Here is a 144,179-nt window from a genome sequence, read left to right on the forward strand (position 1 = left end):
TCTTGCTTTTTAATGCTACCATTTTTTTCACTTAGTGAAGGCTCCGAAAATGTAATGATAGTTGCAGTAGCTTGATAAATTACCTCTCTGTTATCAGGAAGAGTAAACCTTTTTTCATTCAGAGAAAGCTAACAGAGCAGTAGGCCATGTGCCCTATTTCAGACTATAGCACAGGTCAATACAGTCATGCTAACATTAAGTCAGTAGAGTCAAATAGTGCTCTTGTTCCATTTAGATTCCGGTTAGATAGCAGGTAACCTAAGAGGTCATTGAAGAGCATTGTTATAGTACATACAGGGCCAGATTCTGCCACCTATCCTTCCACTGAAACCTACAAGACTACTCATGGGGTAAGGTAAAACTCAATATGAGTATGGGTGGCTGAACCTGGTCCATGATGGATTATATTCAGATGTAAATCTTTACCTAGATACAGTACAAGTATCTGGCTGTGTACATAAGCACTCTGTACATAGGAAATAAGACAGGATAGTCAGTGCCTTGGGTGTATGGAATTTATTTACATAGCTCCTTGTGGACTTCAAAAATTATAGTAGATTTTTAAAAATTTAGTTATTGAAAGAGAAAAGGTAAGTGTACCGAACAAATTAATTCAGTCATGTTGTCATGGTGCAATAACTTTAGTATTGAATCCAGTTCCAAAATAATCAAAGCAAAGTAACAGCACAAGAACCTGCAGCCTCCCATGGGATTGAAAAAGACAGCACAAGCCACATATACATGGACAATTTCCACTATTGTATGCAATTGTAATTCAGATGTTGATGAGGATGTCCAAGCCATACTTTAGATTTAAATTGGATTATGACCACCTATGATACGGGACTGAAGCAAAACTCTAGCTCAACAGGCCTCCAAACTTTTAGATAGTAGAATTCAAACCTGGATCTATATTTCATGTCTGGCCTTTATCTGTATAAAGACTCAAACCATAACCCTGCATCAGAACATCCCTGTACTTTGAAATTTGGGTGCTGCAATCTGAAGACAGATTTTTACATCTTGAGGCAACGAAGCAAATGAACACTAATAACATTAGCAACAAAACTTTAGCAACAAAACAAAAAACCAGTGAGGGTTCCTCCTATGACTGCTCTGAAGTTCCTTAACCAGTCAGAGGTCCTGGATTTAATTTTGATTGCACATTTGATTTACTGACTTCAGTGCAGTTTCTCTGAGATATATTAGTGCGAGAGAAGAATCAGGCCCCAGACCTCTTCATAAAGTAATCGTTTCTTTATCCTTGCAGAATTACTTTCATATTCATCTTACGATAAATTAGCACTACAGTGATTAGTATCAGAAGAGAGTTTCCTGAGTGATGTGAATTAACCTTTTGGCTGCATAATTATAGTAGGTATGTTTTTCTTTAATTTGTTTGCAAAATTTATCATTACAGTTCAGCTAATGAGTGAGAGAAGATGCCAGAATGAGCCAACTTAGTCCAGCAAAAAATAAAGCTTTCCCTCAAGAAGTTTTTTCCCAAAGGCTTTATTCTCAGGAGAAAGCTCATCACTTGAACCAACCAACCAAATTTATACAAAAGAAAAGTCACCATTGACAATAACTAGGGCTGAAAAGAAACCAGAACAAATGTTCTATGGTACAGCCACAGAACCATAAATTCCCTTTTTCACTGTGCTTCTGTCCCTTTTGTATTCTGTTTCCACAGACATATGAGCAGTCAAGTTATACTTGTTCATTTACTAGTGTAAATTACATTTGAGCTGGCATGCTCATAAGTTCACATAAGCAACAGTATATTTTGTATGGGATGAAACACTGGTTGGTATAGTAGGGGGGCACTGGTTTCAATGGGTCTACTCTGAATGTAAGGTAATACTCCAGGTAAGAGTATCAAAATCTGGCCAGTAATGACCTGAACATTTGCTAGGTAAAATGTTCAAAAGCACATAAGTGATACTGTGTGTAGCTCTGGTCCCCATGTTTAAGAAAGATGAATTCAAACTGGAATAGGTGCAGAGAAGGGCTACCAGGATGATCCGAAGAATGGAAAACCTGCTTTATGAGAGGAGACTCAGAGAGCTTGGCTTGTTTAGCCTAACCAAAAGAAGGTTGAGGGGAGATATGATTGCTCTCGATAAATACATCAGAGGGATAAATACCAAGGAGGGAGAAGAATTACTTAAGTTCGGCGCCAATGTGGACACAAGAACTAATGGATATAAACTGGCCATCAGGAAGTTTAGACATGAAATTAGACTCAGGTGTCTAACCATCAGAGGAGTGAAGCTCTGGAATAGCCTTCCAAGGGGAGCAGTGAGGGTAAAAAGCCTAGATGGCTTCAAAACTGAGCTTAGTACATTTATGGAGGGGATGGTGTGATGGGACAGCCTAATTTGGCAACTGACTGATCTTTGACTACTGGTGGTAGATATGCCAATGGCCTGTGAAGGGAGGTTAGATAGGGTGGGTTCTGAGTTATTACAGAGAATTCTTTCTTGTGTGTCTGGCTTCTGAGTCTTGCCCTCATGCTCAGGGTTTAACTGATTGCCATATTTGGGGTCAGGAAGGAATTTTCCCCAGGGCAGATTGGCAAAGACTCTGGGGATTTTTCACCTTCCTCTGTAGCATGGGACATGGCTCACTTGCTGGTGGATTCTCTGTACCTTAAAGTCTTTTACCCTTGATTTGAGGACTTTAATAACTCAGTCATAGGTTAGAGTGGGTGAGGTTCTGTGGCCTGCATTGTGCAGGAGGTTGGACTAGATGATCATATTGGACCCTTCTGACATTAGAGTCTACGAGTCTATGAGTCTATGCCAAGTCCCAACAGCATTAGGATCTATGTCTCATTGAAAGTCAATATGACTTAGGCTTCTCGGTATTTAAATCCCTTTTGAAAAATGTGACTTAGCACTTTTAAAATGTTATCTGTTTTTAATATGTTATATTGTTTCCCAACAGACTCCAGGAACGGAATTTTCTAGTTAGCAAAGCACATTTGCCATCATCATTATTGTCAAGCAAAGACAAACTCCCTGGTAAAAATTTACCACAAACACAGGTGAAATATCTACTACTACTACACCTTCAGCAAGATTGTTATGGTCTGTGTGGAGCACCATAGACATACTGTTGAACAAATATTGGATTACATTATGCCTATAAACCTCAGGCATGGGGCAATTTTCTGAATTATTCACACATAATCACTCCAGGGGATTACACTTTAGGAAGATGGTAAAATGCCTTAAAGCAGACAGCCATGAAGTACCTTTATCCTTAAGTGTGTTCTCAGAATACATTAGTCTTGATACTTCTGTGGCTCTTATTCTAAAATATTCAGTGATGACTTTACTATTTGGAGATGATGATGATGATTTCAGATGTCCCAGATAACAAGTTAATTACTATATTTCACTTAGTTATTACTGGAGAAATATGTTGGGGTTTTTTTAGAGTGACTCTTAGTGACAGGACTTTTGTATGTCACATAGTTAGTCATTTTCAGTAGCTAGGATTGCTACTCAAAAGCCTAGCTGTCAGAAATAACAAGTGCAATAAATTGGATCTCTTGAACTGGTAATAGAAGATTACTGTTATAAGTAACACTGTATTTGATTTGTGAAAATGTAGTACATCTATGGAATCTTAAAAGTATAATACTAGCAAAGGTGGGTGATACCTTTGCTTTTCCCACTGGAATTGGAATTTTTTCCTGTTTTGAACAGAATATTAAAATCCGATGCAGAGAAGGATTTTTGGAAATTCATGGCATCCAGTAAAACTGCCCTGCATATGGGCCATCCATCTGGAAGAGCTATGCCATAAATGAACAGTTGTGAATGATGCATAGACTAGTGATAAAGGTGAAATTACTTTATTTTGAAATTGTTCTTTTCATTTTTCTGAGTGCCCCAGCTATCCCAAGGGAAAGCCTTACTTATAGTGAACCCCTGGCCAATACAATGAGACAATATTTATGGAAATGAAATGGATTTGGCATCACTGGACCTAAAGATAGCAGAGATTCTATAGTATCATCATCACTTTAAAAGTGAAGCAGACCAGTATGCGGGATTGCAGGCTCCCACAGGAATAATAGAGTGGAGTTCTGCTCTCAAAGTGACGGTGGTTTCAGATATGCCTGCTAATGCTTTAAAGGGACACTGTCAATTTAAATATCATCCTACTTCCTCATTTTATTTACCTCCCATTGTAACATGCAACCACTAAGATTATTACTGCTGACAGAAATTAGAGGGAAACATTATTTTTCTTTGTTTTTGTTTGCTTTGTGAATTTGACAGCTTTTAAAAAATAGTCGTATTCACTGTTCCCCCTGTACAGCAAGATGGGAAATGAAAATATTTTTTTAAGATGAGAGACCATGGCTGTAAACTTGCTACCAACAGAGGGGAGTCACATACCTGAAACTATTTTGAACATTTTTTAACTTGATTATATTTTAAATTGATGGTATCACTTTTAAATATAAGGGGTCATTTATTTAGTCACTTACTTTTGATGTGCTATAAATTGTTTTCCCTGGGGCAACATGCCTTTCTACTGCAAAGTGTAAAAAAGACCCCAATAAATATTCACACAAGAAATTTAAAATGCTGTGGGATTCATTATTTTAGTATAAGTAACTCTTACTGTAACCTCACGTTCATGGCTTTTTCTTTTTTATGTAAATAATTTGCAACTATAAAAATTGGGGACATCAAACTTGTGTGGAAGGTTAGGTGATTTTTGACTAAAATGAGTGAAGTCTCTTGAAATGAGGGAGACTTGAAAGGGCTAATGGGAATAATTATGATTCTGTCTTTCTTTCTTTCTTTCTTAATTGCAATTAACTCTCTGTCTAGAAGGAATCATTTCCAAGATGTTAGCTCATTTAGACCACCATCCTGCACACACTTAACTTTGAGCATGAGAGCAGTCCCAGGGACTTCATTGAGACTCTTCTTGTGAGTAAGCTGAACATGTGCCTAAGTTTTCACAGGATCAGAGCCTTAAGCAGGGGGAGGAAGTGGGGGAGAAAGGGATTTGATTCCCTCAAAACAAACCTGTTAAACAATTCCAAATTGGTTTAGAAGCTTCTATCATTTTGGAAGTGGTTATATTGTGAGAGATTTTGTGCCTCTTTAGATGTGTAATCTTACAGGAGCTGACAGTCTGTCATGTTTTTGAAGTATCAGTATATATGTAAAGACCCAAGTTTTCTAAAGCATGGGTACCAAAGTACACTGCACCATGGCAAAGCCTCTGTTTGTGCCTGCAACACTCAATGCAAATGCTTAAATAATGGCTTTGCATGCACATGTGTGAACCAGCATCATATGCATGAGCTGGAGATTCACAAAATTGCCCCAGCATTTGAAAAAATGAGGATAAATGAAACGTGTCTTTTGGATTGTAGTCCTTGTGTATGGAATTGTTTATGGAAATTGGATTACTAGCTATTAAGTTAGAAAAGGCTTAGCTGTTCTAACTAGATAACAAACCCAAAGATAAAATATCCACTGGGAAGGAGATTTAGGATTAAACTGAATTGTTAATTAAACCAAACAGTTTCAGCCTGATGTGTCTCATGAGTTTAATCAATCTAGATCTAGGATTGGCTATGAAAATAGGGTTGTGTCTGGATGAGCCTTGTTAATTGCTTAGGAGGCTACTGGGTAAGGCTAGTTTATAGTTTCTCTGATGAGCACATGAGTGGAAAGTATGGTATGAAGGCTGGAATCATAGAAATATGAAAAGAAAAATATACATGAAGACATTTATTCCATTCTCCTGATAATGTGGGATTCTTTCCCACAGAACATTTACCTGTGCTTTGTTCAACTGACTTTGGATGTTGAATTTCCATTATTTCCCATGGGAGATTCCACCGCCTAAAAAATCTCAAGAGGAAAAATAGGTTAATTTGTTGGAAGTTAAGATTTGGAAAAAGCATGGTACAAACAGATCAGAGGAGAAGCACAGGAAAGCACTACTGTTAGATATCTGTGGTTCTCATGCAGAGTGCGCCCAAGTGAAGACAATTACACCTTGTGCACGATATCTATAAATCTATATATCTGGGGTGAAATCCTGTTTCCTTTGACGTCAATGAGAGGTTTACCACAATGACCACATGTCTACCCAGTTACTTCTCTTCATTAGGTTTTTGTATGATATGTCACAACTGATTAATGATTATTAGTTACCTGTAAAGACAGTAGATCTTACTGTATATGTTCTATGAAAAAAAAAACCCCAACCAATGGTACATGGTGATCTATCTAAATTATTATATAAAAAGTTATTCATTGGCCGGCTATACTGAAAGGACAGGAGACCTTACTTATGGTTTTAATCAGGCCACAAGTTTATTATTAGATGTCTGGGATTATCCGGCAGATAAAAGTAAATTACAGGTAACCCCATTTTCATTCAATAAGTTCCTGGGGGTCCTCTGCCAACCCCCATCTTTTTCCATCCAGGTTCCCATTGCTGGGACCTTACCATCCAACCCCCTCATAGGAGGGTTAAAGTGAGCTATAAGAAAGGGGGTTGGCTCCCTGCTGTACCCAACACAGGAGAACCCCCCATTTGTTCCTTTAACCAACATCTCCTTTTTAAGTCCTTTACCAAGCCTTTTATCCACTCACTGTATACCTTTTCTGTGGAGTACCTGAACTGGACATCTGTCACAAGGAAGTCCTAGCAATTTGCTTGGCTGCCTTCTCCCCAAACCCAGTCAGGATCCCAGACATCTCCCAATGCCTCCTTTTAAATCAACCAAAAACATGTCAGCGCCTAAGTCTGCCAGGTGAACCCCATCCCCCTGAAATAACTCTGGTGCCCCATATACTATGCCAGGATGCAAAATTACCATCCCTCCTATGCGCCCAAGGAATATGGCCAACTCCCTGTTCACATACCTCTTTGCCTTGTCCACCCTTGGGGGCCTCACGGCTCCCTGCCAGACTCTGCGTTGAAGCATGTCTGACCATACAATTTTCAGTCCTGGAAAAAGTTCAAGGACCAATTTCAAGTCCTTCCTTGCTCTGAGCATTATTTCGACCCTTTTACACATTCTCAGGTTGTTTTCCCCAAGGCATACTACAGTTATACCTGGTGGCCACTGACGCATACAGCAGTGGTATCAGGTGATCTCATAACATGCCCCTCTTTCCCAATTCAGTATTGCTTCACCACTGTACACCAGCTGCAAACCCTCAGCTGTTTGTTGTTGACCAGCCTTTCCAAGTCTGAAATTGCAAGAAATGTGGACACCACCATAATATATTTGGTGTCATGATGGTGATATTAGGCTGCTAGATTTATAAAGGTAAATATTTCACATGGCAAGTTCACTTTAAATAGATTGCTCTATGTTTTTTATTCTCTGGAAAATGAATAATGTTAACTGTATATGAAATTTGTCTGTCCAAATGGCTGTCCTTTAATGTCAACACTGTAATGGAGCATACAGTCTATTATGACAGCACCATGACAGACTATTTCTTATTAAAGAGTTTCAAATAAGCTGTGAAGTAATTTGAAAGTTATTTTATACAGAACCTTTCTTTAAATGTTCACAATTAACAATAATCTATCAAAAACACATAACCACAAAAACTGGAGGTTTAGCCTCAAATGCGCCTTAGATTACTTATATTATGAATACAGGGAATGCCAAGATACTATTGTAATACAACAGGCCAAAAGTATTCAAGATCAAGTTAAAAAAATCAATGCACTTGAACAAGTAAGAGTTGTTGAGACAGAACAAACTATAAGGAGTTACACAAGGTATAAAGTTGGCCTATGTTGTATGTGATTAAATAAATAAGCATATATGTAGACAAGTGATGGTGGAGAGAGAAGGGCATCTGAAACATGTGGTTTAAAACTGACACATGGAAAATAAATTAAAGCACAGGATTGTGATTCAGCTAACTTGTGGGGTTCTGTTCCCAGGTCTGCTATAGACTTCTTAACCCATTATTTTTAAATGTTTTCAAACATAGGAAAATTTCTTGTTATATAGCCTGGGTCAACTCCTTTTGTGGAAAAAAAAATATGCAAGAGCCATACTAAGAGGAAGAAAATTCTAAGTAACCTCCCTGGAGTGTCGTCTGTATATTCTGCCCTCAAAAAAAAAAAAAAATGTCAGCACTGCCTCGGAAGATCCATACAAATCTTGGGCTTTGTCAGAGACAGAGGACCATACCCATCAAGGCTCCGTTTCACTGCACTGTCAATGGAATGCCGAGGACCACTGTCTTTGCAGTAACGTGTCTTCAGTGGAGCCATCTCATCAGTCCTGCTCAGAGTGCCGCTGCTGCTGTGACTCCCTCAGTCTACAGGAGCTCAATGGTAATTCAGCTTTGTATTCCCCAAATATTTGTTCAAACAAAAAAACTGTGTGTATGAATAGTCATGAGTTGCCAATAATAAAGGATACGAACACAGTCAAACCAAACAGCTGTTAGGAATTTGAACAAATGGTCACCAACAGTTTTTTCCAGGATTCATCCAGAAATATTTTCTGCCATGGCTTTTGTAAATAATATTCCTTTCAAATGATGTCTGCCAGGGGGGAAGTCATTGTTGAGGCTTCAGATGGCTGAGGAATTCAATTTCTGCTCTACAGATTTTTCCACATATGTGATAGATGGTTGCTTGGAGAAAGCACAACTGCTAGCTGGGATGCTATACATTTTCCTTCCTCCTCTGCAGTTTATCAGCCTTGTAAGCGCGTTGGCTCCATGGGAGGCCACAGTGGCTTCCTACAGACAGGGAAATAGCTCGCGCTTGGCAAGTGAGCAGTCTTAGCAATCCACCCTTAGGCAGGGTGAGCACCCAGTCTACCGCTCAGGCCCTCAGTCAGGGCGAACGAGCAAGGAGTCAGTGGCTCCAACCCTTAGGCAGGGTGAGCAGCAAGCAAGGCAACGACTTCAGGAGCAGTCAGGAGAGAGATTCTCCTGAGGGTGGCTAGGGAAAAGGGGAAGGGGAGGGGGACGCAGGCCCACCCATCTCCATTGCGTCCTAGCCCAGGGCCCTAGTAGTGGTAGAAGCGGCTGCCACTGTGTCGGCAGGGCTCCCGCAGCAACACACCGACTATATTGCGGCTTCAGCCACAGGCAGTGGCTGTCCCTGGGCTACTTCCTCCCCACTGACCCCAGTACCTGCCTCCTCCGTGCTGCAAGGATAGTCCGCCTGGGGTAGCGCCGTCAGTCCCTCTTCATCGACCGGGGGTAAGGCAGGGAGTTCCTCTTCAGGGGGCAGCTCCTCAAGGTGGTTATAGGTTGGGAGAGGCTCGGCCTCTGGCAGCTCCTCCAAGTCCTGCCCCACCTCAGGGAAGGGCTCGGCGGCCGGCAGTTCCTCCAGATCTGGCCCAGCCTCCGGGGGTGCCCGTCACTCGGGCTGCTCCGGGGTCTCGGCCCAGTCCGGTGGTTCTGGAGCACGGGCCCAGGCTCGGGGTCGGGGTAGCTCGGCCCAGTCATCCTGGCCGGGTTGCCTGGTCCAACTCCGCGAAGGCCCTATCCAGTCCCCAGGCCCAGGTGGGGCCAGGGTTCGTCAGTGGCTCGGCTCTAGCCTAGGTCTCTGCTGGCAGGGCCGCACGTCTGTGTCTGGCAACAGTCTGAGGCCTACTGAGCTCAGGGGCCTGGCTTTTATACTTCCCCTTCTGGTCGGGGCTCAGCCCCGCTGCCGCCGATTAGGCTGGCTGGGTGGTCCTATCACGGCCCGGGTCCCTTGTCGCTGGGCAGACTCTGTGGCAGGGTGTGGAGTGGTCCAATCAGGGCGCTCGCGCCCTTCCTCGGGCTCTGGCTCCGGGGGAGGCCACAGCGGCTTCCTATAAGCCTCTTGAGCAAGGTGATTCTCTTTCAAAACAGGCTGAGGATTGACGTATGATGTGATGCCATTGCAGTCTATTGCCAGCCAGCTCTTCCCAATTTGTGTGCCTCCCTTCTTAAGAAATACTTATAGGGTGTCGTTGTAGCATTTCCTCTGTCCCCTGCACGTCCTGTTACCATGACTAAGTTGAGAAAAGAGAACTTGCTTCAGAAGATGTGTGCCAGCCATCCCCACACAATGACCTGCTCAGCAAAGCAGATGTTTCATAAGTTTCACCTCAGCACTGGTGATGTTAGCTGTTAACTGGCATTGGTGCAACAGTCTTCCCATGTGATACAGAGAATCTTGCTAAGGCAGCGCTATTGATACCACTCAAGACACTTCAATATGTCACCCATGTCTTGCACCCATAAAGAAGAGTGGGGATGACTACTGCATTGTAGACCAGCATCTTAGTTTCCATCTGCAGATCTCTGTTAATAAAGACACAACAAAGAACACGGAAAGGAACAAATTTTCAAAGGATATGCTGGCACAACAGATCCTATGTTCAGTCTCCACGTCAAGATTAGCTGTCTGGAAGAGATGGCTACCAAGGTAAGGTAGTGCTCAACGTTTTCCAGGGGTTCACAGTGAATGACAATTTATGAGAGAAGGGAGTTAACTTGTGTTGGGGCAGGCTGGTGGAGTATCATTGGGACTTCCCAATGTTAAGGGAAAGTCGTAGGGTATGATAAGCACTTGAGAAAAGATCTCGGGTAGATTGCAAGCCAGCCTCTGTGTGCAGAGGATAGCATAGTCGTCAGCATACTGAAGGTCTGTAATAACAGTCCTGGTGACCTTAGTTTTAGAATGAAGATGCCACAGATTGAAAAACTGGCCATCCATGTAACACTCAATCCTAATTCTTCAGGAAAGGCAGTCATGAATAAGTATCAAGATTACAGCAAGATAGATGGAGAAAAGGGTTAGTGGCAATAATGCAGCCTTACTTAACAGCAGTATTGATGGTGAATGGGTCTGTCTCTAACCCATTACAGAGGATGGTGGTGGTCATTCCATCATGAAAAGCCTAAGAACATGAATGAACTTCAATGGACAACCATACCAAGACAGCACCTTCCATAACACTTAATGACTGATGGAATCAAAGGCCTTTGTTAGGTTAATAAATGCCATAAAGAATGGCTGGTGTTGTTCCATACACATCTCTTGGATCTGTTGTGCAACAAAAATCATGGTGGTAGTGCCCCAAGAAGGTCTGAAACCATACTGGCATTCCTGAAGGATGTCTTCAGCAAAGGGAAGTAGACGGTTCAAATGACACAAACAAGGATCTTACTGGCAATGGAAAGAAGGGCAATACCTCAGTAATTCCTGCACATTTACTTGTCTCTTTCTTGAAAGTGGTCACATTCTTTAGGTCAGATGGAATTTCCTCATTAATCCAAATTCTAACAAGAAATTGACGAGGTTTTTCCACCAGCTTTGAAGACCTCCATGAGGATGCCATCTGGGACTGGCACCTTGTTGTTTCTAGTTGGAGTGATGGCATGCCAAACTTCCTCAGAAGATGGGGGGTCGGCAAGTATTATTGGATACTGATGAATGGATTTGATGGTGGCAGCTGAGACTTCAGATTCACAGTTCAATAGAGTCTCAAAATGCTGCTTCCAACATTGCTTAAGGGCTACCTTTTCCTTAAGAAGGGTGAAGCTGTCCTGGGATTGCAAAGGAGTTAGGCCTTTTGAACTTGGCCTGGAGATGGCTTCATTGCTTGAAAAAAACTTCTCACGTCATGCTGATCAGAGAAACTCTGGATCCATGTGACCTTTGCTTGCCACAGCTGATTCTCAATGTCATGGAGCCTTCTTTGAAGTACAGCTTTAATCCAATGATAAGTCTCTCATTTTTGCTGGTTAGAGTGCAAGTGATAAATGTGCTTCTTTTCTGACGAATAAGCTCTAGGATAGCCTCATTGTTCACATCAAACCAATCATTGATGGCGGTAAGTGGAATATCCAATTGATTCGGCACATGCCTTATGAATAATGGTCTTGAACTCCTCCCAATGTGCTTGGAGGTCATTGATGTTGTCAGGTAGGTCAGAGAACCTCTCAATGAGGCAGTGCTGAAAAGTTTCACGACTAGCGTGATTTTGAAGTGCTTTGATATTAAATCTCTTCCAAATTCCTTTTGGTTGTTTATGGTGTTGTGATGCAAACTGCATGTTCATGATTGATCTGACTAAACGATGGTCTCTCCAGAAGTCATCCATACCTCTCATGGCCTGTGTAATATGGATATCAGTATGGTCATGGGCTCTGATGATGACATAGTCAAGAAGATGCCAGTGTTCAGAATGTGGGTGCTTCCAAGTGGTCTTATATTTGTCCCTCTGTCTAAAGATGGTATTTGTGATTAGCAAATCATGCTCCATATATTTAATGAAGAGAAGAATGCTATTAAGTTAACTTTCCACATGCCTTCTTTCCCAATGATGCCTCTCCAGAACTGCAAGAGCACAGTATAACTGCTCCTTGTTGTCTTCATCATCATCAAGTGTGGGAGCATATGCACTGGCGACTGTGGCATATTGGTTGTTACTAAGCTTAAGATGCAAACTCAGGAGAAGTTCATTAATACACATAGGGAGTTCTACAAGCTGGCTAGCAATCTTGTTCTTGATGGCAAAACCAACCCCATGAATACTCCTCTCTTCAGATGGCTTTCCTTTCCAAAAGAAGATATAGCCACCTCCATCTTCTTTCAATCGGCCTTCATCTTTCTGACAGGTCTCATTTAGGGCACCAATATTGATGTCATATCCTGCAAGTTCTCTAGCTACTATGGAAGTTCTTCTTTCAGGACAGTCCCAGTATGGGGAATCCATGTTATTGTGAATATCCTAAGTGGTGAACTTCATTACTTTGCTTGATGTGTTCTGACTGTAGGTAAAGTGATCCCACTGGACATGTCCATCCAGCCAGTGGAGTGTACAAGTTTGAAACAGCCTATGTTTAGGTCACTTTTTTCTAGCCCCTTCCCTATTCAGAGTGAGCAGAGTGGATCATGAAAAGGACTGCTCAGTCACAGCCACAGCTGCCAAATTGCACTTCTGTCTCACAAGTCCAAGTGCAAGACGACCAACACATGGCTGCTGCCTGTGTGCAGATTTGTGACTTGGGACTCTCAGAGATCACTGCTCCTGTCCCTATCACCACTTACCAACTTTGTTACTGGGGAATATTAAAACCTTTGGCAGAGGACTATGTGGGAAATCTTTTAATGAGGGGTCTAGTGTGCAGGTGGCAACCTCACAAAACTTGACAGGAAGGAACCCCAGACCTGGTGGCAGGGAAGTCTGAGACAACTGGAGGTCTCAATCTTGCTGCAGCCCTCATCTGCCTTCAGCGCCACAGAGAACTATCAGGTCCTCAAATACACCTATTTTGCTTTGGGGTCTTGAGAAGTTTGGACTGTGATTCATCTGGAACCTCACTTCAGAACTGTTTCCTAAGGGTGACTCTACCAGGAGTACAAAACTCCGACGACATAGTTCTCAGTGTCATTGGGATACACAAACCTCTCCACCACAACAAGGTCCAAGGAAAGGAATTACCATAAAATGCATCATGGTCAATATCCATCACTATATGATCTATGTAAATACCAGCTACCTCACCATCAGATGTAACAAGCGAATAGAACAAATCAGAATGGACATATGAACATCTTAATGATTTACTGAATAGTAACATTGATATTAAAAACACACTGGGGACAGCAAATAATATTTTTGCCATATTGGTCAGTCTGCAGAAGTTAAAAAAATATGTATTATTATTTATTATTTTATTATTATTTTATTTGCATTGAGGTAGCACCTAGGAGTGCCAGGCCTTCATTGGGCCAGGTGCTGTACAAACACAGAACAATAAGACAGTTCCCGCCCCTAAAAGCTTACAATCTGAATTACTTAAGAGCAATTTTCAACTCATCCAAACTTCTCATATTTAATGCGTTAATCGATCCTGGAGAAGATGAAAGTAATGCATATAAATATACTTGGAGTTACAAGGCTGGAAAAATCAGTGACCCTATCCTCCTCTACTGGAATCTTATAGCATAGTGGGTTATGTTTTCCACAAATTAGGTAATCACCATCTGCTATTAGTTAAATCTAACAATGGGTATAAAGAGAGAATAATAACAGCATGTTATGCCTTAAGGTTAAACTTTTCAAAAACTCTCAGAGTTGGCCTAACTCTTCTCCAGATAAAGTTAATGGATGTTTTACCATTGCATTTAATGAACACTGAGGTAGGCCAATAGTGAGCGCTTCTGAAAATCTCACCCTAAATATACATACCAGCTATTTTTATTGATAAGAAGGGCAAAATATTGTATTGTTAATGGAACTGAGTGTCCTCATGAGGTGACAACACATCATGTTGTGAAGGCACCTTGTCTGTTTTTGTCTCATCTTTTTCTGCTTACTTAACTGAAAGGCAGAAAATGATATTCATAGAAAAAAGACGCCTTTGTATTTTTTTTTACTGAAATAAGAATATACATGATACTGTGAGGCTCAGAACCTGAACATACACACATTTTTACTGAATCAACATTGTGATGCAGAAATATATACTTTTATTCCTATTAAAATGTTAATTTAAATTAACTTAATACCGGAATTTAATCCTGAATAAAATGGATTTTTCTTTAACACTTATTTTCTGTAACTTGGCAAAGAATAGGTTGTTGGCAGTGTCTCTCCAGGTATTGAAACAGGGAAGTAGATGCTCATATCTAGAGGGATAGTCAAAAAAGAGTAATGTTGTCTGGCTGACCAAAGGGAATAACAAAAGAGTAATGAAACAGAAGTTAAGACAGTTGCCCAAGGAATCCCTCAAGCAGACTAATAACTCTTTATTAGCGATAATGGCTGTTAATCCCTTTGCCTAAGACTCTCTTCGGCAGACTGCAGATGCTGTTCGATCTTCTGTTGTTATCCATAGAGCTATCTGTTTGAAACCCTGGTTGCAAGATTTTGCGGACAAGGATAAGATAATGACCATTCCCTTTCATGATTTCAAGTTCTTTGGGGATAAAAAAAAGAAACACAGCCCTTATAACAATTCAGGGAATCTATGTACAATCGACTAATCCTGTTTGATACTGGAGGAACTTCATGTATATCTCTGTCAGACTGGAAACTCCATTTTGAATGTGCAGCTTGTTTGCTTTCTCTGTTATCCTTTAACCGTCATGTTGGGCTGGAATCCCAAAGGGTAGTGTTACAGGACTAACAATAAAGGGTTGATAACTTTGGATGGCCCTCTATATAAATATAAGCATGTTAAACAATAAATTGGCTCCTATCCAGGTTAATTGGTTTATCAGGAGAGAGAGAGGTCACCTGGCAATGAATAAAGTGACGTTATAGGGGTCTATGGTCACTTAAACTCAGCTGAGTCCTAGCAGCTAAGGGTGCATGGGATTCAAAATTTCAGATCTCCTAACAAGATATTGGTTACTGTCCAGCAGGGAAGCTGGGCCAGCTCTGTTACAACTCTGTAGGAAAATTCAGAGAATAAGACTTATTGATACTGCTCCATGTCCTTTGATTCAGAAATTCTCTTCCCATCTCACCCCTCCTTTTCTGTCCACTGATCCCATTAGGAACAGGCAGGCCTAGAGCTGATTCCAGCATGATTATTTTCATGAATCAGGTCAAGACTAAGGGTATTTCTACACTACAGAAACATAGAACAATGCTGCAGCTGTGCCTTGTAGCACAATAGCATATATGGTTCCTACATTGACAGAAAGGGATTTTCCATCAATGTAATTAATCCACCTCTTAAAGAGGTGGTAACTGGGTCGACAGACAACTTCTTACATCTCTATCAAACTAGCTGCATCTACAGTGCAGGATGGGTCAACCTAACTATGTCACACTGGGCTATGTAACTAGTCTATCTAATTTTTTAGGTGTGAAATAGGCTATTAAAATTCAATGGAGTTTAGGCACCTTACTCTCTGACACCACTTTTGAAAAATCCTACTCCAGATATCTAAGTCGTTTCCCCAAAATGGGCCTGGAACATAATTTTGGTGACATGATCCCAGGTTGTCCTGGCTTCTTTGTCAATAGACAAGGATTACTAATGCCAACTGGAGTTTAGAATTGGCCAGCTGACTAACCTTAAAAACAACTGAAAGATTAGAGAATCACAGACTTCTTTGTCTCCCCCAGAAGAAAAGAAATCTTTATGATCCTTCAGAGCCTGGTAAGGATAGGAGGTAGGTTGGACGTTGTCAATAAGGTCATTTTATTGGTGTTCCATAGTTAATATGAAAATAAAATAAGCATCCCAACCTGAGTTCTCTGAAGGGATATCTAGGTTTCACCTTTACCCCTCCCACACTGTTTTTAGAGCTTGTTATAGTAGTTGTGGGATGTACCGTTCATAAGCCTGTTTACATAGACTGCTAACAGTTTTTATATATTAAAGTTCCTTTACACAACACACTTTTATTTCTCTCTCCCACGCACAAGTTGCAAATATGTAACTATAGACACACATTTTGAGTTTCATAAGGCCTAAGAGATGGACATTTTGTGTGTTAAGAAATAGCATAGAATCCCACCTGAGCCATTTTCCAGTTCAGCAATCTTCTAAATCAGTAGTTTTCAAACTATAGTCCAAGGACTATCAATGATCTGTACTGTCCTTGTTGTCAGTCTGGAGGATGAAGCAATTTCAGAACCAAGCAACTGAGTTGGGAAAAAGGAGTTCTTTCCTTTATGGAATGGTCCACCTAAAGAAATGCTGGACAACCACTGATTTAAATTAATTGATGTGTCTTTTCTGTCTGTTTATATGGTGAAAATTCTGCAGAGATTTTCAGTGTTTTCTGATTGTATGACGGGGACCTCACTATGGCTTGTCTGAGGGCTATAACACTGTGGTTTGTTTTCATGTACTCCTTGTTTCACTGTAAACTAAATGTATGTTTTGTATCTGTTTAAAAGATTTGACATGCTATGGATAAAAATCTAGACAGAATAGAATATAGGCATGTTTTAAAACAAATTCAGAAACCAAAATCAGGAAAAATCTTTGACTGTGATGAATGAATCGTGGTGACATTATATGATTCACACTTGAGAGAAAGTAGGTATCATACTTCCAGCAAATACAATCCTTCGATCACTTGAGTAATATTCTTATAAATAAAGTGCTGAAGGCCATGTATTCTGTTCCTCTATATTTTATTTTCTTCTCCGTGCACGTCAAGTCCACATCGTAAATAAGACTTTCCACAAATTCCTTGGCAAATATTTTTGAGTTTGAAAGATCTAAGAAAATATCAAGAGCCTCAGTGACACCTGCTGCACCAGTAACATTTAAAATGCTGTCAAACAGAGGCCATTGTCATGAACATAGATTGAAGAGGGAAGGTCAAAGCAAATTTAATCTATGCTACTTCTGTAGTAGCAGAAGAGCTGTTCAATAAAAACATAAGCCCAACAAGGGGAAACCTTATAGTTTATTATGAAGTGAACCAGACAGCTGTTATCAGAATGTTATCTTAGTTACCTATTTTTTTGTGTGTTGTTTTGTTTTGAATTTACAGTGTATCAGGCACCTACTCAAATCTATAATTATTGTGACTTGTGAATGCCTGGTTAATGCCTCAGATATACCAAAACGTCTCAAGTTATATATTTTCCTATTTAAATGAGCCGGAAGAAGCAGAAGACAAATGCACTAAGAACATCTCAAAAATAAATGCGAATACTAATTTCATCCCCTAATATTCATTCTGCTGTATTGAACTTTTCATTTGGATTCCAGGAGTAGAGATTCAGAAGACCTCAGCTCAACTATGGTAAGTGGCTTTTTATTCAATTATATACAAACTTCAGGAAAACTATCTAGACATTGTTTGTGCTAGCTTGTTCCCTAGCACCCAGAATCAGCTTCCAGTCATCCCATCTCTAATTCCACCTCTAGCCGTGCCAGTACTCTGGTTATTTGATACTGAGTATGTTGAGTGGAACAAAATGCACATCAGAAAGAGAACTCTTTCTTCACACTAGTTCCCTTGTAACTATGGGATCTCTTGCTGTTCTTTATGGACAAATATTTTTTTAAGGCTGGTTATTTCTAAAGTCTGTGATTTTTGAATTGTGTGATCACTACACATTATTAATTAATTCCGTGAAATGTAGATAATATAAGTACTGATCTTTACCTGGCTTGATCATTGCAATTTTAGACCCCCGAAACTGGATTGTGATACATGTGATCAGACTGCTGCACTCACCTGAAGCAAAACTGACTTCAGTAATGTTCTGTACAAGCACTGCAGTTTGTCCACATAGATCATAAACCCTACAAGGAGATCTGTAGGGACAGACATGTTCCCTCACAGAGATTTTTGCAATATTGGGGCCGTAGTAATTGTGGTATAACTGGACTGAATGGACAGTGCCAAATGTGGCTATCAATGAATGTGAGTCGTAGGAGGTTTCTTTTGTTTTATTGACCTACCTTTGAATCTCAGTTGCATGGCTATTCTGTGAAATACCACTTTTCCTGAGATGATGCCACAGCATGACTCCTGATGCTTCTAATGGAGCACTGCAACTCTGCACAGCTCCCAATGTAGGGCTGTGGCTAAATGCCACATTTTAAAGCTGTCTGAACAGAGACAGTTGGAACAGAGACTTTGAATATCTCTTGCCAAATACTCTGACAGATATTTTAGAAGTACACTAATGCAGCTGTTCTAATTTAAGACTGTGTTAACATTACTCTCAGAGAATATCAGGTGTGTAATTGCTATGCACAAAGAACAAATAATTGGAAGAAGTTGCCTACATGATTTCACTACAAAAGAATTAATGTGATGGGCAATTAAAGTATGCATTTAAGTTCAGTTATTACATTGTTTGTCATTCAGAACTACCTCAGCTAAATTTAGAGGTTTTATTAAAACATTAATTTAATTTCTTATATAAAAGGCAGGTAATTATCATAAAATGTTGCAAATGATAATAAGAAGCACTTTAATGAAGTCTTGGCTTAATGAGAGAGGTTATCATTATGATTTGCCCGTGGTAAAATGGCAGACTGTTAATATATTTTCTTTTCAGTATGATTGGAGTTTTAAAAGGTTATTTAGCAATTCCATACACAAATGTATGTTTACTTTTATGTGTTTAAAAAGATAACTGAAGTATTTGCCGCATACACATTTATCAAATTAGATAGAACCATAAGGCAAATTTCTCAAGACCACATTCCAAATGTTGCTTACTCTGCTTACATCTCACAGATGCATCTAGAATCCACTAGTGAGAGTACTTAAGGAAAAGTCTTATAGAATTTAATACAAATTGAGAACTTTTTTGTATGTTTTTTAGAGCTGAAAACTGTACCCTTATTGTGTTAGTCTGTGTCTTTGACTGAAAAAGAAAAAGGTGTATTTTACATCAGGTAACTTGAGGTGACTGTCTTGATGAAAAATCCTAGCTTTCCCATCACTTGTAGCACCGGCAGTGCTTCTCCGGTGGTAGCAATAGTTGAATCTTTTTAAGAAAAGAGTTAAGAAACACAGCCTTTGAGGCTTTATTTTGGAATTTACCACCTCAGTGAGATGAGTGGGGTTTAGTTAAAGAAGTTCATACTTCATTCGGGCATGCACAGTAGTGGAAGGAATTCACATTAGTGCTGCTCTTTTTAAGTGGCCATCCTCTTCCTATCTGCTTCCTTCCATCCAGCATCCCTTCATGCATTTCCACTCCTTACCCTCCTCGATTCCCTCCTCTTGTTGTTTCTCAATAGTTCCCAGTTAATAGTAGAGCAGAATAATTACCTTGGCTCCCAATATTAACTAAATCATACTTGCTGCCTAGTTAGTATATTTTCACAGGGATTATCTTTTATTACATTTCTAATACAGATTTGTGCATTTAGATTCACTTTCCATTGAAAGAGCTGGATAGATAATCATGGAAACTACAGCCTTCTGTTTATCAAAAGATGTACAAAATGCATAGTAGTGGTGCACACTTCCTGACAGATGCCAATCCCTTCCTGGAGGGATCACCTCAGGAGGTAAGACGATGGGTCAATCACCATGCCCTTTCAGTTTATGACCTTTATAGTCAGATGACCAGCACTGTGCCAGCTAGTACCGATTTTTTATTTTTGAAATGTGTACACTTCTCTAGTAGGAATGAGACTGACGCTCCAGTTATTTTTTATAGATGCTTGTATTATGCATGACATTAAACTACTCTCCAGTGTGCTATTAAGTATGGAAGTACGACCATGCATGGGTGAAAGTGTTGAAACTGTCTCAGTCCATTTTAGAAGTTACCAGTTTTTTGTTCAGCTGCACATATGTTTCAACTGCTCCCCCTCAAAAAACAAAAACTTGACATTTGGATTAGGTGATTCAAAGGTGAGAATTGATTGTGGAGTGTTTTAAAATAAGTCTCCTTTAGTTTCTAGTTAGAAAACATGTTATCATTCCTCCCTTCCCTCCATAGAAAATGACAACTTTTAAGCAAAAAATAAAATTAAAAAACCCTGAAATATTTAGGCTGAAAACTAACATACTTCTATTCAGAAATACCATCATAGTCCCATTTTCTTCTGTGCTGGGCTCCCTAGTTAGATTACATCTCCCATGTTGCACAATGGTTACCCCACTTGGTGAGGGAAGGCCCTACAACATGGAATTCCATAGCCACAGTGCATAATGTGAGATGAAGTGCAGCTGGGAAGCCCGGTGGTTAGAGAAAAATGGGGACATGAGGCAATTGAACTACAACTCCCATGAGGCACTGTAGCAGCATTTCTAAATCAATTTTTTTTCAATTTTTGGCTGAAATATTTTGTTTTTACGTGAAAAATGGAAAACCTTTTATTTTTACACATTCAGTTTTTCAAAGGAAAAAATCAAAATTTTCTAAGGAAAGCAGATATTTTTCATGAAAAGTTTTGTTCATTTGAAAACCCTTTTCAATAAAAAAAAGTCTTGATGGACATCTTTCAACCAGCACTAGTCTCTGTGCTTTTACTGAAATGAATCAATAAGTGGTCTGGAAAACGTTTTTAAACTTGATTTGTCAATTTCATTATATAATAATTTCAATATTGTAAAGATGCCCAGAGATTATGGATAGGGACATAATTTGCACAGAGTAATTAATGGGTGGTATTAAAGGGTTGGTAGTAGCATTACTTATAGTTAAGGTTGCCTAACATTTTCTCTTATAAGAATGTTTTCAGTGCTGTATAAACTTTAGCTTTCAGTTTCTATTTAATTGAAGATAGATATATGTGCATTTTCTAAAATATATGATACTCATGAAATACATTATATCAACAAAACAAGTTAGCAGCAAATATTTTTTAAAGAATAAAACTAAATTTAAAGAACTTGTTATTTTAAACTATTCAAAATCCACCCACAATTAAGTCTGGTGGGAGAAGAAAAAGAAATAAACAAACACAGCACTTTAGTAAATCAATCTGACATAACACAATTATATCTAGCTGTGACTAATTTTGGTCTTTAACAGCTGCCTTTTCATACTGTTCTATGAAAAGTAGCCGTAACAAGAAAATGTAGTAAATATAACAACTCCTTGCTTTTTCTCCAAGGTACTGTGCATAATCCAAGACCTAGAGTATGAAATGTAAACTGGAAGGCAAAGGCTAAATTCTCTACTGTTATAAATTGGCAGCGCTCTCTTGACTTCAAAGGAGCTGCACACAATTTATATCTGAAGAGAATTTGACCTCACATGTTTTTTGCATAATAACTCAAAATATTTGCTTAAAAGATAAAGAAAAGAATTCACTGAAATTTTGTCACTGTAAAAGAGCCACTGAAATTTGGAATGACTTAAAATCATCCAAAGACACATTTATAATTCGCAAAGATCAGTTATGTGAATATCACAAATGCACCAATATTTTTATTTATTTCAAAATCAGACTTCCATTATACTATGCAACAGCTCACCCATCCAAAATTCCATCACTTTCTGCACTGAATTTCTTCCTGCACTTTTCTGTGGAAGTATTCTATACTTCTCAAGATATATATCTTCATATTGTACAACACTTTAAGTTTCATTAATGATAATATGAAGAGTCTGTGTCATTATATAGGGAATCTTGTTAATGTCTCCTAGTTCCTAACTGTTTTATTGATTAGCTTAGCTCAGGTTGAGGAAGATGAAATCCTCGTTTATCTTAAATTGTCTCCAGAGTTAGCTATTGCATCTAACATGGCTGTTAGAAAATGACACACTTTCCAATGCCAATGCAGACTAAGTTTTAAAATGTCAGATTTATTATATTAGCCATTCATTTTTGTCACAGTGGTCCATAATACTCACTTATCTTTGCACATCTTCAAGTATATTGCATCATGCATGTATATATAGTCTGTTCTGATTGGAGCATGGCTCTATCAACTGGGAATCCTTATTTGTTATTCTTAGCCTATTAGTTGTTCTCCTCCCCCATATACATGCACATCTCTTTCCAGGCACTTGCAAGCACACTCATACAAAGATTCACATTAAGGAATGTATTTGTCTCATTTGTGACCTCAAGCAAACGTAGAATTAATAATCTCAGCATAAAGGCATCACAACTTCCACAGACCTCAGTTAAAATTGTGTGGTCAGTCAACACTGCTAAAAATCAGTCCCAAATGGTATCAAGATGGACACCTTAAATTAGTAGCATTTTTGGAACTTTGAACCATGTCACATATTATTCAATGTCACATGGCAGATTGGTGTCCGAAGCACAATACAAAGCAAGCAGGCATTGGGCATATAAAGTACAAATCTATAGAGATTACTCATGCAAATTTATAAATTGGAAAGTGAGAAATAAGGGTTTGCTTTTGCAACCCTTACTAACATTGAGTGGTACTTACTCATAGTTGTAGTCTCATGAATCAGGCTCTAGGGTGCTTAGTTTCTGGCATAATAAGAACATTTGTTGTGGTCCACTAGGTGCACAACTAATGAGGGAGAGAGAAACCCTAAAATATTTATGTCAAGGAAACAAGTTTAGAAATGTTTTATGATGGATGTAAATATAAGTCTAATGTTTATGTTAAGAATTGTTTCATGTTAGAGATTAGAAGTAGATAAACTCAGTGACCTGTTGCACGAGATATAATTAATTTAGCAGTTTGGCCATATGTGAAGCAATAGAAAGCAATTTTCCACAGAAAGGTTGAAAAAATCCATATTGATCAGTACTAAGTAGTAAAAATTTATTGCAATGTTGTCAGTTGCCTTATTCCAAATCAATACAAATCTCACCAAAAGCTTCTTAAATGCAATAAGAATCTGACAAGGCCTTTTTGTCATAGATTAGTGTTAAAGCAATGACAGGGCCCCTGAGGAAAATTGTCTCTCTGACCAGAAAGCCAGTTGTATTCTGTTTCAGAAGTGTTCTTTTGGGTATAGGACATCTTTATTGACATTTTGGAACCATGAAGAAAAGCTTAATGTTTTATCAGTTAACTAATGCAAATGTTAAGAAATGCCTAAGGACTTTGAGCTCTAGATAAGTTGTTTTTCATCAAGTTGAAAAATTTGTTGCATACCAGATGTTAACAAAGGAGTGATTTTTAGGGAAAAATATTCCTATCGGCCACCAAAGTAAAAAATAAAAAGTTGGGCACATTTTAACAATTCTGTTTAAAATTTAATAAAAATAATCTCATAAAGCAATGATAGTCTGACGAATACAATCCTTTAGGAGGAATACTGTAGCTGGTTCTCACTGACCTAAAAAAAAAATCTCTTTTTGAGGCATCAGGAAGAGGTTTTTGCAGGCAAGCTGTGAGATATGCTGCATTGAGAATGGATTCAACTCAGCTTCAATTTAACTTTAGATCTTACTACAAGAAGCAACCACATCTAGCAGCAGAATCTAATTTGGAGCTACAAAAGGAGAAACAGCAGCCCTTAGACCTTTAAGTCAAGTAATGTTTCATGAATCTAATCTTGCTAGAATTTAGTCATCTTCTCAGCACTGACATGTGGGTTGCATAAATGTAGCCTGTGAGACTTTCTATTTAATGGTCACTTCTTATTGCTCTATAATTATTTGGACACCACATATACACTCCTACTAATTAAAAATTACATGAATTTAGACTTGGTGAAAGGTGCCAGATGAATAGGCAAGAGGCTTTGATTTCCAGTATTTTTCCTGCATAATGGTTATTTTTCATTTTACAGGTTCAGTCTGATATTAGGGGTATACATATTAGTTAACTACGTTAGGACTTCTGGGCACCTAAACTAAATCACTTTGGTGCTTCTCTAATAGGATGTTAAGTATTATGTGCATTGCTGGTAAACTGATTGATTTTGGCCATTTTAATTGTATCATGAAGAGATGCCAGTGATGTTTATATCCATAATAATGGAAGGGACCAGCACAGATGTTCCTGTGTGAGGTTTACCACATGATTATAGCAATCCAACTACAAAGCAAAAGTGCTGTTTCCCAGCCATTATAACAATCTTGGATCATTTCAGCTGGGGATAGAGTAAGCATTCCATTTCAAATTCTGACTGAGGCGATGTTGTAGGTGATGTTTGAGATTCGTATTGACAAAAGTATCAAAAAACAACAAGAAGAACCTCACTGATCTCTGTTTTCTGGATTAGTTGGTTAGTTTTTCTTTGGAATTATTATTATATAAGAGAGTAAGAGGGATGAAGTTAGAGAATCTTTCCCTAAAAACATTCGTAGATGTCATTGTTAGATCTCCATAGATCTATCAGTATTTTTCCTCTCCCCAGACCATTATGGTTTTGTGATTAAAAAACTGCAGAGGCCTCTAAAACGGTTTCTTGTTACATTGTCAATTTATGTCTGTCATAAATATTTGTGAAAATTGCATTTTTAGCTTGAATTCTGCAATATTTGTATAACTAGCCAACAGCAGCTTGAGTTTTGATTTATATATTTTTACACTCTAACATGGAATACAAAATTCACTTTGTTTGGTGGTTAAGTCATCCAGTCATTGAATAAAAACAGCCCCATAACACGTGTCTAATTCACCAACATAGCATGAATTTCAAATTTAGAATATTCATTATTCATCAATAATCTGAAGACAAATACACATTAACTGAAAAATATCCATGAATTACTTTATATAATTAACATAGTTTAGCATGCCGTGCTGTTCAGAAACAGAAAAAAAGGTGTACGTTGATGAATAAATGATTTGCTACTAATTATTCATGAAGCTCTAAAACAGCAAATGAAGAAGAAAATAGCAGAGCCTTCATGAAAAGGCACAATGTGTGTCTCTGAAAATCTGCACTGAATTCTGAGAACAAAATGGCTGCTGTACTTGTTACACAATGAGAATGCTTAGAAAAGTGCAATACACAGCAAACAAAAGGCATCACAATTTCAGAGTTTCACCAACACATTTTATTTTTTCAGTCCACTGGGGTGAAATCCTGGCCTCACTGAAATCAATGGCAAAACTCCTACTAACTTTAATGGAACAGGATGTCGCCTCATGTTTCTGGTTGCCTTCTTCAGTATGCCAATGGCAAGAGGTGTGAAGACCGAGATATTGGTCAAGCGCCTCAAGGATAAAGAGAGAGAGAAAAGAGATAGTGACTAGTAGGAGCAGATCTGGACTTTTTCCCTGAAGGCAATTGAAATGCTGACTTCCAATTTGCTTCAACATATAGTTTGACTTTGTTGTGGCTGTTTTCAAACAAGCTCTTGCTTGTAGGCCACAATGCCTGAGAAGTGTGCAATTTTTATATGGTTGCCTTTGCAGTCTTAGAAGTAGGACAGGAATGTATTTCAAATATTATAAAAAGAAGTGGAAAACATTCTCATTTTAACTTGACATTATCACAACAGAGAAGTGTGAAATAATCTATATTCTTATAAACTCCAAAACCAGATTATGCTTTGGTTTTGTCTTTGCAAAACCAACACATGATGATGGAATCTTTACTAAAAACAAGCCATGCCTCACCAATGTCTGAATCCATCTCCTATTACATAATAAGTAACAAACATAATCCTGTACAGTATAGTTATTACATAGGAGTTGTGGGCAAAACAATATGTTCAATCCAACTTTACAATGGGATAATTCTGGATGTACAGAATTGGCTTATGAGAGTTACTTAGGAGGAGGACCACAGCAATTGGCTCTTTTATTTACTGCTGCTATCAGGGAACAAAAACAGAAAAGAGGATTTTTGCAGGGCATTTGTAAGCCATGGATGTCCGTTTAGATAGTTTAGCTAAAGACTGGATTATAGAAGCATCCTTATGTTCTGTGATGAATTAAAAGAAGATTTGCAGCCTTGGACAATGGGAAGTCATGCAGTCCAATACTAAGTAACATCTGCTGTGTACTTTTATGCCTCTTGTACATTGTAAAACACGTAGTAGGAATTTTTTGGAAAGGAGGGAGGTTTCAAGGTTCAGAATTTAACAACAGGTAACAGATGTTGTGGTCAGATGGTTAAACTAAAATATATGTTTTAGTAACTGGGATCCTAGGTAGCAAATAAAAACAGGGTTTATGACATAACAAACTTTCTATACTGTAATTTTCTTTGAAAGCTCCTCTGGATGCATGGAACTTTCGTGAGTAAATTTTGTTTCCCTAACACCAAGGAACATTGTTTTATTATTTTGTGAATTGATCTTTAATTGTAGTTGGAGTAATACCAAGTCCTTCTGCCAGATTTTCAGACTTCTCCAGATAATCAAACAAGTTAATTAAAAAACAAACTCCTGAAGCTAAATTGTGGAGTTCTAATATGCATGATGGTGTGTATTCATAAGAAATACCTCATTTTGAGCAAAATTGCAGGGGGATAATGCAAACAAAGCCCTTTGTTTAATTTCTGTTGCTATTCATAAAGCTGGGATGATATTTTATTATTGTTTTTATTATTATTTTTGTTATTTCTGACATACTGTTTTCTTATCAGTCCAATGTAGATGATAGGGCCCTTGATCATTCACTATAACATATGACTTTTCTTTATGTGACAAATAAAGAACTGGTGTGGAACCCCATGTCCTGTTATGAATGTATTTTCAAGGGTGATGTGGAGCTCCAGGGTGGCAAGAATTTGTGTACTTCATGGTTAAGCCACTGAGTAGAGCAGGTGAGTTCCGTTGGTCTCAAATGAGCCATTGTTGCTACCGCTGGCTAGCTGCTTGTCAAAGTTGTACCCCTATACCTCAGACATTGGTGTGGGAGTGTGAAAAGCCTATAAGCAGCACAAGAAGTGGCAGCTGAATTCAAATTGGAAAAAACAAGTCTTTCAAAAGGCTGTTGTTTTTCTCTTTGGATTGATAGATGGCTGTAAGAACAGTTGCTTCCAATCCAGTGTTTCCAGATGTCTTTACTAAGCAATCTTTAGCTTTGAAATATAAGAACTACTAGTTAGCCACAGGGAATGTTGGCATTCAGGAGGTGACGCAGTGTTTTTATAACATAAGATATCCTATACTCCTGAAACTTAATCTACAGTATAGTAAAATTATTAAAATGTGATTTCCTTGCTGCGTGCTATACACATTGCATTGCCATTGCTACAGCATTATTAGTGTTTATTGTTTTCATAGAAAGGGTTAGGAGGGAACTTGATGGTTTGTTATATCACCTCTCTTTTCTTATGGTACTATGGCTATCGATTTCAATTGAGGCACTCAACCTAAAAGTCCCTTGACTTAATTGGGATGGAATGTGGCAGGGCATTATTGGGGAAGGGCTTTTTACAATAAAACTTGTGGAATTCCCCCTTTGGTACAACAGAGCCAAGGACCGCTCACTTTAAAGGCATGTAGCAAAGCTACTCCTCCCTCCGTGGCTTTGAAGAGGGAAGAGGTTAGGCAGTGTGTGTCTGGGTTACAGAGTGAGAGAGGTGGTATTTAGTAATCCTGGCCAGTTGGGGAAAGTTCAGACCTTTTATTGAGTGATCGTACTGTTTGTTCATGTGTTTTAATGTGCCATCATCCTAGGGTGATAGGATCAGCAGAAGTTTCAGAAATCAACTTAAAGACAACCGGTTGGATGATCTTCATCTTTCCCTGTGGTTCCTTTTCTGATCCATGTTAGCAGCTGGCAGGGACAATAATGAGACCCTAAAAATTAGATGCTGTCTGCTATGACTCAAACAAAAATCTCAAGGTGGAAGTAACTGAGTGAGCGATGGGAAGGAAGGGTTACAAAATTTGTTTTTGTTGAAAAAAAAGCAGAGGAAAAGTGTTTAGCAGTCAGCTAGAAAAACAGGAAGGTCAACAGAGAGTTTGGGACATAACCAAAAAAAGCAAACCTATCCAACTGCCTAAACAAGATCATGTGACCTTCTTCTTCTTCTTCTTCTTCTTCTTCTTCTTCTTCTTCTTCAGGGAAGTAGTTTTATATATTGACTGGTTAGGGCAACAAAAATGCTTGCCATTTTCCTTTCACGTAACTACCTCTCAGCCAAACATTTAAGGATAAACCACACAGAATATACAGGTATTATAAAGTTAGTATTTGTCCTCAGTTTGCAAAGGTGGCGTTACTCACAAATAGCAAAGTGAACTGAATAAGATGGATTTTTCCCACACAGGAAGATCTTATAGAACTCCCCATGATACATATTGTGTTAATCAAAGTATTTTTTTTCAGCTTTTGTTTTAGTCACTTCTCTGTTTTCCTTTTAAGCTACAATACATCAGTTACTATAGAAACTGTGGTTTCATTGGTATAAAGGGAATTTAATAAAATCCACAAATGTGTATAAAATCAATCTGCGTATGTTTAAATTGGATATGATGGGCTGGGAAATTAAGTAGATAATGAAAATGTTTGACTGAGATATATGTACATGTTACATATACTTTCACTCACTGTGTATACACCCCACATGCTTGTGCATACAGAGACACTGACTGAAAAATAGAATAAATAATAAAGTAATAAAAGTGTGAAGTCTACATTGCTTATACAAACAGACCTTTGACTTTTTTTCAATTCAGGAATAATTCTTATGGTTTGAAAATACAAAGATAAATACATTTCCTTGGAATATGCGTACATCATTCTTTAGTAATGATTCATTCTTCTCTGATTCTAGTCAACAAACTCCTTAGCTGCTGACAGCTACAGCACGCTAACTCTATGTCCCTTAAAATACAAACATTAAACTGAATCCCTCACAAATAGATGTAGTCTTCTTTCCTTTATTAGCTTTCTTATTCCATAGACAAAGCACAATCAGTAAAGGCGTCATTCCTGTTCTTTAGAAAGAAGTAGATTAGTCCATTTCCTCTTGGGGGTTTGCAAAGTCCTTCAATAGACGTGACTGGAAGAGGAAGAGGCTGAAGATGGTGGCCTAAGGGAATAAACTGCTGGCTTGATAAATCTTTGGGTCTTAAGAGGTCATCTTTTGATGTCTAGAAGAAAGATTGACTTATTAGCAAATATGAGCTGTTACTGCTTTGTGAAATTTGAAAAAAAAAAGTAATATAGTAAACACCTTTGTACAGGAGATACCCATATTTTAAATAGTTATTGGAGCAATGTTTTCATAGTGAAGTTTTTAGCAATTCTTATGGATGCATTTATTTATTTTAACAGTTTCTATGCTTACTAGTGTATTATTTCAGCATTGAGCACTGGGAATGTAAATCAAAAGTTTACCCTGATAAATGCAGCTATGTAATGTAACAAAAACAGCTTTGAAACCTTATGAACTTCAGTAAGAGCTGATAGAAATTAAATGGTACAGTAGCCATACTCTGTGATCAAATTGTTAATAATGAAACTAGAAAACCTCATAGCAGTATCTGTCTGGTATTTGTTTTACATCATCCAGAGTGGAGGAATCAATGGCAACTAGACTAGTACCAGCTAAGGATCTGACCTATTTAGTTTAGTATTGTGCAAACAGGTTAGTTTTCAAATAATGAAGTACATAAGAAAGCATCATAAGGTAGATACAGTAGGGACTGGCTTGTTGCTGTAATTTGCTCCAACCCAGCTTCCTGCCACTGTTAGCTTTGTGCCCAGTGTACTGTCAATGGAACTGAGCGGTGAATTGAGTCCAATAGTGTGTAAAATACCAGGAAGCTTTTTGTATATTTACAACACCCCTATGAGGTAGGCAAATGCCGTTATTCCCATTTTACAAATGGGAGACTAAGTGACTTGCTCAAGGTCACACAGGAAGCCTGTGGCAGAGCTGGGAAATGAATCCAGATATTATAAATCCCAGCCTAGCTCCCTAATTACTGGAGCTGGCCTTCATTTCAATCTGACATTCAAGAACAAATGCAGACCTTAGGCTTATGGAGCATAGTGTTGTGGAAGCACAGGCTGTCTGAGAACTGACTGGGCAATCTACTCGATTTCTAAGACTGTATTGTTTTTAACTTGTATATTCGGAGGTTCGTAAATTAATGCTGCAAGGTGGACAACTCTTCCCTGTGTTTCTGAAAACAAAATAAACGAAGCAGATTGGTATTATTTTTAAATACTTGGTTGCTGAAATGTAGGTGTCCACAATATTTTAAAAATACATTTTAAAAGTTCTTCCCCTGAGGAATGTATATTCTAAGTCCACATTGCGGCTGTCATCCCCTGGCCTTACTTGCCTCCGACTCTTGCTGTGCTCCATGTCCTAGGTGCACATTAATCGAATTGGCAGGAAGGTGCTGATCAGTCACCCAGAGGGAGGGGACCTGATGGACTGATAGTAACATGAGCTTTTCTTTGCCCACCTCCAGAAAAAATTGCTGGAAAACAGAGTTAGCCAACATCAGACCTTACACTTGGGTCTGGGAGGATGTCAAGAACAATGTGAAATATATAGTTTATTTATACTTCCATTGCAACCCAGAGAGAGGTTTTAATGCTGACAGTAAAGCTATGAGTGGACTTGGCACAAGGAGAGACAAAGAGAAGTTTAAGGAGGAGAACCATAGTGCATTTTAGTCCCATAGTTCCTGAGAAGGTAAATCCTACTTTTTGGTACCAGTATAGAGCGCCAGGCTGAGGAAAAAACAACAACAAAAACAAACACAGAAATAAAAGTGAAATTGAAATATCTTTTGAGTATTGGAAAAAGAGTATCAATAAAAAAGAGACTTGCATCTACAAAAACATTACTGGGAAGAAGAGGCTAATGATATTTTCGGGAGTGTGATGGGGCATGCTTGCACCACACTGATTCTCCAAGGGTTAACTCAACCCTGTGGGCTGAGAAGGCCATGCCACCATGCCCCTTCTGGGCATGCTCCAGCTGGAAACTGGATATAAGAGGGAGCCAAGCAGCTCAGTTGGTGCTGGCTACTGAAGGGAGATGATGCAGACTGCTGGCTCTCTAGGGAGCTGTGACAGGCTCCAAACCCAGATCTAATGCATGCAGAGATGCAGACAGATTCCAGGCTGTTGGATGAACCCAGAAAAGGGACCAAGCTGCCAGGAGCTGCACCATTTGAGGACCCTGGAGGACCTGGGGAATAGTGGATTATCTCCATGGAAGACAGGGTAGGAAGTAGCCTAGAGGAGTTAAATGTTGCTACAATTGGGAACTGGGAAGTGTGTTTTGGGAGGATCCTTAGTGGTGAGTACTCCTGCCAGTGCCAGGGCTCTGGGCTGGGGCTTGGAGGAGCAGGGAGGGGCTGAGCCCCTGATCCTGGGTGGCACACACCACTAGGTGGTGACACACTTCCCCAACATGCCAATAGGCCACATTATCCCTCAGAGGTGGGTGACTTTATGGACACTGGCCATTGGGCCATGCCTGCCCTGTGCACCAGGGCCATCCTACTGACACCGGCCATTGGGCCACACCTGCCCTGAGGGATATGGCAGCCATATTGACTCTGCCATATGGCAGCCATATTGACTCTGCCATATGGCAGCCATATTGACTCTGCCATAGGGCAGCCATACAGTTCTGAGAGAGAGAACAGCCACATTGACTTTGGCTATTAAGCTGCACCCCTTGAGGCCAAGGGGGTCGGGTCATACAGTCATTGGGCTATAGCAACCCCTAACCTGCCCCAAACGGGAGTGGGCATGTTTGCCCTGTGACAGGGAGGAATAGTGTAAAGAAATTGTAATGGAAATGTATGTGATTTGCAAGTGCAATCTGTATTTCTAGCTCAGTAGTTCGTTATATTCTGTATGCTCTACCAAATTGGTCAAAAATATAATAAACTCAAATGGCTCAGTTAGAGTCTAAAAAATATTGACACATGCAAACAGGAAAAAAAAGTATTAATATTAAGCATTGCTAAATCAATTCTAGCTGGATTAAAGTCAATTGTTTTGGAGCCTACAGGTTGAGTTTGACATTGAGTTTTATTATGTTTTTTCTCTCCTGGGCCCTAATTCTATAATTTGCTGGGTGCAGCCAGACTGCTGAGCCCATGTAGAGCCTCACTGAAGCTAACAGTGCACAGTAAATTGCAGGACTGGGACCTAAATGAAGAGCAGGATAATGGGTTGAAAAATAGGGCCGGCCAGAAACTAATCAGGGAAAGGGAGAAGAGTAGCCAACAGCTCTACCTGCGCCCAAGCAGGAACTTAGCCTGGGTCTTCTATAACCCAGCCAAATTCCCTAATCACTGGGCTATAGACTCATTCCCTCACCTGAGAAATATTCTCATTGAAACACACACATTTTCACAAAACATTTCAGTTCTGATGAAACAGCATTTTTTAACAGAAAAAGTTTTGTCAAAATTCTTTTGATCCAGCTCTATTACAAAAAGCATGAAGAGGTTTATTACTGAAATCGCTACAAAACTATAAATCCATAAAATTGTTGCTGACATAGACTGGGATCACTATTGTAGTATGAAATATCCTTCACATTTTTAAAAATGAACTGTACTGCTAGCTGGTGTTGTATGCATCTTTGTCAATATAGGGGAGATATTAGGATTCTGCTTTCAGTGTAGTGTACCTTTCACTGTCAAGAGTCTCCCTGCCTGTCCACTGCAAAGCCCTGCTGTGAATCAGTGCAAGACACCTGACACAGAATGAGCATTATTATTTTATTTAATGAGATCTCACCTACAGGCCTCATCCAAGTCAGGAACCCATTGTGCTAAGCACTGTATAAACATACAGGAACTGACAGTCCCTACCAAAGAGTAACATACTGTACAAACTCACTCACTCTTTCGTGTGTACATACATGTGCAGGTTCTGCTCTTGTGTACACAAAGGAAATTGCGTACCTATATTCCACTATTACTAAGACCAGTTCAGTTCCATTGCTGTTAGCAAAGTTGCAGTTGTAGACTTGTTGCTTTGAGCAGGTTTATGTGCTATAGTACTTAAAACACCAGCAGCTGGTCTACATTAAGGCTCCCAATATTTCTAGCACCAATTTAGCTGTTAGTTACAATGGGTCCTGGATTGAATGCCTCTGTAAAAGTATGAGAATAGATTAGTTTGTAGTTTGATTGATTAGTTTGATTCTGATCTTTTCAGAGACTGCCAAGATGGTTGTGGTGTTGTGGGTTTTTTTGGTAATGTGGACACCTGTACGTGGATTGAAACCAAGTCAGTTTTCATATGTTGGTCAGTTAATACAAAAGATAAGAACTTTGGTCATTAATCTCCCAGGCTAGATTCCCTTAGAGGTTTAAAAGTACAGTCTAACCCCACATATGCCTGGGTGGGGTTTTTTCACATTTGGTTTAATTCCATTGACTACAGGGTAATAACTATTTTTTTACAGAAGTGTGTGATCAGAAACAGACCCATAGTACCTGGAGTTTAATGGCTTTATCCCATATCAGTTATTTATACAAGGCTTTTGTATAGCTCCACTCACCATCATTTTTTTAACGTTACATTTCTGTTTTAGGGTCAAAATGTCTGTTTTCATGATTGATTGCTGATATACATTGTTAAACATACATCTCCAAGAATTAAAAACGTAAAGCTTTTAAGATTTTGACTTCTAAGGCCTGGTCCACACCCAGTTTTTGTGGTGATTTAACTATTTCTTATGGGTGTGATTTTTTTTTTTTCCCTAACTGAAATAGCTAAATCTATACCACCTCAGTATGGGTGCAGTTATACTGATGCAGAGGTTCCCTATACCAGCATAGCTTAGTCCAATAAAGATATGGGAATAAGCTATATCAGTGTAAGCACCTTTATACCAGTATAACTAAATCCATACAAAGGATTGTTTTGCTTTAACTATACTGATTTCAAACTAAAACTGTGTAGACAAGCCCTAACGTTTAACTTTCCTCTAAAAGAACATCCTACTTTTAAGATACTTAATAAGGGATGCACAGTTCTTCTGTTCAGACATCCTGGTATCAAGTGCTTGAATTCTGTGTCAAATGTCAGTCTAGTTACTGCTGAGTTATAGTGCCAGCCAGGTTAACTCCAACCAGGATATAAAAGAAGTAGGTGATGGAATAGAAGAGGTTCTGCAGGGAAACCCTAGGAAGAGCTAACTTTTGGGAGAAAGTTTTCACTCAGGTTTATGTTCTGTTACTGTTTATCTGAATTACTAATATTGCCAAACCTACAGAGGGGGTTATTTTGGATCATATACAGTGTGTAGCGTGTATAATATTGGTAGCAGGCTGACAAATCCATCCGTCTTCTTAGACTTGGTCTACACTTACCTCGGCGATTCAGCAGCAGTTGATGGGAGTTACGCAAAGTACGCAAAGAACTTGCGTAACTCCCGTCGACTTCTGTGCTTCTCTTCTGCGTATCATCTTCACTGCACTGCGCCACTTGAGGTGGTTTTAGACTGACCGTTCAGTCGATCCAGATAAGTTGATCTGACAGAGACGACTTTGCCGCCGTCAGTGTAGACATAGCCTTAGTTAAACAGCAAATGAAGGAATTGTACTCCTTCAGACATGGACTCGGTACTACGACTAATAGGAAAAAATAGCATCAATTTAATATCTAAAACCAAAAAAGTTTTTACCAGTTTGAGGCAGATCACCAGTTTCACTGGTATTCACTATTCTAAATCTTGGAGTGGTAGAATTTTTGTGTGAGACTACACTGCATTTGGAGAGGGGTGGAACTAAATTTTGCTCCTACAATGGGATGCAGATATGATCTAATAAACCTTTTCAGTCTTAAGTTCTATAATTCCAATTTGTTTTAAATGACTTAAAGTGATATTTTTTGATGCTTAGAAAAGTTTAAGCTTGTAATGCATGATGATTATTCCTAGGCTTTTCATAAAGTTTGCTTTAGGAAACTAAAATATTTTCTAAGAGAGGGGAACTTCTTTCTGTAACAATACCCTTTTACTTTGTTTCTGTTATACTAAATGGCTATCCTTCTAGCTGTAATCCTTCTATTCTGCAGCAGAATGATAGTTGGTCAATATATCATTATTGATTAGTTTCATTCTGATTGGTTTAGCAAACTTTTATGCTATGTTTGTCCCTAGACAGCCAGTCGGACTAGTTTATCCACAGACTAGTTTATAAATGTGTCCCTTTGCTGATACATTGAGCCACATAACAAATATGTTATATAAGCCAACTGAATAATAACATAGTTGTTGATGAACCATGACACTTAAATATGCACTTAAAGAGAGGCATGAAAATAAGTGTGCCTAAAGTTATGCATCAGATTAATTAGGGTCGTGGTAATCAAACATCAATCTCTGCAAGTTTCTGAGTAGACAGATTTCCATTGGCATTACGAAACATTTGTCTATAAAACACATTTTTAAAAGCATGCACTATATCTTTGAGTGGGCTGACCTTTAAATTAATAACTTTTGTTTTAACTTCTTAATTAAAACGAAATAGCTTACAGCTTTAGCAAAGACACTGACTGTAAATTTGAATAAACAGCAATCCTGCAACCTGAGTAGTCTAATTCTAATGGCATCATATTATGCAATATTGTTCAATTGATAGTCACGCTCCTGTGATGGTCCACACTGCTTTTGATGTATTCCTCAAGTCTCACAAATCCTTTCTGAATCACATTCAGGAAACCGTCATGATGCCGTGATCTTGTTTTCAATGTTATTTGATGATCCGTTTGGCTCCTATTCGTGAAATAGTCTGAACTTTTTTTACTGATGGCATGCCAGCTTAGCAATGTGATTTTTCAACTTGTACGTCGTGATGCTAACCAGTAAACCACAGTACCTTGGTAAGTGCAGAATGTCTTGTTTTCCCAAATTTAAATCTCTGGTGGGTATTGGCAGCATGCTGAAAATCTAGTTATGTTATCAATTACATGTCTTTCCCGGCCCAATTTCTGTGTGTAAAGACATCTGATTAATGAAATTGGGTTGAACTAGTTCTCCTTATTTCTTTTCTTATTACCACATATAAAGTAGTTCAGAAATGCCTCAGGAGGAGAGATCAAGGAGTGGGTGTGCACCTCAAGTTAAGAAGTCAGGTTAGGTTCCTACAACTCAGCTATCCCTGATTTAAATGGATTTAATTTAATTTTTTTTATCCAGTTAGGTAAATGAAGAGATCTTTTCAATTGATTGGCTAACTGTTCCATTATTGACCTGCCTAATCCTCTTGTTACTGTAGCTTTCTATAAGAATATATGTTAATAAGCCAATTTTTTTACTCTCATAAAGCTCAGTTTTTAGCCCCGTACACTGATTATGTTTAAAATCATATTTTTGGGGTGGGGAAAATGGACATCTAATGGCAAATCCTAAAGATTGATCATTCAGCATCTGATACAGCTGCAAGGCGTTCTCCATAAAGGAGTTTATAGGATATTTTGCAGCTCTCAGATTCTCTGGTACCAGTCCATTTTCAAGAAGTAATTTAGAGCAGAGCAGGGCTGCTTCAAGCTGAAGTGGTCCTGAGGGGGGGCACTCTGGTAGCTGGGGCATAAGTGCAATGTGGCCATTCCCCTTTCACTAGGTTGTGTAAAGGGGTGGAGGATGTAAAGCAGGTTATACCACATCTAAATCACTTGCGGATTCCCTTTTACAAGGGGTTTCCTCAGTTGGCCACATAAACCTGCTGTAAATCTGTTTTGCACCACTGAAAATCTGGCGTATACTGTATATTTCCAAGCATTTGCCTGGGAAGCATACAGTATTTCAACACAAATTGTGCATAACAAACACTAATTGTGTAAAAGAAGACAGAAATTTGGACCAACTGCAAAAATTTGGACCAACTTTTTATTTGTAAAAGTAAAGCACCTGAGCTACAGTAAATTCACCTTTAATGACAGGACAAGAAGCAATGGGCTCAAATTGCAGAAAAGTTGGTTTAGGACATTAGGAAAACTTCCTAACTGTCAGGGTAGTTAAGCACTGGAATAAATTGCTTAGGGAAGTAGTGGAATCTCCATCATTGGAGGTTTTTAAAAGCAGGTTAGATAAACACCTGCCAGGGATGGTCTGGAAAATGCTTGGTCCTGCCATAAATGCAGGGGACTGGACTAGATGACCTAGCCAAGTCCCTTCCAGTCCTATGATTCTGTGATTAGATAAATGCCCTTTTCTAATACAAGTTACCTATTGCCTTTAACAGTTTCACAAAGTAACCCTTCCCTTAGAGGAGATCCAGCATTTCACATGCCCATGTTTAATTGCAAGAATTCAAACCATACTAAACCCATTGTAGCCGAGCTCAACATAGACATTTGTGTTTGAGGTTTTTTGTGGGACGATGGTTGCAAGTGGTATATAAGACAGGGAATGTAGATGAAAAGTCCATTCCAGAAGCTGATTTGAATACATCTGCTGTATATGCTTCTTCTCCCACCCCCCATATTGAACAGAATTTTATAAATGAGCCACCACGTAATGCAAACCCATGAATACCCCATACATCAGACTGAGCCATTGAAATGACTGCTAGAGTCAGGCTTACAACCTGGCTTCTCTCATTTATTCTTGAAATGAATTTGTAAATCAATGTTTAGCTAATAACCCATCATTAAATCAACAAAGGATATCACTTCATCTCGCAAATGTTGCTGCATGAGAAATAAGCCTATCTCTTCCAAAATTATAACAGTGATCTATGCAGTAAGATAGCCATTTGCTTGATAGCACTCTGCAGAGATGGAATTTTACAATTTTTGCAATACAATTCTTTAACATACACTTCCCTTGTATGCCTTAGCCCTGATGGTGAAGGCTGGTTTACATCAGAAACTTACAAGCTACAGGATTATTGTCAATAAACCTGAAGATGTAATTTGAGCGATAATGAAAGAACATTTCATTGAGAACCTCCAGAGAGTCCATTTCACAAGATATAATTGGAAGGGGGCTAAGAGCCTCCTGCACCAATTTCCAAACTAAGCATCACAACCGCCAAGATGTGTATGTTTTAAAGCTGTCTAGGGAAAAAAGGGTAATATAATCAATAACAATAGGAGATTAGAATACAGTCAGGCATCTGAGTTTAAGTTGCTACCGGAAGGGAATGAAGGAGAAAAAGTCTAAAATTGTTTTATAAAACAGGCTTTAGGGGTTTTATAATTGGTGCCCTGAAAGGTCACCCAGAAATATATCCCTAACATTCCTTATTTTCTACCTCTTTAAAGACATAGGGACAGATTCTGAGCTGAGGTGAACTTGTGCAACTCCACTAACTATCAGTTTACCATGACGGAGGACCTAGCCCTTCACTTTTATTAAACATGGACCCAAATCAGAACATTTTATTGGCGTGGATGGGAGCCTGACTCAGACCACTTCTAGTTTCAGTTTTGCAAGATCGAATCGTAATCAATGTGGTTTTTCAAAATCATATCAAACCCACTTCCAGTTTCACCCGTCACTGAAACCATTTCTAGAACTGGAAGCTGGTGCAGAATAGAACAGCAAGCATATTTAGCAGTGCCTTTTGCCAGGAGTACATGACAGCAGCCAGTGCTCCATGTTTTGCACTGTCTACCTGTTTGTTTCCAGGTAGAGTTTAAGGTGTTAATTTTAACCTCTAAACACCTGAATGATTTAAGACTTCAGGGGTGGCCTCTTTGCCTGTGTGATACTGCTAGTGCTGTAGTCAAAAGTGGTACCTGAGCTGGAGCCCTGTCAGTTTGAGTCAGTGACTTGCTGACTGTTTTTATTCCAGTGATTTTTGGCTTTGGAACCTATTTTCCTCCTTCGTCCAAAATAGTCCAGATCCACTGACCTTTAGGGCATAGTTTCTCAACCTGGGGGTATGCAAGACATAGGCAGGGAGTACCCAGGGAAAAACTGAGTGAAGGGGAGGGGGGCAGCAGCTGCCGACTTCTGGGGAAGTTGGGTGGCAGCAGCAGCCTGCTTCCCACCCAGTCCCAGCTGGGAAGTGAGTGGCAGCCGCCGGCTCTTGGGGTAGGTGGCCGGCAGCTGCCCGCTTCCTGCCGGGTCCCAGCTCCAAGGTGGGAAGTGGGTGGCAGCCCCCAGCTTCCGGGGGAGTCGGGTGGCAGCCCCCTTCTTCCTGCCTGGTGCCAGCTTCCAGCTGGGAGGCAGGTGGTAGCCACTAGCTTCTGCGAGAGGCAGGCAGCAGCCTCTTGCTTCCACCGGGTCCTAGCTCCCAGGTGGGAGGTTGGTGGCAGCCTCCTGAGTCTGGCGAGCTGGGCTTGCAGCTGGGTGGCAGCCACCCACGCCCCAGCTCTGAGCCAAGGGACAGCCTCCAGCGCCCCGGCTTGAAGACAGGCAGCAGCTGCCTGCCCACATCCCTGGGTCCCAGCTGGCGCGGAAGCCTCCTCTGCCCCAGCTTGGATTGGGTGGCAGTTGCCCCCCTCCCTGGCTCAAAGCCCAGGGCCCAGAAAACTTGTCAATTTCACTGCTCTAGCTGAGGAGTGAAACTGACAACTATGACAGCCCCAGATTTCACCAGTTACCCTCTTTTCCTGTCTCTCTCGCCCTCCTTCCTCCTCTCGAATCTATGGCAAAAAATTTGGTGCAGCGCTTTATATTCCCCAGCATTGCCACGCCGCTCAAAGCCTCCTAACTTTGGCCGACATCACCTCTAGCCCACTTACATACTTGAGTTGTGCACCCCTTGTGTAAAGGTGGTAACCCTACCCACACTAGAGCTGACATCTGTCATATCAAGGCCTTGTATACTCAGCCCTTCTTCCAACATATCACTCACATTAGTCTGTAAATATAAAATTCCGTGGAATATTGAGTGTTGGGGTACTTATTAACATTTTCAGAAGTTAGGGGGTACTTGCTACAAAAAAGGTTGAGAAACACTGCTTCAGGGTGTGTTCCAAGTCCTATCTATTTATGAAGACTCTTGGGAAGAGATATAAGGCCTGGTACTTGAGGATGAGCTTTCACTTGGATTTGTTTTATGTCTGTATGGTTATTTTCTGGTTTGGGAGGCAAGACAAAGCTCCTGAATTACTTTTTAATGCAATTGTATCTTTAATTTGTGTCAAAGATGCATAGAACCTGGGGAAGATGCTTTTTCTTATGTTTACTGCAAATATAAATAAGTAAAATATAGTTTTCCATGGTTACCTTTCCTATTTGCAATAATGATGTGCTGTTTACAGCACTCTACAGCTTTTGATCAATAGTTAAATACTCTTGATAACAAATGAACATTCAATTTAGAAATAATATAAACCATTTGTTGCTAACTTTCTAAACACTGAAAGAGCAATGCATTTTTGGTCTCTTCTATGACCCTGAGATCAACTTTTACGACAAGGTACTCAGCTGGTATAACTCATTAGTCATGTAGCTATTTCAGTTTACACCAGCTAAGGCTCTGCCCTCTAAAGTTTCTCATCAGTTCTGCTTTTGTTTTAGAACTGAGTTTGCATATTTCCTGGGTGTTTGAAAGGGAAAATTTAAATATTACAACAAAGGTGTGTTCAGAGATTTTCTCAAATATGTCTCCCTATTAGGATTTTCTCTGATAAAGGTGTTTCACTTCTGGGTCCAAAAACCCTCAGCAACAGAAATATTATAAATAACAGTTTGGATTTTTAATTTTAAAACAAATATTTTGCATTTAAAAACTTTTGTTTGTAGCTAAAAGTTACAAAAATAAACCTCACTGCCACCATCTCTGCTAAATGAAGTAAACATTTAAAGGAGAAGACATCGTTCATTATTACCAGTTGGTAAAGATATCCTTTAAGATACTGAAAATCCAGAACAATATATTTCTTTTTAATAATTCTCCATATTATCAGCAAATTTCTTTTCCCATAACACTGACCTCCATTTTCCACATTCTGACTTCCTATGGCAAGAAGTGGATGGTATGAAATAATTAGAGACAGAGTTGACATTTTAATTCAAATGATGAGAACTCAACTACTGTAACTAGCTATAATGCTGGTATATTTCTGAAGTTGCATTTGGACACCAAGAAATAACTGTACAGCAGTGGGGCTCAGCCTTTGCCAGATGGAGAGTCTCTATGCCATTGAACAGTGTCATAGAAAGCTGCAAAATATTCACAGCATAGTGACCTGACATTGTGTAACCATCTTTATATCATAACTTCCTATCAACATATGTGATGTCACATCACTGCAAGACAGCATCACCCATCTTACTGCTGATCATGTCCTTTGTGGAATTAGTTACTTACGAAAGATATGAAAGTTATCATGGACACTTTTACTGGTTCCCAGGACAGTTTTCTGGTTCATAGAATGGCTGCTTTATCCTCAAACTATGCAGCATGGTTTTGAGGATTCTGTACTTTAAGGCATAACTATGCAGACACACGCATTGCATCAAAGCAAATAAACTTTTATCTTGTCTCCTATATGATGCTGTATTATTTTTATGTAATTTATAATTATACATATGTATATGGCACCGTAGTTGTGTACGGCATTTTGCACTGATCCTTGCCTGGAAGAGCATGTAATTCATTCACAGATTCATAAAATTTAAGGCCAAAGGGGACCATTAGATTATCTGGTCTGGCTTCTCATATATATCACAGGCCATGAACTTTCACCCAGGTACCACTGTATTGAGCTGAATAACTTGTGTTTGGCTAATGCATATTTTCCAGAAAGGCATGTAGTCCTGATTTGAAGACATCAAGAGATGGAGAATCCAACACTTCCCGTGTTAGTATGTTCCACCCTCCCTGCTAAAATGTATGCCTAATTTCGAATTTGAATTTGGCTGGTTTCAGCTTCCAGCCATTGGTTCTTGTTATGTCTTTCTCAGCTAGATTAAAAAGTCCTTTAATACTCAGCATGCTCTCCCTGTGAAGGTACTTATGCACCGTAATAGTCACCTCTCTCAATCTTCTTTTTAAGAAATTGTGCTCTTTATAGTCTTTTACTGTAAGAGATTTTCTATAGCATTTGAATCATTTTTGCACACCTTCTTCCGTTTTTTAACATCCTGTTTAAAATGTGGACACTATAGTGGGCACAATATTCCAGTATTGGTCTGACCAATGCCATATACAGAGGTCAAATCACCTCCCTATTCCTACCCACTACTTCCCACTTTAGACATCCAAGGATTGCATTAGTTCTTTTTGCCACAGTATCACACTGGGAACTCACATTGAGTTGGTTGTCCACTATGACCTCTACATTCTTTTTCAGAGTCAGTTTTTCAGACTACATTCCCCCATTCTGTAGGTAGGGCCTGCATCCTTTGCTGTAGATGTATAACTGCCTTTGGATGGATTAAAAAGCATTTTATTTGAATGGGCCCAACTTCCCAAATGATCCAGATCACATTGTAGGAATGTTTTGTTCTCATAATTTATTACTTTGCCAATCTTTGTGTCATCGAGAAATTCTATTGGCAGTGATTTTATTTGTATTTTCATATCACTGATGAAAATATTGAATAGCGTCAGGCCTCGTACCAATCCCTAAAAAACCCCACATAAAATACCCCCACTCCATGATGATTTTCCATTGACAGCTACTTTTTGAGGTCTCAGTTGTTGTGCAGTCTTTGAAAGTGGTTTAAGCTAAACAGGAACAAAGCACTCAGAATGAACATGTCCGCACATGGAGTTGGTTGGGAATACCTATGTGCTTTAAATTCACACCCTACCTTTAATCCAAATTAATTTTCAAGACTGGAGAAGTTTTCTGTTTTGTTTGGTGAATTTGTACAGCTGAATGTGGAAAAAAAAGTAGGGTTAGATTGGCATTTGGCGACTGAGACTATCTCTCACTTTTTTTAGCATTCACAGAAGGATTGGTGTGTGAAAGCCTGCTCAAATAGGTTAATTAGTTTACAGGATTTTCAAATATTATTATTTGAATTATTGTAGTGCCAAGGAGCCCTAGTCATGGACCATGACCTCATTGTGCTAAGTGCTGTACAAATATAGAACAAAAAGACAGTCTCTGACTCTTTTTTTTTTTTTTTTTTTTTTTGTACTGTGTTTCCCTAGGGGAGCTGTTCAAATTTTATTCATTGGAGACTGGCTTTTTTTTTAAACACTTTGTTTTGTTTTCAGGTTTTGCATATAATATACTTTTTTACGTATAAAAAATGCTATAGTTTGGTTACTGAGTTCAGTTTCTTCACTTTATAAATAGCTGATGTCCCTTTGCTATTCCCTCAGTATTCATTATTATTTGGATTTTTTTTCTTCATAGTGCTGCTCAGCAACCTGTGACCTGTCAGACCTGTCAAATATCTACTCGTTGTTCCCTGCTAGTGGTTATCAAACAGGACTTTCCATTGCTAAGACAGGGAAGGCCAACATTGTGATGGACACTTGAGAATAGGCAGCTGTAACAAAAGAAAAAAGTCCAAAAGACTTGTGAGAAGGAGTACAAAGATGGAAAAGGAAAGAGGCAAGGAGACAACTTTAAAAAACAAACAAACTTGAGTGTGGGAGAAGAGGAGTGGGGAAGATCACTTTAGCTAGCAACTCTTTGTATGAGACTGTATTTCAATAGGCAGATGGAAGTATGGTACTATTCAAAATACATTATTAATCATTCTAGTTTTCCCAGGAGAAAACAAGGATAAGAAAGATGAAGCCGTGTTCTTGAAATGGAATGTATTCATGGTCAACACCACTCTCTTTCTGATTACTAGATATACTCAATACTCTGTATTGGCACCATTGTGTGATAAAACATTTGCAGTGTGCATGGTGGATATCTTTTTCTTAAGGATCTCTTCAGCGAGATGGAAAGTAGGGTCAAAATCCCCTTAACAAAAATAAAAATGAAGCAGCACTAACTCATGGATTGCCTTCTCACTTCCAAAAATTAGATTTTTTTTTCTACCTCAGCATGATGATTCTAGCTTACAAGTATGTCCATAATAAGTCTAGTGTGGAGGATTATAATGCTTCATTTCAATGACAATCCTGGAGTAAGTTTATCATAGATTCAATTCACTGCTGTGAGTCTGTGGCTACAGTTACTAAGAAGAGCTCTCAATGAAAGAATTTGACTATGCATGGAAAAGCATGGACCAAATTTATCCATGTTGTAACTCAGTTGCCTTCATTAGACTTACATTAGGGAAAGATTTGGCACAATGCATTTAGCCATTACTCTGCAGGGGGATACTGTTCATAGAAAGCTATTTTCCATTTTGTTGCTCTGCTACTTACATATTTCATTCTCTGAGTAGTAAAAGTGGATGATGATGGTGGATATTCAGGAATTTATTCCTTTTACAATGAAGTTCTTATGCAAAATAATTTAATAACCTTGTGTTATGGAACAAGATTGCACACCTAACAGATTCAGGTTCAGCTGAAGCAGCATCAGGCTTTATTCCAAGAACACAGCATCTAGCAGGTAATACAACAGGCAGCCATTGCATTGACTGACTTGCACTCAGTGAGGTTTTTATATAGCCAGCATAGGTGGTCTCTGGTGGACAACAACCAATAGGGGGTAAAATATACTAATTCAATTACAAGCCCTGCCCCTGTGTGAGTTCCTTACTAACAGGATCAATTCCAAGGCTACATGAGTTCTTTATACACTGAAGATTTTGGTATGAATCACTGGAAGTACAAAGAACCAAGTACAAACTCCTGCAAAGAAAGTGCAAGGTACAGGAGGTGAAGAAAAATCAAACAAAGATGTTATTGTATATAAATATCTCCATCAATTTAATAGAAAATATTAGTAAATAAAGGCCTTTATATAGCACTTCCAATGTTCAAACACTGAATAAATATTAACTAATTAATCCTCACAACACTGCTGTCAAGTAGGTGTGTATTATTATTCCCATATTGCTGATGGGTGAACTGATTTGTTAAAACCCACAAATCAGGATGTGCATTTAACCATGTGTTGACAGAGTAATTGTCATGTAAAAGTCAAACATACGGCTACCGAAAAAACCTGTATCTAATCAATCAGATGTATTTCTTGATTTATGGTTCCAAGTAATCAACTGACCATCTTAGAAAGGCAAATTCAGAAGGGAATTTTTCATTCTTGGTTTTGAGCTCAATGGGTTAAGTGTTTTGTTTGCATCAGAGTGTTTTTTGCTCTCCAAGCGCAAAAAAAAACAAAAACCCAAAGATAAACAAAAAAAGACATTGAAAAATAGAATAGAATGTAGATAGCAGAATTATCATCAAGCTTTTCCATATATTGTTGCTAAAAGGAAAAACACAATTTCCCCCTTCATAAACCTTAGAGCAAACCTAACACAATATTTGCCAAGTACTGTTATCTATGAAATTGCATCTACTTACCTAGCTTTTATGTGCAAATGTCTATTGTATTGTATGTACTGCAGAAGTAAGCATAGTACCTGCAAATTTTAAATATTAAAAACTAAAAATGCAGCCTAAAGTGGTCTATTGAATCATTCTTTCAAACTGAAGTTGTTTCTTTGATTCATTGTTCACTTTGAAATTCTGTCTTTGCTTTTTATTCTCCTTAGCCATATCACCTAAAGCTTGTAGAAAAGTGGTATTTAAAATGCAGTTAATTACTCAAATGCTGTATATGAGGGAAAAATAAGTAATAATGGGTAGCTGTGAATAGAGCTGGGTGCATAGCTAATTTTTTGGTTCACTGTCACTTCTGAATGTATTTATTTATTTTTAATTCAGGCTGGGTCAAACCAAAACTGAAAAGTAAAACTTTTTGGCAAATCAAAAAAGATGACAAAATTTCATTCTGGTTAAACAAAATGTTTTGTTAAGCCCTGTGAGTGGTATAGGAAGAGCTGATAGTAAGTACCCTCTCCATAATCTTTACCTCAGGGCTCATTAAGAATGTGGGATACACAGATTCAATTCCCCCACTCTGCTCACTGTTGAGAAGGGATTGGATCTTGGATCTCCTACATCCTAGTTGACTGTCCTAAGGACTAGGCTAATTAATCACTCAAGTTCTCATTTTGGCCCAATGAATATTTAATTAGTTATACACAGTGGAACAGCATACAGAGTAGAGACTCAGAGAGCCTCACTCCAGACTAGCCCAGTAGTTAGGGACTCTCCTGCAACATGGATGACTGAAGTTAAAATCCATTCTCCAGAGTAGGAAATTGAAGCCAGGTTTTTCGCCTTGTGGTTAGGGCATTCACCCACTAGGCTAAAGACTACAAGGATCATGATAGCAGCACTTCCTCCACCCAAGTCCCCCTGAATCTTTAGCCAAAACTATTTGGCAAATTCATGTCAAATTCACTAATTTTTTCAAGTTGACTGAAACTACAATTTTTGGCATGTAAATTAGTCTTCCAAAACACTTCCCCCATCTCTAGTTGGGGTCAGTGGTATATTCACAATAAACTGCTTTCATGTCTAGTGAATTCTGGTAGGTTTGCCTCAGCATTTACCTAACCTGGGTGCCATTTATTGCATGGCATATTGCTTGCATTCACTAATTAGCAGTATTTCAGTGTGATGTTTTCTGTTGTAATAGCTTTGACCTACTCTGTTTAACAAATACATCATCATAAAATTAACTCTCCAAATCAGAGATTGGACTTTTAATTGCAAATTTATAACAATCACCTTGCTAAATTTGATGTTATGGTGTATTTCTTTTTTTCTCATATATCTGAAATATTGTCCCAAATATTTAGATAAGGGTTTCCTTTTCTTCCAACATATTTTATTACTTTTACTGAAGCTTTTTTAAAGAGATTCATTCAAAGAAAAAATTAGGTTTGAAAAATCTGAGTGGTGTTGTGTTATATAATCACGTACATAACATGTTCTTTCTGTAGAATTTGAATTAAATTTAAAATTGCAGCATCTGCTGGAAACCTTGCATGACAATACCATTTACTAGTATCCAGGCAATGAAAGCTAAGGAACAATGGTTCTGATTAAGCAAAGCATTTAAGTATATGCTTTTCTTTAAACAGGTGAATAATCCTATTGGCTTTAATGGGACTATTTACATGCTTCAAGTTAAGTATATATTTAAGTGCTTTGTTGAATCAAGACAATGTTTTTTTTAGGAAGGACATGAAGGTCTGATCTGAAGCACATTGAAGTTATTTGAATGATTCAGTTGATTTCAGGAGCCTTTGAATCAGGACCAAGTTAAGATTTACTATGATGGGATGATAAATTTTGTAATTTTCTTCAAAACATTTTAATTCATTTTAATCTCTTGTGTGTATTTGGTCTGGCCAATTATTAAACATAGTGATATATTATGTGCTGTAATATGAAGTAGTACTTATGTACTTATATAAGATGTATCAGAGATGGAATATGTGAAATGGAAACCATTCCACATATAAATAGGAGACTGGAAGGAATGTACTAGAATGTTGATGATGTATCATATTAGCAACATGTATATTGACATGGAGTTTCCATCCCCATGTTACTGAATTTGATTTTCTCTTAAACTCTCCCAATGAGTTGTGATTAATCTATATTTAATTTAAAGTATTCAGTAACGTCCCACTTTTCTATTTCATGAAGTCTCTCTCCTTTTTCTGCAGCAGCTTTCTAATATTTTATGATGATACAGATCATAGTCAAACATGCTGTACATAAGCTCAAAGAGAGATCTTTCTAATGACTCATAATTAGTTTGATAGCCAGTACTATTAGACCATCCATAGTATTTTCTCCCCCACTGGTTAGTTTCATGATCTGTGACACTTTCGTGGGAATTACAGAGACTGTAAAAGATGCATTTAGTTTAAATTGAATGTTTTCTACCTGTGACTATAGTTGTTTAAGTATTGGTATCACATGACCAGCATGAATGTGGCTGTCTGAAACCTATTCTGTTCAATGTAATTATTGCCATTGTGGAACATAAAATAGGAGGATAGCACCAGTCTTAAATTTCCTATATTTTCCTAATTTAATTAGAAACTGTTTGATAAATCCAAGGCCTATAAGCAGAGCTGATCAGAAAACATTTGGTTGGTTTTATTCCCATTGAAAATGTTGGATTTTCTTTGAAAGACTAGAAATGTTCAGTTAAACTGAACAGTTGTATGTTTTTTCAATGAAAAGTCAAAATTTTTCTTGGGAAGCTGACACTCCTCCACCATTGAATCAATCACAAAGCCAATTTTCAATTTTAAAAACGTTTCAATAGAATTATTTTATTAGCCCCATTTGTAAGTCTTCACTGCTCAGTTTGCCATGAGCAATTAATGCTTTATAAATTAGAAACCCTTGATGCCTCTTGCCCATAGGGCTGTTACAACACATTTCAATATTTGAGACTTCATGGTAATGAATTTGTTTCTGAAAGGATTTTTGTTTAGACTTTATTGACTTTTTAAAGTGTTTTTTTTTTTTTTTTTTTTAAACATGTATGTAAAAAATGGTAGGATCCTCAAGCTTCTGCCAACTTTCTAACCCTTCCCCCATCCCATGCCTGGTGCATGATGGGGAACAAATGTTGTAACTTGCGCAGGTGGATAACAGTTCCCAGAGTACAGCATGTTTCAGCCCCTCTCCTCGCCTATCTTAGAATGCTGCCTACACTAAGGAACGTGGAATCTAAAAAGGCCTGGATCTGCACTAGCTGATGATTCTTCTGTGCATGGAGAATCTTTCACTGCTGTCTTAAGACAGCTTTATATTTGCTTTGCACTGCTGGAGCAGCACAAACAGAGCTTAAGAGAGCCTGAGTATCTGGTCGATAATGCTGGACCCAATGTTCTAAGTGTCATGCCGTTTGGAGTGGCTTACAAGCATAAATGCCAACCGCCGAGAAGACTGTCAAAAAGCTGAGCAAAAACCACAGAGTGGCTGCATTCTCTATAATTAGATTCCACCTACCCAGTGACAAATGTGAACTCCTAAAGCACTATAACCATCTTACCACAGAGTCAGACAGTTCCCTTGCCACCTAGCCATACTGTACCTAGACCATCTATCAATATTTGTTACTCACAGGCCCAAAGGACTGGCCACTTACCATAGGTCAACTGTACTTCAGATCTCAAACAAAAGACAATGCTTGTAATCAATCCTGTAATAAATTAACTAAAGGTTTACTAACTAAGAAAAAAATATGAGTTATTGACAAGGTTAAAGTAAATAAAGATATACTCACAAATGAGATACAGTCTTAAGTTCCAAAAGATAATAGCAGCTGCTATAATATGAATGCTTTATAAGTCTCTTCGGACTAACCCAAGCTAAAGAGGTGGGGGTCCTTGCTTATGCTTAGAAATCCACATCCATCAGAGTCTAAGCTGCTTCGGAATAATAGTTTTTCCTTAATAGGCATTTTTATTCCCTTTCCCCAGCTTTCAAGCTGTGATCAGACAAGGGCTTGAGCATGTACCCTTTTCAGGACTTTCGGTGCAGCAATCAACAAAGTCTATTGTCCACAGTGGCTTGTCTGATGTATGTAGACCTTCTCTTGTTGGGAAGGAGATAACACTTCTTGTGGTGAACTAGTATTTTAGACTTGATAATGCTTCTCTCCTAACTGTGGGGGATTTATAGTCTTAGCAGATGTTTAATCAATACTCTATAATATGGGATACAGATATTATAAGTAGGAATAATACATGCAGCATCCTACAAGCATTCCATGAAGTCTGAAAATAAAACTCATTCTTATAACACTAATATCTGTCTTAACAACACAGGTGTGCCAGACTGGTTTCCAGCTAGGCATATGTTGGTGTTCAGTTAGCCCCTGGGCCTTGTTATGAGTCCAGCATCACACTAGACATTATGAAAATCTATCATATAGTTTGGTTCAGTATTTTGGGATTTGGTATCTTGTAATAAGCAGAAGGAAGGGAAGAGGGATAAACAGCTGTAGATTGTGCTACCTATGTCAAACCAAAAGGGGTTTAAAATAATTGATGGAAGCCTCAGGGCCAGAAGACAGAAAAATAATACTCTCTCTCCCTCTGTAACGAAAGGGACAGCTCTGGATAGTTTCATTTTCATGAATTGTAATGTTGCTTATCCACAAGTCCGCCCATTGAGTTTCATTGCTGTGGTTAGAATTTGTTCATGTTTCGATTTGTAAATGTGATTGTGATGTTCTGCCTGCTGTCAGCTCTGAAAGCTGCTTCTTCCCCTGAAAGTGGCTCCTCTCTTCTCATCCCTGGAGAGAAGACAGTCTCCATGTGTTAAGACAGGGCCAGGTATGTCCCCTCCCTCCTCAGCTGTTCCTCTGTTCTCACTATTTCCTTCTGGGATTACAGAAGCAATATTCATTTTTACTGCAGGTTACTATATTAACAGCTTTAGACATAGTCAATATATCATCACCAATGAGAATTTCTGCTGGAAAGTAAATGAACATACCCACTTTTAAAATGCCATCTAGACCTTCCCACTGCAAGTGCACTTCAGCCAAAATCACAGTGGTTTTAAATTTTCCCAGTGCCAGGAGTTTTACGTTTTCTCCATGCATCATGTCAGTCTCCCTGACCAGACCCTCTTTGACCAAAGCAATCTGGGCACCTGTGTATCTCTACCTTTGGCATTCTTGCCATTTACTCTGAAATAAATACTGCAGCAACACCCAATGGGTCAGACCTTATAAAATTAATCAGGAGCACCTCAGGCTGTTCTGTGGGCTCTGTGTTTATAACAGACACACTAACTTGGTCTCAGCAGGGTCTGGGTTTAAATTCTCTTTGCTAAGGACAATTGTCCCTCAGGTGCCCTGTGGAGTTACATATGAAATAATTTCTTGGATCATCCTACTGTAAAGGGGGTCTGCAAATATGATTAGCAGAAGGAGGTCAATTTTATGGAGGTGAGTGCCTGGGCTCCCAACCACCTTCCCTTTTCTCAGGGTACCCCCATTACACATGGCTTCTGTCCCTCTTTCTGTGTCGTGCACTCACCAAATGTTCTGTCTTGCATGTAGGAATCAGACAGATCTACTGCTTCTGGTGCAGAACCTAAAGTTTTATCCCAAATGGCTTCTCTAATCTCCTCAAAACATATGCTCAGGAGATGTTCCTGCACAAAGAGAGCAAATAATTGGTCATAATTCATAGCTCCTATCCCCTTTGCCCATTTCCTCATCAAATCACACATTTTATACACATTCTCTGACTCATTTTATCACCTTTTTTGAGGTTTCTAAATTGTACATTTCAGGGTTAATTTGAAATCTTTGCAATATAGCCTTTTTAATTTCATCATATTTCAAAGCATGATTAATCTCTATTAATTTCTAATGAGGCTTGCTGTATGCACTGTATCCCAGACACATTTTAGAACATACCTTCAGCGCACATTTATGATTCTTCGTACTCAATCTGTACATATATCATACAATGATTTTTTTGGGACCAATGTGTCACCGTTTTACATGTGTTGACCTATGACCCTGTCCAGCATTTTGTGGATAGCTTTATGCTTGCTATGGGTAAAAGGATACTGTAGGGATATAATATTGAGGAGAGTGTTGGAACGTACATGGGGGTAAGTAGGTGAACATAGGTAACTGAGTTGTATGTGTGATGCTTGGTGACAGTAGTTATGCTAAAGGTTGAATTTTAGCTAAAAGGTGTTAGGCCTATCTTCTTCTCCTATTTCTCCACCACAGTCATAGTTTTTCCAGTGTTGGGCACATGATATGATCCGGTCTGTAACCCCAGTGAAATGTTACATGATGAACAATTCTTTCAGGAGCTGGCAGACCAATAGATGTTCGATTTTTTTTTTCACCACTTTCACTTGTTTCTGAGTTATTGACATAGCCCCAATTCCACATATTGACATTTGACATGCCTAATCTTGTTTGGAGACTATTTAAACATCTCCAGGTCAGACAATCCTTCTCCACACCTGTGGGAAGGCATTCAGCCACATAAATGTACATTTTGATGCCCTCAGGCTCCACATTTGCAATCATGTGTTTATCCATCCAGTGATTTTTTTTAAGCAATTCTCTTGCAGTTTAGGATGCTTTTCTGAGATTTCAGCAGCTTACGGCTGCAGGGTGGCCATATAATGAATATCTGGTATCTTTGATCTGTCATAATGATTTCCTTTTATTTGTGACTACCCGTTTGCTATCCGGTGGAGTGATTCCAACAATCAGATAAAAGCTGTTCCTATTGGTTGGTTTTAGACATCCTGTGATGTAGTGGCAGCTGTCATTCAGCACATGGTCCAGATTCTTTTCATGAACCTATTTTTCCCACCCTGGACATGCGTAGCACACCATAAAATAGTGAAGTGCAAGTGTTGTGGCTCATAGTGTTGTTGGGTTGAGTAAGTTGTTCGGGGTGTTAACTTTGTCTTTTGTCTTCTCCATGTGTGCCTTGAAGGAAAGAGCATGGTCTAGTGTCACTGCAAGATAGACAACATCCCAACAGTGGGTAAATGATACCCAAATTCCAGACGATATTGAGCTGTCTAGTGGTCTCATGATTCCAAAGATGGAAGAGACTCAATTGCTTTTGGCTGGGTTGGAGCAAAACTGGTTCTTGGTTAAAGAGACTGAGAGCCCAACCTTCACTGATTTTAGCATAGCTTCAATCTGGGCCAGATTCTTGGCTTGGCCTCCAACACTCAGACTGTCAGCATACACAAAATGTCTTGTCCTGAAATGGATCAGTTAATCATTCATATACAAGTTGAAGCATATTTGTGTGAATATGCTGCTCCTTTGTGGTAGGCCATTTTTCTGTTGCTGCCATTGGCTCCTCTTCCTGCATAGTTCCTGTAAAAACGTCATCTCTCTAGTAGAGATTGTGTCAGTTATATGAGATTGTCATCTTTTGCCATGTTGTGTATATTTTAGTGAGGAGCCTTCAGTGATTTACAGTGTTGTATGCTGCTGATAAGTCAACAGACCCAGCATCAGTCACTATACTCTTTTCAAAGCCATCTTTGATATATTGAGTGATGTTCAGCACTTGACTGGTGCATGACTTGCCTGGGTGGAATCCAGCTTGCTCTGAGGTTAAATGCTTTGCAATTGGTGATAAGTGGTTTAGAATGAGAGGCTCCTACAGTTTGTAGAGGTGACATAGTAGTGATATATGCCTGAAGTTCTTTGTTTCTGTTGCATCCTGCCTCGTCTTCACGAGTACTGCAACACGTTCTTGTCACCAGATCTTGGATACTTTGTATGTGGTTGAACATGTGTTAAACAATTTGAGTAACTAGTTCTTTATTGCTGGTCCAAAGCGTTTGGTTTGTTCAGTACTTATGTCATCTAGACCAGTGGCTTTGCCATTTGTGAGGCGTTAATTGCAGAGGTTAATTTGGTCATTGACTACGGTGTCCCAAAATTATAAGTCTCCTGGTCTTCTTACTGCTTAAGTCATATCTTGGGTTATTTTCTAGGAGTTGCTGTGTGACCTGGTCTTCAGTAATGTGGTAGTGTTTCTCTGTTAAGCATCTAGATGGTTATCCACACTTCCTTGCTGCTGTGGGTCATGCCCACACTCTCATTGAGGATCTACCATGATTTCTGCTTTTCTTCCTTTAATGCAGATACCAGTTCTTCACTGGCTGTGATGGTATCCTCTGAAAATGGGTCAGCTTGAAACTCCTTTTTTGTGTACTGATATGATAACTTGGATGTTAGTCCTGGCACTTATTTTATTCTGCTGACTCAAGGAATATGCTTCTTTGAGACAGTGTGCACTGCATTGACAAACTGGTTGTCATTTTCTGATATTGGTTCTGCCTTACAACAGCATTGGAATTGCTGGTGAAGCCTTACCATTCTATGTTCTTAAAATTAAAGAAGTGCTGGAATGGTACTGAGTTTGGCATTATGGGTGCATCGATTTGGATGGCAATGGGGGTGGGGTGCTGTGAACATGAAATCAGACCCAAACTAAGTTTATTACATGAACCAGTTATACTGTTGCTGCAGATCAGAGTTATAAACCCATTGCCATCTACTGCTGTTGGAAAAAACTGGGGAGCTTAGGATCATGTTTTAAGTTTAAGTGGTTTGCATCTGCCCACGATTCAACTAGTTCACCATTTTCATCAGTTACACTCTAGCCCCATTTGACACTGCTTGACTGTTAAAGTCACCAATGATCACTCATGTTTGAGGATATGTGGGTTAGCGAACTTGAATTGTTTGCACAGCAGTTGGTAGACAAATATATGGCAATGGCACCAGTGTCTACAGTCAGGATTTCAGTGTCATTATGACTGGTCATAAATATTGTGTTGATGACAAAATCAGGTTTGATGAAAATGGTGCTGCCATATTGCTTGTGTGGTCTTCTGATGGACAAGTTCATCCTATGTATCTGGGGGGGTGGTAGTTGTTGATCCCCCTGTGTGACTGCTGGAGGCATAACACCTGGCACTTGTAGTCAGCACACTTTTTAGCTAAAAAGTTTTGTTTGGCCCCCAAGAGCCCTTCAACATTTGTTGAGGATCCTTTTAAATGATACTGACTGTGTCGACTTTCCGATACAATCAGTTGGTTATGCTGACAACTGCATTGGCCTATACAATATACAGGCATATTCTTTGGTTATATTGTAGTAGTAGGTGTTCAGCAGGATTCACAGATTCCGAGAATCTGATAGAGGCTGCAACATGAATGCTCCTGCTATGACCCTCTGCTGCACCTACAACCCAGGTCATAAATTCTGCACTTTCATTCTGAGAAGACAAGTGACCATGAAGGGGATAGTATGCCTAAAGATTCTGCTAGAAAAGAGGCTTTAGGAATTTGGTTGCTATGCAGTAATTAGGCAGTTAGAATGCATTTATGTATGGAATTATTAAGAAATTATTAAGAAGTAGGTGATGTAGTTTATTAATATTAATCATTAAGGTGTAGTTATGAATACCGAATGGCCTCATGAACAATGGGCAGGTATCAATCTTGTTATGGCCATGGAAGGTTGTAAAATATGATTAAGTATCTGACAGGTTACATAAAGATGGAGTATAAAAGGTCCTATTTGGGTTTTCTCAGGGTCTTGAACTGATGTCAATTATATCGATGGCCTTCTGAGGTGTTCTACTAACTGTACCTTCCTCCTGATATCTTCTTATTTTTTACTGTATAAGTATGAAAATGTGATTATTACCTTTATCACTTTAGGTACATGGCTTGTTTATTGTATGCTATTTTAGTATCTGCACTCTGTTCTCAGCTACATTTTAGGGATCCAACCATAGCATTTTACATCAGCAGGTGATCATGCCTTTGCTGTGATAGTCCTCAAGGTATGGGACTTGTTCCCTCTTGAAAGCTGTATGTCATTTTCGATCAACTTTTAAGAATCTTTAACATTTTTTATTCCAGTGTTGTTTTTATACTTACTGGTATCTCCCTCTCCTGATTTCCCCTCCTTTTTTTTTAATCCTAAAAGTGTACCTAATCAATAGATTTTATTTACTTCAATAACATTTACTTTAATGCTTATAAGTTATATTCTGAATATTGCCATGAAAGTTGGGGATGAGGCGGAAGGAGGAAAGAGAGCAAGATTGTTGTTATTGATGTGTAATTATAAAATTCCATTTTTATAATGGAAAAATTATGAAAAGTACAGAGCACCATCAACTGGCATTGAAGCTGAAGGCCAAATCCTGAGATTCTCATTTAGTTTATTCAATATGTTCTCTCATAAATTGGAGCTGAAACCAAGGACGACAGAATCTTAACTGCAGGTTCAGCACTCAGACCTTATAAAATATCCAGGAACCAGGCTAATACAAACAATCTTTATGAAACCTAACAAAAACTGGCATGTGTATTTCATTGCAGGTAAGAAACAACTTTCCTAAAAGGTATGCGTATACTTAAGAACATAGGAATAGCGGCAGTGGATCAGACCAAGGTCCATCTCATCCAGTTCCCTATTTCTGAGAGTGGCCATCACCAGATTCTTCAGAGGCAAGCCAAAAGCCCACGTATATTATAATATTTTTTTCTTGAGCAAGGCGAACATTGGGTGACTCCTGTCTATGTGAAAAATCCACTATAGCAAATTAGGGATGGGGGGGGGGGGATTACTAGAAGAAACATAGAAATTAATTAAACTCTAGTGTTTTTAATACTGGATGGTTATTTTGGAAATAAAAAATAAGGGCTTGATCTTACAAGCTCTTCTTCACATGAATAATTCCTTACACACACAAGTCAAAGTGAGAGAAAGTTGGGAAGCACAGATCCAGCTCTTTTGCTAACATTAGAGGGAACATGCCTCATTTGTCCTTGGAGAGCTGCCATCTTGGATTGTTTGGGGGTCTCAGAAGAAAAATACAGGTGGTAGTTTTGAGGTGAGACCTCCACTGCAGGAATGTGGTCACACACCTTTGGCAGCTGGTTGTAGGACATGGCAACTTGATTGGAGCCCAACATCCAAACAAAACGAGAACTAACAGATTGATAGCAGAACAACACAGAGAAATCATCTTGGGATGGTGCAACCATAGATGTGCTGACATCAGCCATCCACAATAGTACCAGGAGGCATATCTGGAGACAGACATGATTGTGGTCAGAGCTATGTCCTAAATCTCTGAGACTGTCAGTTTGTCAAGAGGGAAAAAATAAGGCACTTTATGACACCAAGGGTGGGATGCGGAAGCCAAAAAAGACAGAACAGAGGAGGGCATCACGTGTGTGTGGGGGGGGGGGAGGGCAAGAAAATTTGGGCACATTAAGACGTTTTGTTGGTATGGAGATTAAGACTGAATGAAGTCAGCAGTCCTTTGACATTCAGGATGTGTACTGTGCCCATACAGCTGGGATAGGCAATAGTGGTCAGCTAGATGCCTTGGTGCGTGGGAGAGGTTAGTCAGAGTTTAGTTAAATTTTTGGAATGGGACATTTGTAAACATACTGTGGGAAATGCTCTCTGGCTAATTCTGAAGTTTTTACATATGCTTTAAGGGTCAGAGTAGACATAATATATGAGAGACAACATATCTCAAGTGCTAATGGATTCGGATTATGTGAGGTTCAGAAAAAACTGTCTCAGCCTTTTTTCTCCAAAAATGTTTGTCAGAATGGTGGTGTAGATAAAACATTTTAGTGGTGGATTTCAGTGAAAGACAAGCATACTCGCTGTGTTCTGGGGCAATGCCAAAACAGTAGTCAAACATGATGCCAAATTGCAGCACAAGGGTACTTTGAATGGCAGCCTAAAGCATGTATGAGGATGCGAAAACAGGTGGTCTGGGATGTCTGGTATCAACAGAGCATCTGGTCACTGAAGTGTGACTGCGTTATACTTTTGTTCTCCTAATCCACAATTATATTAGCAATGAATGAAGTAGCTGGCATCTTTCTGAAATCTCTCATTTTGTAATGTACTCCATTATCAAAATACACTAAAACTGTATTTTATGGCTAAAAATCTGTCTATCCATAATTTCTCTACACCATGTGCATTTCCTACATCATTGGAAGCCATATTATCTTCACATATGCCAGAATATCTGTACAATATGGCTTCACTTTCATTTGTGAGGACACACATCTGTTGCAAAGCTCATGAATGTTTTGACCTCTTTGTTCAGCTACAATTGGCTAGTTAAAGTCAATAGACATTTATTCCTGCTTAATAGTACCAACTATATTAATATTAGATGTGTTCAGGTAATAAAATGACTTTAATAGCTTTTATAACTGGGCACTCTCCTCCCCCTTTAAAATATGCATTTTTTTAACAATCTCATATGTATCCCTAGTGTTTCAGGTATAATATTTGCATGTAAAACCAAAGAGCTGCAAAACTTCCTATCAGAGGCTGGCAATGTTTGCCTGAGACACCCCAACTTGCTAGCAGAGGTTGATATTGCAGGGAAACTGGAAAGTCGGTTTTTTGCTTACTCACTGGTGTTGATGGTTTATTCCCCAGTATAAGGAAGGTATGATTGGCCCTTAGACAGAGAAGTAGCTAGTGTGTAAACTGGGATTTGGGGACAGGCCAGTTTTGAGGGAAGAAATCCTAGTAGCAGCCCTGTCTGGGAGAAGGCTTATGCTGTGTTTTGATGTAGTACCCTTTTAGAATTACTTTTTATATTAATAATAAGACTCCACAAGGTAGTTATTTACACATACTCTGAGTGTGTAGTATTATTTGGAGTGAGGTGATGACTCTCTCAGCTGGACAAAAAGGATGCGGATTGAACCACTAGCTCAGGAATGCTTTAAAGAAGCAATGGACAGTGTGGCTGGTAAAGATGAAGGGAGTATTTCCCTAAGCAAATAGGTCATTTATTGATTTGAAGTTGGACACAGGTGCACAAGCAAATGTGGTTCCAAAAACAGTGATATTAGCTCTGGAGGAAAAGCCACAAGCAGTAAAAACCAAATGAGTAAAACTCAGGGCTCACAGTGGAGAGCTTATTCCCATGAAGAGAGTTTGTGCCCCTAAGAAAGTTCCCCTCACCTTAAGGAGTATGGGAATCATAGAGCAAGTAGAAAACTCAAGAATGGTTTTCTACAGTGACTCATTGGTCTTATGTAAAGATCCAAAAGAATTAACCATTTAAAGAGAGAACATTTTTCACTACCTACCTGGGGAAAAATTTTGGGGGAGATGGCAGATGCCAAATATTTTTCTATGCTTGATGCATCGGCAGGGTTCTGGCAGGTGCCTTAAGAAGAGCAGAGTGCACATTTGTGCACAATCCATACCCCTTTGGGGAGATACTGTTTCTACAGACTGCATCTGTGTTGTGTTCAGCATCTGTGGTGTTTCACTGGAAATACACAACACATTTTTGATAGTACAGATGGTACTATGGTTCACAGATGACATTATGATCTGGGGAAAAAACATGAGCATGACTACAAGCTCTGAGAAGTTTTGGGAAGAATCAGAATTGCTGGGCTAAAGCTAACCAAACAAAAATGTAAATTCTGTGTAATGGAAATAACATATCTGGGAGTGAAGCTAGCACAGCAACATGAGGAGGTAGATTACAATAAGGTAGAAGCAGTCATAAATATGCTTGCACTGTTAGAAATTGATGTCAGAGTCTTCGGGAATTTAGACTTACAGAGAGACAGATAAGGCAAAACAGAAAACTCAATATGATTTGGGGCTCAGGAAGCTGCCATGACTACAGGAAAATGACGCAGTGTGTGTGTATATGATGGCAAACCATAGTCACAAACAGCAATGGTATTACAAAAGGTAGCCCTCCAGTTGTATGAAGTTGTCACCCCAGACAGACTCATACTGCCATCTCCAAATCCCAAATAATCTCTTGTTATTATGCACAGCCAGTTGGAACTGGACTCAGAATAAAGCAAAGCTGTTGTGAGCCCTTTAAACAGTGAATGATTACAGAGCACCAGAGAGAATTTCTGTTTTATTACAATGTGAGTTTGACTTCACAATTTATAAATAAAGATTCTAATATATTTATGCAATGTTCGTCTTGCAATGCTTCCCACTTCTGTTCAAGAGTACACATCCTTCAGAGATTCCAGGAAATTACCCTGGCCACATCTATGCTCAGACTTAAACATTTCCTCTGGTGTTAATGAGGCCTATCTCTTTAAAATTTATATTCATAGCATTCTTTCTTTCTGCAGAGGGTCCACCAAAGCTAGTTCTGTACCTTGGAAGCCAGCAGCTTCTGCCCCCCTCAAAAGCTTGCCCTAGTGAAAAAGAGACCCAGAAGGCCTTGTGATGCCATCACCAGTGTCTCCTCCTGTGAGACCTAAGGAGAATGACTTGCTCAAATGAGACGGCAGTGAGCATGATACGAGACTCTATATAGAATAGTCAGAGGAATTTAGAAGGAAGGCAGCAACACCAACTGCTGCTGCTGTCACTCTTTTCTTCTGTCCAGAAGCAAGGCTATGCAAAAACATAGGCCAGCAAGCTGATAAACTGCATTTGTATTTAGGAGAAGGCAAGGCTTACTGTACACTATGTTTCCTAGAGGGCTAGATTCTCCATTGACTTCCAATGGAGTTATGCCAGTTTAAAGCACCTAAGGATCTGATCCAATATGTTTAATAAAGACTTCGGATTCAGTATGTTAAGCGCAGTATATACTGTGCTATTAATTTACTAAGTGCTATGAGTGCCTAAAGGGTGGGGCTCAAGGTATGCCAGACCTCTGTAAAGTGGTGAGCAGGAGTGGAGTCCCAGCCCAACTTTAATCAACTTCTGTGATGTTCTTATTAAGAAAGCACAAGCTTTCAGAACCACCAGAGCAAAACAGTATTGTGCGGACTGGAACTTAAAGTGAGGTGAAGAAATGGTATGACTGCCTTTACCGAGGAACGTTTCCTAAAGATGGAATATAAACAACTGTCTTGTTCTGTAGTGACTTCACTGTGGTATAATATCAGCATTAAAGAGTCAATAATTTCAATTGGTATCACACGTGCATGCTGTCACGCACACTCAAATATATTTGAAATAATAGTCTTAACCTAGTTAGTTCTAACTTCAGGACGCTAACACACTGAGGTGTCTTGGATACAACTGTGCATTGATGTAAACTTTTTCATGGTTTCTGCTTTTGTAACGACTGACAATGAGCAGTATTGCATATCATTCCCTGTTTATGGGTCTAGAGTTCCAGACTGTGATGTCAAGAGCTGGGTATGAAATGTTTTGTTCAAATAGTAAATTTGCTGAAATGCACTTTGGAGGCAACTACTTTCTTGTAGGATATGTAGATTTTTAAGGGGCTGGACTACAATAGCAGGATTTTTCCCATAATCAGTGGATGGTGGGGGAGAGGGTGTTAAATAATTGTTTAAGGACTATAGGAACAAGGCTTTAGCAAAAGTACAAACTAATACCATGCAAAACATTCTGTAAAAGAGCATATTAAAGCCTTGTTAATTTCATGCTTCCCCACATCCAGCTGATTATCATGAAATTTAATTTGTGCTAATCAGTTTAGGCAGGGCCCAATCCTCTGCTTGTTGAAGTAAATGGGCCATTGACTTCACAGAATAGACCTGCATTGTGACTGGAATATAAAATATAATCCAATGCTTTTTGCTTTTTGATGTTTTCAGTATAAACATTTTCCCATTATTTACGCAGATGATAGATCATCTGAAAGGTTTTGCACCCTCTCATTACCCCACTCTAGTTAAATAAAACTCTTAAATAAACACAATAAATGAGGGGAAAATACATTTGCAACTTTGTAACAACAAAGATCAATTTTTTTCTAAGAGATGGAGATCAAATTTTTTCCACAAGTAAATTCAAATTTAATCTCTCTACCTCCGTTATAAAATGTGGGTGGAATTAAAAATGCCTACAAAATGCGTTTCAGAAAAGAAAGGATGGACCCATACTGGTAGTTGTGTTGCCAGTGGCCACTATAATACTTCACTGAAACAGTTTAATGTTTTGGAAGGCCTAATTCAGAAAATGATAGCAGATATCTTTTAAATACTATAGTTGCAGTATATTCTTTATGTATAAATATATTGCCTTACTTTTTTATTCAAGATGATCATTTGTAACATAGTTCAATACCAGGACCAAGATTTTAAATTACTATAAAATATTCTTCATTAACTTCTCTGGAATTTTAGTAAGAATTAAAACTTGCATAGAAATTTAATAGCCAAAGTAATAAAAGAGTGGAACCAGAATCCATTTTCACTCCTAAATGGGACTTTTATAATAAATGGTAAATTGTAATGCTATTACAGAAAGGTTACCATCTTTTATTACATGAAGTTAAGGACTTAAATTTTACTAATGGTGCAATTTTCTCCCTAATTCATCTTTTACTTAATAGCATATAATTGTTTAAATAACGTTTTAGTCCTTGTAAAAGAAGGTATTGTTAGCAAGGAAAATTGAAGTCTTAGATACTTTAAGAAAACCACAATGACTCCTCTTTTTAGATGCTCAGAAAAATTACATGTGAGTTTGGCTCAGTGTAAATGTATTTTTCTGCTCCAAAACGCCATGTAAGTTCTAGTGGATAATATCTACCTTTTTTATTTTTCTAATTTTCTGCAAAACTTGATAAGATGTTGAATGTCATGTCTAAAATTACTGCAGTTTAAAACTGGGAAGAATACTCCTGGAAATATATAGCTATGTTGGTAAGCATATTTGCTTATTGTTACGTCTTTGTTAAACTTCCAGCCTTGAAATCTCCAGCTCTAAAGTCAGCTCTGCTCTCAGTGATCTCAGTTCTGACATCCTGCAAGTTCCAGATTTTTAAAAGGTATTTAGGTGCCTAAAGATGCAGATAGGTGCTTACGTGCTTTTGAAAATTCAACTCTGAACCTAAATCCATCAAGCCTACATACTTTTAAAATCTGGCCTCAAGTCACTTTGGAAAATGGAACTTAGGTTCCTAAATCACTCTGTATACCCCAGCACAGCATCTAACCCCATACTGAGCCCGAAGGGATTAAAAGGCAATACTGGGTCCACGGAAGCATTGTCCTGTCCTGCCCTGCACCTCCAGAGTTGTCGGGCATGCTCCAACTGCAGGTTAAAAGAATCCTTTTAAGCCGAAAGGTGGTGAACAGGCTGTAGGACAGAGGAATCCTTCTCCAGGAAGCCAGATGGAGGGTTGAGCCTCAGATGGACTACAGAATGGGTAAGGCCATCAGAGAGTGCCTTCTTCAGCCATCACCACCTTTGAGAATCAGCAGGTCCCTGCTCCTTTGGACTCTGTGTTAAATGAGTGACTGTTTGGATTATAGGCCCATGCCCCAAGCTGAAGGGACATATTGGTAAGGAGTAGCCCAAGGCAGCATGCTTGTTCTCGCTTCAGGAAGAACCTTTCTGGTGTTGCTTCCCACAGGGTACTGGGCTGGGATTGGTAGGGAGGCGCAGCTTGGGTCCTCCTACTTCACCCTCTTAAGGGCTGAGGCCCAGGTGTGGGTGGAGAGGCGAAAATCCTCAGCTGAGGATCAGGATGTGGCATCACTACAGCCCTGACAGAGAAGTTGGATGTGCTAACCACTAGGCTGCCTGGAGCACCTTATCACAGATGCTTTTGAATATGGTACCTTGGTCTCTTACTTTTGAAGGATATTTAACTGCTAAAGGGCTGCCGGATGTGGGATACAGTTCACACGTAACATGCTTTTGTGATTAATGCACTGCATGTGTAGACTGAAGGGTGAATAGGAATTTCAGCAGAGATTAAACTGACCCCTTCATTATGGTTGGGTACCAATAAACCTCAGAAAGTTTGATTCAAATAAGTATCCAAATGTCTTGCTTTTATCTGGAAAGGTCTTAAACAGGTTTTTCTTGAGAGATTGCTGGTTCCCACCAGGACACAAGAAATACAAGAATAGCATTTCAAACAGTATGTTGTTGTTTCTGGAAAATGAAGAGGTATGCAAACATTAGATAATTAAATTCTTTAGACCCTCCAGGATGGTTCAATTTGAGTTTAGGGGAAGAGTTTGTGATTTTTTAAAAATTATTATTTGATTTTATCTGGCACAGATCATTCATGCCAGATCTTCCTCAGGGCATGTCTATCTAGCACCATACAGAAAATATCCCTCACGCAATGTGCGAGATGGTGTTTTGTTCCCAATTGGAGTGAAACCTTGAATCTCGGAATTTTCTGTGAAATGGAATATTTCAATCTGGGAATTCGCTGGTGCTACTGTGCCACCTATCCCAGGGGTTCTGATCTACTTGTGCTGCTTCTGTGAGAGGTGGGCAATCCCATTGCTAATGACAAGAGAATTCAGGGGTGAGGGAAACCTCTTTACTGACAACACAGGACAGCACAGAGAGCTGGGGATCCCTGGAAAGCAAGAAGTTTAAGAGGCCTAGGCACTGCAGCTCCTGGCCAGGTAAGCTGTCATAGATCTGGAAGTTCTGACTCCCTGTCAGCCTACTAGGTGAGATGCTGAGAAGTCAGAAACCATCCTGTTTCCCTTGGAATTGTGTCAAAATCACCATGTTGCCACACAACATTTGATTTTGATGAATCAGCATTTTTCAATAGCAAAACTATCTCCATTTCTGACCAGCTCATTCTATCTCACTGAACTCTACTCTATAGCATTTCTATTGCTGTAATATTGGTGTGAGTTGGTCACTGTCATTTGTCTCTGGCACTCTGATCAATTCATTTCTCCTTACCCCCTCTGTTTGGTAAAAGCTATATTGCTTTAGACTGAGATGCAAATGCAAAATCTTTCCCTATTCATGAGCTAGCATTAATACAATACTAACCCTACAGAAGGGTTGCAGTAAATCATGTGTCAGAGTTGTAGACTTTATTGAACTAGCCCCTCCTTCACAAGCTTGTTGTCACTCACATCCTAAATAGAGACTGTTTCAACTGACACATGCATCACTGAGCACTGTAGTCTAGTGACATCCTGCTACTCTCGGACTGTGGTGTCAGTTGAAATTATTGCAGTGTAATGCAAATTAGTTCTACAAAGCAAAGATGCATGTTGGTATTTGGATCTTTATATTTCTTTGAAGCAGGAAATTAGAAGGGAAGGGGATGGAATAGTGCTGGTTGGTAGGGCTGGCCAATTAATATCACTATTTATTTGGCATCTATTTGTTAATCTAGACTTGGATTGGATTCTTCTGCAATGACAGGAAGAGCCAAAAAAAAAAAAAAAGCCTATTTCAGGCTAAACTCAACTAATTTTCAGGGCTGAGTACCATTCTGCAGCAGATGAGCAAAAAAAATCCTGATTTATGTTTAGATGACGGGAGCTCAGGTGGTCAGCTGGAGCCCCAGCCACCCGGAGCGGATAGCCTGAGCCCTGCTACTGTCAGCCCCAGGCGGCTGGTGGTTAGGTTAACACGGAGAGCCAGATAATGGAGGCTCTACTGTATATCAATAAAACATTATGTTCAACAGATACCTATATATATCTTGTGGCTACGGAAACTAAAGTTCAGCGTTTCATTTTAATCATGCAAAAACATGAATTTTTGGGGTTTTTTAATTGGAGAATTTGGGGGTTTTTAATCATGGAAAACTAGGTTCTCTGGTTATAGAAAGAGTCAATCCATTTGGTGAAATGGTGGAGTTCTAAAAATAAGAGGATTGAAAAGAGTTTAATTTTGGGGCCTGTCACTTCATTAATACACAGATTTATTATAAAGTAGTTAAGGACCTGATCCAAAGTCCACTGAAGTCAATGGAAAGACTCTCATTGAATTCATTAGACTCTGGATCAGGCCCTATATGATGTTTTGCTTAGACACCGGATTCTCTGCATACTTATGCTGGAGCAAATCAGGAGAAATTCTATTGAAGTCAGTGGAGTTATACTGGTGTGAGATTAGAACTGGGGCCAGAGGCTTTAGTTTATTTTATAATATTTTGCTCGCCTTGCAGGATTACTCACTCTTCCATATTTGTGCAATTATTATACCTAATTTTCAGAATAATTTTAACCCACTTAATATTTTATTGCAAATATATTCACATCTCACAATAATTAATTTTCAAATGGCTGAATAAACATCTCTTACTTGACAGACACTTATTAAAATGTTTTTTGGCAGAAGTTCTTAAATTATGCTAATGAGAAATGGCACAATTTTTGGATGTCTTTCACCCCCATTCTCATTGCAATCTGGTATGATGCCCTACCCCTACCCTACCCTATCCTATCATGGTGATTGGCTTAGTTGTTAAAACGAACGGATGAGAATTACCATCACTGACAGATATACAGTAAACCATTTGCTTAGAGCTCTTTGTTAAGCTTCTCTCTGAATTGCTTTGCATCAGATCTCCACAATATAAACCCTGCCAATAAATGAATGTTTCTTAGCTCCCAATGTCAACAATGTAGAGACTGATGCACAGTAATTGAGACAAAATAGAACTGCATAGTTTAATTTTTGATAATAGATGTTAAATTAACAATGGATGGCTGTTTTAATGAATGTGTAGTTCTTTTATGTAGCTGTTCATTGCTTTTTAGTTTAAACTAACTCACTAATTGTGTTCCTTTGTAGATGTATTTATGCATCCTAGTTGTCTTTCTCCCTTCTATTGTTTGAGATCTAATTACAGTACTTGTCAACATAGGCAAGTGTTTTGAAGAGTGGAATATATTTTACTATGTGAAAGAGTGCATTTTTATATGATGCTAATGTCTCCCTTTTGGTACCCTGTTAAAGAATGTCACTATTGGTCAACCAAACATTTTGGAATTGCTGTAGCCAGAATGTGATGTTCTATTGAATGATAAAATAGAAAAAGGTAACATGTTCATGTTGTATTTTTGTTTGAATATATGCACACATCTTCCAGTCTGTCTATTGAGGCTAGTGTAGCATTAGAGGAGCTTTGGGCAGTGATGGTGGCAGAATGCAATTGATACAATGGTTGGAGACATATCTGAACACTATACAGGTGGGCAGAATGCATATTTGCAACACAGGGGAGGCACACTGAGCAGAGGCAACTGTACATCCTTCCCCCCCAAGAAATGCCCCCCCCCCCCTCCCCGAATGCATGACCAGTGTAGTGTGTGTAGTGTATCCCTTCTACACCAGGGACTAGATCCTCCTGCTATCGCCCTGCACCTTGTATAGTCATTTACACCTGCACAAAGGGAGTGTAAATGTTACTATTCTGACTTGCTAGCATTTTATATCCATTTTGCCCTGTGTAAATGACTGCACAAGAGAATTGTGCTGAAGAGGGTTCTCATGGAGTTTTGATATATAATTAATCCATAACATCTAAAAGTAAGTTACTGTGTTTTGTGGTGTATGTATTTACAGATATGGGATATATCAAGAGCAGTTATGAAATAACACTGTTACAGGAAATTTTATATCAAAGTCCATTGATATGTTGGTGCTGCAAATTACTCAAGTTCAGGGCTAACTGGACAGGAAGTATCTTTTGAATTGCATGTTTCTACAGAGGTGGATGTTATTGTGAAATTATTTTTTAATTAAAAAATTATCTATACAACTTGAAATAGAAAGTGGGAAGAGGTAAAGTGAGAAATTGGAACATGGATAGAAGAAGAGATGGTAATGTTTGGATGGAGGAATGCTTACATGGAGCACAAATCTTTGGAGTTCTTAAGATATATTGAAGGAAAATAATTCAGAAAGTACAAACTAATAAACTGTGCTCTGCAGAAACAAACTGAGGATCCTTCAGACCTACTGGATTTAAAGAGTTAACCATATAATTCATCCATTTAAAACAGAATGAAAAAAGCTTAGTCCAGCGAGCTGTGTGAGATGAGGATAAGTAGAAACTATAAAGCTAACAAACCTTGAAACAGAAATAGACAAAATTTAAAATCCTGGCTTTAAATCAGTCTCACTAACAAAGCAAAGCAGACCGAAGGCAAAATAATCAGGTTCTAGGTTTATATTGTCATGCACACACCGCAGAATGCAGCAGCATATGCTTGATTGGAATCCCTTGTGTCCCAATTAAATAGGATTTCTGATTAACAGAAGGCTACTGAAAGCTACTAAAATATTTTAGCACTGGATCCCAACTAAAGTGCATAATTCAAATTAAGTAGAATGCTATGGGGAGTGTTGGAAATACACAACAGCCCCATAATATTTCCATTACAGAGCTGCAAAAACCCACTGCTTCTTCTCCCCAGTTCTGGTGCCCTTGGATTACATCCCCATTACACCACAGTGGATACTGTGGGTGCAAACTAAAAGGTTCCTAGTTCACATTAATGTAGTTCTGTTTGAAGAGGACTTCTGCCCAAAATCAGCTAAGTTGCAAGAGTGGCCATCGTCACAGAAAAAAAGCAACCGCAACTGAAGGAAATTATAGTTAGTCTGCTCTACTTCCAGTCATATGGCTTGCCTGTTTTTGCAATCCGTTATTGTGGTGAACAAGATATTACATGGACCCGGAAAAGGAAAACCCACCAAAGTGCAACAGTGATAGTTATGTTACTCTGGCAGTTGGATTTAGCAATGATATAGATGTATCAAGCAGAGATGGGAATGTGGATGCATCTGTCATTATACACCACAGCATCCACCAGCTGCATCTTGCTCTAGGCAATAGGAATGGGATTAATAATTGTAGCTACTTGTGCTGCTATTAGCCCAGTTCATTTATGTGCTTACTCACCTTACCTATCCTTCATTTTCAACAAAACCAACAGAACAGAGAATGGTGTCTGGCGACTACCTCTATCACATCACAGCAATCTAAAGTGCTAGCAGCCAATTTACTTTATTTGTAATGGGTGACTGTCCTGTGTTTTTTTTTTAATTTAGAAACTTTCTTTTGATTGGAAACATGCCCCTTTGGGAGCAACATACTTTGTCTAATTGTATCCTTCAGCTTTATTTCCGTCAGAAGTGACCTTCTAAATCACTATTTTGCTTACAAATACCATCACAAAAAAGTGGAAGGATGGAAACCTTTGCATCCTAAGGATGTAAGGCTTGCTTTCATAAAAGTTGGTGTTGGTGTTGCTGTAGGTGCTGTTATTGCCACTGATCTTCCACCTATTTCTTCAGTATTTATTTGCTGTGCTTGTAGTTGATCTGACAGAATAATACAAAGCAATTTTGATAAAAGAATGAAGCCTACTGAAACTGAATCAGCCTGTTACTAAAGTTCAAGAGAAGTTTGAATTTTCACTTTCCTCTGAATTCAACTACACTTAACCAATATGGTTTTAGTTTAACCCATTTTTTGGCACTTACGTAATTCTTTAACGTGCATCACCTTTCCATTCCACCTCCTGAAATTATTCTTGCTCTGCTTTCAAACCCACAACAGGCTCCCTAGTGACTTTACCTGCAATGGCATTGACAGATGACTTTATTAATTGGAAATAGCATTATCTAAAGATCGAGGCAACAGATATTGAGAAATGAAAGTTATAGAATATGCTAATTTTTCATATCCTAATCAGCTTTTTTGGAGACCTAGATACAATAAATTATCCCAACCCTACAATATTCTGACATCTATTTATTGTAATAGTCTCTATCAGCAATTTCCTTACTGATGTGAGGTAACTCCTCACACATTGCCTTATAGAAAAATGAAACCGAGTATTAGTGAGGAAGCGTGGTTAAAGTTTTAAATGACAGAACTGGAAGTCAGATTTGGATTCTATTCCTGACCCTGCCACAGACTCATTGTGTGAGCTTGAGCAAATTACTTGTTCTTCAGTGCCTTGTTTTCCCCATATGTAAAATGTGGGTAGTATTAATTTATTGCTGAAGGCACTGTGAGGCTTAATTCATTAATGGTTGTCAAGCACTTTGAAATTCTTGAGGAAATGTAGAATTTAAATGATTTTATATTGCATATGAATATTATATACTATCGTATGTGTTATACATGAACATTCCAGCATATGGAAAAGAGTAAAAGCAAAAATTCCAACAATAAACTATCAACAGCTCAAGAAGGAAATCTAGCCAGTTTAGCAATGTTTGGAAAAGGTCTGGAGTGATGCTCTTCAGCCTATTGTTTCTCCATCCTAAGAAGTCTAAAATTACAAAGCATTACAATAGAGGCTGATAACTTTTCACTTCTTGATTGTTGCTGCTGTTTTTTGTGTTGTCCCAAAGTATAAATTAGGCCTCAGAAAGGGGATTAACCTTTCCAATCACATTTAAGGTGAAATTGCTTAACTACAGCACACAGTGTCATGCTGCAGATAATCCATGTCCTTGATTAATGCATTTATAATCAATTGCTGTCTGGAAGTAACTTCTTCCCATCACAATCTTCACAAAAAGAGCAGATGGTATTTAAAAGGTTATGGCAAGAGGGCATTTCAGAGGTCAAATAGAACATCGATCAATAGGGCAGAAAAATTGCTTTTTTCCTTCCCCTTCCTCTTATCCTCAGAATCCATAAGGGAATGAGGTCTATGAATTATAGTTTGATCTATAGTTGAGGCACTAAAATGTTTTCTTGTTTCAAATTTCTATGTTGTTTTGGGTAATGAACCTAGAAATTGGATTCCTTTTGTGCCAATAAAAAATTGTGCCAATACAAGCATCTCAGCAGTGTAATTCTTAGACCTAAAGAGTTTGTCTTGCTTCTGCCGTTAATGCACCCAGAACACAGCAACTTAATAAAGATTGTATTAATATTTGTGGTTCCTAGATCAATTCTAGCAATCGTAATGATGCTGTTTATAAAAAAGTTACACACCATTTCCATGATTTTTTATATACTCAATAAAAAAGTGAGTATGTTCTGTGATTTATTCAAGTCTCTCTTTGCACTCTTCACAGTTGGCTACTATTCTATAATACAGACTAAGGTGACCTGTTCTGTCCTTGATTTGTGTACTCCCATTAGGGCTAGAGAGAGTTATGATCAAAGGAAAACTTTACCTCCAATGGTACAACATCCAAGAAACAGAAGACAGGTCAGATAAGGGTTCTGCCATTCTCCAACATACAAAGTGTGTTAGTGCCATTTTTTTTAAAATTTTTCCTTTCATATTTTAAGGACAGCTTCTAAATTGAGGCAATGGCAGACAAACCATGCTTCCTGTTGAAATTTCACTGACTAAAACCAAACATCTACATAGCATTTTGGAAACTACTGTAGTTATCTTTGCTTGAAAAGTAAAATATGTTCTTGGGAACTACGATAGTCTAAGGTACAGTCCAAATAATTATAACATACACTGTGCTATACACATTACTAAATATGATCAACTTGCAATTGGGTCTTATGAAGGAGTGTGTTTCATGAGGGGAAAAAATACATCACCTTTGTGTATTGAAATGGGATTGCTTGGCTATGAATAATTCAGTGCTACAACTTAAATTTTGGGACCTGTACCTATAAACCCTTTCTCATATGAATAGTCTTTACACACATCATGTGAGAACCCCATGGATGGACCCTCATGAGACTAAGGATTTGCCTTTGTTCAAGAGCAATTAGCAACAAACGCATATAGACCTGCTGAACCAGTTAACCAGCCACATACATGAGGATAATGACACACACACACTACTCATTCTGTTAAAATGACATTTGAGGTGCCTCACAAACCAAGAATAGTAGGAAAACTAGCAATGAGGCTAAAACTCTATTAACTCACTCTAACAACCCTAGCTATATGCAACACATAAAATAGATAACACTCAATGCATTTCCTTGCAACAGTCTGATAGTCATTTCAGCATCAGTGTTGTAGCTTAATTTCCTTTGATTTTTTTTTAATAAAAAGGAAATAAAAAATAGTTGAAGTATCAAGGCATTTCAACTAAGTCCTTTTTGTTAGTCTTAAATATGAACAATATGTACCATGGGAGTTTGAGAAGCAACATATTGCTCCAAGAGAATATAATACATTTAATATAGTAGAGGCACTGTTATTTAACTGCCTACTTAGAGCTTCCTTTAGGGTATAGACATTGAATAGACATTGAAGTGGATTTTTTCATGATAAAGAATAAGGCAGTAATCACTGGATTCACAGTCTCCTGAAACTTTAGCTCTCGTGGGCTACCTGCATTTAGGAATACTCTACACATTTGGTGTTATGGGTCCACTAACCACTAGGGAACACCTCCTTCTGGTTGCTCTGGGAATCAGCTTCTTTGATGTATGGGCCCCACTTCTGCTGCTCACTGCACACCCTGCTGTGGTGTTCTCTCTTAGTCTCTGCTATTCCATGATCTCCTCCTTCATGACTTGGCCCTCCAGCCAGGTTACTATACATGTTTCCTCCTTTTGGGGTATCATGATCTTTCAGGGCAAACTGTCCTAGAGAGTCTGCTCTCCACTGCCTGGTTTGTGCCACTTCCACAATGGCTGGTTGGTTCCAGCCCAGTGACCCTCTTGTTATCAGCCAAGATCTTTACACACACTCAATCACATGCACTGTTTTAGATAAAACAAACAAATACATTTACTGACTACAGCAAGATTTTAAGTGATTATAAATCAGATTAATATAAATCAAGGAGTTGGGCACACATAACTAAAGGTAACTCACATCCTAAACTAAACTTAATATTTCAGTAGCTTTTCTGTCTGTGATGTTAGCTTACCCACAACTGGCTGCGATGCCTCTTGCAGCTAGTCCCTGCCCACCGTCCCTACCCGTGGGCAGTAGTCAGTCCTTGATGTTGCTTACAGGATGGATTCCAAGGGAGAATCTTGAGACAAAGGCTACATTTACACTGACGGCAGCAAAATCGCCATTGCCAGATCGATCTTTCAGGATCGATTGAGATCTACTCAATCGATCAGGAAGTCGACTGAGTAAGTCCACCCCCTCAAGTAGCGTAGCACTGAGCTGACAGTGTTCCCGTCGGCTCAGCACAGTGTAAACAATGCTCAGAAGCAGTCGACGTGAGTTACGCAAACTACTCTGTGTAGTTTCCGTAACGCCCGTCGACTGCCACCGAATTTCCAGGTAAGTGTAAACCAGCCCAAAGATGCCTCTTTCTTTTAAAAAGTTTCCTTGACCCCCTGAGGTCAGGTGATCCATGTCCAGCAACGGGCATGATTTCTTCCACTTGAGCCAAAGTGCTCAAAGGTGCTTAGGTCAGTCCATTGTTCCTGTATGCATGCCTGTGCGGAGCATGGAATGACAGCTTTGTGTTTGTCTAAATCTATTCAAGCCATGTGAGACACACATTTGGGGATATGACATAGCAGAGTTTCATATCTGTACATATGCATGAGATTGCAGGAAACAGGCTACCATAACAATAACGTTCAGTATGTCATGAACATTCCAAAAATACCTTACATGTCATACATTGTATTAGACAATACACAGGTACACCACAAGGGTGAATATGAATGATACACAAATCACGCTATAAGGGTGTAGATGGGATACAGAATGTCACATGCACCTGATACTTTACATAGTTTTTATTATATTTTCTTGAATCCTTTAGAAATTTGAAAGTAAACTCTTTTGTTCTCTATCATGTGGCCACAGTGATTTGTTACTGTAGGGGGTGCTCATGAATGGTGGGCTGCTACAGATTATTTTTGGAGGCAGTTTGATTAGAATAGAAAACCTCAAAGCATTTAAGTTTTTTGGGTTTTTTTAAAGATAGTTATGGAAAATAAAATGAACTTGTATAGGAAAAATCTCAAATCTGGGGCCTCTTAATCTTGAGTTTCCCATTTATTTATTTTTAATTTTTTTACTAATGTATTAAAAAAAAGAATACCCCTTTTGATACTTTGGATGAGTTATCATATCCAGATCCATTGATTACCTTTTAACAACAGAAGTGTTTGCAGGCATTCCAGATAGTTGTAATTCATTTTGGACATTCCTGTTTTAATGATTTTTAAATACCATTTTGGATAAAATATTAGCTTCATTTTAAAATACTGAAAATAGTTTTTTAAAACTGTGTGATGGGGAACACTGACTAGTGTCTCAGAGAGTTGGTGATGGTTATCATCAATCATAAAAGGAAAAAAGTGTGGAAGCCATTAATTGTCTTTCCTAACCTCCTTTCCCCTACCCTAACCTATTACACACACATACTCCCTCCGTCACTATATCTACCATATCATTTGCCACGCCACAGTTCATTGTTATCTTTTTTTACCTTTGCTAACCATTCACAGTAAAACCCAAACTTTTTTTTCTGCATCATATGATAGAGGGTAGCCTTTGTGCACGCCTAACATCTTCTGTTGCTGTTCTTAGACACAATATCAGTCACAGAATCCATTGTATATATCTGCCAGGCGAACACCCTGCTACCCTGGAGTATTTTCGTGGCTCAGTTATATTCCTGAATTGGTTGTCTCTTTCTAAGAAATCTATGACATACAGTATCCACCCCGTGGGGATGGAAAGGAGGCAGCTGCCCCAGGCTTTTTGTGTGTTTGTGTGTGTGTGTGTTACAAATTTATATTGCTACTAAACCAGTAAATGTAACACTAAAATAAATCTGTAGCATCAGTATTTAGATAACTCTTAAACTTCATAAACTGCAATGTTCTTGTACTATCAGTAACCTATGTAAAACATGAGATACTACTTCCAAGTTATTGGAAAAATAGTTGGATAATAAAATATTCACAAAGTGGTAAGTCCATTACTACCCTGGGTGCTACTGACATAGGGTGCACTAACGTATTGCATCTGGGCGCTTTTATCTCTAGGGTCCAAAGAGTCTAATTTGATGAACTGTAATAGAGGATGAAACTTAACTTTTCACACTAAAGCGAAAAAGGTAAGTTTATTTTCTCTGCACTCCCCATTATTATATCAGGTATGCAGCTAACAAGAGAAAGCTGTGCTTTTGTGTTCATGTCATTCATGTTGTTTTTCTTGATTCCTCATCTATTTAAAAATAGGGCCAAGATTTTCAGATATGATTAGTGATTTTAAGTGCCTCAATTATTTAGGTGCACAATGTTTCAGATTGGGAAGGGGCCTGATTTTATGGGGGTGAGTGCTCAATATTATCTTTAAAAACAAACCAATAAACAAACGACTGAATAAGCTCTCTTTAAAGTGTGTCATGTTGGGCATCTAAAATTGAGGGACCCAAAATAACAAGTTACTGTTTAAAATCTTGGCAGGTTCAACACTGTAAAAATAACCACATAAAAATGGTACGATTGTATACCCTAGGTCTGTTCTCTGTGTATATTTAGTCAGAGATGCTCACTGAAGAGAAAAGCTTTTTCCTGTTTGATATTTCAGTAGCGAAGTAGAGAATACATGTAATAGACAGTGAGCATCAGTTAGTAAAGCAAAATGATTTTTCTGCTGTTAGCACTTGAGAGTTTAAACTAGATTGTGTTCTTGAAAATTATTATTTTTATTATTTGTATTGAGATAGGGCTGATATTTAAAAGGTACTGTAGGAATAGGATTTTCCCCTTGACTTCAGTGGGAGTTAGGTACCTAGACACTTTTGAAAATCTTACTAGGTACCTAAGTACCTTTTGTAAATCTGGCCTTTAGAACCTAGCAGCTCTTGACATGGACCAGCCCCCACTGTACCAACACAACAGAAAGATGGTCCCTTCCCCAAAGAGTTTACAGTCATAAATACCTGGGGCCTAGTTTACTAAATTCCAGTTAAAGGGCCAATCAGCTACACCTGTGCAGTTCCACTGACAGAAATGTAATAGTATGGGTGTCAGAGGCTATTTGGCCTGAGGAACCTTCATTACTGATGATTGTGTAGAAAGAAATAAGTTTGACACTCAGAGTTTATATGATCAGCAGTTAGAAAAAACCCCAAAACATCTTTTCACTGATAAGCTGAGTATATATGATATGGAAATCATTGAGTGAGAATAAACATGGAAGCCCACTGTCATTTTTAAGAGGTCACTTTAGAATACAACTGCACTTTAATTACCAAACATGACCACATTAAATGTATTTATGTAAAAATTAATTTTTGTCTTCAAGACATCTGACATCACTGAACTACTTCCTTTGAATGCTGAAACATCAGCTGTCTAACAAAAGGACAGTTTTTGGCTTCCAAGTCCCGTTTGTGACTTCACTGTGCAGTCTCTATGCATAGTCTGACAGAACAAATGCCTGCTTTGTCTACAGAGTGGAGTTTAGCAGATAAAGGACTGGATTGATTTGCAGGAGGCACGTTGTAATTTTCCTCACAAAAAAATGCTTAAAAATGAAACTTCCTCAACAAGGACAGGAGAAAAAAGTGAATGCATAATATTCACACATACTTACACAATTCACACAATTTTAGAGTCTCATAAATAGGCTAGATTTGACTCTCATTTCCATAAATATAAAAATGGACTAATTACACTGAGGTCAATAAGTTTGCTGTTTACGTTTTGACTCAGTCTTTCAGGCTTTTCGGTCCTCCAAAGAAATTACTTGTAAAAATTGCATTGATGCAAAATGAAGAATGCACAGTTAAAATCACAAGGAATCAGAAAAGTCAAAAGTTAAGATTACAAAAGCAGTATTAAGTCTTCCGTATTGCACAAATCGAAGGCCAGACATCTGTTGTGCACTTATTAAACCATGCCTTGCTGGAGCTGCACAAAGTAGCCTATATATACTCATGAATCTGGTCCATAGTATTTTCTATTCCTGTTTTTCCTGGTTAAATGTGTAACTTGATATATTGGGCCAACATGTATGGCCTGGCTGCCTTGTACTGTACTGAGGCAAATCAGCTCTAAATGATTAAACCACATCTGTGAGGAAGTTGGAGTGTATTGGAATGCCTCGCCCAAAATAGATACCATTAATACATGTGCAATGTAGCTCAGTTAATGCTGAAATCTTAACCTTTTTCAATTCCTGACTGTTAGGTTGAAGCAAAAATGATACTCTGATTCATTAGATTCACTCAAGGCTCTATTTCATGTTGATCCTTACGACTCATTTTGGTCATCTCAGTGATTGCTGGAGGCCTCTGGTGATTTCTGAAAATGAATAGGCAAAACAGACATCAGGTTTAGAGTCCATTTGCAGAAGCAGATAATGACTTGAGTCAGGTGAGTTACAGAGATCTGGCAATCTGCCTTGCCAAAGGAGTCTCCACTGATGGAAATAAAAGACGTGATCTATCTCTTATTGATTCAATAGACACCCATTGACTTAATGGGAGTTGAATCAGGTCACAAGTGCAGAACTCCAATGAATTTTAATGGAAAGTCCACATGAGCAGGTCTTTCAGTGTCTGATGTGTACTGAATTACCCTCTTTGAAATTATGAGAATCTATACATTTAAAATTTTAGGGGGTCTTTTTAAGTGTGAGTGTAAGGAGCATGAAAGGTGCCTGGTAACTGAGAAAATGAAATTGTCTTTCTTGCCACAGAATAGATACAGCATAGAGCAGGATAATTCACCTTCTTCATACTGCCTTCCCCATGGACCTCAGTGCTCACGAGGAGAGAATGCCTATAGGATTAAGACTCCATGTACATTCTGACCTTGGCCCCTCTGCTGAGAATGACAACATGTCAATTAGTTTTAATTGTGGTGGCAGTTCTGTGATGTGAAAACTTCTCTAATGGGGATTGTTTTCAGATCGCCAAATTATTTTCACACGGGCCTCAATTAAAACTGGTGGAAAAGAGAATGCTAGGAACAACTGGAAGTTAGTGAGGGAAATATGGCCCCAAAATAAATGAAGGGAGAAGAATAGGAAGGAGGGACAGAAATGAGACCCAGAAGAAAGCTTCACTTCAGGAATCAAAAAGAGTTTATTATTTAACAATTAGACTATGGTAGTGTTCAGAGGACAACCAGGAAAAGGCCCTATTGTGCTAGGAGCTGTACAAGCATAGAAAATGCCATAAATACTCTTTATTCAGACACAAAGACTGGATATAAACATGCTCATTACAACTTAAATTCACATTTATTTCTTCTTCATAGCCCATGTTTAATATCTGTTCCTTAATTTCAGGACTGTCTGTGTAAATAATGGAAGTACAGTACTTCCTGTCTGCCAACAGTGTCAACACAGACAACAAAATATAGTGACAGAAGCCAGGATGTGCCTTTCTCCCTGAGAATTTCAATTGAAAGCACCAAAACAGTACAGCAGCGAGCACTTCAGACTTGTATATAATGGTAATGATGAATTATTACTAATACCATCATGCATCAGGATTACAAAATGCATTCCTTTTTAATGAATCCATACCAGTCTCTTCTATTTCTGCTGATGGGACTGGGAGGCTTAAAAACAAATATGCCTCAAATACACAAATCCTTCTGAAATTAATACCTGGACCTTTACAAAAAGCATTTAATAAATTCTCGCCATCTGTGATCTCACACTGCCATGCTGCTCTATTAGAATTGCGCTACAAATGTTTTTATGCTGCTTAGTGTTGTGAGCTAGTGAGTAAAGGAAATGTCAGACTCCTGCTGCCATCTGAGTATGAAGTATTAAGTGTCTAATATGAACTGTCACTTACACAGTCCTGTCTAGAATAGCCTTTATAGTTTGAAACAAGGCACCAAATATCTCTAGTTCCCTAATAAATTATTAAGGGCTGATCTCAAGCCCATTGAAGTCAACGGGAGACTTCCCATTAACTTCATTGGGCTTGGGATCAGGCTCTATAAAATTTAATTCCCTATATGCTTGTGCTATGGGATGTGCTATGTGTTAAGACTATTTTATTCTGATTGCTTCATAATTTGGAAAATATGTAAACTAAACTATTTACATAAAGTATTTATCATGTACCTGATTACATGTGTAGACAAAGTTGTTGTAAAGCTTGTCTGATAGATCCAGGGAACTTGTTTGGGATCCATAGAGTGCTTTGATGGTCCTACACATTTTCCATTTGATTAGAATAAATGAGAAAATATGAAACTCTTGCAATGTGAACAATAGGAACATAGACACATGGGACCATTGCATATACTGCTGAGAACTGCAGAAACTAGCAATGTCTAGGTTAAGGGAGGACAATAGAATAATACACTATTACCCTTTTGTACTTTGAAACTTGGGTTCAACTCTGAGTTAATTGAAAGAATCAGATTTACCGATGCCTCTTTTGAATCTGATCTTGTAATCTCTCTGGTCTAGTTTATTCATAAACAGGAATGAGCATCTCATTGTCTGCCTTATCCCAGTAATTTTAACAATTCTAATAGAAAGCAAGAGCCTGGTTCCAATAAAGACAATGGCAAAATTCCTATTAACTGCAGTGGGACAAAGGTCAGGTTCCAGTTGCCATCCAATATTTCTGCACTCTGTCTCACTGCAGAAAACCAGTTAGGTCACTGTCACTTTTCTACCAATTAAAATTGCAAAAGTTACTTAATGAACACAGGTGATGTGATAATTCAAACCAGCTAATTTGAATGAGTCATAATAGGCCATGGTACTAATTGGAGCCTCAGTGTGCTATCATAATAAAATAATAATTAATAATCAGTCCCTGTCCATTGCACATATTTCAGAAGTAAATAGCTGTGTGGTCTGTTTATGTGACTTGTATTTGCTATATTTTTTGACAACTCTTTTTGTCTGCTTTTGATTAGTAGTGAGCAATTCTGCATGAAATACAACATTTTGTTTTGCAAGCAAACATTCTGTGGGGGAAAAAAATCACTTTTTTTTTTTTCAATCACCTTAATGAAATCACCATAAAAGATATGTAAATAATTTCACAGTCACCTTCTGTGCAATGTCATATAAACTGCTTTACTTATGGTAAAAACTTGTAAATGGCACCAGTGAAAATTGAGCTGTTTTTAACCTTTTCATTACATTGTTGAAAAAGCAAGATTCATCCCCTGACATACAATGGAGTCATTGGTATAGCTCTGCAGACATCTGTTCCTCCTTTACTTGCATTTGATCATCTATTTCTTTATTTTCAAATGTTTAAACTAAATTGGGAAAAAAGAGTATAATTTACAGATTTATTGCACTACGTAGTCTCAAGACAAAATCCTGAGCTCATATAAATAATTCCCACTTTTATATAACACTTTATATGAGCAGATATAAAAGAAAATCACAATCTTTAATGTATTTAGCCTTATAACAACCCTGTGAGGTAGTCAATTAGTTTCCTTGTACCTTAATTCCAATCTGGAAAATAGGGATTAATATTATATCGGTTTTATTTCCTTAGTCTAGTGCTTTAACCATTGGGCCAACCTTCCCTACTGTGGTAGCTTGATAGAAGTCAATGGAGCTATTGTTATCAACAGCAGCTGAGAATGTCGTTCTCATAGTTACAAGCAAATTATGATCTTGTTCATTCTTTTTTTTTTCACCCGTTTTTGGTTTTACTAATAGTGTTTTGGTACCATCTCAATGGCGTAGGCCCCAATAAAAATGCTTAGTCTATCCCTATTCAGCAAATCACTTAAGCACATACTTAGTCTGGATATTTTGGTATGCAATGTAACAATCTTCTTGGCAAGGTTAGATGGTGATAATAAATGAAAATGAAGATGTTTTCCACAGGAAACCAGAACAATGGCAGGACAACACTGAGGTGAAATCTTAGTCCAGTGGACATAATTTCATCTAAAGAATCTTGCTCAGTCAACTAATTTTCTTTATGGAAAATTGAGAGTATTTTTGTGTGGGCATGTGTGTGTGCGTGTGTGGGCATGTGTGTGTGCATACATGCACACACACATATAAGATCATGATGTTCCCAGACACATTTGATTATCTAGTAGTAAAATGTATGCTTCATTTCTGGTATTATTGTCACACCATTGAATCCATTTAGGAAGCAAATAAGCAGGAGTAGGAGGAATGGAAAGAAGAAGATGATGATCTAAAACTGTTTTTTTAGATTTTTCTTTTTACTAGGCAGTAGTGAAAGCTAAGAGATGACAAACTTAAGGCCATTCAGGATTGTTATTAATTTCATTTTCTGTTACATTATAGATGCCTGACATTTATCATATATTTTTCCACTTTTGCCACAGCTGAATTCTTTCCCTCACCCACTTTCCTTTTAGGATCCAGCTATTTGCAGGATATAGATTTTTTTATTACTGTAAAAAATGCAGTAAATGCCATGTCAACTGATAGAATGTTGGATGTTGTCACTAGCAGGGTCACGTGCAATACATGTAAGGATTTGGCACCATTTTTTCCAGGCTTTTTGCATGCCACTGATTATTTACAAAGTGCATTCCTTTTCCATAATTTGTTTTTTAAATTGCATGTCAGCATGGCACTTGTAGATTAGAAGTAGATGTTGATATATGGAGAAAGTGTTCGTTCAAAGCCCTGTGTTTAGAGTACGTTCATGAAATGGTCTACAAATAGTATCATGGAGATTCATGTTACACATATCAGGTCTTTACATTTACAAATAGAGGCCCTAATCCTGCAAGCCACTCCATGCGGAGAACCAACTTGAGGTATTCAGTTCATAGGATACACAACTACAGGCACAGTCTATTTTATACCTTTGTATCTAGCCAATTATTTCATATGTTTTAGAAAAATGTAGTATTCACAGTCTGTAAGCCAGTTGTTCACTGATGGCTCACTGTGTCCGTTCATGGCCAATGAGGATTTTTCCATTGCCTTATGATTCAGAAAATTGCCAAGACAGCGTGCAACTTATTTTTGCTTTCATCCCTCCATCCTCACAATCCCGCACAAAAAAAAGTCTTCTTTCTGCTGGTGTGAACCTCTGCTTCTCATAAAGAGAGACCCTCTGCTTTGGAACTGCCCTGGATTAGTGCACTTGTGGTTGTGGAGACAGTAGAATTTGGCCCTGAACTATCAGCTCAAAATATGAAGGTTCTCAGACAGATCCTCAGGTGATATAAAGCATATCTCTGTTGACTTGGATGCATTCTTTTCACTCATAACATTGTCCCTTTTTTTCTAGTCTATATCAATACATTTCCTACTGTTTGTCTATTTAAAACAGCTAAGTAAATGAAAATGACCGAATGCATATGTAGGATTATAACATATCATAAAATGAGCCAATTCTACAGCAGTTATAAGTCTGTTTAGCTGTGCTGCAGTCAATTGAACTTAGTCAATTATAGCAGCTGAGGATGTGTTTTGATGTGTTTGTATTGTCCAACTATAAATGTCTTTTTTTTGGCACATAATTAATTCGTAATTCATTTGCTAATTATAAATTCATTTCAACATTAGAGAAGAAAGAGCTACTTCAGCTGGTAGTAAATGGGAGATTTTCATACAAGCATTTTTCCTCTTTGTTTTTGATGTGGTAGTAAAAAATGTTAATTGCTTTTTAAATGATTTTACTGAACACTAATTATATAAGCATGTTAACTAATTGTGGTGTTGTGGACTGGGGGAGATGGAGGCGTTTATGATGTATTTAATTGAGGTTAGTCTGGGATACTCAGTTGTAACTGATGAAATTGCCAAACTGTATTTTCAAGTCTTCTAGATAAATCTGTCAGACAGTGGCAGAGGCACTACAGTTAGAAAGATTAGCTGTACCTGACCGAACAGTGTTGCTATACTTGTCTGATTTAAGTAAATAGTGAAAACTACATGTAGCTTTTAAATATTTTTATTTACTGCTAAGAACCCCTTCCTTATCCTCACCTAGCTAAGAATCAATGCGTGAACCAGAAGATTGACTTTTTTCCCTAATACCAGGGTAGATGCTGCTACCTCCCAAATTAGTGGTATTTATAATGATTTGCTGTCCAGCTGTGATGCCACTCAACTTAGTATTTCTTTTCTTTCTTCTGTGCTGTCTCAGATATTTAATATTTTCCCTGTTTCATCTGATTACTGCCTTTGATTTCTCATAAGGGCTCACTACTTATCTATCTGAGCCTATTCCTTCTTTTTTCCTTGTTAAAATGTACCATGACTACTATTGTTAATTTAAGTGTAGTATTTGAGCTCTCCTATGGCTTTCAAATATGTTTTATTTGTACCACCTGCCTCAAACAAATTCAATTCTGATTAATTTAATATATTAATGGAAAAGAGGCTAAACACTGAAAATATGCTGCAGTAATATATAATTTCTGTATTTTCCAAGTATCTCTTTTGTTTTTTTTAAATATGAATATTTTACCTTTTTAATCTTCTAGAAATGGTGGTCATTTCTTTATGAAGTTAATATACCCCCACCTCACATCAACCATGAGCTTTTCCAGTATGTAAATATCCCATACTCCCCTGAGCCACACAAGATAATATCAATGGGCTTCCTTCTCTTTCAAAATTCTACAAAAAAGACCTTGATGCTATCAGAAGGTGCCAGAGCAATTTTCTGTCATGCAGTGTATAGGCTTTCTTAGCTCTGAGTCCCAAAGTGCTACCACTGCATACAGTAATATTTTCACTTCTGTCATGTTCTTAAAGGTTTAATATCCTTGGCCAATATTCCTGTACTTTGGGATATTCTCTCTCTCTCTCTCTCTCTCTCCCTGCCCTCCCCCCTCACAATATGATTAAAAGCACCTTTCAGTCCATGTTTGCCAGCAGTCACACAACACACCTTCTTCAATGTTATTAAAATAAGGGGCATGTCAAGTACCACTATAAAGTAGCTTTTTTTACTGTCATACATAGAAGAGAACATCCCTGTACATACAAGACCAATGCTCTGTGACAATATCCTTAAGGATATATTTGCCTTTCACATATAGTTTAATAAGTTCATTCTCTAGTTTTGAAATGTTGCCTCACTATCACCTTTTCAATTTCTTCTAGTGGTCTCAAAGCTTGCTGTTTATCAGGGGGTGAAATACTGGGCCAGCTATTGAGCTGATGTAAAACAGCAGAGATGCAACGGAGTCAATATAGCTATGCTTCTTTATACAAGCCAAGGTTTTGATGATTTGACTCATTTTCCTAGCATAGGATCAGTGTCTCCTGGGGAGAAGTTTGAACTGTGCCTGTTTGTTAAGGAATGCAGACTTGGCCCTAATTCTTATTTTGGCCAGATTTTTAAAGTCAGGGAAACTGCTGACGACTGAAGCCCTTCTGGAAGGTCTCAGCTGTTGTGGTAAGAAAATTATTGACCCTCAGTTAAATCATCCTGCTCAGTCTTTATTGCTACCCCCATTATACCATTCTATCAAACCTTAAATTTGCACTGCCCTGTTATGTCCCCAAAGGTTTGCAGCCATTAGCCCACTCTCCAATAGAGGCCTATATAATACTTTCTTAATTAACCCTATGGATCTTGTTGCCCCAAATAAAATTTAAATGGAGGCTTGTAACTCTAATATCTTGATATGGATTTCCAGTGAAGGAGCTTGAAATGAGAACATAATTTTAGGGGGAAGGGTAATGTTCTACCTAGGTAATTCTAACAATTCATCACAATAGTCCTGTGTCCCACTTTTATTAAATCTTTGTCATGACATGCAATTTTCATTGTAAGTTTTTCAGAGAACTATTGTCAGACTCCTAGGGTGGGAAGGACGGAAGGGTTTTGGTCAACTGAATCTGAGTTTTCCTAATAATGATTGTTGGGTATATTGTTTTACTCAATTGGTACAAATGACTCAAGGCAGGGGCTTCTCTGAATTCTATGATGTTCTTCTATTATAACACAAGGCACCACTGTGGGCGGGAGGCTTGGAGAACCATTGCCTTCAGGCAGGAAGACATAGAGATGCAGCCCGATACCAGGGCCGGGAGTGTTTAAAGACTGCAGATGTACACAGTCAGAAGGGGTGCTCACCAGAGGTGGGTGCATTATATTTGATACCAGAAGTGGGGTTTATTTTGGACCGACCCCTGATCAACAAGAGTGTGACCATGGAAGACCATGATTCACCTGTTATTGGCAGGCCAGCAGCAGCAGGGGGTCTTTATGCAGCAGAAGAAGGAGCAATAGTGGACCCAGGCCCTGTTTATGCAATTGATGGAGAATCTGCAAAGGCAACAGGACACCCAGTTTGTGGCACAGCAATGGTGGTAGGACCCAATCAGCAGGAGTGGATACAGAGGCAGTTGGGTCACACCACACCCGAGAACCCAGTTGGTGGTGGAATTTGTGGTCAGTTGGCTCTGGGCTTGATGAAGCTTGGGCTGTAAGATGAGCCCAAGGCCTTACCCTGGACCTTTCAATGGGTAGCAAAGGCAGCAGACTGGAAACAGTTGACTTGGCCAGCCCACTTAGCATAATTCCTGACAAATGAGGCACAAGTGATTTACAGGTCGGTAAGCAATGAACAGGCAATTTCCTACCCTGTGGTGAAGGCAGCCATCTTGAATCAAATAGGGATGATATCAGAGGTGTACAGGTACAATTTCTGGACAGAATCATTCCTGTGAAGGGTAGTGGCACAGAAGCTATGGGACCTGGCGACATGTTGGTTTTGCCCAAAGACCAGCTCGGTGGAGAAGCTCCTGGATCAAGTGGTCCTAGAGAAATTCCTGAAGGTCCTACTAGGAGAAACAAAGAGATGGGTAAAGCGTTTCCAGCTGGCCTCAGTGTGAGAAGAAGTCGAGCGAGCTGAGGCCTACTTTGAGGCCGAAGGAGAAGAAAGGCCCAAGCTGTTTGGCAAACTAAAAGGGATTCATCAAACGATGACCTAGGGAAGCTCACAAGAGGGAAGATCTCATGAGTTCTAGACTAAGGGGGCCCACTCCAATAGCAAGGAGTCTGGGGAGACCTTCAGCTTCAATGTGATGTGGTCATGAAAAAACCTAATGTGGTCCTAGGATGCATCAGGTGAGGTATTTCCAGTAGAGATAGGGAAGTGTTAGTACCATTATACAAGGCACTGGTGAGCCCTCATCTAGAAGGACTACTAGGATGATCCAAGGAATGGAAAACCTGTCTTATGAGAGGGGACTCAAAGAGCTTGGCTTGTTTAGCCTAACCAAAAGAAGGCGGAGGGGAGATATGATTGCTCTCTATAAATATATCAGAGAGAAATTATTCAACTTCAGCACCAATGTGTATACAAGAACTAAGGGATATAAACTGGCCATCAGGAAATTTACACTTGAAATTAGGTGGTTTCTAACCACCAGAGCAGTGAAGTTCTGGAACAGCTTTCCAAGGGAAACATTGGGGGCAAAAAATATAGCTGGCTTCAAGACTGAGCTTGATAAGTTTATAGTGGAGATGGTATGATAGACACCCTAATTTGGCAATTAAGTGTTCTTTGACTATTGGCAGTAAATATGCCCAATGGCCTGTGATGGGATGTTAGATGGATTAGGTTCTGAGTTACTACAAAGAATTCTTTCTGGGTGTCTGACTAGTGAGACTTACACTCATGCTCAGGGTTTAACTGATTGCTATATTTGGGGTCAAGAAGGAATTTTCCCCTAAGGCAGATTGGCATAGGCCCTGGAGGTATTTCGCCTTCCTCTGCAGCATGGGGCATGGGTCACTTGCTGGTGGATTCTATGTACCTTGAAGTCTTTAAACCATGATTTTAAGACTTCAATAACTCAGTCATAGGTTAGAGGTTTATTACAGGAGTTGGTGGGTAAGGTTCTGTGGCCTGTGTTTTGCAGAAGGTCAGACTAGATAATCATAATGGTTCTTTCTGACCTTAAAGTCTATAAGCTTCTGCAAGGTACTAGTGGGAAGGAGCTAGGAGACCTGGTAGTGTGCTGCAGGTGTGGCCAGCCTGGGCTTATTAAAAGGAAATGCCCAGTAATGGAATGTGACTATTTAAACTATTGTTACAGTGAGACCAATCGGTGAGGGTCTACTCCAAAGATCAAGGTGGCCCCACCGTGTATAGTGACAGACAGGCTGGGAGGAACTGTAGTTAACGGTCTGGTAGACTCAAGGTGTGGGTAGACCTTGGTTCAGGAAGACCAGGTGAGGGCAACTAGCCTGGACCGACACCTCCCAGTACACAACTCCAGAGTACTTGGGGAGACCTGAGTACATCCCACAGCAGAAGTTGAGCTGGAGGAACCTGACTCTGCATCAGCAAGGTGAAGGACCTGCCATGGCCCATAATTTTGGGAAGAGACTGGGTGGACTACCTTGCCCTCATGCAGCACAGCAACCCAGGACCAAGAGGGTCTGGGCCCAGCTGTGAAAGAAAACAGAGGGGCTGGGAGCCAGGGTTAGAAGACCCCCAGAAAAGAGCCCAGAGATGAGACCAGAATCCCCAAGATGTGAGTGACCCACTAAGAAAGTGTCAAAAAGAATTGGATGAGGCTAACATCTTCCAAGGGAAAGTCATTAACCAGCTGGTCTGGGTACAGAAGAGCAGAGCAGAGCTGGTCTGGGTAGAGCCCAGGTACAGGTGGAAGCCACGGGGCAGAGGGAACAATGTTTGGCTTTACAGGAAGCATTGAACTAGGTCCAGAGGAAGAAGACTCAGAGGGCACAGCAAGATACCACAAAGACCTGGGCCTAGCAGAGTACTATTGGGACCCAGATGGAGCCCTGGGTGCAGCAGGGTACCATGGGAACGCAGTCTAAAAGACACAGTGTGCTATCAAGCACAGAAGTCCAGACAGAATTGCCCCAGTAGAGAGAGACAAAAGAGATGGGGGTAGGGAATATAACTCTTGGATAGGAAAAGAAGTAGCACAGGCAGGCTTTGTGATCATCCTCCTAAGAGAGGATGACCTGATGAAATGGTTGGAGGCAGCCAAAAGAGAGCTGGAGGATCTCAAGTTCAAGGATGAACCTCTGACTGAAAATCTCCAGTTCACCGAGGATGAAAAAGAGTGCTTGATCTACATGGTATATGATAATGAGATGCAGCTAGAGGCTTGGCTTACAGAGACCCCAAAATCCCAGAGAAGAAAGTTAGTCAAGGGACCATGATCATGCTTTCCAGGTATGAAAGAAGAGTAGACCCTCAGAGACCAGGACAAAGACTGGGAAGAAGCTCTCTGGACAGACAGGCCTGGAGGAAAGAGCCCTGAACAAGGAACAAGAACTAAGACAAACTCTAGGAAAAGAGGTCTGAGAGAAAAGGACCCTGGTAGACTCGGACAAGGAGACTATAACTAATAACCCTCAGATAGAGAGGTCTAGGAGGGAGAAGACCCTGCTAAAGTGGGGCAAAATATGGGGTAAGAAGAGAGAGCACCCTTTATAGAACTACCACTCCAATCCTCTTGGAGGGCAGGTGTGTGATCAGGTGGACTCAGGGTCCTGCCACACCCATCCCAGGAAAGAAGCAGTGGAGCTAAGTCCTCCAAGGAGCCTAGAGAGACTGTACAGGAAGCAGCCAATCAGTGGGAGGCTGCAAAGGGCTAGCCAATCAGAGGATGCAGGGAGCAGCCAATCATGGCCCATGAGGGCCATATAAAAAGGTCTGCAGATCCAGAGAGTCACTTCCTTGCTTATGCCAGTGTAATACAGATGGTAGGCTAAAGGGAACTGCAGTACCATGGACAGCTCACTAATGGCAGGGAGTGGACAAGTGAGAAAGAGCTTATGGCTGGCTGCTAGATCAGAACACAGAAGAGCCCTGGGCATTGGTGAAGGCTAGGGCCAGACCAGCCCAGAAATGGCAAAACCGTTGCCTCCAGGGAGAAAGCCTGATACTAGGTCCAGGACTGTTTAAACACTGCAGACACACCTGACAGGAGGAGTGCTTGTGAGAGGTGGGTGCCATGCCGTTCCAGTACTATTCTTACCTAGTGACAAGAGATGTCACTTGTGATTTCTTTAGGGCCCCCCAAATAATCTGAAGAAAATAATAGTAAATAGACTTATATGTAAGTAACTTGCTAATAGCTAAGGACTCTAAATTGGGAATAACTCCCACCTCTCCAAACACAGACTTCCCCAATCACTCTCCTTAATTGGTGGCAATACTTGATCCTTTTCTAGTTATAAATTCTCTTCCTATACTGTTATTAAAATATTTTTTAGACTATATGCCCTGAACCTGGAATCTCGCTATGCCATATCTTCAGCTTCAGATTGGCCCACTCAGCCATAGTACCAAACATGTTATGCAACTAATCTGGTTTATTAAATTGCTTTGGCTCATAAACAGCTTTTTTCAGATTTCAGTGTTACATGGCCATGAATGCTCTCTTGATATGAGCCATGGTTCCTATTTCTTCGTTGTTTTACTTTCTTCTCTTCTACAGATTTACTTGTGGATTTTGTGCAGTGTTTGCTACTTTCCACCTTAAGGCCAGATTCTTGGATTTAGCTGAACTAACAGAACATAGGTGGGGAGAAAGGGGGTGTTGGGCTTCTTCAGTAGTCCTGGATTCAAACTCTGGTAATGATACAAGGAAAGACCTTATGGTTACATTTGTTTTTTCCTCCAGTTTTTTTTAAATGCCACCTTTTAACTCCCACAGTGAAGAAATATCCCTGAAATGGTTTTACAGGTTTTAAACCATGCCTGTCAATTTTCATCTGATGTGCAGCAAAAGCCACGTGTTGCAGACTTTGGTAATTTTTGTACATTTGGATTGCTTCTCACACAATGGGAAGTTTGACACCCATGTGTCCTCTCATGAAGAAAAACTGTGGAAGCTGATTATTCCTCACTGATAGAGGCAATGCCATAGGAAAAGACTGAACTCTAGCACACCATAGAATTCAAGGCTATTGGTCATGTGGAGCAATGTGAGAGAGAACTGCAACTGTATAAGGCATTGTAAGCTACTAGTACATGGAACCTATCAGAAAACCCATTGATCCCATGGATTTACTCATTCTGTGAGCTTGAGGGGGCACAATTTCTTTCTGCATGCTCTACTTTTCTGTAGGGTAGCAGTTCACTGACAGAGTTTTCATGCACTTTGATCACTTCACTATGATCATTCTGCATCTCATTGCATGTTATTGCTGGTAAGGCCACCCGTAACTTACAATTCCTTTATCAGTGTCCATTTTAAATCTGGTGGGCATCAAACGGTGCAATGGGTGAGTCCTATTTGTGTAGCCCTGATAGTGTCCCCAACATTCATCCATCTTTTCTGAATGCTGCAGGAGTATTGTGGATTCTATACATTGCTACTCTATGGAACCATAACTACTGATGTTATCCTCCCACATATGCCTTTTAGTTCATGCACATGGGATTCATGGGCATTTCAGTCCTAATTTATTCCCAGCTGCTGCCCAAAGAATGCAACGAATGGTAGGATATGGCCCTAAGTGATTCTGAATAGGAAATAAAGGGAACTCCTGACGGAGTAGGAGTCTAGTACAGTGCAAAGTTAATAGGATGTGTGTTTTTCTGTAATAGAAGATTGGGCTGACTTTTTCAAAGCAACCTTAAAAGGAGAGGGAGAATAAACTAGTGGCTATGCTAGTTCCAGCAAAGTAGGAATCAGGACATCTGGGTGCTATTCTTGGCTCTGTCACTTTCTCACTGTATTACCTATATCTATTCACTGAACCTTGGTGTATCTGTTTCCCATTCTGTAAAATGGGGATAATACAACATTCCTCCTGAAGATGAGCTGTCATTATTACTTTATTAATATCTGTGGAGCATCTGCGATCCTCCACTGGAAACATGAGCAGTGCAAAGTGGCAGCTTTTATTTAAAGTTGTCCAGAAGTAGACCATATCAACTTGCTTTTTTTTTTTAAAACAAAATTCTCCACTGCAATTCAAGGGGGAATTCTGCTTAATAATTAATGGCACAATGTGCCTCATTTTTATTTAAGAAAACCTGCTAAGGAGAAATGTATGTTGCTCTGCCTGAAATAAAATGAGATAATTAGGCAAAATTCTTGGCTGATGTAAATTGGAATTGATCCCCTGAGATGAATGGAGCTGTGAACATTTACACCAGTAAAAAACTTTGCTTATTTTCTCTTCTTTACACAATCCACACTTTTGTCATCTCTAGAGTAATGAAATTGTTGATTCTTTTAAATGGAGAGAAGTAGAGAGATGAATGCCATGGACAGATGCATACTACAGAGCATCAAAAGTGGTAACTACAGAGCTAGAACAAAGGCAAGAAAAATCACATAAATCTCCTTTCACTTTTTTTAGCAGTGTTCCTACAAATTCACTTACATGTTAGTTAACCTGTAATGGTGTTTCCTAATTGCTCTGCTTGGTTAATAACCAATGTGCCCCTTCTATATTCTTTGTCGCCAGTCTTCCTCAAAAAAATGCTGAAGGAAAGATTGAGCACCATGTCCTACTTATTATCTGGCTATTAAAATGGACAGGGGGAGGACCAAGCCAACTGTGTGCAGTTCTTCCCTGCATGCCCACTCTACAGTTCCCACTGCTACAGTGAATTTACTCACTGCACACTGGTGCCAAGTAAGAGATTGATGCTCCCACAGAATGTTCTAGGGCTTTAAAAGGCCAGAGTTTTTTTCTTATTAGTCCAAGAAGGTATCACGGAATCAGGCACTTGGCGTAGTACATTTCTCACTATCCCTGAAAAGATGGATGGATAACCATAATTATGCCCACTCACTGGTCTAATGAAGAGAATTAGAGAATGGGGATACAATAGCTGCAGGAGCGAGGATACATAATTGGACACTATTAATCTAATGGTGAGAGACAGAGATGAGTGAGTATGATTAACACATGCCACACAAAGCAATCATTTGTGATAAGTATGACTGAAAATACAAGGACATTACTTAGCCTTCCCCACTGGTTACAAATGCATGAGCAAAAATAAAATTAAATATTGAACATAGCAGCAGATGTATTTGTAGCAGCTTCAGTGCCCACTCTTCTTCTATAAAGAGGTTTGCCATTTCTCCCTCCACCCTAATAGTAGATTTTTCCTTCTCCTTTTGAATTATATTTGTTTTTATTGAACTGATAAAAGATGTTAAATAGGAGTGCTGGAGAACAAAGCCTTAAACTTTCTCAGAATAGCTTCCTTGCACTGTCTCTCTCATGCAGAATCATAGGAGTGATGGGAAGTACCTATTAAATCACCCAGTTTTTCTTCCTGACAATGGAGATTTCTTTCTTATAATACATTTTTTTAGGATTTTGTCTAGTCCACCTTTGAAAGTCCCAAGCAATAGGGACCTCTTTTCCCATTGGTGGCCCATTTTGTAGACCAATACATGATATCCAACATAGCTTTCTCATGATTTTTTCCAGCATTTTTCTCCCAGTCTTAGTTTTTTTTTCATTTACTCCTATTTATGCCTCTTTGTACCTCACTGAACAATTCCTCTTCGTTTACACTCTTCAGATATTTGTAAACTGCTTTCACCTCCTTCCTCGGCCATCACTTAGCCAATCTACGTGTTCAGTTATTTTAATCTCTTCCTAACCCCCTGGTAGTTCTTCATGCTGTTCTTTAAATGAAGTTCCCAAGATTCTCCTTGTGAGTCACTACATTTGCATAGCGCTTAAGTAATACAACTTTTTGTGGGTGAAGACTGTATGACCATGAGCTAATGTGGCCTCTTGTATGGAACACTGGGCTGGAGGACAGGACACCTGGGTTCAATTTCCATCTTTGCCAGTGACTTTAGGCATAGAGAGGGAAGCTACTGGCTCCAATTTCCCCATCTGTAAAACAGGGATAATGACACTGACCTTCTTTGTAAAGCACTTTTGAGAGCTGCAGATGAAAAGAGCTATAAGAGCTAGGTATTATATCGCCACTAATCATGGCCTGTTGGGATTCACTGGTGCCAATTATTCCTCCTGTAGCCAGCCCTATTGCTCTGTGTGGCCGCCCTTCTTGCATAGTGGTCAGTTCATAATCTGCAGTTGATATGGTACTAAGGGCCTTGCAAGCATTGAGTGTCTGTATGTATTAGTGCCCCTTCCACTTCTTCTCTCATCATGAATGCCTTATTTCTGAAACCCTGTGGTGTTAACCCTCCAGTACAGACTTTAGGGAGTTACAACCTCTATAGCTGAAAGTGATTGAAACTGCCAACGAGATCACAGTGGTGTTTGGGATATATTTACTAAACATGTACTTTTTCAGATTGAAGATCAATTTAAGGATAAGGAGGGCCATATATATCTCAAGAAATCATATAACTTTATTCATCATTGATTTGAATCAGCAGCCTAGAAACAAGAGCTTGTGTACCTCATTACATACACTATCCTGTTCACCTTTTTCTAAAAGGAATTTAATATCGTGGAAAAGCACATGCCACCACTATACTCAGTCACATCTTAAATGACCTCTTAAAAATATTTATCAATATTATGCTCCACATCGTATGTCCATGATATGAATCTTTTTTTTTCTGACTTGCTTTGTTTTATATTTCTTTCCACCAAAGTGAAAATGTTGCTCCGGTCTTGCAAATGATTTTGTCTCCCACTGACCTGCAGTAAAATGTGTCCTCCAATAAAGTAAGAGTGAGACACTTTTAGTTCTTAGTGCAGCCCAGCTAGACCTACTATAGGCTTCATATGTCTGAAACACTGCTAATTTTGTAATTGGACTTCCTGCTCATATGTAATTAAGCTTATCCAAAGAGGTTTTAATTGAAGTGAAATCTGATTTAGTGCTCTGCACGACGATTGATAATCTTATGGACATTACTGATTGAGGCAGTGGGAAAGTGCTAAATATTTTAATAGCAACCAGCTTAATATAATTATTAATGAACTTGGGTATAATGGTTTGTGAGCTTTGCTGGGGCTCATTTCTGTGTACAAAAGAAGTTTCCCTTCCTGCCACCCCTCCTCCCTTGCTCTTATAGGAGATCACCACAATTTTATTCCTTGCATTTAACAATCTGACAGGCAGAAAGGAAATGGAGGTTCTTTTTTCCCTTGTCAGAGCAACACTGCCTGACCATTGAGAGGAGTGGAAAAGCAGTAGGCAAATTTCCTATCATTTTTGGGAGCTCCCTGCTAGAGTGTTTTATAGGCAAGGCTGAGAGTACTGCCTATTATTAAGGCTGTCCAACATTTGTTATAAAATTCTTTTTTATGATGCTGATAACCTTGCCAAACTTTAACCATGGGGACTGAAAGTTTCCATGCTAAGTGTCTTCTGGGTTAAATTTATTTTGAAAGTTTCAGCCAAAGCAGCTCAGCCATGTCTGAGAACACCACCAGGGAAAAATACATTTTTCAATTATTTTAAAGCAATCTTTTCTTGGAAAGTGCTAGTGCCCCCATGCTATGGAGCAGGGACTTAAAATTTGGCATGGGTTAGCCTTTGTATCAGGGAATTTTGTTGTAGTTAAGTTAATCAGCCCAAACTTGGCTAAATTATGAGTCTTTGAAAAATCTTTTTGCACATGCTCAGTAGACTAGGTTAGCAGCTGAAATCTCTGAAGAATGTTTCCTCAATGAGCATGCTTCAGCCCCTCAGATCTCCTAGTGTTGAACCTATTACGCATGCACTATCCCCACAGTGATTAGCCACAGGTTTACAGGGACAAGACCAGACTTTCCCTATAATTGCTGCTCCAGGGTGCTCTCAACCAGGTGGGACTGGGCAATGGAACTGAGGGAAGGAACCCTGTCTCACCCATACACTCAATGACCCTCTGCTAGTGCTGAGGCAGTGTGGTAGAGACAGCTGCCTGACCACTGCAGAGGGGACAAAAGACAGACTGGGAGATGGGAAAGGAGTAGATTGACACAAGGAGCCTGGGGAAAGTGGACATGGGAGCTGAGATGAGGGATGCACAAGAGGTAGGGATGGGATGGGCAAGGAGGCTGGGAGGAAGAGAGGTTTGGACTGGGGTTGCAAAGCAGTGAGGGAAATGTGGGTGGGAGATGATTGGGAGCCAGTTCCTGGAGGAAACACGATGATTGAATGAGGAGTTGGAAGGAGAGGGAGAGATCGGATTGATGTGTCTATACAATTCCTCTTGGAGAAAAATATAGATGCCTCAACTATTTAAAAATATGTAATTAAAAAACACAGCCATCCACACAGGATGGTCAAATGGCCAATGCTTAGTCCCAATGATTACACCTTTTGGGTAGTAGATCTCTGCTAAAAGTCTGCCTAAAAGGCAATTGTTGACGTTAAAATAAGTGTTTTCAGAAAATTAACACACAACAGTATGAGAGATTCTTCCCTATAGCTATGTGAGGAGACATTTATGATAAGTTAACGGTGTGATAAGAGCTGAAAAAAGGTAACTTTGCATTGCTCAATGCAGGCTGTCCAGGTTTGATTCTGAAACTACTCATGTCATGTGGCAGAAAGGCAGTCTGCCTATGAACAGAGCATGGGACTGGGACTCAGAAGACCTAGGTTTTATTGCAGCTCAGTCATGTGCCAGCTGTGTGACTTTGGGCAGTCCCTTCCCCTCTGTCTCTGTAAACTGGGGACAGTGACACCTCCATTGTAAAGTGCTTTCAGATCTACTGTTGAGAAGCACAATATGGAGGTAGGTATTATTATGGCCTTCAATGCCTGCTTCTCTTTTACTTGAATAGAAGCTAAATCACTCCCTAAATTAGACAGCTCTTATCCTGCTTCCATCAAAAGCAAATGGCAACACTTTTATTGACTTCATGGGGAGCTTGACAGAGATCCTGACTTCCAAAAGTACTGCATTTGGAAGCAGATGTATCCAGCAGTGGATTTTAAGAAAACTGCCACAATGTAACTTCTCATAAATACAAATAAGGAACGGTCTGTGACTGCATCATAGCTCGGTTTAAAACTAATACTTAATCAATCAGAATGCTTCACCTGCTTCAAGGTAACAATGCAGCACAAAAAGGCAGGGTAGAAGCTACCTTGCAGCACAGTCCCCCTGTGCTACAGGCAGAATACCTCCGAGTGCCGTTGATTGAGTGGAGTCTTTCTTGCCCTCCTTTCCTTCAATGTGATTGTGCCATCTAACAGAGTTATGAGCCCTTAGCATTCACTGTAGAATGCATGTTCTTTCCATTCAAACAACAGGTCCGATACAAATATTTACTTCGTTAATAAATCACACACTGAGCTTATCAGTTGTAGAGGGGAAGTAGAATAAGGCTGTAGGCTTATTTTTCCCTTGCTAAAACTGTCTGACATCTGCTTAATATTTAAGTGCATAGGAATTCAAAAACTTGAAAATCTCTGATTTTTCCCAGTCCTACAAATCAAGAAAAATAAATTGTTAATTAGAACATGATGATATTTTTCTTCCTTCAAAGTCACCATTTGCAGGCTTTTTAAAGCTGATGTGCTGTTCTTTTGCTACCCTAGCAATGTGTTGTTACCTGGCGTTCTACTCAGAAATGCTAGAATCTGGTTCAGAAACTGAAAAGGAAGACTTGTACTATACAATATAAGATCATAAAAGTGGCATCTTTTCTAGGAGCAGTTAGAGAGCATTTCCCTTGAGACTACATTGAAATATAGGAACAAATCTTGTGCAAAAGTGTTCCCATTTTTCAACCAGCTCCAGACAACAATAATTGAATAAGCTATTTTTCTTCAGAGTTCAGCAAATGGTCTCTTCAATTATTAGGAGTCTAATATTTTCCATGTTTAAGTCAGGAAACCTTTATTTTTCTCTACACGGGGTACTCACTGGAATTAAAATAAGATCTCAGACCTATAAACACTCATCTTATATAGTTATCACATATCTGAGAAGTTCCATTGACTTGAACAGGAACCATCCAGTTTCTCATTCTTTGGCAAAGTAATTAAGCCAGTAATAGCTCCAACACATGATATCAGCCAATATCCCTAGATGCTGAACAATCAGGGTTCATACCAGGACAAAACACAAACCTCTCTAGAAGAACAAAAGATTTTCTCCTTAGGGCTAAGGACACAAGCAAGATCTCCATGCTCATATTCCTGGACCTCTCTGCAGTATTTGATATCATAGACCACAAGAAAAATAATAATGCTAACCCATTTACATCGGAGTAGGTTGCCCAGCACTAGAGTAGCTCCAGTTTCTCTCCTGTAGAGCTGAGTGGTGATGAGTAATTACTGCTCCTCTGTGAGCTCCCTCACCTGCTGGGTCCTGCAGGGATCGTTTCTTTTCAATATCTATGTGAGACACCTTGAGCTCATCTGTCAGCAGTATGATAATGACATTGAGATATCACATTCTCAACTGATGCTTTCACTGCCACCACTAAGATGTCAAAATGCCTGCAGGAAATGAGCTCTTGGATGAAGAGCAGCTGGCTCAAGCTGAATCCAGGCAAAACTGAAGTGGTGTTGGTTGGAAAGAGGAAACTAAAGAACTAGGACAGAAAACATCTCCACCTTCTTGTGACTAGGCAAGGTACCAGAACTCTCTTCTGTTCTACACAGACAATATGGAGATATTTCATTGTTAAACACCCAAGTACAGTTTTTTTTTTTTGTTATATTTGCTCTTACCAACTACCTTACCGATTCATGCACAATATATTTTTATACTTTGTTTTTTCTCAGTTCTCTGCCAAGAAGAGGCCTCTCTACCAAGAGATTCCTTCTATCGCTGGTAGCCTGCCTCTCTTCCTCCCCCAGCACATCCTTCATATCCCTTCTTCAATTCTCTATCATAATGGACTAATTAGTTCTTTTGTCCTCCCAAATCCCAAATGTAATCTGCAAATTAGGCACAGTCAGATCCACCCTTGGAAAGGGCAGAATTAACTGGTGTTTAAGTTAAGTTTAAGTTAAGTTTAAGTGGTGTTAAGTAATCAGAGTGCTGGCCCAGCTGTGGGTTCACAGCACTCTGTTACATTTCTGTCAAAGACATATAGCCCCAGTTCACTGAAGCAGTATGAAGCCTCAGTGTCCTGTGCAACTTCTCACTAAGCTTGCGTGCCTTTTTTCATCTCCAGTTTGCTAAGAAACTCAGTCCCTTCTTCTTTGATGAGGACTTGGCCACAGTGATCAATATGTTTGTAATCTCCAGGCTGCATTACTATAATTCATTGTTTTTGAGACCGTATGTGAAGATGATGCAGAGGATCCATCTGATACAGAGTGTAGCACTTCTCTATGGCTTAAGCAGCCATAAGCACATCAGGTCTTTGCTCAAGTCTCTCCACTGGCTCCCAGTCAGTTTCTGATACCAGTTTAAGGCTTTGGTCCTAATATTCAAATCAATGAATGGATCAAGCCCCAGATACAATAAAGACTGAATTTCAATCTCTGAACTACTGAAACATTTGTGGGACAAATCTTTTTTTAGGTGACAGTCTGGGGCAGTTCCTCAGATGAAGTATCAATAGAGAAGGCTTTGGAAGAAATTTATAAATTACATAGTAATAAGTCACCAGGACCAGATAATGTTCACTCAAAAGCTGTGAAGGAACTCAAATATGAATTGCAGAATTACTAAGTGTGTAATGTAACCTATCAATTAAATCAGCTCCTATATCAGATGATGGGAAGATAGCTAATCTGACAGCATTTTTTTAAAAAGGCTCCAGAGGCAATGCTGGCAATTACAGGCTGGTAAGCTTAACTTCAGTTTTAGGCAAATTGGTTGAAACTATAGTAAGAACAGAATTATCAAACACAATTTGTTGGGGAAGAGTCAACAAGGCTTTTTAAAGAGAAATCATGCCTCACAAAGCTATTAGAATTGTTTGAAGGGATCAACAAACATGTAGACAAGGGTATATAGGGTAGTTGGCTGTTCAGAAAGCCTTTGACAAGGTTCCTCACAAAAGGCTCTTAAGCAAAGTAAGTGGTCATGGGATAAGAGGGAAGATCCTCTCATAGATCAGTAACTGGTTAAAAGACAGGAAATAAAGGGTAGCAATAAATAGTCTGTTTTCAAATGGGGAGAGGTAAATAGTGGTGTCCCCCAGAGATCTATACAGGGACCAATGCTGTTCAACATATTCATAAATGATGTGGAAAAAGGAATAAAAAGTGAGGAGGCCACATTTGCAGACAGTACAAAATTACTCAAGATTGTTAAGTCCAAAGCAGAATGCAAAGAGTTACTAAGGGATCTTATAAAGCTGGGTGACTGGGCAATAAAATGGCAGATGAAATTCAGTGTTGATAAATGCAAAATAATGCACATTGGAAAACATAATCCCAATAATCCACACAAAATAATGGGGTCTAAATTAGCTGTTACCACTTAAGAAAGAGACCTTGGAATCATTGTGGATAGTTCTCTGAAAACATTGGTTCAATGTGCATCAGCCGTCAAAAAAGCTAACCGAATGTTAGGAACCATTAGGAAAGGAATAGATAAGACAGGAAATATCTTAATAACTCTATATAGATCTATGGTACACTCACACCTTGAATACTGTGTGCAATTCTGGTTACCCCATCTCAAAAAAGATTTGTTTAGAATTGGAAAATGTACAGAAGGGCAACAAAAGTGATAAAGGGTATGGAACAGCTTCTGTATGAGGAGAGACAAAAAAGGTAGACTTTTCAACTTGGAAAATAGACTACTAAGGGGGGATATGATAGAAGTTTATAAAATCATGAATGGTGTGGAGAAAATGAATTAGGAAGCATTATTTACTTGAGAACCAGGGGACAGGTTTAAAACAAACAAAAGGCATTACTTCACAGAGTGCACAGTCAACCTGTGGAACTTGTGGCCAAGGGAAGTTGTGAAGACCAAAACTATAACAGGGTTCAAAGAAGAATTAGAGACATTCAGAGAGGATATGGGTATTAGCCAAGATGGTCAGGGATGCAACACTATGCTCTGAGTGTCTTTAGCCTCTGACTGCCAGAGGCTGGGAGTAGATGACAGGGGATTGATCACTCGAATGCCTGTTCTGTTCATTCCCTCTAAAGCATTTGGCATTGGCAACTGTTGGAAGATAGGATACTGGGCTCGATGGACCATTGATCTGAGCCAGTATGGCCGTTTTATGATCTTATGACAATGCAGTTCAGGATGCATTGCACATGAGAGCTTGAGACAAACCATTATTGGTCAAAGGGATTTGGCTAAGGAACAATCTTCCACGGGAGACCAGGAGAATTCAGAGTCTGACTATCTTTAGGAAATACTGCAAAAATCTTCTTCCTCTTCTTTAAAAATGCTTTTCCATTATAAGTGGGACTCTCACAACATTGACACTCCCTTTTACCCAAGCAACCATGCCCCTTCTGGGTAAATTAATAAGATGTTTTAAAAAAAAACAAAAAAACAAATTGCTACCCAAGCAGAGGTTTGATCACAAAGCGGGAGATGTGCCAGAGACTCCATGAAATTCACTAGGGACTTTTCTGTTGCTATTGAATTTTATATGGAAAGTGCTCATATACTACAAGCGATGGGTAATCCCAGGGCCAGGATAAAACTCATAGTTGGCTACATGTTTCCAGGACTGGGCCTTAAGTTTGGATTGTTAGAAACTGCAAGGAACTGTTTGTTTGGCCCATTCTCCATTGCTTTTCTAGTGTCAGAATTGGGGGTTAATCTAGGCTTACTTTTTATAATAAAATTAATTCCGCTAGTAAAAGTGATCATAAAGTTGTGATAGTCATATCCCCTCTATGGACAACAAGAAAAATACTCCACGCAGACAATATTCATAATTTAAATTGAAAAGCTTATCACATATAATCAGTATTGCCCTACAGGATGCCATGGTTGAATTCAGGCACGTGTCAAGGGAAAGATCATTCTATTGTCATGGGATGATTACAGAAGTGGCCATGCTGCCATTATCATTCTTTTGAGATTATAGTTCACTAAAAAAAGAATTTCTTTCCCACTTTTATGGCTCATAGACCACAAACAGTACTTTAAGGTAGTGTTTTTCTGTCATCAGAGAAAGAAAGGGACACAGGAAGAAAAGTCACACACCTGTTTCACCTCAGCTTGCCTACCCAACAATAATATTCTCTCAGGAAAAAATGGCTTTAAATAAAACCATACAACACTTAAACAAGCATAGGAGAACGATGTGTGACTGAGGCTATGAGTGAGATACTGTTAAATTAAAAATCACTGCCTAAGAGAATCAAAAGCATAATACTTATGCAGGAATACAGTGTGTGCATGATGTAGGCTTCAGGCATCATATAGATGAGTTCATATTAGAATAATAATGTTAATAATAGTAATAAATATGTGGTAATAACTTTAATGTAATGGTCCATTCAGTATTTACTGTAATATGAATCATGATGAACTCATTTGTTAGTGGAATGAAATGTTCCATGTGACTTAAATATCACCGTAGCTTGTGTATGATGCTGAAATATAAAATCTATGCTTTGTGGGGACAAGAGGAATGCTAAATTGCTCATAAGTGGTGTTCTGCCCAAAGATGCGGCTATCTTTTGGTTTCATATATTCTCTTTTATCCCCTCACTCTTTTAGAGCTACCAATATAGGACTTACCATTACAGATCACTCTACTGATCCATCAGGTCCAAAATTCTGTTACCTGCAATGGCTGATACCATAATTCTTCAGAGGAAGGTGAGCCTCTCACAGGTCAGACCTCCTCAAATGCATCTAGCAAGTTATTCAGTACTAAGATGTACTGGGGTGGGCACGTGGATGAGAGTCCTTTCTGACCTTGACAACAATCTGCTGATGACCTACTCCCTAGATGTTAGTGTGCATAATCAAAAAAAGCTACTCACATATTATGTTCAGAGAATTTCTAAATGATGGATCAGGTTATCAGTTACTCCTGTATTTGGGGCAGGGTGGTGTGGAGCAAAGATAGTTTTAAGCCACCTTTTTTTGCCTTGTAATGTGGGGCCTATCTGGCCCCTAGTGAAAGTTAGAGCAGAAATGCTTTAATTTATGCACTGCTCCCCCATTCCGCCTTACAAAGCAGAGAATAGCCATACTAAAGTGCTCTCTGGCCACACTTCCAACCCACCCTCTAGGCCAGGAGCCAGCAGCAGGGCAAATGCAAAGAGTCCTTATGGCAGCTCTGCCCTGGGCAGGTAGGAATTTTGTGCAGGAAGTGTTCTTGGGAAGAACAGGTGGGGGCATTTATGCCCACTTCAAAGCCCTACTATGCTGCCAGAGCAGCAAATAAAAAGCATTTAGGGACCAGCAGGGGGCCAGAATAGCATGGCTGCCTGAAGTCTGCTGACCGACCCCCCCCCACCCCTAAATCTTACTCAGTTACCTTCTCTCCCTCCCTCCCCCGAAAAGAACAGTGTTGCAGAGGATGGATTCTCCAAGAAAATCTGAAAATTTAAAAAGATACCTCACTAAGAATATTGGGCCACAGCATGTAGAAACCTCTGATGCCAGCTGAACACATGGCAGCCAAGTCAGGCAGGAATGCCAGAGCTGCAGAAAATCAAATGGCTACCAAAGCAAATATTCTGGGGATGACCTCTGAGTTTAAGGCCATGAGAGATGATCTGACGACCAAGCTTCTCACAGTAAAGAAGGAAGTTGCTGACCTGGAAGAGTAAGTCACAGTGCTAGAGACAGCTCTAAAAAAAGCAAGTGAGAGAGAAACAGAGCTGCATGGCACTGATAGAACAGAGAGAGAGAGAGAGATGCAACTTCAACCGGACAATACAGAAAACAGATCAAGAAGGAACAGCATCACAATTAAGGGACTGCCTGAAAATGCTGAAGGAAGAAACCCAGTCCAGTACATAACCATTTTAATTATGAAGTTGTTACATCTGAGCTCTCTGGGAGAGGTAAAAGTTGAGAGCGCACACTGGGCACTGCGCCTCCTACCTGTGCCTCATAATAATAAGCCCAGAGACCTAACTGTGAAATGTCATGATTATCAGCTGGAAAATTTAATTATGAAAAAAACCCCAAAGCACATTCAGAGCTCATACTCAAAAGCCACAAGCTGCATATTTTCCACGATTTTTCTGCTCTAACTTTAAAAAAGAAGAGAGAGCTGGGGAAATTACAGCAGCACTTAGGAGGGCAGATATCTGCTATAGATAGGGATTCCAATTTAAACTTTCATTCAGATTCCAGAATCAGCATCATACAATAAAAGACTGTGTCAACAGGAAAAATACTCCAGTTGCTCAGGACAGAAATCCAAATCTTAGATGTACAAGAAGACTCTCCAGTAACTACAGTAACTAGTAACTACAGATAAGATGGTGAAATCCAGGGAAAAGAAAAGACAAAAAACTCTAGTGACCATACTGGCAATGACAGAAGCAAAGCTGAACAAGAGAACCAGATTTCTGAGTAGTAATCCAAAACCTAACCACAAAGGGACTTCTTGTTAGTCACCAAGAACAAACACAAAAGTAACTAGTAACTATGTAAATGTTATAAAGAAAATAGTATGTAGTTTACTTTTAAGTTGGGGAAGGATTAGTAATAGCTTTGTTCTGTATTCTAAAATGTAGAGGAAATAAAAGATAATAAGTGGGGGTTGGGGGTGGGGGGTGGGGGTCATTTTAAGCCTAGAGGAGATTGGAGAAAATAGAGAGGGGAAGATATGGAGCCTTTATGGGTTCTGTGTTAATCCTGCCTGTAATTTAGATGATCAGATCTATCTTTCCCTAAGGGCAAGGGATAAGATTCCATAGGTGGAGAATGTATCTCCTTTAGATTGCAAGACAAGTCATCCAAGTGCTTATGGGGAGGGTGCAGTTGTTTGGGGACTGTTTTACATGTTATGTTGAAATTTTATTTGTGGATTTAGAGTAAAGGGAATACAAAAGAGGGGAAGGAACTGGAGAGTCAGGAGGAAATTAATACAAAAAGTAGATATGGAAGTTTACAAATGGAAACCAAGTGATATTCAGCATAGTTAGAAACAAGAGACACAGGCAACACAAGGGTTCGTGCCATCAAACAGTATAGAAACACACTAATTTGAGATTTTTCCATAAGTTAAATAGTTACTCTCAGTGTCTCTTCCTTTTAAAGAAACATCTTTGAAGTTCTAAGTGCTAAATAATGTCATCAAAAGGAAAAAAGGCCCTGGTAGTACTTAAACAAATCTACTCTTACTTCAAGAAACTCATTTTCTGGAGGGACAAATTACGATCATGAAATGTAATGAGTTTCAACAGACATATTTTGCTTCAGCTAAAAAAAAGAGGATGGTGTATAATATTAACTAAACACATACTTTTTTGGATTAAACCACAACGTAAGGATAGAGGGATGATTTATATTGTTGGAGGGCACATTTGCTGGGTTAATAACAACAATGAGGTCAGTGTATGCTCACAACCAAAAGCAAAAAAAAAATAAAAATAAAAATTAAGGATTTCTTTAAAACACTGCAACACTTTGGGAAAGGGAAATTATACTTGCAGGAGACTTCCCTAACTCCTTATTGGACAGATATGATTAAAAAAAAACCATGGGGGACTGGGAAGCAGGTGGAGTATTGACTTCTCTATGCCAACAATTCAGTCTCAGAGGTTGCTGGAGAGAATTGCACCCAGGGGAAAGAGATTACACATTTTATTCACACCCTCATTGGTTATACACTAGAATAGATTTAATGTTATGTTCTAAATCCTTAATGAAGCAGCAAAGATCTGCAGAAATAGGCAACATTACATGGTCAGATCATGCACCAGTGGAGTAATAGCTGTGTTGCGTTCTAAAGATCACTTTATTGGAAAATGAACTTCTTGCTTTTCCAAGGCAAAGATTTGGTTGCAGCAATTAAAGAGGACATAGTTCAATATTTCCACACAAATGATATGGACAGTATAAAAAAGGCCTTCAGTGGGAGGCAGATAAATAAATATTTAGGCATCAATTGATATGCAGAAATTGCAAAAAAGAGCTAAAAAAATTCAATTGGAACAGCAGCTAGAAAGGTTACAAGACATTCATAAAAATACAGGTTTAGAAAAAACATATCAGCAATTAACTAATATTAGAGAGAAATTTAATATGTTGATTACAGGAGCCACTGAAAAGCCCTTAATTATACAAAGTAGAAATGTTATGAAAAAGGAAATAAAAAGTGATAAGCTATTGTCTCAAAAGTTTAATGGGATTCAAGAGCAACATGTTATTTCACCAGTTAAGAATAATTAGCAGAAGATAGCTACAAAGCCTAATAAAATATGCTACTTTTGCTGCTTATTTTAAAAATCTCTGAACTTCAGATAATCTAAGCTCTGAAGTTATTCAAAAATAGCAGGTTTGCCAAAGATAAGCAATATTAATAATGAAATTTTAGACAACAAAATAACAGAAGAAAAAGTTCTACAGGCAATAACAAGTATAAAAAGTGGTAAAACACCAGAACCTGAAGGCTTCCCAGTTGAATTTTACAAGGTGTTTAAGAAGATATTAATGGGTTCCTTGAGAAGTAACTTCAATTCTATCCTGTTAGAGGAGGAACTTTCACAACCTATGAAAGAAGCTACTGTGGTTGTTTTCCTTGAAAATGGAAAATATTTTACTTTATGCAGTTCCTATAGGCCCATATATCTGTTGAATCATGATATAATGATTTTAGCAAAAACACTAGGTAGCCAATTACAGAGTGCGTTCTCAGCTTATATACATCAAGATGAAACTGGATTCATCAGACAATATTCAGAAAGTACTTGGAATCAGCCGTAATGCTAGACTCAAAAAAGATCTGTTTCTCTTGGTATCACTAGATACAGAGAAAGCTGTTGATAGAACAGAGTGGAACTTTCTGTTTCAAGTCCTGTCCCATATGGACTTTGGCCTCCAGTTCCTTACATTGATAACTGCTCACTCTTTACACCAGCTCAAAAGCAGTTGTGTGAGTTAATGGGGTTAATTCTCCCCTTTTAGAACTACACAGAGGGACTAGGCAGGGATATCCATTGTTTCCTTTACTTTTTGCAATGGCCCTAGAGCCTTTCCACCACAGGAATGAAACTTGCAGGAGCACATCAGAAGATAGCATTATATGCAGATGATGCAGTATTAATTGTATCTAAACTAAATATTTCCCTGAAGTTAGTTTCTAAAAGAATCCAGGACTTTGAGAAAGCATCTAGATTTGAAGTAAATTGTGCCAAATATGAAATACAAGTTATAAATTAACAGATGCTGAAAAATCACATCCAGAAAACATATAGGTACAAATGGGTAACAAATTCTACAAGATACCTGGAAATTCAAATCTCAAACAATGTAGATAAGTTCTATGATTTAAATGTCAAACCACTACTTCAGCAAAGATCTGGCACGTTGGGGGAAGTATGCAATGTCCTGGTTGGGAAGAATAGCCACAGTCAATATGAATATCCTGCCAAGGATATCTTTCTTGTTTCAAAACCTTCCTGTGATTATCCCACATAAAACCCTAACTGGAATACAGAGGATGTTGTTATAATTTATATTGTATAAGAAAAGATCAAGAGTTGGAGCAGATACTTTGCACAAACCTATTAAACAGGGAGGAGTAGATGTTCCAGATATTCTATGGAACTATCAAGCAAGCCAGCTCAAAGCAGTAGTGGCTTGGGAGTGCTCTAGCCCAGCCAAACATTAGGTCTTTATTGAACAAGAAAATTGCAGCAGTGTAAACATTGCTAGACTACCATAGATTTTTTTTAAAAAAATCATGCCTTCCAGAAATTTACATAACATTCTTTTAGCAAAGACTACTATATGAGTTTGGGATAGAACTAGAGAGAAGATCCATTTTTTCCCTCACCAGTGATGCCCATTGCAAATAATCCAGATCTTAACCCAAATCACGAACTAGAGAGCTTCAAAGATTAGGAGAACCATGAAGTACACAAGGCTGGCCAGCTATTAGTAAAGAAACTTTTCTAACTTATTTAGAGTTCAAAACCAACTTTAACTGGCTCACTACCAGTACTTTCAAGTCAGGCATTATGTTTCTCAACTTTCTAGAGAACCTGTTTTATTTAGAAAGCTAATTTTAACAGAAGTGATGGTGTCTGGTCAATTAGGAAACAAAAAATGGTAACTAATTTATATCAGTCTTTGCAGACAGCTTTCCTAACAAAAGTGTGTCCATACATGACATGCTGGGAAAAGGATGTCGATGGACAAATTACTCCAGAGGAATGGGGCTTGAGCTGAAAAAGAAGTCCAGCAACCTCAGTCTGTAGCACAAAAAAAGAGAAATTATTTGATATTTTTTCAATAGTACCTCACATCAGTCAGATTAAAATAGAGAAAGAGTATGAATAGGGATAAATGCTGGAGAAATTGTAGTCAAAGAGGGAGGTTTTATGTATATATGGTGGACATGTCCAGTCATTAGCAGGTATTGGGATACAAGCCATTACCAAATATCACAAATTGTTGGTGATCTTCCTGGGGCTTCCTAGTGGGAATGGTCATACAAAGAGAAATGAAAACTTAATCTCTCATCTACTAGTAGCTGTTCAGTTACTGGTAGCCTCTCACTGGAAAAGAAAAATAGCCCAACAATTGAGGCATGGTTCAAAAAATATGGGAGGTTTGTGGTTATGGAAAAATTAAAACATGAAATACATATCCAACAAAATAGACAGAGGACAGATAGATACTTAGATATTTGGTTACCTTTTATTGGTTCTCCTTACATTCACCTTAGTGGGAAAAAAACCAAAACCAGCTCACCCCATCCTTTTTTTTTTTTAATATATTAACATTTGATAGATATACCTGGGCTGTTAAATATTTGCATACAGAAATTTCACTCAATTTAATAAAATCACTAGAAATGACATAGGTCTTGTAATGATGCTCACTCTGTTATATGATAACATCTTGCTAAATAGAAAGATCTGATTACTATATTCCTATATAATGTCTTTTTTAAACAAAAGCTAACTGTTATAATGATTGTTTTGTTTCTGATATTCACATGGCAAGGATTTGTAAATTAGTTAAAACCTCCTAAATACATAATTACACTTAATCCTTTAACTAAGAATCAGGTCTCTTATGTGCTAAGATTTGTGAAGAGAGTCCTTTTCTGATCTCCTTCCCCACAAAATTTCCCTTTATATTTCAATTTTCAAAAATGTCCTACTCCCATTTTAATTGTATTTATTTTACATTAAGCCAGGAGGAGACAAATCTTACCTGTCTCACAGCTACTGTGTCAAATGTTTCAAATAGAACTGGGCAGGAACCAGACTTTCTATTTTACGGGAAATTCTGCCATTTAAAACAAAAACCAAAAAGCTGTTCAGAAACAGAACTAAACCAACGTTTCAAAATTTTGTGTGGCATTAAATGTTGAAAGTAAGAAAAACACACACATACCACTTCATTTTGGGTCAACTGAAATATTTTGTTCTGATTTTCATTTTTATTTTAAATTAAATTAAAAAGAAAACAAAATAAACTTGTTTATTTTTAAACAAAAGTTTGTTAAAATCAATGTTTCTGCAAAACATTTTGCTTTTGATTTGTAGCCTATAGAACTAGCCTGCTTGCTTGCATTATTATTAGAGATATTTTTCGTATATATTTTCATACAATTGTATTATTAAATAATACAATTATATATTTTATTCAGCTGTAATGCAAAAGTACCTTATAGGCCACATCCTGGATGACAGCTATCACAGGCCTCATCCTGGATGACAGCTACCGTTAGTATATATATATATATATTTAACCTTTGGCTTAGATAAGTATCAATGTAGAACAGGATAAGACATATATGGTCATAACCTTTACCCTAGACAAGTCAAGGGACATTAAAAGGGAAAGGGGCTGTCCCCGGTTACGCCCAAGAAACTTTAAAAGAACACCACAGAACCCACAATAAGCTAGAAATAACAAAGGTGAGATAAAAGACCACCTGGAAAAGGATGTGGATACGTCAATAATACGTACGAACCTAGTAGCCAATAGATTATATGTACCCCAAAAGTTTGGAGGTGGAAAGACCAAGTATGGGCCTGGAAGGAGGATCCATATTCTTGGGGGTATAAGTAAGATCAAATCCAGCTCATCGGAGCAGTCGACTGTCAGCTATCCCTGCTTGAAGTTTTATTTAGTGTTAAGATTCATTCTTTATTTTATATTCTTAAAGTTGTAATGTTAGTCTTAGCTTATAGCTCTTAGCTTTGAAGCGGTGCTTATTCCACTCAACTCCAAGTCCAGGAAGGGTGTGAGTATACTAGTTTAAAGCATATCATAGATATATATATCAAATAAGTCTTTACATTTAAGATTGCATTAATCCATTATCCATTTGATTATTCATTTTATTGTCTCTATATCAATCATTTGTTTATTATTTTGTGTTATTTTAATAAATTTATAAAACTATACAAATACTGGTTATCACTGGAATTCTTCCTGTGTTGTACCCGGTGTCCTTATAAAACTCACCTGAAGCCTGATTTAGGACATGAACCTCATAATCCTTTAATTAGAGCAATTGGTAAACCTATTACCCTATTCAATAAATTAATAACTATAAAATCAGGCTACAGACTAATCTGCATTTTATGAAGGAAAAACATTCCATCAGAACGTTGCTGACCAGGTCTAGTGTAGGTGACAAAGGTGCAGCAGCTGTGACTCAATGTATCGCCTGAGTTTTGGGCAATGGGATAAGGATCTGAATGCAGAGCTGGGCTACTCAATCTCCTAGTTCATACCCTCCATGTTCCCCACTCTCCCAAATTCTTCTGTGTTTGCACAGCTTTGCTGGATTTAAGAGGTTTCTCATGAATCGTTCACATGTGCTGCTACAGAGCAATGCAATGTGTTCCTTCCAGACAGGGTCTGAATTCACTGCTTCCACCTTAGTCCAAAAATGCAGGAAAAATAATTATTACATATGAATATGCCTGTAAAAGCAGAGTTATGTGTTGTTTCTGTAATTCATGACTTTTATTATTTAGTTCGTCAATTTTAATTATCCCCATATTACAGGTGTGTTCTATTTCAAGATATCAAGAACCCAATCTGTGCTTTGTGTTTAAATTACATAAAACAGAGTTATGCCTGAGCATGTTTAGGGATGTGTATTTTGCAATTTCTCAAATTCACCTTTTCCTGAAAAGTTCTCACAAAATTGGCACTCTGGCTCACAATTTTAAAATGACAGCATCTTCACTTAAATTAACGTCTCATTTGCACATCTTAGCATACGGTATACCTTCCTGATTGGCATTCTCATTAAGTTGACATTATAAAAGACTAACTGTTAAACAATATAAGCAGTACTTAATGCAACAGCTATTAATTCCTCTGCTCTAAAGGAAGGAATGTTTAATGGTTACTTCTTCAAAGAGTGCACTGGAGATGAATGCTTAAAATGGTGCAGCTTGTTCTTAGGGAGGTGTGCATGCCTTCCCACTGTATTGTTGCATGAGATATCAGAGGCTGACTCTACTAAAAATAGTGAACCAAAGAGAGAGAAAAAAATGTCAGGCATTATTAGAATGTATGAGGCCAAAGATCCTCAGCTGTTGTAAATTAGTATATTGAGGTCAATAGAGTTAGTCCAATTTACACCAGCTTAGGAACTGTCCCTTATTGTGGGGAATTGCCTCAAGAGCTGTCATGAGGCACTACTTGGAAAATAGCCCTGTCCCCATCTAGGCTTATAGATTCATAGATTATTTAAAGTTTTAAGACCCAATCCTGCAATTTTCATTCATGTGATTAGCTCTAAATTACAGCAGTGGGATCCCAGTTTGCTCTCTTTCTTGTAGAACCTCCATTATCCTTTATATCTCTTGTACAAACACTTTATGGAGGTTTTTAGTATAAGCAGTACATGCTTTTACACTGTACTAAAACAAAACCCCCTGTGGCTTATTGGTGTGTTTGCTGTTAGGTTCTGTACATATTAGTAGATGGTGCAATATCTGAAGAGCCAAACAGAGGATCAGAACCTCAGTTGCTGTAAAATGACACGGTTCTGTTGAAGTTAGTGGAGCTATGCCAGTTTACACCAGCTGTGGAGATGAACTAGCATATCTCAGAAGTGTGAAAGCTGCTAGGCTGTTAAAAGGATTGGATTCCAGTTCATTTTAGAGAGCTTTCCAAACACCTGCTGGGGCAATAACCTGCAAGCTGCTTGCACTCCTCAACCAACTCTAAAGTTGTCTCAGTGAAAGTGAAAATATTTTACAACTGTTTTAACTCAGTCCCAAAGGTTTTATTTCACAGACAAATTAACTTCAAGCCCTTTGTCTTTCAGCCTCCTGAATACAGTATAATATTCATATGCACGGCCATAGTCTTTAGTTTCCTGAGTTGTGTCAGAAGTATCCAACTATAATATATTTCTCTGCATAGTATTTTCACAATGAAAACTATCTTCAGTTTTTTCTTATTTATAATCTCTCTCAGAATGTTGATTGGTGCTTTTTTTTCCCTGAGGAACAAATTGTTTCCTTTTCATCTAATCTATCCAAAAAATAATTACTCATAAAAACTCATGTGAAAATTGAATCTGTAAAGCAGCCACCTTGACATTGGAAGAACCTCAACTGAGATTAACTTTGCCTGCTCACTGAATCATAGAAGCATGGTATGCAACTGCCATGGGAAGAGGAGAAATGGAATGCCTGGGTATGGGCAACGTAACCCGCAAGTTAATAAATGAGCAGCATATTTTTTGTCTGTTGACTGAAGTGGTAGATGGAAAGAGATTGCGAAGCAGCAGCTATTATAGCACAGGGCTTGCAACATTTAAGTTCAGGGTCAGTTGTTTCTATTATAAACCTCATTTCTCAGTGTTTATAACCTGGCTTCCTTAAATCATATATAGCTGAAACTGGTATATGACCTGTCAGGTCAGATGTAAGAGAGTTTTTTTAGTTCATCTTTAAAAAAAAAAGAAAGCTTAAATCATTTCAGCCATTTTTCTTTTGTTGAAATGCAGTCAAAGAGCTTTTTAAGAGTTTCAGGAACTTCAAGGAGGGGGGAAAAGCTTTAGGAAAAAGAGAAAGAGAGACCTACAATTCTCCTCCAAACAATCCCAGATTTCAGGAAACCCGGGATCCGAATCCAAAAACTGCAGCTCAAGTCACTCTTGCGTTGGCTAGGCTAGGGGCCAACTGTGACATAAACAACTGTGATGATGGATTGATGCAAATGCATCCATCTCTATTGTGACCTTGTCCTCCTCTCATTTATCTACCTACCTGTTGTGTATTGCCTAAGTTCTCTGACTAAGGAAGTGCATTTGTTTGTATAGTGCCCACAACTATGAGGTCCTAATCCCTGTATTAGGGTCCTAAGGTGAAACAACAGTAGAAATAAAAATAAGAGGCTTTGTTCATTCATTATTAAGATTGCAAGCATGTTAAAGTGAGGCCCAGAATTTACTTATTTGTACAGCACAAAACAAAGGTAAACATTACCCAAAAATAATAATAATAGAATTTGGGATTTTTTTTGAGCCTTAGTATTTGAATGGTAGCCATTGAGCATGCACATAAATTGTGCTTCATAATGTTATCATCACTGTTAACATTTAAACTCTGTCAAATCCTTGCCATGCTTGCAAAGGGATTATGCAAAATTCAGATGTTTCAGCTGGCAGAGGATTTATGTGAATTTTTCCAGTATTGCTTTGAAGCTTTTGTGTTTTATTTCTGTGTTTCAGGTATAAACAACCCCAATGTGAAATCAAAACTCAGCCAGAACTGCTTGAATTCACATGGCTTCTCCCCCAACCCCTCAAAAAACCACACAGCACACACCAAAAAAAAAACAAAAAAAACACACAACCAAACTCCCCCGCAGTATCTCAGGCCCACTTGAAACAGAACTCCAAAGGTCAAACTCTGTGTGTGTGTGTGTGTGTGTGTGTGTGTGTGTGTGTGTGTGTGTGTGTGTGTGTGTGTGTGTGTGTGTGTGTGTGTGTGTGTGTGTGTGTGTGTGTGTGTGTGTGTGTGTGTGTGTGTGTGTTGTGAGGGAGTAGTGGTATTCTTCTAAACTCTGCCCACAAACTGAACTGTTAGCAGATGCTAAAGTGATAATCATGCATGCTTACAAGGGCTCCTGCTCAGTGGGGACTGAATGTCTTTCTAGGCTTTTCAGGCTTAGCCCCCATCCCTCCATGAGGTTCTTTAATTAGAGAGAGAAAGTGGTGGTTACTGTCCCAAGCACTGCTCTTCATAGTGCCAAAATAAGGTGAAACTAAAAATAGATTGCTACTTCTTCACATAATGATCTTCCCTTTTCTTTATTTGAGAAGTGAAATTTTAGAGTGAAAGCTCAGAATCTAGTGCACAAGAAGGAAGCTCAGAGAAGTAGGGATGCACCATACCACAAACCCGCTAACCTCAATTCTAATTTTACATAGCCCAAGATCACTCCAATGTTTGAGAACTTCAACAAGTAATTCCTCTCCACCAAGATTGTTGCAGAGATGGTGAGCTGAGCAGATATATTTATGGACTGAATTGATTATTTTGTAGGATGGGCACCTATAGTTGTATCTTAGAAATCAGAAGAAAGAAAAAAATATGTTTGGCAAATCTGGGCCAAGTTTTGAAACTGAAAACCAAGAAAAAAAAATGTGGCTGGGCGTACGAAGGTGTTAGATGGTAAATACAGGAATTTAGTGTTGTGTTAATCTAGTTTAGAAGCATACACAAAGCTTTCTGTGCAGCTTGTCCTGGGAATGGCTGTAGGCAGAGAAACCTGCACATGGAGAACCTCTTCACATCCCATGCATCATACACAAGTTTTTTGTGCTAACTTGGAGTATAGGAGATTTGGGGATGGGCTGAAGAGTGGCATGCTTGTGAAAGCTATTACTGCTTGAATGTAGATACTTGAAATCTATGACAAGTGACTGAGGGGTAGTACCTGCAAAGTCAGACAATTGAATGGAATAATGATTGTCTAGGAACTGCACTGTAGCCTGACTGCCTCCAGATTAGGGGGTAATCTTCATCCTCTGTGCAACTGTGTGCATGCACCAATGCACAACACTGCTCTTTTCCTTAAATGTTATGGTGGGAGAGGGGTCTATTATAGACCACAAAACTTGGAAAAGGAACTGGATGAGTCATTCTACAAGCAGGTTAGAAGATTAGCTAACACTAATATTAATGGGGAATTTTAACTTCCTTGATATCAATTGGAAAAATATTACAGCAAAATATAATATGTCCTGCAAATTCTTAGCATGTGCAGGGGACTACTTTCTGATTCAGAAAGTTGAGGAAACAACTAGAAGGTCATCTATTTTGGATCTGATTTTGACCAACAGGAATGAATTAGTTGCAAACGTGAAGGTGGTCAGTATTATGTTTGGATACTTGGAAGTTACACTCAGGGAGAAACAAGCAGACAGGAAGACAGGGAAAAGTAAACACACACAGACTGAGTTTATTCTTCTACTCTGAGACTTGACAGAACTGGCTGAGCTATCCCATATTAGTCTAGCTCTGTTAGCTACGCCAAGCTAGGCAGGACACAAAATACAAACCAGTCAGGAACTTGGGAGGAAACAATCATGATCTGATAGAATTCAAGGTCCTAAGGAAAGGAGGACATGAAACACCAAAACAAGGACACTGGCCTTCAGAAAGGCAGATTTCAACCTACTCAGAGAAGTGGTAGGCAAGGTCCCATGGAAGGACCAATTAGGAAGAAAAGAAGTAAAAGGGGCTGGCAGTTCCTAAAAGATGTAATAGTCCCAATGTAGAGGAATGATAAGAAGAGTCACAGGAGGCCAATGTGGCTGTACAAGAAGCATTGTGCAGGTCAGACAAGATGATCATAATGGTCCCTTCTGACCTTAAGGTCTATGAGTCTATGAGCATTTTAGCTATCTAAAAATCAAAAAGGAAACATACAGGGAATGGAAGAAGGGGGCAAGTCACCAAGGAAGTGTACATGGGAATAGCACAGGCATGTAGGGACAAAATCAGGAAAGCCAAGGCAAAGAAGGCAAACAACTGGCAAGGAACGTTAGAGACAACAAGAAGGTGTACTTCAAATATATCAGACAAAAAAAGAAAGATCAGGGATGGTGTGGGTCCTTTGCTCAATGCAGAAGGTGAGCTGGTAACTGAGGATAATAGGAAGCCAGAGCTACTCAATGCCTACTTTACTTCAGTCTTCTCAGAAAAAAATAACATGATCAAATGACTAGTAAAGTTACCATAAACAATAAAGGGTAAGCGATGCAGATTGGGATAAGTAAAGAACACATCAGAGATCTTCTGATCAGTTTGAATGAATTCAAGTCAGCAAGGCTTGATGTTATTCACCCCAGGGTACTGAAGCAATTAGCTGAAGAAATCTCAAAGCCACTAGTAATATTTGCAAACTCATGGATGGCAGAAGAGGTTCTGGAAGAGTAGAGAAAAGGCTAACACTGTGCCCATCTTTAAAAAGGGGAAAAGGAGGACCAGGGAACTATAGATTAGTCAGCCTGACTTTGATACCTGGGAAGCCCACTAGAGCTATTTATAAAATATTCCATTTGCAAATACCTCAAGGTATAGTAATCACCAACAGCCAACATGGATTTACTAAGAACAAATCAAGCGAAGCCAGCTTGATTTCCTTCTTTGGCAAGGTATGGTTTGGTAGATGGGGAGATGCGGTGGACATAATATACCTGTACTTCAGCAAGGCTTTTGACACAGCCCTACATGACATTCTGATAAGTAAGTTGGAGAAATGCAGGCTCAGAAGAACTACTATTAAGTGGATAAATAATTAGTTAAACAACTGCAAACAAAGAGTAACTATTAATGGAATGATATCAGATTGGAGCGAGGTCTCAAGTGGGGTTCCACAGGGATCTGTTCTGGGTCTGGCGTTTAACATCTTTATTAATTACCTGGATTTAGGAATAGAGAGCATATTGATCAGATTTGCAGATGACACAAAGCTAGGGAAATTACTAGAGAAATTCTTCAGTCTCTACTTTATATTTCTGATCTCTATTCTGAATAAGCAAAAATCATTCCACTCTGAGCATGCTCAGTAAAAATTTAGGATTTCTAAAATGGGCCCTGGCAAAGAGCCAAGTATGTGTGTGTGGATTGGGAGAATCACAGTTCTGAGGTAAATGACAATAGTGAGCGTGTGCAAGATTGGTGGCTACTGAGCATGTGTAGTTAGGCAACAGAGAAGTCACTTAGCTGAGCAGGTAGCTGGTCAGAATCCACCCATACCCATTGTTTTAAAGGTCAGAGCTGTCAATCAGAATTCTGAGGGAATGGTTAAGACTTAGCATGTGCAAGTGAGGTAATTGCGTCTAAGAATAGCAAGGTATATAAAGAGAGGGCTCCAATGTAGCATAAAAGGCCAGCTACCAGCAATCCTTTGGGAGTCTGTGTCTGAGAAATAGAGACATGCTCAGAAAGAGCTGGGAAGCCAGCAAGAAAAGAAAAAGCAAAGTTGCTGTAGATAGAGAGAACACTGGAGCAGAGCAGAGATGACTGACCATGAACTGAATAGCAACAGCAGTGATTTTTAAAAGGAAACATCAATGGACTTAGAGTAAACTTAATATTCTTTTAATTATAGTTTACTGAAAGTATACTATAGGATAGTATATGGGGATAGTGTTTGTGTGTGTGTTGATAAGAATGCATAAAATTATGTTATTAATTGCAACATAGCTATGTAAACTTTAAAGCCCTTTAAGCAGCAATTAGTTGCAAACTGGCTACTTGCAACAAGTTGCTTGACTTAGAATCATTTAATAAAATATATGCTATTGTAGTTTAAGTGCTCTTTAACTTGCAATAAGAGATTTGTGTCTCAGGGATTTTGCCTTGTTAAGGATTTTTACATCATTTTGTAGTAGGGATTATTAGTTACTTGAATAAAAAGATACTTTGTTTTGGAAAGAGTACTATCTGTGTCAATTACTTTATTGGAAGGTTATATCTGTGTCCTTTAGTGTTTCCTTAACAAACCTGGACATTTTTCCCTTTAGAAGAATAGACTAAGGGGACAGTAGGCAGGTTATTATAGAAATGTCCCAAAATTCACTTTTGGGGCAACAGGGGGGTTGCCCCTACTTTAGTGAATAGTACTAAAACTCAGAGATCTTGATAAATTGGGAAACTGGGCTATAGACAACAAAATGAAATTCAACAAGCACAAATGTAAGGTGCTACAGTTAATGAAGGAAAACCAAATGTATAAATACAGAATGGGGGGATACCTGGCTTGGCAGCAGCACTGCTGAGAAGGATCTGGGAGTTTTGGTGGCTCATGACTGCCAGCAGTTAGCAATGTGATGGTATTGCAAAAAAAGCATATGCAATTTTAGGTTACATTAACAGAGGCATAGCACGTAAGTCACAGGAGGTGATAGTACCACTCTACTCAGTTCTGGCTGGCTTCAGTGGAGTACTGTGTCTAATTTTGGTCACTAATGTATAGAAAGGATGTAGAGAAAGTGGAAAGGTTCCAGAGGTCAGCAACAAAGATGATCACAGGGATGGAATGGAAGCCATAAGAGCAAAGGCTGAAAGAAAGGGTATGTTTAGTTTGGAAAAGGGGAAATTAAGGGGGGGCATGATATTGGTCTTCAAATAGTTGAAAGGCTGCCACAAAAAAGATGGAGAAAAGTTATTCTCTCTTGCCACAGAGGGCAGGATAAAAGGCAATGTTTCAAACTATAGCACAGAAGATTTAGATGAACTCTTAGGAAAATCTTCCTAACTGTAAGCACAGTGAAACAATGGAACAGATTGCCTAGGGAGGTTGTAGAAGCTCCTTCACTAGAGGTTTTCAAAAGGATGGTGTGTCTACATTACAAATTTAAATCAACCTATGGTAGGTTGATTTATAGCCACTGCAGTAATTACTGCGCTGGTTCATGTCCTCACTAACCTCCTTCTGTAGGTGGTGTGCATCTTCACCAGGAGCGCTTCCATGGATTTAAGATGGGCTCTTGGCTCTCAACTCCCTGTTGTATTTTAGCCATTTTGATCATATAACACTGAAACATAACAATCCCTGTCAGGAAAGATGGATTTCATTTTTGTAAAAGAGACAAATTGCCAAAGCTTAAAAGTGGGAAACCAGAAAATTATTTGCCAACTATTGTTCTGTGTGTAGAAAACTGCATATTGTAATTGATTTATCCTGGAAGGAAATATTGCAATACAGAAAAGATCCCCAGTCTATACATCCAGCAGGAAAGTATCCTGGGGTCCCTTAAGGAGTGGGGGGGAGCTAAACACAATTATAGGTAAACATGAAAAGCATCCCCAAGGAAAAGCATAGTAGTAAGAAGTATTTTATAATAAACAAACTATTAAAGAAACAACTGAGCTGTGCTGTATTGTACAAAGAACCAAGTCAAAAAGACACAGTCTATCCACCAGATAATCAATCTGAGGATTAAGGAAGATTGGCTATTTCATTTAAGAGACCTTGCAGAGTGAAGTAAATATAGTCCCATTATGTAGCAGTGTCAAAGCAATCGTGTTTGGTCAAAGAGAATGTGCACACGTACACACACCCACAAGTTTATGTGTATCCTCAAGCCAGCAATGGTCCTTATCCAGTTCTCAGCCTGCATGGAAGACATTAAGTGTCGCCTTCTCATTAAAATTGTGTAGGTGAATCTAGTTGAGGTACCTATGAAAGGGAAAAGAAGGAATCAAAGATACATGATGTATCAGATTCTGCTCTCATGTACATTAAAAGCAGTCGACTTATTCAAGTTTCATACCAGTTTGACTCAGAACAGAAATTGGTCCATAATCTCTTCCCTATGACAGTTTAGCTACAAGAAGGAGCTATCTATGTGGACAGATTTGGGATTTCACAACTTAATGCTTCCCGTTTAGAGGTATGTACATTCCTACAGTCCATCTATAAGAAGAATACCCATGGAGCCCAATAGTTTTGCTTGCACTAGGACTGTAGGAACCAGACCATTGCATTTCATACATAGTAGTCCGAAGATTTTATACACTTTGTAGCCACAGGAGCTACTGGTCCAATAGATATATTAAATTACACAGCCACTGGGCTGTAATTTTAGGATTCTAGTATTTTAATTATATACATAGTATGCCTAGTGGCCATGTAAACTTTTCATTCACTGATAGAAACAGAGGGGAGATAACATTCACTTGTAATTTGTTTATGGAGGCAGTCAGGTAATTAAATTGGTTGAGGGACCTTTGCAGACTAAAGTTTAGTGATTAACCATGGAATCCTAATTTATTCTCTGACCCATAAAATTCAGTGATCTGAAATCTATGTTGCTGAAGACATGCTATGGATACCTGTGGAACTATTGCAGGGGAGGGGACACTCATCCTTTACTCATGTGAGTAGATATCTTGTGAATAATCCCATTTCTGTGATACTACTTGCCTAAAAATTGGTCTTGTGACTAAACATTGCAGGACTGTGCCTTAAACTGGATCAGTAGAATTATTATTTTCAATTCTTTATTTCCCCCCTTTAATGTTCAGTGCAATTTGTGAACAGAACTCAGCCTAGTATCTGTAAAATGGTCATCTATTTCTCCCTTCACCACCAAATACAGGTGGTCTTATATTTTATGCCAATAAAACATACAAGTATGTTTGGCATGTATATATTGTAATTAAAAAGAGATACTTATATTGATAAAAACTCAGTTGCTCTTTCAAAAGAAACTGTAAAGACTGTCTTCTCTACCAATTAAGAATCAGCAGAATAAGAGTTTTAATAGGCCTCTTGGGGAACTTGTCTTTTGTATCTATGATAAATACATGATTATAAGGACAAATTATATGAGCAGCAATAATTTCCCGGTAATGTGATCATTAAAAGCCCTCACAACTGCAATACATCAATATTAATTGGGGACAGATGATCATTTTAGTGACACGTTCAAGTCATTATCCATATTTCAGTACTTCATGAATACCTGAATAGTCTTAATTAAGTGATTTTTTTTTTAAAAAAAGATTCTCTCTCCAATGAACCTAATATGACTGTTTATTTAAAAATTAAGAAAAGGAGAGGAATAGAGAATAAGTTAACAGTATAGGAAGTAGCTGTGGTTTGGAAAACAGATCCAAAGAGCAAATTTTCTGTTTTTATATTTGGGAACTCTAGCAATTGCAATAATTACTTTACAAATAAATATGGTGCCTGCTAGGCATAGTCCATAGTAAGTCAGCACGAAGCACATCTCTTCCCCAGGACTGCAGTCTGCTCCTCTTCAGGCCTGGTTCCACATTCCAGGCTGGTACAGGTTGTGACTCTTCCTCTTCCCTGCCCCTTTGGAGGAGCATTTGCCACTTAGGAAATTCTCTATATCCATTTCCCATTTGTGTAGATCTGCATTTCTCTTTAGCTCTTACTTGATCATTGGACAGGGTAGTGAAGGCTTCTTGTATCCTTTTAGAACGTAAGAACGGCCTTGTTGGGTCAGACCAATGGTCCATCTAGCCCAGTATTCTGTCCTCCAATAATGATCAATGCCAAGTGCTTCAAAGGGAATTAACAGATCAGGCAATCATCGATTGTCTATAGCAGTCAGAGGGTAGGGACATTCAGAGCATGGAGCTGCAACTCTGACCTTCTTGGCTAATAGCCATTGATGAACATATCCTCTATGAACTTATCTAATTTCTTTATTAGTTCGTTCTAGTTTTGGCCTTCAGAACATTCCCTGTCAATGAATTCCACAGGCTGGTGGTGTGTTGTACGGAGAAATACTTTCTTTTGTTTATTTTAAACCTGCTGCCTATTAATTTCATTTAGTGATCCCTGGTTCTTGTAGAAATGTGCATTCATGTAAGGATGTCCAGTCTAATGCAGTATTAACAAGAGAAAGAGCTATCCTGTGCATGCCTTATGGGAATTATCCCGTGAAAACCAAATTGTGATAATATAATAAACTGTCAGTATATCAGCTCTCACTGAAGTAAATGGGAATGGCAGATGCTCAGCACTTCAAACAAACAAAAGCTACAAAATATCAAAACAAAAGCAGGGAAATGACATTACACACATCATTATACATTTTCTATTGTACTATAGAAATTTATCATAGATTGGTATCAGCCAAAGATAGTTTTAGCTCTGTGTAGTTATTCATATTTCAGAAACTGGGGCCCACAAGTTTCCTTGCTGTGATCCTTCAGGTAACTAGGCAAATTCATTACACAGTCCTATGGCAGAATAAACCAGAAGGAAATTGAGAATACAATGCAGTTACTTAGCCAGACACCAGGTGTCATCACTCAAGCTAACACAAGACAAGTGCCACTCTGTCTTTCTAAGCCGAAGTAATTATCAGCAGAAATAGAGGGGGGAAAAGCTTTTGAACTTTTGAGATTTAGACCATAGTGTAGGTTTTTAGTATATACCTCTCAGCAATCTGACTGCTAAGAACTGCTATTTTGTTATAAAATCAACAACAAAACTACATTAGTATAATATTAAGTTGATGAATTTGAACTCTCAAAAGCCAGAAAATGAGACTTTGGGGGAGATATAATATGTGATTGTGTAATTAAAAACTATAGTAATGTATACTCTAATGAGGGCAGAGCTCAGATAGCAACTCAGTTTGCATTTCATTAATTAAGCATTTACTTTTATAACATTAATGTTGGTTAACCTAAGTGATTGTATTTTCTAGACCAAATAAATAAATAAATTTAAATTCAAAGCTCTTAGGGTCAAGGAATTTACAAAGCTTTCTTTACTGAGGAGCTCACAGTGCTTCACAGCAGAGAGTAAACTTTTCGTCTGAGTTCAAGATTGCTACAAAAAAAGCTTCCCCCTCCTGCACAGCTTGCTCCACAGGAGAATATGATTTCAATGCACAATCTCTTTCTCCACTGAAATGTGTCTATTAAATTTTCTAGACTGGAAATGTTTTCTATAGACATTAGATCATTTTAGCTATGGTACAAAGTAGATTACTAAACATTTGTATTACAGTCCTGCCTGAGATCAGGACACCAATATGTTGTTCAAACACAGAGTAAGAGACAGTCCCAGCTCCAAGCAATTTACAATGACAACAGAAAAGACTGACAAAGGAAGTATTGTCCCCAATTTACAGATGGGGAATTGAGACACTGAAAGATTAATTGACTTGTTCAAGGTCACATTGGAAGGGTGGAACTGGGAATGTAACCTAGATTTCCCAAATTTTAGTTAATTGCCATAACCACAAAACCATCTTCTTCTTAGATAAAATAATATTGTAGTTCATCCTTTTATCAAAAGTTGCTCCCACATGTGCCCTGGAGCACTGAATTCTGATCTTATTTCTACTGGTGGAGCACCATAAGTTATTCCCAATGTATACCAGTGCAATAAGAGAAATGGGCTCTCAGGTTTTAAACCGAGGGAGAGAGAAAGAATGCTCACACAAGCTCTTTGCACCAGCTGGAAAAGCCAAACATTCCTGGTCATCAACAAGTCATCTGGTCATCTTAAAACTACTGGAATTGATTCTGCATGGGCAGATCCTTCCATGGAACCTGCTGAAGTCAATTGCAGGGCCATTCACAGGGTCTAGGCTTTACATAGCAAAATTCAGCCATTTTTAATAATGTGCCCTAAAGTGTTTTAAAACGTATTTAAAAAGGGAAAAGTGTATTTCTCCATCCTTCCATAACTTAAAGATGGCTGAACTGCTTCATGCAGTACCACCTACATATAGTGGATCCTACCTAAGAAGCTTAGCTTCCTGTGGAGAGATACATTGTCATAATAATGCAAACAGTACAACTATTGACAAAATGACAAAACCAGAAATGAGTTCTAAACAGTTACTTACTATACTTCCTCTAGGGACACCAACTAGGTGATTCTATACTCACCTGATTAGAAGCCAGGCCACCAAACCCTGTAACTCTCAGTAACAAGGCGCTGTGGCCTTCCTCGGAGCCTGGGCATGACGAAGGATTGTGACGCCCCTACTGGCCAGAACCAGGCCCTTCAGGCCAAACAACCCAGAAGCAGAGGGGCGGAGCCAGGGCAAGGAAGGGAAGTATAAAAGGCCAGCCCAGCAGCTCAGGCAGGGGGAAACTGCCATGGGTAGTAGATGTGTTTTCCTTGAGGCTGTGATCCAGCCTTCCCTTAGGCCCTGTGACTTTTTAGAGCAACTGCCCCACCAACTGGAGCCTCCAAAGCCAGCCTGGACTGCTGCACCCTATTGACTAGAGGGGGCTGCTGGGCACTAGTAGCTGGGGAGAGCCACCTGAGATTGATGGGTTGGGAAAAAAAACCCTGATGCAGGCCCTGACCTGGAGATACTGCCTGATGTTGGGGACCTGGAGGAGCTGCCCTCCACTGATAACCCTCAGAAGTTTCCCCACCTGCTGCTAGTTGACAGTGAGGGACTTATAGGACTCCTGCTTTCTGTCTACTCTAGTGACCTGGAGGGGGATGACTGGATGCAGGTACCCAGGGACTGGGTGGGAGGAAGTAGCCCAGGGACAGCTGACTAGAGAGTGGCTGAGTCTGTGGCCAAACCAGTCAGTGTGTTGCTGCTGGATCCCTGCTGACTCCGAGGCAAAGTAGTTTGCCACTGATAGGGCCCTGGGCTGGGGTGCAATGGAGTTGGGTGGGCCTGCGTCTCCCTTCCCTAACCACCCTGGGAGTGCTTGGCTTGCTCTGAGCACCACCACAGGATTCTGAGCTTTACCAGCCCTGCCTGCCTGTAAAGCAGGGGGTGTTAGATTATTTGGCATGCCCCACCTGCTTGAGGGCTGGAGGCAATTGACTACTTCACCAGCCCTGCCCAGCTTGAGGGCTGGGGGCTTTAGACTACTTTGCTTAGCCTGTGGGAAGGCTGGGGGCTATAGACTGCTCTGCCTGCCCCGCCCTGCCTGGGGGCCAGGTGCAAGACTGTTTGCCTGCCCTGTCAGAGGGCCAGGGGTAATAAACTACTCACTCGCCCTGCCTGTTGGAAGGCTGGAGGTTGTGGACACCGTATGAGCCCTGCCCTACATGAGGGCCGGGGGGCTACCAACTGTAGGGAAAGCCTGCTCCACTTGGGGCTGGGGTTGAAAGACTCAGAAGCCGGGAGCTTATTCCCTTGGACAAAGGCGCTGTGGCCTTCGTCGGAGCCTGGGCCTGAGGAAGGGTTGCGATGAACCGGCTGGACCGTGCCAGCAGCCTACGCTCTCCTATGTCCATTACTGTAGCCATGTCATTACATTTAGAAGGGTGCTCTGGCAACTCCCCAATTAACCAGACTGCAATGATTGCATAATGTCTGCATGTGGGAGACAGCTGGTGTTCCAATTAGGTGTTTCTACAGCTGAGGGGGATCTGGATCAAAACTTCTTCTGTCCCAGTTTTTAGAAGACATCAGCAGAAGTTTCTGGTTTCTGCCTTATACAAGAGTTAATATAGCTAGTGCACTATAGCCAGTATCTGCCAATCAGTAAACAAAAGGCAAAATTGTCCAGCAAAATTGGCGCTCTTCTTGGATGATGAAACTCTAGTATTTAATAAAGTTATGTGAGTGCTCCGGGATCTGGAACAGGATCTGGAGCTTTGATTCTATTAGGATATTAGTTTTCTTTTGATCAGTTTGTTCATTAGCTGAAAGCATGTGACTGGCTACAAAAATATAAATGTCCCCTAACATCCTGTCTAATGATCATTATAGTGCAAAACAGAAAGAAGTAAATACACTTCAAATGCTGTTTTAAGGCTCAAAGGAAAGAACAAAAACATCCTTTTAAAAATACTGGCCACAACTGTTAGGGCATTCTATGTTTTAATTTATAAAGAACTGAAGGGGCAAGATTAGTTTAGTTTAGCATTGTCTCTCTGCATAATCCCAGAGGAAAGATTGTTTCAATAGTGTTGCACAATGCTTCTTTGCTGTATAGCAAGTTTGCAAGGTCTTCTTTTAATTACTGAAGTTGCTATTACCAGTAGCTAGTAGCAAAGTACTAGTAGCACAGAGATTGGAAGTCTTTCAAGAGCAGTAAAATACACAACCCAGCTTCCTAATGTTTAATACTAAAACCGTACACCTTGTGTTAGATTTTGTATCTATGGCAAATATGAACTAGAACATCAGCAGCAATAATTTCCAAATAAGGAGGCCATTACATATTTATTTAGCTCATGTAGCAAGCAATTTTTTAAAGTACATCTGAAAACTAAGGGTTCACAACTTAGGTTCTTATTAGAAATATGCAACCTTATTTCTGGAAATACAAAGAGTAGAACAAATTCTGCTCTCTCATGCATGCAACTTCACTGCAGTCAATTTTCTGGGTTCCCCTGGCTGGCTACAGCCTTTCTGCCCAACCACCAGGAAATTTGGAATTGCAGACAACATGCATTGCTGTACTTCTTCTGTTCCACAGAGACTTTCCAACACTGGGGGCTCCAGCCTGGGTTCTGCCAGATGAGTAAATCAGGCACATGATTTAATGAATCCTTACAATGGCCTTATTTGGCAGTTAAGTATTTTCCCTATTTTGCTTAAAGGGTAATTGACGGAAACAGGTCCTTGATTTGCCCAAAATAAGAGATTATGTATGAAACAATTATGATAATATTAAGCTCCTTCCAGAGTTCCAAACACTTTTATAAGAGTCATCAAATTTTCAGGATTTACTCATCCAAATTCCTATTGAAGTCAAATCTCAAATAAGTGAGGATTTCTGGATTGAGCCCTGTGGGCAGACTCAAAGCATTTAAACTAACTTTCCTGAGTGTGTGGCTTTTTTTTTTTCCCAGTCATTCAATAAAAATCTCGTACTTTATAGAACATTTTGGACAGAATTATTTCCAATTCAAATAATATCATCCAAAATAAATCCAATCTCTATGATTTTATATTTATTGTACTGATTCTTAGGTCTGCATCAGCCTAAGTACTTCATGACTGAAACACCTTCAGGGAATCGAAGCACTCGTGCTACTGTAGATACCCTTTTAAGGATCACCTGTGCTGCTTGTTGCTGGGATTATTTGAAAACTGCTTCGTCAATCTCCAAATTTAAAAGTCTAAACTGCAAAGAGCTGTTCTACCATTGATATCTATGGGATATGATCACAGATAACTAGCTCCTGAGCAAGGATCAGCAGCCGGACGTGTTGCTCAAAATGTGGCAATACTCAATAATATTGAATCATGTTTCTCCAAGAGTGGGATTAGGGTACCTGGTAACAGACCTATAGCCTTTGTTCATAAAATAAAAAATCCACATGGAATGTTGTACCTTCCATTTGAACTTTAGAAACTCGCAATCGAAAGTAATACAGAGCAGTTAAAGTTAGAGGGATATATTGTTTGACTTTTTCTGCACCCTTTGCACTGCATGAATGCAACCTGCATGTCATTCCCCATCTAGGGATTCTCCCTGTACAGAATTTTGTACAAAGCCTCAGGTTGCTGTAACCCAGTTTATGGAAGAGAATCCAGGATAAAGCCAGGGGAAGGTGCACACAGATTTGTCTTAGTGTTAAAATCAAGGTATTTTCCCTGAGATACACCAGAGCATATGCAGGTATCCTTAATGTGCTATTCACAAATATGCTCTTCTAACTATTCCAGCTGAAGTTTCAGGAAAGGGTCCTGTTAACTCACTGAAGCCAAATCAGAACACTGCACAGCCTCTGTGTGTTCAATTCCTATCCCATCTTCTTAGTTTTCTCATTTGCTTTACAAACTCTATCTGTTTTTGAATATTCTAGCTATCCAATTCCTCTGTTTGTGCTCCATGCTATTCTAGTTCCCTGAACGTAAAGAATAAAGAAATAAAATCTCAACTAAACGTAGTGAAAAGAACATTTCAGAATTCATGAATTAAATTATTCAGCAAGTATTATTTATTCATTTTACCACTGAATATAAGATAATGCCATCTCACAGAATAGATTTACAATGCTGGCCACAACTGAAGTCTCCTGATAAGTTGACTAATGTCATATTCATATGAATAATCCCTAGAAAATACACAGGTCCTTGTAAGGATCATGAGAAATTCCAGGTAGATTTATATACCTTGGATACAGGACAGCAAGATGGTAGATGAAATTTCACTTAGACAATTGTTATATAGTACACAGGGGCAAGTGTACTCAGAACACTTATGCTGAAGGTTCCTAAATCACTTGCGTTCTCTGAAGAACCAGACTTAGGAATCACTGTAGGAAGCTCACTGAAAAAGTGGATAATTCTTGCCTACCTCACACAACTGGGGGCTTTGAAAATTAATTTTAGAGCACTTTAAGTTGATTTCCACTCCTATACATTAAACAGATGCAATGGATTCCCCCCTCCTGCCCTCATTTGAAAATAGAGTTACATTTTTAGGCTGAGATTTAATCTTTCTAGTAAGATTCTGGAACTGTTTTGTAATGGTTCCACTAAAAAACCGTGAAGTTGGGTTTCATAATAGGCATATGATGAACTTCCTAACTAATGAGAGAGGCAGTGGATACAGAAAACTCTCCACTCCCATATAATCATATATACCTCACTTTACCTCCTCACATCTGCAGATCTCTCACAATATTACAGAAACAGGCAGATGTCCAAATATTATCAGGTTCATAGACAGATTGCACAGTATCTCTTTAACTGTGAACTCCCCATTGGCTAGAAAAGATAGTTATCTTGACATTCTTATTACTTCTAATATGCACTATTTGGATATGACGCCTATTTATGAAAGCTCTTTAAAAATCTATTTAAGACATAAGGCTTGCTTACGTAGTGTGGTGATTTTATCAGCATTATCCTTCTTTTTTATTTGTATTGCTAAACATCTTCGTTTTCTAGTATGGCCATTCAGTCACCTCTTTTGGTTTTATGTGGATATTCTATTGAGTTCTAGTCACACTACGATTGAACTGGTAATCAGATGATGGTGTGACTGTCTCTAAATAGATAGTGTCCACACTCTGCATTGTTTAAACTCAGAAGCAGCATTTCATCTCTGCCAGGAGATGCCTACTGTGGCACATAGTTGCCTGTCTGTAACCAGTTCAACTTACTTTTTTGCAATGCCACTCGAGTACACATGTTTGTGATACCAATCTGGCCAGCTCCACTCCCAAGAAACTTTGTGCAGGAGGACATCCCAGAGTGTATTGCCATACACATTTTGTCCAGTATGGGATGTTAACCCATTTTTTCCAGACTGCACAGATGCAGACATCATTAAACAGGTTGTTAGGTCATTGTGTGTCCCTGGAAACCAGAAATGTTCATGATTTCATGGTTGTCCCATCTGGCAGTATTGTCTCCTGGTTTTTTATAACTCTTGCTGACTGGTCAGCTGCAGAACTTACTGATCAAGTCAGCTAGTGAAAGTACCATCAAGCTGGATATGCAAGTGTCCCTTGTGGACCTCTCCTCACAGTGTTTGTTGCCACCTTGTCCTTTTGTCCTCTTGTCCAATTTTCTTTCAGTCAGATTTGAACACATGCTTTTTATTTTCAATCCCTTTAATTACACACTTTGGAATTACCTTTCTGAAGTTTTTTGTTTGTTTGTAGTACCAAGAAAAAAACAACAACAGTGGTATCCCTTTTTCATGATTTTTGCATTTTATTAATTTCACATTATCTTGTTAGTTTGCTCTGTGTTGCACATTATTCTGGAGTAAATTTTAAGCCTTTTTAAAGTTGCAACTAATCCCCTGTCTTTCATTTACTCTTTAAAGTTTGTAAAGCTTTGCATTTATGGATCTGACTTGCTGATCTAATATTTAGATGCCATTTTAATAAGAAAAAGCAGGGAATATGTACTTAAGATTGACATACATATCCTAAGCATTGTGCAAAATTTTCATATTCAATATGCACAAATTTTACAACTTCAAATGTGCCTTTTGGCACAGATAGCCCAAAATTGAGGTGCTATTATATTATTTATTCATAAAAACACACACACACAAGGAAAACCTGAAGAATTTTTAAAAATGAAAGCACCAAAAATAATCCTTGAAGATAAAAATGTAGTATTGGCCTCTCAGCCATTGTTGCATTTTGAATCAACAGATTTTATGCTGCAAAATATATTAAATCTCTTAATTCCATGTATTTGAATTCAGTGGGCTAAATTCAGCAAGATTAAAAGGTGAATTTGATTTATTGTGTCTAATCCAAAAGGACTGAAGTACCAGGGCCACATACAACAAATAGAAACTCAGCTAGTCAACCAAAACAACTACTTCTCCAGAAAGTGATTACTCTAATGAAAAGAAGATTAACACAGCATGTGCCATATAAGGACACAGTTGCCTCTGCAAAATCGTCATCATTCTTGGCTACCTAATCTAGGGAATCTCTGGGACCAGATACCTATGTTCATTTTTACAAGGTATGTACTTACCAAAAAGATGATACATGCAAGTAACTGGCACTGCATAACTCCTCTTCTTTAACCGTTGTCGCAATCTTGTTCAAATAATATTGGTATGAAAGTGTGTAATGAAGATCTTTAGGAAACAGAGATTCCACAGTGCTACATCACGGAGTAAACTTTCAAAAAGTATCATACAGCAATTGGAGTAGCCACAACACAAAATTCACAGTCTTATCATCAGCCTATGTTCATCAATACTGATTAAGGTAGGTCAGTTTATACCAACTAAGGAGCTGGCCCATGGTACCATGTAGTTTCACAATATCAGAAGAAATTAAAATTCAGAGATCCGAAACTAAGAAGGGAGATATATGGGATGATCCACTGTTTGGAGAGCTTCAAGAAATTGCAGTCACTAGAGTATTTTGATTTGCTTTCAAAGAAACTAGCAAGGAAAGTACAGCAGCACCTAGAAGCAGAACATTAGTTACACTATTTGATGTAAGTCTTATGTGATAGCCACCATATTGATTGTCACAGTAGGGATTGAACCAGATCTACTAAAACCATGAGCTGCTACAACTTGAACTAAAGTTCCTTAGCTGATTCTGTGATAGAATCATACCCTCTGTGGAATGGACATAGATGGTAACCTATAACACACACTCACCAACAGGTTCCATATACACTTTTAAAGGCCGCCTCTTGAGAACAAAATTACAGAAACATACATATAGAAGCTGCTCAAATTGTATCCTTCAAGTTCAGCCTCAATTAGCAGATAGAACTGCTTTACACTTGTGAATATGCCTGCAGTCAGACATGAAATATTTCCAAGGGGGATAGTGAGCAAACAAAAATACCCACTCTGTTTTAATGCAGTGACACAGTGTGGGGTTAATCACAGCAGTTAATCAGGATGCCATGCTTCTTACAGAAATAGTGGATGAAGAACAAAGATTAATCACTTCCTTAAAAACTAGGGAGTTTAGTCCACCAGCAGACACCTTCACCTTCAGGTAACCCAGTCCCCAAAATGTTTAGTGAGGTTGGTCTCTAAAGTCTTCTGCAACATACAGTTAACAACTTTTCAAACAGAAGGGTCTTTCCAGACTACTATCTCCACATGCCTCAAGTTTGTCCTCCTAAGATCATTTAAGCAGCAACACCTCCTAACGTGGTTATATGCTTTCAAACCTTGAGAAGTAGACTAGCATGCTTGAGACGCATTCTGTTCCCACCATGCTTTGTAAAGAGGCAATTGAGAGGCAGGACATTCTCCTCCCACTTTTTAAAGAGCGAGCCTGGTCTGTACAACAACCATAACAATAGCCATACTGGGTCAGACCAATGGTCTATCTAGTCCAGTGTCCTGTCTGGCAGTGGTCAATGCCAGATGTGTCAGAGGGAATGACCACAACAAGCAGTCATCAAATGATCTATCCCATATCATCCCCTTCCAGCAAACAGCAATCTATGCCCTGGAGTCAATTCTTCAGGTAAGTACAAATCTCCCAAATGTCTTCCATTTCTGTTTTTCAGTGAAACCACACTATTCTAGTCTGGCAATCCTGACTGAAAAAAGAAAGCCCATATCTACCCTTCTCAGGGACTTAAAAGAGAATAAGTTTACCTTGAAATGACCATGCTTTTTAACTTCCCAGAGACTTTCCTACTTCCCAGTCACAGGTTGCTCTCTCACAGGAGCATTTCCCCAAGAAATCCTGTTGCCCCTCACACCTAAAACCTAGGGGAAGAAGCTGTGGGTGAGAAAATCTAGGAGCGCTTCATTTCATGGAATTGTCTCTGAATAGTTTCCTGTTGGGGACAATCTTTTGCAGTCCCTGTGCCTCAGTTTCAGGCTGCATTCATTTTTGCATGGATTTACCTCTGGTATCTGGGTTGTGTATGGATACTTCTTACTCCACAAAAACCATTTCCTCCTACTGCTCAGGTATCCAAACCCCCAGACAACCCACTAGAAAAAGAGATGAAGAATTGTTATGCAGAGGTGGCTGCTTTTCTACCTGAAGATCCTTAGGCAGTGTTATGCTGCAACACCATAAAGCAGACATTTTGTTGTCGACTGATACCTAGAACTGTTTAATAATACAGGGTCAGATTCTGGCTTCTTTTGTGCAGGAACGTAAGTTTGAAGCCCCATCTCTAGCAACCATGCATAAGACAATCAACATCTTACTGCTTATTCCAAACTCGCACTGTTACCCTAATCCCAGGTCTAACTGCTACTGTAACTCCAACCCAGATTTTCTGAGCCTAAAACCATTACCCTATCTAAAACTTTCAGATAAAGTCCTTTCTTAGCACTTCTATATAGTCTAAGGAAAGGCCAAATCCTACCATCCTTAGTTAGGCAAGGCAACTGTCTGTTTTCAATACGAGACTGTTCTGCATAAGGGGTATGGGTCCTTTCAGATCCACATGTCAGTAACTGGTCTTGATGGCAGAACTAGAGAACATTCCATCAGACAGAATTCTCCTACTCAAGCCCAGGAATGGCAATACATAAGTACTACAGAAGCCACTGTGACTCTATTCTGTGGGAGGAAGTGACAGGAGACTGACTCCACTTTGGTACTAGTTTATCATGATAAGAGACTTTCTAAGAACATTGGAACTGGCAGAATCTGTCTAATCACTCTTCGTCTCCCAACCTGCCTCACCCTCCCAGCAAAATCCCAGTCTGCAGGGACACATAAGGAGCCCCAGAGAAGTGCCCTGTAGCATGAAGATGATGCAGACTATCTATATATTCTAACCAGCTCCTGCACTCCACCCAATCAACAGAGCCACAAATGTTCTTCTGTGGGCAGATCACCATAGCTGTGGAGCAGCCAAGAGAACAGGATTTGCTGCTCAGTGAGTAGTTGGTAAATGGAGTAAGTTAAAAACAGTTAAGAATTCATCATCCATTTGTTTTCTGCTTTATAATTATTTCAAACTAAAAAAACATCAATTATCCTTTTAATCTGCCTTGTCTCTGTCAGTGGTAGAAGCAACAAACCAATCAGTCATAAGAAACTAATCTGGTTACAACTACAGAAGCCATCCTTTCAATACTCAAAAATTAAGCTGTCACAATCAAAGTTAAATTCTGGGTGATATCTCTGTATACTTAATGGTGAACTTATAAATAGCACAATTATATGTGCTTTAATGCCATTAACTGGGTACAAGTGTATTACATAGTGTTTTCCAGAGAATAGCTATATTCAGGAATTATACTAATCCTATATAATTCCTATAACGTTCCTAACAATAGGACTGATTCTCCTCTCATTTACTTTTGATTTACTCCAGTGTCACTCCACTGAATGCAATAGGCAGACGTACTCCTGTCTTACACCCAGTCACACTAATGGAAAAGAACTATGCAATATAACAGGAATGAAAACAATATGGTTATATAAAACTTTATTCAGATTCTGTAGACTGTAAGAGGTATCTTTTCTATAGACTTGTTTAATCTATTTTACAGAATTCTGTATCAGGAATCAAATTCTCCTGTAGTACTTGTAATGATACTATTTAGGATAGTGCAAAAATATATAGACCGGTTATATTTTATTACATTCTCTAGGACATTTTCATGGAAGAAATGAGTGGAAAAATCAGATCCCGTGTATTTCATGAATAGATACAAAAATGACCAGCTGCATTGGAGAGTTATACCAATGGAAACCAAAGAATTCTAAGTGACATTCTGCTATAATATCTTATGTACATACAGTATACACCTGGGGAAAAATCCTTCTATCTAGATAGCTTTGTTTTTTCCCCACTTAGATCATAGTTCTATACACTAATTATGTACGCTAAATTCTGCTGTCATTTATACCAATGTAAATTCAGTGATTTCACTGGAGTTACTCTGTATTAACACTGATGCAATTTAAAAGTGGAATGTAGCTGTGGTGTATAGTTATACACAAAGAGGAGCCATTCTGGGAGCAACACCATTGACTATATTCTTTGTACCATGGGAAAATGCCAAATGAAAAATGTCACAGATTAATTTGGGTCACTGTGGGCAAAGTAAAGCTGGGACGTGTTTTTTTGTTGTTGTTGACTCATCTATATGCATACAAAATAAACATCTTTCTCACTGTTGCATATTTTAATGATTTAATGTAGGTTTTTCCAGTAGCTTTCAAGGACCCATTTTCAATAGATTGGTTTTATAGTATTGGTGTTTAAGGGCTTTAGAAAGCAGCTGGTAATGAATATTGGCAGTGAAGATGGAATTTTTGCTGCAAGATGCGAGAATAATGTGTGTGAAATTATAAGTGTTAAGGATAATGTGTTACCCTATGAAGGGGAAAAAACTTTTTAGATTTGAATCACTAGTTGGGGTGTGTGTGTGTGTGTGTGTGTGTGTGTACAGATAACACTAATATAAAGTATTTAGTGTTGTAGTCGGAAGGTGTGGCCTCCTCGGAGATTGACAGAAAGGGGGAGCCAAACCCCACTGGGGGTCAGAGCCTGGGACTGCAGCAACACCTGACTGGAAGCAGGGAGGAGGGTCAAGAATTATAAGAGTCAGACTTTCCCACTCAGTCAGGGGAAGGCGGCCAAGGGGGAGCGGGATGTCTCTCCCTTGAGGCCGGGGCCTGAATCTGCACCCAACCATTACCCGGAGGAGAAGCTGCTGGAGCTGCCCACTGCCTGGGGCTCGGAGGAGCTTCCTAAGCCCAGCGAGCCAGAGGACACCCCTGGATCCTGTGACCTGGAGGGGCTACCAGAGCTGCCAACCCCCTGCAAGCCAGAAGAGACCCCCAGACCCTGCAGCCTAGAGGAGCTGCCCTCCACGGATGACTCCGAAGAGTTCCCGGACCTGCTGTCGAGTGACGAGGCTGAAGGATTCTGGAATTTCCCTTGGGCAGAGTACCCCAAGGAAATGGGGAGCAGCTCAAGGGACCAGGTAATCTTGGGAGAGGGTGGGAGGACGTAGCCCAGGGGTGAGGCTACCGTGAGGCTGAGCTTGCACTTACAATAAGGCAACATGTTTCAGCTGGAGCCTCGCTGACCCAGTGACGGGACACCCCATCACTGCCTGCGTCTCTCTCCCCCATTCCTACCCTGACCCAGGTGTGATTGCCTGCTGAGGGCCAGAGTCTTTTCCCCGATATCTGCCCCACCTTGACTAAGGGCCAGGGCTTTGGGACTGCTTGCTTGCCCCTCGGAGGGCTAGAGACTGTTTTTCCCCATTGTCTGCCTGCCCTGCTGGAGGGCTAGGCCTTAGATTATTTCCTTGCTCTGCCAAGGGCTAGAGACTGTTTTCCCTCTTAGGCAGGTTGGGCTGATAGAGGGCTGGATCTTGGTTTATTTTCTCACCCTGTGAGGGGCTAGAGACTGTTCCCATGGTTAAGCCCACCCTGCCTAAGGGCCAGGGCTTCAGAACTGCTTTACTCACCCTACAAAGGGCTTGAGACTGTTCCCATTTACCAGCCCGTCCTGCCTAAGGGTCAGTGCCTTGAACTGCATGCTCACCCAATAAAGGGTCAGAGACTACTTCCCCAGTTGTTTGACTCGCCCACCTAAGGACCAGGGCCTGAAACCAGCGCTCGCCCTGCTAAGGGCAGGAGATGGCCCCTTTATTTTGGACTCCCTGGAGGGCACAGGTGTGGCCTCCATCGAAGATTGACAGTGAAGGAGAGCCACCGGCCCACAATAGGGGACCCTCTATAAGTATATTGTAGTATATACTATACTACAAAAATTGTGAGATGAAACAAGAAAAGCAGTTATGGTGAAAGGTACAATTTGTCCACTCACATTTAGATATGCTAAATAAATAGTAAGGAGAGTATTCTGGTAGCATCCCACCAAGATGCCTGGGACATATGGTACAATTTACCCTAAGGGTCCTGATCACTTACACAGCATGTAGTTTACATATTTTCATCTACATTACATGAAAGAGGTGAGCTGGATGGATAAAAGAAATGAAAAATGTTATTCTGCTTCCCAAAAAATGGTGTGTTTTATAACAGTTAGTGGTTACATAAAGGCTGAAGGTGTGCAATAAAAAAAATAAATTAAAAAGCCAATATTAAAAACAGGATTAAAAAGCCATTCAAAAGAGGGATAATGGTCCAAAAGGAGGAACTTAAATAACTGCCTCTTTGAAAAATAAATATTAAGCCAAAAAAGGGGTTTAGCAATAAATCATTATCCATGGTATGTTGTGCATATAAATAATACTTTACAATACATCCAAAGCACATATTCCCTGGCCGGAAATAACTTTACAATGTATATCAGAAAAATAGCTAAAATACGGGGGCAATCAATTCCAAGGGGTAAAATCAATCCCCAGAGACATTGAAAATAATATGGCAGGGGGACCAACAAAGTAAGGTTTTATGAAAGAAATTAAAGAACTGAAAGAAAGGGTGTGTGCTATACAAGCAAGAACTGTGAGGCTGGTCCAGCTATAGAGTGAAGATATGGAATGTAAATTAAAAAGTGAATGACACCAGGTGAGAGAGAGGATAGTGTGAGAGCATAGAGAGGAAGAATGTTGAAGCTGTATAGGCACAGGCGTAAAATTATTTAGTCAAGGTGAAAGTGAGGATGAGGAGTTTGAAATTAATGTGGTAAAAGGCAGAGAGCATGATGAGGGCTAGAATAAGAGTAGCAAAGGATTTACAAAGATATTCAGGAAGGAAGAAGGGGCTTTGAGGAGGACAGAAAGCTAGAGGCTGACCAAAGCATGGAAAGGCAGGGTTCCAAAATATGAATGTAGAAGAAAGGGCACATTTAAGTGATACTATGTTTATTTCTTAATTTTAATATATTTGAATGCCTTTGGCAATCATTGTGCACAGTAACTTAATCAGAGTACCCTAACTATAAGAACCATACCCATAGGAACCCTAATACTAACTGAATATACCCAAACCATAGGAACCTTCACCATAACTCCAAGTATCCTATCCTTAGAAACCCTAATCTTAGCTCCAAATACCCTAACCATAGGAACCCTAACACTAGAATGGGAAGCCCTCTCCATAAGAACCCTAACCCAACTCCAATTATGCTACATATAGGAACACTAACTCTAAATTTACTACCCATAGAAACCCTTACCTTAGGTCAGAGGTAACTACTGTGACAGGGCCAGCCCTGACAGCTATAGGAGGGTGCTGGAAGGCATATATATCATCCCCAGGTTTACCAAGTCCTTGTTCCCTGAGTAACATAGCTAGGGTTACTCCAGGTTAATTGGGTCACCTAAAGCCAATTAAGGAGCTTGCCACAGCAGGTAAAAGCCTCTGTTTCAGGCAGGCAGGGGCAGCTGAGAGGGAGTTGAGTGGAGCAGAATGGAGTAGAGCTGCCACAAGGCATGGAGCTAGTGGAGGAGCGGAGCTGCTACAAGGCTTGGAGCTAGTGTGGGTGTTGTGACAGCACCCAGCCACAGGACTTAAGGAGAAGCCTGTCCAGGCAAGGCCGCGGGATGCCGGCCTCAAAAGTCTGAAGGAGGCCCACAAGTAATGGGGCTGTGGACAAGCGACCCCGGGAAGGTAGTAGCCTGTGGGCTAAGCTGTTTGAGGCTACTCCTCGCAGGGTCCCTGGGTTGGGGCCCAGGGTAGAGGGCAGGACCGGGCCCCACCCCCTGCTCCCACCCAGCCACACCACCGGTGTAGTTGAAGGGAGCACAGACCCACGGGGCCGAATAGGCCTACCTCACCACACTACCCATAAAAATGATAACCCTAGCTCCAGATACCCTAGCCATAGGAACCCTAAACTTAGCTCCAAGTAACCTACTCATAAGAACCATAAGCATTGTTCCAAGTGCCCTGTCATAGTAGCTCTAACCTCTGATCCAAGTACTGTAGGAGTAGGAACCATAACAATAATTCTAACTATCATAATTGTAGCTCCAAGTAATTTACTCATAGGAACTATAACTGTAGGGTAGAGATCTGTATAACTAGGAATCTTTACCATAGGGTGGGAAGCCTGACCACAGGAACCTTAATCTTAGGTCCAAGTTCCATAACCATAATATCCCAAACCCTCTCCATAGAAACCCTAAACCTAGGGTGGGGAGCCATACCCTTAGGAATGCTAACCCTAGCTCAAATTACACCACTCATAGAAATACTACCCTTAGTTTCAAGTACCCCATCCATGAGGACTATGACCCTAGCTCACAGTAATCTACCTGTAGGAACCCTAACCCAAGGGCAGGGAGCCCTACCCATAGGAACCCTTACCTTAGATTGAAGAACCCTACCCATAGGTATCCTACTTCTAAGGTAGGGAGCCTTATCCATAGGACACCAAACTTTAGGATTCCTATGGGTAGGGTACTTGGTGTGGGGATTGGGGTTCTTATTGGCAGGGCCCCTCACCCTAGAGTTAGGGTTCCTATGGGTAGATTATGATTCCTTTGGGTAGTGTTGCCTGCACAAGGATTAGTGTTTTCATGGCTAAGATAATTGGATCTAAGCCACGGGTGTCTATGGCTAGGATACATGGCACTAGGGTTAGGATTCCTATGGGTAGGTTACTTGAAACTAAATTTAGGGTTCCTAAAGGTAGGGTACCTTGAGCTAGGATTAGGGGGGCCTATGGATACTGTGAACTAAGCTTAGGGTTCCTATCCATAAATCTCCCCACCCTGTTCCTATGAGTGGGGTACTTGGAACTAGATTAGAGATCCTATGGGTAGGTACTTGGAGCTAAGCTTTAGTTTCCTATGTTAGGGCTCCCCCTCCTAGGCTAAAGGTGCCTACAGGTACAATTCTTGGCCCTAGGATCAGGGTTCTGATGCGTATGGTACTTAGAGCTACAGTTGTTATTCCTTTGCTTAATATATTTAATGCCATCATTACAGTTTCCATGGGCAAGGCTCCCCACCTGGGGTTAGGGTTCCTATTTGGAGTTGGGCTATGGTTATATGGGTTCCCCCAACACCGAGGGTTAGGGTTCTTGTGGGTAGGGTAATTGGAGTTAAGGTTAGGGTTCCTAGGTTTAAGGTTCCTACAGTTAGGGTATTTAGAGTGAGGGTCGGGAGTCCTTTCATTAGAGCTCCATGCTCTAGCGTTGGCATTTCTAAGAGTAGGCTACTTTGAGGTACAGTTCCTATGGGCAGGGACCCCCTCCTTTCAGTTAGTATTCCTAAGTGTAGGATACTTGGAGCTCTGGCTAGGATTCCTATGGATAAGGCTCCCAGCCCTATAGTTAGGGTTTCTATGGAGAGGGCTCACCACTCTAGGGTTAGAGTTCCTATGGGTATCGTACTTGATGCTAGGATTAGAGTTACTACTGATAGGAATTCTAACCCTAGGGCATGGAGTCTTACGGGTAGAGTACGTGAATCTAGGGTTAGAGTTATATTGTTAGGGCTCCCCCATACGTAGGGTTAGGGTTCCTATGGTGGAGTACTTTGGGTTCTTATGCGTAATGATACCCACACCAGGGTTGGGGTTCCTATGAATAGGGCTCCCCTTCATAGGGTTAGGGATCCAATATATAGGGCTCCTCCCTATAGAGTGAGGATTTCTATGGATATGGTACCTGGAGCTAAGAGCTTAGATTTCCTATGTTAGAGTTCCTCACCCTGCAATAAAGGTTCCATGGGGTAGTGTTCTTGGCTCTTGGGTTAGAGTTTGAATGCATATGGTACTTAGAGCTACAGTTAGTATTGCTATGCATAGGGTTATGGTTTCTATGGGCAGAACTCTCTGACCTAGGGTTAGGGTTCCTATGAGTAGGGCTCCAATACTTGGGTTAGATTCCTATAGGCAGGGTACTTGGAGTAAGGGTTAAGGTTCCTATGGGCAGGGCCCCTCCTACCTTGGGTTAGGAGTCCTAACGGCAGGACACCTGGAGTTAGTCTTAGCTTTTCTACAGATGCGGTACATGGAGCTCAGTTAGGGTTCCTATGGATAGGGCTTGCCACCATAGCGTTAGGGATCCTATGGATAGGATACATGGTGCTATGGTTAGGCTGTCTATGGGTAGGGAACTTGTAGCTAGGATAAGGTTTCAGGTACTTGGAGCTAAGCTTAGGGGTCCTATGCTGGGGCTCCTGACCCAGGATAAACATGCCTTGGGGTACAATTCTCAGCCCTAGGGTTAGGTTTCCAGTGCTTGTGATTAACATTACTATGCACAGGATACTTAGGACTAGTGTTAGGGTTCCTAGGGTCAGGGCTCCCTGACATTGGGTTAGGTTTCCAATGAGTAGGTCTCCAAGTCCTTGAATTAGGAGGCCCCAGATAGGGGACTTGGAGCTAGGCTTAGCATTCCTATGGGTATGGTACATGGAGTTAGGATTAGGATTCCTATGGGTAGGTCTTCCACCCAAAAGTTAGGACTTGTATGGGTGGGATTGTTGGAGCTAGGGTTGGGGAATCCTATTATTAATGCTTACCACCTTAGTGTTAGGATTCCTATGGGAACATCATTGGAGCTACGATTAGGGTTTCTATGGGTAGTTTTCCCCACCCTAGTGTTATGGTTCATATCGGTAGTGTACTTGGAGCTAGGTTAATTGTGCCTGTGGATAGGGCTCTCTGATCGAGAATTAGGGATCCTATGGGGAAGGTATTAGGAGCTAGGGTTTGGCTTGCTATTGGTAGTGTTCCCCACGTATGATTAAGGTTCCTTTGGGTAGGTTATTTTCCAGCTGGGGTTAGGGCTCATAAGGGTGGGGTACGTTGGGTCAGGGTTCCTGTGGGTAAAGTACTTGGAAGTTAGTCTACAGTGCCTATGGGTAGGATACTTGGCACTAGGCTTAGTGTTCCTATGGGTAGGGCTTCCCACCCTAGGGTTAGTGTTCCTATGGGTAGGGTATTTGGAAATAGGATTAGAGTTCTTATGGGTATGGCTCCCCATCCTATGGTTAGGGTACAAGACTCTACCCAGAACCCTAAAATTAGGGTACTTGATGCTAGGATTAGGATTCCTATGAGTAGGGCTCCCACTTTAGGATGAGGTTTCCTTTAGATAATCTTCTTGGAGATATGGGTATGATATTTGAAGCTATGGTTAGGGTTCACATGGGTAGTGTACTTGGAACTAGGGTCAGGGTTCCTAGGGGTATGACTGTGCACCCTAGGATTAGAGTTTGCAAGGGTATCTTACTTGTAGCTAGGAGTAGGGTTTCAATGGGTAGGCTACTTGGAGCCACTTTGTAGAGTGGGGTTGGGTATTTCATCATATTGATGGGTTTGGGGCAGAGACACTGAGTAGCTCTTAGTGGTGATAGAGAAGGGAGGTAATGGCTAGCGGTAAGAAGGCATATTGAGAAGGCTTTTTTTATAAATATTGGGCTAGGCTGTGTTTGTCCTTACTGTATATCCAAATGAATCTGGCCTGTTAAGTTTTAGGTGTAGTGATATATCCAGGAGGAGATAATGGGTAAAGTTGATACTGCCATCATAGACAGCAAGTCACAAGAAATGACCAGACTGAGTACATCCTTACAAAGATAGTATCCTTTCATTAGATACCCACAAGGTTCTCTCTGGATGTGCTTTGGGGAAAGAATCCCTGTATACAATGCTTGGCTTTAGAAGGTCCTGGGATTCGTTTGCCATGGAACACCTCGTGTGAAACAAAACTTTGTCCTAATAATGTATTTGTATTTTGTTTTTCCTTTCTAGGGACCAAAGTTTGCTCGGTTAATGGGGTTAAACCTCATCAAAAATTTCACAGCATGGCAGATGTTTTGCCAGGTTCAGAAACACCTGCTGCCTTTGGCCTCTGCAAGTTTGTGTGAGGATGCAGTTGCTTCTTCCTGGATGTCAACTTATGAATTCTCGTCTTGCAGTACAAACTACAGTCAGCAGCAGAAAGAGGCACAGAACTGGGAATACACATTTCTTTGGGGCTAGCCCTCATAACATAGGGCTGGCTGTGTATACCTGTGACCGAAAAAATATCATGAGTCAGATCCCGCTTCAAAATTATGATAGGCCCCCCAAATCATCCATTTCCTATTACTTTCTTGATGTTCTCCCCTCCTACTTTATTTTCTTTGATAACAGAAGTCCCCCATCTCATTCTTTACGTGAGACTGGGCACCACTTTCCCCTCCCACTCCTCCCTTCTGTCCCTCTGGTCTGGATTCCCCTCCACATCCCTAATCCTTTTCCAGAACTTCCAACCCCTTCCTCTGCCTGCCTCTCCTGCACCAATGATTCTCATCTAGAGCCTGACAGCCATTCTTCCCTGGGCAGCAGGAAGCAGAGAAGTGCTAGAGCAGCAGGGAGAAGGTGTTATGGAAGTGTTGCCTAGGCTCAGTGGCTATTTCTCCTCCACTCACATTCTGCTGCTGCTGCTGCTGCATCTGAAGCAGCCTTGAAAATTGTGGGATAGAAGGTGCTTCTTGTGGTTTTGCAAGACCTCCTTCTGCAGGTTGTAAAAAATCCCATATCTCATGATCAATTTGTGAGACGGTGGAATACTGGAACCTGGTAATGAAGATGGTGGACGTCAGGTACCAGGAGGGTTTTTTTTTTGTTTTGTTTTGTATTGAGTGCAGGATGTAATAGAATTGATTGGTAAATAGAATTTCCACCAAACTGGAAATTTTATGAACAATACTATTTTATTAACGCAAAAATCTACCACAACAAATAAAAACCTCTGATCTTGTAAGTCCTTGGACCTTTATATATGTACTGCTGACAGGGCTGCCAATAACCACTGATCAGTCTGGCTTAAATATGATACATAGATAGCAGAAAGGATAGCCAGTACAAGGAAAACCCCTCTGTGCAGCGCCATATTGTATAGAACGGGCAATAAGGGAAATCTCCAGCCTTGCCTTCTGAGCACATTAGTGGAAATATCAGAAGAAGATAGCAAATGTAGAAGATGATTTTGCTGTGAAGGTGGTTTTTTGTTTTGTTTTTGAGTGTACTAAAGAGAAGGTTATCTTTTATTAATTTGGTTTTGTTGATTTTTAAAATGAAGCTGGCTTTTCGTGCCTAGTGTTTTTAACAGCCTCTCATAGGTGTCAAAGCAAAAGATAAAGATTTTCCTTCTTTAAAAATGTCAGAACCATATCTTTTCTGACCTGCTTCTTTCAAAAAGAATGCTTAAAAGGAGACTGCATGTAAAGCATTGGAGAGGTAAATAGAAAATGATAGGATCCCTATTTCTGTTTATCCCTTTACTTTTATTCATCCTGCTTTTAATCTTCTCTTGAAGTGACTGCCTCAGGTGAGTTAGTAACTTCTCTTTAATGGAAATTTTTCAGGCAGTAATTTTTACGTTTTCCCAAAGCTATGGTCCTCATTCTACATACACACATCAAGGGGCTTTTTAGCATACTGACACAGAGGCCAATTAAGCAGATTGACTCTTATGTGTACAGTTTTTGTACAGCAAGGATATTCTATGATGGGGAGGGAAGGTGGAGCGCCCCTAAAGAACAAACTATTTTTTCTAGTCTTGAGGCTCTGAAATTTGTTATTTCCAACATATATAGTATTCATAGCCGCCCCTCCCCTAAGACCAGATGCTGACGTGCCTTGTATCTCATCTTCCACCTCCTGCATCTGATGTCACCCTCAGATAAAGAGCACATCATCAACTTTGCTTATTGGTAATATGCATAAAAAGACAGGGCTGGAGTGGCAATAATATGTGAGGCACTAAGTTTCATTATGAAGATACATGACTGGAAGTTAAATATTAGTAAGGAGAGGCTAATAATTTGGCCCTCTATCAAGGGAGTTTCAAAATGCCTTGAAATCTTATGGACTATTTACAGACTATTTTGTGTGCTTCAGCATGGTACAAGTATCAGGACATATAATGATTAGTTTTAGGAAGAGGATTCTTAGATAAGGATTAGTAATAAGAAAGATCCAGCAAGCATTGAGAAGTGGGAGTTGGAAGGGGGATTCCCTCCTTCTCACTCCTAACCTCTCTTCTATCCATTTTGACATTCTCACTCCTAACATAACTCCCCACTTCGCTGGCACATAACTCCCTGCCCTGCCCTTCTCATTAGCATATTATGTAATTTATTGGCTTAGAGTATTTTTACATCAGAACCTAATTAACATGGCAAGCATGGTCTAATTAGCATATTAGGTGACCTTCAAGATGATTGGCTGAGCTTAGCCTGCTGACTGTATATAAAGCCCGCAGTCAGCAGGCTAAGCTTTGCAGAGAGCTGAGATCACCTGAGCAGAAGAAGAGCTGACCACCTAAAGAGGAGGAGCTGAAATCACTTGGAAGAAAAGAGCTGAAAAGAACCACGACAACCCAAAAACATCTGAACAGTGGTAAGCATCATTGAAGCAACGGTGCAGCTTAGGCTTTGGACAACCGGGCTAACTGAGTCCCGGCTTTATGTCCAAGCCAAGGTAATCCTTCCCTTGGGAAGATACACAGGTGCCTTTGGGCTCACAGGCAACCGGGCTAACTGAGTCCCCGCTCTGTGTCTGGGCCCGAGGTAGCTGTCTTAGTAATTCTCAGACAGAACAGAAGGACCTTCCCTGACGAACAGAGGGATGTTTAAGTAAAAGGCCACTTGAGTCTACATGTCAATAAAGTTGGATGCTTGTGGTCTGAGTGAGATTCTCCCCCTCTCCCCATCCAGCAACGGCCTGGTCAAACACTTGCTGGATGATAGATGGTTAAGGCTTTTTAGCAATAATATATTTATAGTGTGTTAAGTATTGATGTATAAGATTAATGTATTGTTAGATTAATAGAGTCAAGTATTATAGTGATAAACTATTATAGTGTTAAGTTATAGTCTAAGTACTATTTTCTGTACCGTATATCTTCTAATAGCTGTATTCTAATAAATATATATATATTGTGTTATGGTTACAAGTCATGCTTGATTTCTCTCTTTCTAGTGAACGTAACCATTCACTTACAAATAAATTTGGCATCTGTTTTCGAAGTACCAGAGCTTATGCATTCTATCTTGATCGGAGGGCTGCATCCATGTCCTTTCAAGGGAAGATTGTCTCCTTGGAAATAGAGCAAACTACCGTACCAGTATTTTTAGGGGTAATCCTGTACTCTAAAGTTCTCTCAGTAATATCAAATTGGCTTCCCTAAATTTTTTTCTGGTAACAGCACACAGTGAAGAATAAGATGGCATCTTTGGTTTGTAGTTTCCTTGCTTGTCTCTTGGCTTCTGATTCCTGAGGTTATTTGTATGTTGCGTCTCATACTTAATTAATGTATGGTTTTAACATTAATAAGGTTTTTCAAAAACATTTGATGACCAATTTGTTCTGTTAGCAGGCTCTGTTAAGATAGCTTCTTCATAACTAGTAATCAGTTGAAGGTTATGCACATATGCTTTAGACGTTAAATATCAGCAGAAGTATAGACTGGAAATCTGTGTGCAATTGTAGTAAAATCTGAGGAATTTCTCCCCAATTTACTAAAATGGAGAGGTTTATTTAGGGCTAGGGAGAAAAGTAGGGCTTATTTTTATTTTCTTGTCCTTGTGTGTCTCTTATTTCAAAACCTTTTTATAATTTTAAGACCCAAGAATAGTTCAAAATAGGTATTTAGATATATGATTCTTGTAATACCTTACATGACAAGTAGTCCCATTGATGTCAGTGTGAGAAGGGGCATCAGAATCAGACCCTAGATTTCTAGAACAAACTTTTGTTCATGTTACTACATCTGGGTGAAATTTTTCAGATGAAACTCCCCCGCC

At 39.3% G+C, this 144,179-nt stretch overlaps 1 long non-coding RNA gene across 2 annotated transcripts; it reads left to right on the forward strand.

The window, feature by feature from the left end:
• Window positions 1-31,313: 31,313 nt before the first annotated feature.
• Window positions 31,314-102,672, forward strand: LOC137149476 (uncharacterized). 2 transcript variants are annotated; one of them, XR_010918785.1, is made up of 3 exons: window positions 31,314-31,458; window positions 100,714-100,815; window positions 101,509-102,672. It is a non-coding gene; the product is annotated as an uncharacterized lncRNA (long non-coding RNA). The 2 variants fall into 2 exon arrangements; XR_010918784.1 differs by having other exon boundaries at window positions 101,514-102,672.
• The last annotated feature ends 41,507 nt before the right edge of the window (window positions 102,673-144,179 follow it).

Source organism: Emydura macquarii, unplaced genomic scaffold (genome assembly GCF_026122565.2).
Source record: "Emydura macquarii macquarii isolate MOO-44397 ecotype Brisbane River unplaced genomic scaffold, CSIRO-AGI_Emac_v2 contig_75, whole genome shotgun sequence".
Taxonomy (NCBI): Eukaryota; Metazoa; Chordata; order Testudines; family Chelidae; genus Emydura; species Emydura macquarii.